This window comes from Tuber melanosporum (genome assembly GCF_000151645.1).
Source record: "Tuber melanosporum whole genome shotgun sequence assembly, scaffold_103, strain Mel28".
Classification (NCBI taxonomy): Eukaryota; Fungi; Ascomycota; class Pezizomycetes; order Pezizales; family Tuberaceae; genus Tuber; species Tuber melanosporum.
In genome coordinates, this window is record NW_003298759.1 from 216,920 (window position 1) to 359,879 (window position 142,960).

The window sequence follows — 142,960 nt, forward strand, 5'->3', positions numbered from 1 at the left end:
CATCTTCAGTGTCTGGCTGGTCGGGATTGACATCTCCTCGTTCTAAAAGCATCTTGACTACTTCCTCATGCCCACCCATAGAGGCCCACGCTAGTGGCGTTCGGCCATATTTGGTGTCTGGCTGGTCGGGATTGACATCTCGTCGTTTCAAAAGCATCTTGACTACTCCTTCGCGCCCGCCCATAGCTGCCCACTCTAGTGGCGTTCGGTCAGAGTTGGTGTCTGCCTGGTCAGGATTGACATCCCCTCGTCCCAAAAGCACCTTGACCACTTCCTGTAGTAGAAGGAGTAAAAGTAGAAGTAAGCCTCACTTGGTATTAATTTCCGAAAGTTCCCGGCAATTTTTGTGAATTTTCTCAATTGGATTGTGACGGTATGGAGTGCACTGGGAAAACTCCATTCTTTTAAAGCATGGACAAGGTCAAATAATTTACCTTCTTTGGGACAGAACGCGCCCGGAACCCCCAAAGGGAGGTCTAAGCAGTGTTCCCAAGCGTCCAGTCCGTCCCTCTTTGGCCTAGGACGGGACGGACGCCAAGTTGGAGACCCTTGCCCGGGACGGACGCCGATCGGCAGTCCGTCCTGATCTATGCCCGGGACGGACGGCCGGGCCTATAGGTGTCTTACCTGTAGATACCAGCCGTCATTTGTAGATACCTACCGTCCTGAGGGAGGAAAAGCGCTACTTGTTAGCTCTTGCTACTATCCACATGCCCCGGACACTCCTTTCTGAGCTCTGTCGTCATCCATATGGCCTAACCCATCACCCATAGGCTCCGTGATCACTTGACACCTCAGCCTGAGTGAATAAACTATGTATAAATACAGAACTAAGATACGAGGATTAACCATTTTGAGAAGTTCCACCGATAAAGCAGAGTCTGCCTCTCCCTTACCTTTCAGTATAATGTCTGAAGCGCTATCACATTCCTCTCATGGAAGTCAAGGATCGCTTGGTTCAGTGTGCTCGGAACTAGGATTAGATATCACTGGAAGCATTAGTAGATTTATAGCCAAATTTGATATATGATAGTCAAGCCTGATCTTCTCTACATTAGAATAACAATGCTTCGCTTCTTCATAACACAAACCTAATTCTCATGAGATTCAAGTATGAAACATAAACTAACGCTCGTCCTCACTCAGGACTGTAGGTACCTACAGGTAACGGTAGGTAGACGCCCGTCCTTACTCAGGACGCCCGTCTTTACTCATGACAACCGTGCCCTACCGGAAGTTACCATTTCCAAAAAAGACTGCAGGCCCGCCCGTCAACCTACAGGACGGCCGTGTTTAATAAAGACGGACGCCTTGCCCGGCCGTCCTTACCCACCCGGACGGGACGGACGGGACTATATGACGCCAGGGCCCTGGCGTCCGGACGGGACGGTTGGGAACACTGGGTCTAAGTTTCGGACACGGGCACCGTCTTTATTTTCACCCTACCGATGGTATGTGATGGTACTGTACTAGTACTGTACATTAAGTATATTCGGTACCCCTGTAATCTATGCTATTTAAAACATTTTTTACACGACAAATGGTGGAATGGCGAAACTGCAAAACTGCGAAACGCTCAAACAATCCATCGGCAAAGTCGTGATGCTAAGGAAACGAAACGAAAGAATGCTTAGTAACACTGAAGAGAGCTTTAATCACCAATAGTGGTTGTTCAAAAAGGTTAATGTTCAGCATTTTTAATGGGGCAGGAATGTTTTAGCGGTTTACTCACGTAGGGAATATGTGGTGGGTCGCTTAAGATTTTGACTTTTGAATTGCCCAAAACACTTTTTTTAGGCACCGGTACTGTACTCAAACTTTCTCGACTGATGGTCCATGTCGTTGGCTGCTCTGCTATGTGAAAATAAACCAGTTCGGAATACATCCAAATCCCATCCAAAGTTTGAGGACCCTCACATATTACATGAGATCATATTCACCCCAGAAAACCCATAAACCTAATTCTCTCACACAGAGCTCGGCTGTGGTAGTTAGTGATGAGACAAAAAAGGATACTGTACTGTACGTAGCCTATAGCATCAGACTATCTTGAATGGCACAGGAATCTGCAGTTATGCCCCCGGCCATCCCATACACCTTCACACCTCATCACTAACCTCCATATTCCGGTTCTAGACTTTCTGGCGGGATGCTGTACTGTCTCAGAACCGAGATTAGAGCCCTACCCGGAGATACCCAGATCTCCTTATCGATAGAGTGAGCGAGCCCGGTTCTCATTCGCTATTGGTGTATAAACTCCGATGATGCATGATCCAGATGTACTTGTTGCATTTTGATAAGATCCTTGCTGGCTAGACCGGTATTAACCAGATACTAAACTTGCTGCTACCATGCAATTTCCTTATCAGAGGTGGTTCGGCCGTAGCGACATCCCTGGGAGCATAGTGGCGTACCGTATGCTAATAGAGACAACGGAAATTGGTGGTAATTCGGCGGTCGTTACCGGAGTAGTAACCGATACCAAAAGAAACCAATCAGATATCGTATCTGGGGGAATACCGGTATCCTAGAGCACCCTTGCCTTTCCCCACCGACACCACGCGCTCGTGCGCCGCCATGGACAAAGCAAGAAGACGGAAATCAATGATATGATGGATATGGACGTCAAAGTAGCACGGAGAGTGGGAACGGTGTCCACTAGGCCAAATTGGCGCCTAAATGGAATCACTTGTATGGACAATAACACATGGCGGGCAGGCGTATATGGAAGGTAGGATGGCAGGTAAAATGTACTTGTACAGTACAGCAACCATGAACAATAACTACATAACCGGCTGGAGTCAAAACCTATGAGGAAGAACTAGAGATGGTTCCGTCAAAAACATATTTTTAGAGAATGGGCAGAAAATGTTTTACCTCTCCCTCCCCATGTCTTACCTTTCTGGAATGAATCTGCGGGATATTTGTATTGTTTTGTTTCTCAAAAGAGGGCTGGGTTTTATGCATTTTCCTACCATCCCCTATGAAGCCAGGAGCGCGCAATCGAGTGGGATACAGTGAGGAAGAAAAACAGGTTAAACAACGAAAAGAAAAACAAGGTCCATCTCCTCTGGTATCTAGGCCCCTTCATTCTACCTTCCAAGTTGGTGAGGTGATTATAGAGCAAAACAGCCGACAAACTCTCACGATCCCGAACAAGTCTGAACCTGTTGCTACAAAGGCTTCAGAGAAGGACATCACCGTCTAATTTTAAATTTATCCTGCTGGCGCCACACTTTCCCGACCCCCCTCCCAGTGGCGCCATCATCGGGATAGCTATGGAAATCCAAGTTTGGGGGAGAATAGCTAGCTACCGGTGATAGGTGTGGAGTTCAGTTTCTTGCAATAGAGCATTTGAGGCCTCACACAGTTTTCTACGCTATATGGTACATACACGGGTTCGCGTGTGTAAGTGGAATAACAGAGAGTAGGATAGGATACGGAGGCGGAAATGGCATTCGGAAAATTATTTCCATAAACATCCTTCAGACACTCCACTTCCATCTCCCCCTATTTGCTGGTATCGAGCTGCTACATATTATACTAACAATCATTCTTTCTGTCCGAGTGTATCCCAAGATTCCCTTGTTGGTGCCGTATTTGCGGCTCGTAATATGCTTATTCCGGGTGTTGCCCCCCAGCCTTTTAATCGGCCCTAGCGAGTTCACCATCCGAATCCTGCATATTGGTATATCGTGGCTATAGCTTGCGGCGAAAGTAACAATAGTATTGGAACTGTCGAAGGCTATCCAGCAGGACATTATTCAATAACAAGATTATAGAGCATTGGGGAAGAGTAGAGTTCAACAATTTATAAACATGATACTGTGTAACATATATGGCTAGCACCCATACCGACATGCCCTGGCGCCCGCCACGGAGGACCGGGAAACAATAGCAACCACCAGCCCTAGATAAGACAAAAGGTTAATTGGGAGCATGAAGAAACCCTGGTGTCGGCCTCTGTTGGAAATATTACTTCAATGTGACGGAAGTAGGTTCAGCACGGAATAATGAGACTGATCCCATTGTGCAGTACTTTACAGGCATGACCACTCGCCGGAATTCAGCAAGTGCATAGTCAGAAAACTAGGGTTAGGGTTTTGTATTATGGATTTGGTCTCCGCAGGTGATGGGACATTGCGGGATCGGCGGTAGTACGGCAGTATGATAGGAGGTTTGTCGACGAAACCGACGGTGATCAGCTGGTAATAGTGAGAGGAATTAGAGGGAGGGGATAATCTGGCGGCTTGCGAATATGAGACGAGGGGCTTAAAGTCTAGTGTCTGTTCATACGCATTGTATTTCATGGTCCCTACTACACAGTACCTTTCAGAAAAAGAAAACAATTTTGACGGATAGTGGGAAGGCAGGAGAGCAAGAAAGGGGACGATAGGGACCAAGTCTGAATGGAACTCTAAGAGAGAGAGGAGATATGAATGAAAGAGAAGGAACTAAAGTAAATTTAGATAGATACCAAATGGCGGGTTTAGAAAAAAAAGATAAAAACCCGTTAAAGGCTATTTAGATCTAAATCAGCGGAGGTCATTCCTATACTATTCGTTTACTCCGCAGCTATTTGAAGTAGCGAACAAGGATGTAAAAAAAAAGAGAATAGACGGGCGAAAGAGGCGATGATAAAATACCGGTCGAGAGTAAGAGAGAGGGAGAGTAAGAGAGAGGGATGATAGAGAGTTGTCAGTATGGGTGTGGCCTTTCCTGCTAAGGGACCAAAAACCAAAGGGTCACATGGGAAGGGGTTCCGATAGCCTAGACTCCGACAGCCTTGGCAGGCGGGTGGAGGGTAGATCACTATTCGCGGGGTTGGAAGTGCAACTTTGAGGTCCGATACCGTTTCTCGATCATCGGGCTCTGGCGATTGGAGTGCAGGTTGGCCATTAATGTCTGTGATATGGGGATCAATAAAACCAGCTCTGAATTTCAAAGCCACCAGGCTGTCATCCGCACACCAATAGGAGGCGGGGAGAGATTTTCTAGGCAAGGCGATCTGCGGTGTAATAATTCTTGTGACGGAGGAATATAACAGTCAACGACTGACTTGCGCAGCTGTGGGAAAAACACTAAAGGACTATGTGGGGGCTGTGGTAGTAGGACGTGCACAAAAGCGTATGATAAGGATAAAAACAGCTTCGCTCTCTTTTTTCTAAACTAACGGTAAAGACAGGTGTATAAGTAAAACATAAACAACGTATCCCCATCATTCCATGAATCACCACACCTATCCGTATCTCTCCAAGCATGCTACCCTTTCCTTCATACACTCCCGTGATAACAAAGGATAGACATGTCCGGAGAACCTCCTGTCAATCTCTCAACCTCCACACTAATCTATCGAACATCGGAACTCTTCGCCAGACTCCCGAAACTTCCACAATCTATCTCAATTGACCAACGTCGATCTAGAAGCTTCAACAATAATTGACACTATCGCGCTCAAATACCATGCTAGCAACCCGATGATGTCCAGCGGAGAGCGCCCGGGAAAAAGGTGTTTCGTTCTCGCAATCTGTAGTGAAGGTGAAGACATCTTTCCGTTCTAGAAGAATTTTGACTACTCCCTCATGGCCGCCCCAGGCCGCCAACATGAGTGGCGTTCGGCCATATTCGGGGTCTGGCTGGTTGGGATTGACATCCCCTCGGCTCAAAAGCATCTTGACTACTACGTCATGCCCACACCCAGCCGCCCAGGAGAGTGGCGTTCGGCCATATATAGTGTCTTGCAGGTCAGGGTTGACATCCCTTCGTTGTAAAAGCATCCTGACTACTGGCTGATACCCGCGCCAAGCTGCCAACAAGAGTGGCGTCTCGCCATATTCGGTATCTGCATGGTTGGGATTGATATCCTCGCGGCTCAGAAGCATCTTGACTACGACCTCGTGCCCACCCCAAGTGGCCAACGCGAGTGGCGTCCTATTGTTGATGTCTGGCTGATCGGGATTGACATCCCCTCGTTCCAAAAGAATGGTCACTACTCGATCATACCCGTGCTTAGTCGCCAACAAGAGTGGAGTCCGGCCATATTCGGTGTCTGGCTGGTCGGGATTGACATCCTGTCGTTCCAAAAGCATCTTGACTACCTCCTCACGCCCACTTCCAGCGGCCCAAGCTAACGGCGTTCGGCCATATTTGGTTTCAGCCAGGTCGGGATTGACATCGCCTCGATCCAAAAGCATCTTGACTATTCCCGAATGCCCGCTCCCAGCCGCCCACGAGAGTGGCGTTCGGCCATATTTGGTGTCTGCCTGGTCGGGATTGACGTCCCCTCGATCCAAAAGCATCTTGACTACTCCCGAATGCCCGCGCAAGGCCGCCCACGAGAGTGGCGTTTGGCCATATTCGGTGTCTGCCTGGTCGGGATTGACATCCCCTCGATCCAAAAGCATCTTGACTACTCCCAAATGCCCGCCCAAGGCCGCCCACGAGAGTGGCGTTCGGCCATATTTGGTGTCTGCCTGGTCGGGATTGACATCCCCTCGTTCCAAAAGCATCCTGACCACCCCCGAATGCCCGCCCAAGGCCGCCCACGAGAGTGGCGTTCGGCCATAGAAGGTGTCTGCCTGGTCGGGATTGACATCCCCTCGATCCAAAAGCATCTTGACTACTCCCGAATGCCCGTCCTCAGCCGCCCACGAGAGTAGCGTTCGGCCATATTTGGTGTCTGCCTGGTTGGGATTGACATCCCCTCGTTCCAAAAGCATCCTGACCACCCCCGAATGCCCGCCCAAGACCGCCCACGAGAGTGGCGTTCGGCCATATTTGGTGTCTGCCTGGTCGGGATTGACATCCCCTCGTTCCAAAAGCATCTTGACTACTCCCGAATGCCCGTCCTCAGCCGCCCACGAGAGTGGCGTTCGGCCATAGAAGGTGTCTGCCTGGTCGGGATTGACATCCCCTCGTTCCAAAAGCATCTTGACCACCCCCGAATGCCCGTCCTCAGCCGCCCACGAGAGTGGCGTTCGGCCATAGAAGGTGTCTGCCTGGTCAGGATTGACATCCTCTCGTTCCAAAAGCATCTTGACTACTCCAGCATGCCCTCGTCTGGCTGCCCATGTGAGAGCCACCCTCCCCAGAATATCGGTTGCATTGACCTCCCATTTCTCCATCGCCAACATAGCAGTCATTATCCCCATGATCCCGAGATATGCTACTGCGTGTAGTCCTGTAAATCTAATCGGTTCTCGCGCTATGTAAGAATAGTCGACAAGGTCATTGTCTCTCTCATCGTTCAGCAACATTAGTTTAGCAGATATATGCTCATCAAATCTATCCAGAAGTCGAAGTGCAAGCGCTTTCACATTTTCCGTCATCTCCCTTCTTGTATGCTCCCCCCAGTGGCAAGAAGCAAATTCTAAAAGTGGCATTGTTGCGGGGGCCGACCGAAGTGTCGGCGAGAGATCACGAACACATTCAAAATTGAGGTATGTCAAGCAAACCTCCGCAATTGTGGAGTCGGGGCTACTGAATAGTGTTGTATCATTAGAGAGATGCTCTTGCAAAGTATAGTGCACTAGTCGGACAGTGGATGAACCAGGGTCGACCGTGACAAGACCCAGGCAAGATGCCAGCAGTGTCCGTAATGCAGGAACGTTCTTGACATCCAGATCTGAAGATCCCACCTCCACTCCCAAGGCATGACAGAGTTCGTCGGCCCGCAATGGCCTTTCCGAATACAGCACCCACATCAGGACCCTCAGTCCAAATGTTGATTTATTCCCCTTCTGTGCCTTCAGTCGGGTAAGAGTTGTCGTGTACGCATCACTTAATCCATTTCCCGTGGTCACCTCTTCAAGCTTCTTCCTTCTCGCACTAATTGTCAACTCTTCCAAAATGGCGTCCATGTTTAGCGAAACGAGTAGGAATCTACACACAATGGTGGGTGAGTATTGATTTGTGATATAGTAGGAGTGATAAAAACCCTTACATATCGGATACCCTTTCCAGGATAACTCTAATAATATCCGCCCGTAAGTCATCATCCATCGCCTCTGGGTCGGTGTCTCCGTCCAACTTCATCTCCACATAACTCCTAATGTCATCTGTGTTAGGGTTGATGGGTATCACAACTGCCCCGGCAACGTATCTTTGAACGTCTTCCCTAACATGAGGTCTCCCGGTGAGGAATATCCGCGTCTTAGGGGACTCCCGAACAATATCTCGCAGCGACTTAAGCAGCTCTTGTAGATGCTTCGGCAGACATTCATCCAGTGCATCAATGCAAATGAAAACTTGAGGTAACGAAGCAATCGTGATCTTCAACATTCTGATTAGGTCGGGAAGTCGCAGCCCTATACCACCAACCTCCTGGTTCCCTTCCTGAAACGCCTCACGTAGATACCCCGGGATATCCCTTCTGCTCACTAACTGCCTCAAAATAGCTCCCATCATATTGGTGATTGTCTGGTCTTGATGAGCTTTGAAGTCGCAGTACAAGCATGCGACCATAATATCCCCCTTCTTTCCCTCATCGCGCAGGCTGTCAATCACAAGGGAACTAGTATTTCCAACCGTCAGTAATGCTTTCTTTCGTTTAAGGAATTCGGCCACTTACCTCAGATAAGTCTTTCCGACTCCCGGATTCCCGCTGCAAAACAGGACTGCCCCATCGGCTCCACCCTCACTATTTCTCCACTCCCGAAACTCACTGGTTTCCAACAACCAATCCCCGACACCGTCGAATCGGTCGGTACACACGCCCTGATGTCGGTCATTTGGCTCTAGTGGGGAGAGCCATCGCAAAATCTGCACCTCTTCGTCGGACTTGTAGACGATCGTATTGAAACAATCCGTTATGTTGCCACTATTGGCATTGCCGTCGCCGATCTTAGTATTTATTGCGTGGGCCATGATATTTCGTGAAAATTATAGGTTATAGGTTATAGTTTAAACGTAGAGATGGTATAAGAGCTTGTAAGAGTATCACGGCAGTTAAGAAACTTCTATGGGTACGGCTGAAGAAAGCGGGGAGATGAGGCTCGTTGTGTGACACCTGATATCTACGGAGGTACAGCGCCTAAGTTTTGTATGTTACACTCGCAGTGGGCATTGTGTGAGCAACTGGTGTAACATACAAAACTTAGGAGCTGTACCTCCGTAATCATGGCAGGAGGATTCTGACTAATACGAGACATTTCTCCAGCACCGCGCTGTTAGCTGATTATCGCCCATTATTGTAATGTCTCAATATCAGGTATCTCCCGAGTCTTTGATCGTAAGTCTCATGTAGAGGGGGTTATTGAAATATTGTCATGAATCGGGACCCAGTTGATGGGGCTGTACTCGAGTACTGTTTTAGGTTACCAGATGCCTATTATTTATTCCCGTCCCTATACACTACCGGTACTGGTAGTATGTTCTGTGAGTTTACCGCCGTTTCTTATCATTTGCTCTCAGATTGCTGCTTGTATCCGGTAGGTTTTGTGACTCCGGTTTCCTAGCTACGTATGGTGGTGCTGGTGGGTTATTGGAGTCTCGGTGGGCTGGTATTCTAGACTAAGGCATTGGGCATAAACTGGGCGTGGATTTGGGCGGGGTATAGGTTGAGTAGTAGTGCTGTACCTAGCAGTCACAGGATTTGCGTTGTGCCTGCTCACCCAGAAAGATGTACGATATGTGGTAGGAATTAGTCATTCTCTCGTATCTCTCTCCACTAAACTAACAGTCAAGACTGGTGTATAAACAAAGCATAAACGAAGCACCTTGATCTCTCCATAGGTCACTGCACCTATCTGTTTCTCCCGAAATGTCCATATACCCCCGCACACTCTGATGTTAACAAAGGAAAAACATGTCTATAGAATATTCTTCGTAAATCACTAGAGCTCTGGAACAATCTATCATACACCAACACGATCCTCCAGACTCCCACAACTTCCAGAATAAACCCCACTCATCTTATGTCCACGGAGAACCTCTAGCGCTAACAGTATACAGGGGTGCGAGAATCGAGGAGGACCTAGATACTATATCGACTCGGTACAAGTATTTGTGATCTGGGCCTTGAGATTGCGCAACCGGGGACCAGGTGGTTGGCAGGATAGTGGGATTTCGTGGTTGAGGGAAGCAATCCCATATAGCCAATCCGACCAGTTTTGACATAGCTCCGAAAACCCTATCAGTCAAATCCAAATTATTCACAGCCGCCAAAGCCCAGCAGTGCCCAGGCAACTGCCCAGTCGAATCATCTAGAAACTTGAAGTTAAACCCTGCAGTCCCTCAGGCAAAACCCTTTCCCGTACTCCAGCTGTGTACAATGCCGGACAGACCTGCCCGTAGGGAGAGTCGCCAACCCAGAGTGCTGAAATTGTCAGATGGGCAGAATAAAAAGATCAAGATTAAGAAACAAAAATAAAAAATTGGAGGAAAAAATACTAGCCGATTTTGCGATGTTTGTAATCCCTCGGAAGATCTTAAAGTCGAGGGAAGTTAACGAGTCGTGGTTAGTTGTGGTCGCGACAGGAATGTTGTAGAAGCTTCCTTTTGTTCCCTTTTGTCGTCCTGGTACTGTAGTAAACAAGAAAACTGGGACATTCATTGGGAAAAGAGATAAAACTGGTATCTATGGAAGAATCAGGATGACTTTGTTATGTTTTATATATATTCTCGCCTTTATTGTTGACTTAGAGAATGCCGAGGAAGGGAAGGAAGTTTACAACCTTACCCTCCCTATAGCTATCATACTCCATAATGCTCAATCCCATTCGGTTCTGTTCACTGTGATGAGTACAGTACAGTACAGCGGAGAAGAGGAATACCACAAAGTGGTATTGGTTCTCATATTCCTCGACCACGAAACCTTTAACCACTTTTAACCATTAACTATTACCCGAGACTGCTCCGTTATTCGGGAAACCAAGGCAATTTCTCTGGAAGTAGGAGAGGGAAGAAATTATCGAACTCCTCCTAGCAGCAGTCACGCCTCTTCCGCACATTTTCGGGGTTCGTTTTTTCTCTGCATACATTTCCCGATCTATTATCCTTTACTGGGGGGATGAATAAGGATAAAATGTAGATTAACCGAGTTGGGCACTACTTCTAGGGGTCGCAAAGGAAAGATTACGATCAATGCCACGAGTCGAGAATTTTTGCAGGGGGGTTTAGGAATGTGAGCCATGCTCCGTTCGCACTACTAGTGCCCGACAGCTCAACATACTTTGTAGCTTACGACAGTAACTTTGTGGCTCAACATGGCATTGTGGCTCAACATCAATTTACTAGACTGTATAATTTTGTAGTAAAGTAGACTATCTAGTCGTCTTTTAAATATCCATACCCCCTATATCACGATCAATGATACCAGAGTGTTGAGCCACTTAGTGATGCTGAGCCACCAAGTTACTGGGGTAAGCCACAAAGTTGCGTTGCACTGTCGAGAATGCCCAATGGCGACATAGAGGCACCTCCCATGGAAATATGAGCACCGTAGCCTTGAGCACAAAGCACAATACTAGGGTTTAGGAAACTCATCCTATCTATGATTCTACAAATTTCACCTCACACACCCCACCTACCAAGTCCTCCAAGCATGATACATGAGTGAAATCTCATTATTCCAGATTAAACTTCCCCCTCCAATAAACTATTTTTATACTCCTACTCTACAAAGAAAGAAGTGTGGCCACTAATAGCTAATTAAATCAAAAACGCAAAAAAACTACATCACATCCCCTGTTTTTTTTTCCTCTCAATGCCTCCGTGGGCCCGAATCACGTATGCACAAATGGGGAAATTTCATGAAAATGAGAAGTTGTTGGTGTGCCTGGAGTTTCCCTCAAACCATTTTCCAACCCCACCATCCGTTCACCAAGTGAGGAGCTACACCCGTTATTGCTGGTGGTGCAGTAAATTGAACGGAGAGGAAAGGGAAAGAAAGGGGTGGAGATGATGGGTAACTTATATAATTGGCTGTGCGGCCAATATTGTTGAAGGTTCTAGATGCTTGACTAGAGGATATTGCGCAAGTTTTGGGAGTCTGGTAGAGAGTTCAGATATTCCATAGATCAGTGTGGAGGTTCAGAGACTTACTGAGTAGATTACCCAGACATGTCTTTCGTTCAAGTTTATTATTGCGCAAGTGTGCCGAGAAATGGGGGGCTAGAGTTAGATGTGGTGATTTATAGAAGGATCAGGATGTATTGATTATGTTTTACGTATACACCTGTCTTTACTCTTAGTTTAGATGAAAGGTTGACGAACGGAGTTATTTACCATACTTCTCACTCTTGTCCACACACAGTCATAGTTTCCCACATATTCACTTGGTCTTCTATCCACCGCTACGCGATTGGTCATCCACTGTTATCCCTATCACGAAATATTACTGTTACACAACTCCATTTCCCTCAACGACATTGCTGGATTGCGGCCACGCATCGGGGATAATCAACACCCAATATGCCAGTCCAAGGAGGGGCTACATTGATGATGCTGTTGTCTCACTTCTCGGACCACACCCAAGACATCGCACGAAGTGTGAGTCAACCGACATCAAGATATGCAGAAGTTACCGGAAGTGGTTCATTGGCATCGGAGGCGGTAATAACCAGAGGCAGCTTCCTCAACTCGGAGCGGTAGCCAGATTTCCGGGCCAACTATTCTCCATACATGTCTTTCCATTCTCCACCCCTCCATGCAAAAAAAGGCAAATACATCTTGCTTTCACCACCCCGAAAAAGTATTTTCCTCATCTGTCCTTCCGCACCACTCCATTCAGTCGACTAACCTCAATTTCATACAGTTATACTACGCCCCTTAAAGGAAAACCCCTCCTCCACATATCCTCATTCCATCTATTCTGCCCCTCCCCTCCCCCCGAGAAATTAGGGTGGGACGGGTGTATGCCCCTTATAATATATTATACTATTATATATCATACTTCTGAAATCTCCTTTGTTCAGAAACATGTCCAACTACTGTCAAACAACCCTAAAGATTACTAAATACAACACAAATACAGGTATCACATCATAATACCCATGAACCTAACCCTTCCACAGCGCTCGTGTAAGGGGGTTAGCGATGAGGCAAACAGTCTACGGGTGGCCAAAGACCTGTGGCATGGCGTGGGAGTCTATAGATATGCCCTCGGCCACCCGTACCCCTGCCCACCTTATCAGTAACCTCCATACCCTGTACTAAGTTTTCTTGGAGGAATACCGTCCTAAAATGGAGATTAGAACCATATATGGAGACACCCGGACCGCTGAGTTAATGAAGGAAACCGTCGATGCTACTCGACATGCTCAGAACCCTTTCAACCCGCTCAGAATTATTTCGCCATGCGCAGAACTTCCTGGAGAAAGTCCTGATCAGCTACACATGCTCAGAACCCACGACTACTCTCAGGATGCCCGTTTTATTGTTTTTCATTAATTCGGATAGTGGTTTCGGAGATGTGCTTCTGACTTAACACATCCGTGGAAGGAGAACCATGTTCTGGGCGGCAAGGGAGCGTCAAAGAAACGGAGAGGTAGCTATTCGGAAGCGGCCGACACTAACAGTCTCCGTGAAGCCTGTGTTCTTATATTAGCGCCGGAGCACACAGAGGGGTAGAGAGATTTACCATACGTCGAAGCTAATGGAGATATGTAATTGTCGGTGGAAGTTAGGATTATGCCTTGATCGCAATGGATTTATATGGTCCTGTCTTTACTATTCTTGTCGGTTAGTTGTCTCGTGCGATAGAGCAAGCGATAGGAGAACTTGCCTGCATTCCCAAGTCGTAAGCTGGTGATCAGAGTTTTTCTTAAGCATTAACTTGCAAAGCATTGTTTCGTTTCGTTTTCTTAGCATCGCCATTTCACTATTTGTCATTCACGGTTCTACCATTTCAACGCTCGATCCTCGCACCTATGATATTCCGCCGTTCGATCACCGTTTTCCGTTAGGCCGTTCCGTCGTCGGCTATCACGCCATTTAGCTGTCTGATCATCGTAGCAGCTTTGGTGTTTGATAGTCGCCATCGATTCCCAATCTTCCGCGCTTTGAAATGTCGTCACCATTAAAGAGTTTATAAGGTAAGTGTATGATATCAATGGAGGGCACGAGGCCGGTTCACATTTAGACTACTCTTAATATTTGTATGTACTTGTATTAACCATGATACCATAAGGCACGATGCAGATGTGCGAATATCATACAGTACTTCCCAGAGTGCTTGGCGCCAAGTTTCCGAAAATGGTGTGATAATTTTGAATCCGCCAAGTTGACCCAACTATTAGTAAGGCCTAAATAGGATTGTCCGTAAGGACATTGACATGGTTGGAAATGGCGGGCAGAAATTGCCAAAACTAGGGTCCACACTTACATAACCCTCTCGAGTCAAAACTATCGCGAAGCTAAAAGGATTCAATTAAAAGTATGTATGGTCCAGGGAATAAGTAGAAAATCTTGTACAGTACCCCCCCCCTCAAGCTCTTTTTTTCTAGAACGAATCTAGAGGAGATTTGTGGCCTCCGGTTCCTCAATAAAAGTTGGGATTGATGCATTTTTCCTCCTACCTCCTCCTAATTCCAGGGGCATGCAATGGAGTGAGATGGGGTAAAGAATAAAAACCGGTAAACAATAAAAAGAAAACTAAGCTCCTGCGCATCTATTATCTAGCCACGGCTTTCTACTTTCCGAATTAGGAAGGTTGACACAGGGCAAAACAACCGACGAACTCTCACAGTCTTGCCCAACAAGACCGGACCTGGAGCTTCAAAGGCTCCTAGAACCTAACCGTGATATTTTAGAATTATCCCGGTGGAGCCACACTGCCTCAATCACCACCCCCTAGTGGTGCCCTTGGGGCACTGCTATTGGAATCCAAATCTGAGCGAGAACAGCTAGCTACTGTACCTGTGCTAGATGTGGGGTCAATCTCTTGCGATAGCCCGTTTGATGCCTGGCGCAATTCCCAAGAAATATGGTACATACATACAGGGGCCCACTTTGTATAAGTGGGATAGCTTACCGAGGCGGGGCGGCGATACGACAGCCGTTTCTATCACCACCCTTCAGACCCCCCCCCCACACACCACCCGATTTTCTCTTATCAAACTGCTACATGCTCCCAACTATTCCGTCCTAGCGCATCGCGAGCCTCTCCGGTTTATACGGTATTTGCGGCCCGGAATAAGCCTACTCCGGGTATGATGTTCAACTGTTTAGTCGGCTCTTACAGCTTCACCACCCGAATCCCGCATAGTAATATATCACGACTATAGTGTTGAAGGTTCTAAAAGGGTGTTGATTGATTGGAGTAAATTGTGGAAGTTTTGGGAGTCTGGCGAGGAGTACAGTAGTTTGGTGTGCGTAGAGGTGCAGATATTGACAGAGTAGATTATCTAGATATGTCTTTCCTTTGTTATCACGTAAGTGTATGGAGGAAAGGGCAGCATGGGTGGAGATATTGAGATAGGTTTAGTCTAGTGATCGATGGAAGAATCGTGGAGCATTGTTTATGTTTTACTTATACACCAGTCTTTACCGTTAGCTTGGAGAAGTGACGAACAAAGTTGTTTTCCCTTACCTCTCACTCTTGTCCGCATACCGCTGCAGTTTCCCACATATTCACTTGGTCTTCTACCTAACGTTGCACGATCGGTCCTCCACCGTTATAGAGATTAAGATAAAATGTGTGGTAAAAGTACTGGTATAGGAACCGCAGAGGACTTTTCAACCAGGGCTTGGTCAACAAAAATATTAGAAAGCAATAGGAAGGAGTAGAGACCGACCATTTATAAACATATATGGCCACCGACATACCTAAGCACCGTCGGAGGAGCACCAACAATAGCATCCGCTAGTCCTAGATAAGATTCAAATTCAATTAGGAGCATGAAGAACCCCTGGCACAATAGCCTCTGGTTAAAACGTTTCTTCAATACGACGGAAGTTCAGCGCTGAATATTAGGACTCATCTCACTATACGGCACAAGTATGACCATCTACTGGTATCCAAAACGCGCACGTTCAGAAAGTTGGGGTTAGTATTTTATTTCCTGCATTTGGCGCTGCGGTGATGGTACATAACAGAACTAGCGGTGTTATGGCAGTTTAAGAGGTGGTCTGTGGGTGAAACCAACGGTGATCGAATGGTAGTAAAATAGTGGGAAGATATAAACTGACGGCTGGCGAATATAATATGAGGGTTTTAAAACTTAGTGTCTAACTTATTCCTACCCATTGTCTCCAATGCGCCCTACTATATATACCGCACCTCAGAAAAATACAAGACATTTATGTATGAACGAAGAATGGCAAGAAGGGAGATGATATGGAACAAGTCTAACTGGAACTCCAAGGAAAAGGTGAAGAAAAGGGAAAGAACTGAAGTAGAAAGATAACAAGTGACAAACTGAAACTGGAAAACAAACACTCTGTCAAAGATTATTAACATCTGAATTGGCTGAGGGCGCGCCAATACCAATCTTTTACCCCGCAGCTATTTCAGGTAACGAAGGAGAGTGTAAACAAGAAAAGCGAAAAGACAAACAAGGGAGGCGACGATAAAATACCGGCCGACCGGAAGTGAGAGGGTTGATCGAGTGTTGTCAGGATGGGGATCAGCTTTCCTGCGAAGGGACCAGAAGCTCAGGGGCCATCTGAGAGGGGTTTTCAAGAGCCTGGACTGCTCGGTAGACGGGAGGTCGCTTCCAGCGGGGTTGGAAAGAGCCCCTTTGAGGTCTGACACCGGCTCCCGATCATCGGGGTCCGGTGATGGGAGTGCATGCTGGCCACTAGTGTCCGTGATAGGGGTAGCACATCTGAATTTCAAGGCCACTGCACAATCCTCATGCCCAGAGGAGGCTGGGGGAGATTCCAGGCCAGCGCAATCTACAACCGGAGAATTGACACGGTCACGTTCAAGTAGCACCCTGACAACTTGGTCATGTCCATTGAAGCGAGCCCTTGACAGTGGTGTTTGGTTCTCGAGATCTAGCGTGGTGGCGGAGACATCTTTTCGTTCTAGAAGCATCTTGACTACCCGCTCATGCCCGCGCTCTGCCGCCAACGAGAGTGGCGTTTGGTCATAGAAGGTGTCAGCCTGGTCGGGATTGACATCCCCTCGATCCAAAAGCATCTTGACTACTCTCCCATGCCCGCACGCAGCTGCCAACGAAAGTGGCGTTCGGCCATATTTGGTGTCTGCCTGTTCGGGATTGACATCCCCTCTTTCCAAAAGCATCTGGACTATTCCAGCATGCCCTTGTCTGGCTGCCCATGTGAGAGCCACCCTCCCCAGAATATCGGTTGCATTGACCTCCCATTTCCCCATCTCCAACATAGCAGTCATTATCCCCATGATCCCGAGATATGCTACTGCGTGTAGTCCTGTAAATATAGTCGGTTCTTGCTCTATGCGAAAATAATCGACAACGTCATAGTCTCCTTTATCGTGCAGCAACATTAGTTTAGCAGATATATGCTCATCAAAGCTATCCAGAAGTCGAAGCGCAAGCACTTTCGCATTTTCCGTCATCCCCCTTCTTGTATGCTCCCCCCAGCGGCAAGAAGCATATTCTAAAAATGGCATTGTTGCGGGGGCCGACCGAAGTGTCGTCGAGAGATCACGAACACATTTGAAATTGAGGTATGTCAAGCAAACCTCCGCAATTGTAGAGTGGGGGCTACTAAATAGTGTTGCATCGCTTGAGAGATGCTCTTTCAGAGTATAGTGCACCAGTCGGACAGTGGGCGAAGTCGCCTCGACCGTGACAAGACCCAGACAAGATGCCAGTAGTGTCCGCAATGCAGGAACGTTTTCGGCATCCAGATATGAAGATCCTACTTCCACTCCTAAGGCATGACAGAGCTCGTTCACTCGTAGCGGCCGTTCCGAATACAACACCCACATTAGGACCTTCAGTCCAAATGTTGATTTTTCTCCTTTCTGTGCCTTCAGTCGAGCCAGAGTTGCCGTGTACGCATCACTCAATCCGTTGCCCTTGGCCACCTCCTCCAGCTTCTTCCTTCTCGCACGAATTGTCACCTCTCCTAGAATGGCGTCCATGTTTAGTGAAACAAGGAGGAATCTACACACAATCATTGGTGAGCATTAATCCATGATAAAGTAGGAATGATAAAAGCTCTTACATATCGGATATCTTTTCCAAGATAACTCTAATAATATCCGCCCTTAAATCATCGTTCATAGCCTCTGGATCGGCGTCCCCAACCAACCTCATCTCCAGATAACTCCTAATGTCATCTGTGTTAGGGCTAATGGGTATCACAACTGCCCCCGTAAAGAATCTTTGAACATCTTCCCTAACATGAGGCCTGCCAGTGAGGAATATCCGCGTCCTGGGGCATTCCCGAACAATATCCCCCAGTGATTTGAGAAGATCCGGCAGATGTTTCGGTAAGGATTCGTCAAGTGCATCAATACAGATGAAAACTTGCGGCAGTGAAGTAATAGCAATCCTCAGCATTCCTATTATATCCGGAAGCCGCAGTCCTCTGCCACCAAACTCCTCTTTCGCTTTATGAAACGCCTCGCGTACATAGTTTGGGATACCCCCTCTGCCCACCACCTGCCCCAAGATAGCTCCCATCACATTTGTGACTGTCTGCTCTTGCTGAGCAAGGAAGTCACAGTACAATCCCGCAACGACGACATCCTCCTCCCCTGCCTGATCGCATAGGCTGTCAATCACCAAGGAACTAGTATTCCTAACCATCAGCAATTTTCACTTTCCGTTAAAGAATCGTGCCATTTACCTTAGGTAGGTCTTACCCACTCCCGGATTCCCACTACAAAACAGGACAGCCTTATCGGCTCCACCATCACCACATCTCCACTCCCGAAACTCACTCGTCTCCAAAAGCCAATCCCCGACACCGTCCAATCGGTCGATGCGCACGCCTTGGTGTCTGTCATTTGGCTCCAGTGGAGAGAGCCATCGCATAATCTGCGCATCTCCGTCCGACTTGTAGACGGTCTTATTGAAACAGCCCGTTATAATGCCGCTGCGGGTACTTCCGTCGCCGATCTTGACATTTATGGTCTGGGCCATGATATCCCGTCAAAAGTATAGGTTTAATATAGAAATGGTACAATATTTTGTAAGGGTATCGGGGGGGTTAAAAAACTTCTATGGGTACGGCTGAAGAAAACGGGGAGATGAGGCTTCACGTGTGACACTTATGATAATATCCAATCATTTGGGGAGGGTACTGACTAATATGGAACATGTCTCAAGCCCACAACCGTTGAAGTACCACAAGTTAGCAATGTAATGTGCTCTAATATCAGGTATCCCCCGCGTTCCCCATCGTAAATCCCATCTAGAGAAGATTATATAGGAGGCTATTGAGATCTTGTGGTGGATCAGGTACAGTACAGTACCAAGTTGAGTGGGATTGTACGATACCTTTCTAGAACAACAGGCGCTTAGGATTTATTCTTGTCTCTACTCGTGAATTTACCGATTTTTCCAACCATATAGCTCTCCTGTCCCTTCTGGTATCTAGTAGGCTTTGTGCACCCGGTTTCCCGGCTCTGTGCTGTTGCGAGTGAGATGTTGGAGTCTGGGAGGGGGCAGTTTCTGGGTTGTATGCCGGGCTAGGGCGTATGGTATGTCCTAAGCGAAGATTCAGGTGGGAGATAGACTTCGCAGCGGTAATGGGTAGAGTGGGAGGGTTTGCTTGGGACCGGCGCACTAAGAAAAATAGATATAGTAAACCGCTTAGTCCCCCACTCGTAGATCCCCACTAAACTAACAATAAATAAAGATAGGTGTATAAATAAATCGTGAAAGAAGCTTAATCCTTCACCATGCCTGTCTCTGTTTCTCCGCACATGCCCATATTTCTCTGCACACTCCGATGGTAACTAAGGAAAACGTGTCTGTAGAATCTTCTCCTTAAATAATTAACGCTACCATGCTCTTAAACGCTCCACTACTCCCACAACTTCCAGAATCAACTCCACTCACCATATGACTACCCAGAATCTCTAACACTAACAGTATGGTGGGGGGCGAGAAACGAGAAGGACATAGACACTATAGCGACTTGGTAGAAATATTCGTGATCTGGACCATGAGATCACTCAACCGGGGGGGTGGGCGGTCGGGAAGATCGTAGGATTTCGGGGTTGAGAGCTGCGATCCCAAGCGGTCAGTCCTTCCAGTCCGGCCATAGTTTTTCAAAAGCCCGGATTAGTCATATCGAAATTATTCACCGCCGCCAAAGCCCGGCAGTGCCCAGGCAACGGCCCGTCGAATCTTGCAGCAATCTAAGTCAAAGCCGCCAGACGCCCAGACAAAGCCGCTTTCCAGTAGTCCGGCGGTGCCCAAATCCGGACGGACCAGCTGCCTGGGTTCACTGGTTGAGAGTTGTCAACGATCAACTTGCGAGAGGTAATCGAGAACGCCAAAATATGTATCATAGATCGGTAGAGCGAAAAAAAAAAACTTAAGTAGGAAAAATAGAAATTGGAGGAAGCAATACTAGGTAATTGTGCAATGCTACTGATCGCATAAAAGATCCGCTGAAGTAAGATAGTGGGTCATAGTCAGTCGTGGTGGTTCCAGGAATGCTGTAGAGGTTTTCCTCTTTCCTCTGGAGTCATTATGATTTCTAGAGAAGGTTCCCCAGTCCTACCTTTCTTTTATTGTCATAGGAGTAATCAAGGAAATAGAGACATGCATGCCGGAGAAGAGATATAAAAGGAATGGCGGACAAGAGGTATACTACAGGTTGGCCGGCGCCCACACCCTTGTACGGTGCCAGGAAACATTTAGTCACTGTCCAAGGCGTTCGGGCAACCAGGACAATGTTCGGGAAGTAGAAGGAAGAGGAAATTATCAAACTCTTCTTATTGGCAGTCATGTCTCTTCCGGACGTTTCTAGAGCTGATTTTTTTCGCTGCATACATTCCTAGATCTATTATCAATGAATATCGATCGAGTTGATGACCGGCAATGTTGTTGGACACAAAGAAAAAACCATGATCAATTCCGCCAGCTAAGAATGCTCGCCAGGCAGCTTAGGAATGCAAGACACTTTCACAAACCTCTTACCTAGTGGCTACATAGAAACACCTCAGGTTTATAAGTGTCGCGACCTTGAGCACAAAGGGCAGTACAAGGATTTAGGAAATTCATCCTTAATACTGCCAATCTCACCTCACACATTTGACCTACAACATCCACTAAGAATGATGTATTATGAGAGAGATCACATGCTTTCCTAATTTAAACTTCCCCCCTCCCCCAATCACCCATTTTCGTTTTCCAACTTTTTCGAAGACCGATAGTCAATTAAATAAAAAATGCAAAAAAAAAAAATTTCCCACCATTCCTGCATCGCCCCGAATCGTCTACCAAAATAAGGGAATTACCTGGAAGTAAAAGGTTTTTGTTGTGAGTCCAGTTTCCAATAAACAATCTCCCCACCCTATGAACAGTCCACGAGCCGTAGCGCCAAAGCCTTTTCCTATGAAATGGTTATTGCTCAGAGAATTGAACATGGGATGAGAAACCAAACATGAGCTGGGCCAGCTCTTTCGGTGTAATGGTTTTCCCAGCTCCAGTAATACATTTTACGTTACCAGCCACCATCCATCCCCCAAGTGAAGAAATACACGTGTTATTAATAGCCGTGGAGGATATGGAGAGGAAAGGAGGAAAAGGAGAGGCGATAATGGGTATATAATTGGCTGTCAGTCAATATTACAGTTCGCCAATCTTCTATTCCTCAACATCGTTACCGGTCCGTGGCTGATGCTTTTGAATCCCATGGGATCCCTAGATAGAGGAGGGTGCAAGGAGGCTACTATGGTATTCTTGGACTCGCGGATGGCCACGGTACCGATTACGGCAAGAGGAGGTGGTCTCAATATAAGAAGCATAGAGTACGTCTCCGTCCTATATTCAAGCCCGGCGATTTGTTCTCTATCTTGAGAACTACGCCCCCCTCGAGACCTTGCACAAGAGGTCTCACAGAGTATCGCGATAACTACCATAAAGTCTATCGTAGAAGAGAGGGCCAATTACACACTTTCTTCCCCTTAAAACATCCTCTTCGAAACGATTCCCACTTTGCCAAATTTAGGTCAACGATATGGGCCCAAGATTACTTGTATTACTGAAGAACTCTACCAAAAACACTCCTAGTAAGGCAGCAAGCGGAGCGGGAACAGCGCCCACTAGACGCAGCTGGTACCTAAATATGATCCTTTGTATGAGCCCTGACATATTGTCAGTAGGCGCATGTGGAAAATGACGGGCAAAATGTATCGCAAGTAGGGCCATAATTACATAACCATCGCTAGTCAAAACTGATGGAGTAACCCCATCGTGGTATGTTAGGTTAGGGCGCACTTGTGAGTATGAGCAGGGCTATTGACCAGACCACACGACGGTGACTGGTATTGTGTGAACCCATGAGCGGGTCACCACAAAACTGTATATATTCTGAGCTAAGACGCTTGCACACCTTATGGGATCACACACACACTCTTCGGTGAACACTTGTCATATATATCGAATATCGAACACATCTCCGTTTTCCTATCAGCAACTGACCGGTCTTTCTCGTGACGGCAGTTTGGCCAATAGCTGTGACATTGCGGCACCTGTACAACGGCATATTTCCCTGCGCAGTACCAGACTTCCATTAGGTTATGAGCCCAGCCTAATCCATTGGGATTGCAGGCCGGTAACAGGTGAAAGTTTTTCCGCACACAGGCAATAAAAAAAAAATTTTTTTTTTTTTTGTTAGCGATTTTTCCACTATCATCTATTACCACAATACACTGTCCTACGTACACTTCTGTGTCTAGCTCTGAGAAGTAGCACCATCGGTTGTAGGAGTGAAGATAAATGAACAAAATGGTTCATCATCGTTGGTCGGCATGAGCTTTGCGAAACAAGACGGAACCAATTACAGGTTGTAGGCAATGAGAATGACGGATTATCTCCAGCGAGAGGGACTCTGGAAACTAGTAAATGGTCGTGAGGTGCTACTGGAGAAACCAGAACGAGAGGAGAACAGAAAGGAGAAAAATGTCAAGGAGTACGAAAAGCAATTGGAGAAGTGGGAGAAGCAAGATCTTCGGATGCAAAATGCAAGTAGTACTCTGCGGATGGCAATGAGTGATGCTATCGCGATTCGGTCCTATGATGAGATGGAATGGACTATGGCCTCAGATATCTGGCTTGATGCGCATGCGAATTATCAGACAGCAACAAGCTATGACTCGAATCATCTACAACAAGAGCTATACAAATCGACTCTTGAGGAATCAGGTACCGTACTTGAGTACATTAACCATATCCAAGAACTCAGGGACAAGCGTGTAATGTGTGGACAAATACTGTCGTATGCGCAGTTAATGTTTTACACAATGGAAGGTCTACCAAAAACCCCTGAGTGGAAAACCTGGGTAATGGTAACCAAGGCGGCACGTCCGGATCAAACTTCTCTCACCAGATTTAAAAAGGTAAAAGAGCTACTACTAGCTTATGAGGCAGAGCTTCGCTGAGAAAAGTTCCTGCTTCCCGACCAAGAGCTCTTCACAAGGATTAAGAGAAGCAACGTAAAACGTCATGAAAGTACAAATCCAACTACCCATCTGACTGTGAGAGTGAAAGGAAAAAGTCAGAAGTATAATACCTTCAGTGGTTCATGTCATGGCTGTGGCAAGAAGGGGCATAAGAAAGCTGAATGCTGGCAGCAGAACAATGAAATCACACTCAGGGTAGCAAGGAGAAAGGAAAGCAAAACGAGACTATCGCTACCCCAATGAATACCGGATTTTGGAGAAACCAATGATCGTGTTTTACTAAGTGAAGAGAGGGCAGCGATCGCTGCTGAACATAGAACAAAAGCCTTAAGAGAGAGAGAGAAAGAGACTTATGCGCAAGAGGAAGTAGACCGCGAATATACAGTCGAATGGGTACTGGGAGGAGTAGGAACAACAGATGAAATGGAATGGGTAGTCGATTCTGGATGTACAAACCACATGACAGGAGACCTTAATGTTTTCGTTAAGGAGACTTACATTTCGCTACCAGTAAACCGACGCCAAGTGAGGACAGCGATGGGGGAGCTTGTTTCCGCCACTGGTATTGGCACAATTCAAATGTACACTTGGATGCCTGGGGCTCGTCGTTAACGGTTGTTCTTAACCAAGGTGCTTCATGTAACAGGAGCGACAGAGGCTGGATTGATATCAGTCAGCCAGTTAACTAGAAAAGGCGTCAAGATCGCGTTTACAGATGACATGGCAGAGTTTTACCAGGATGGAATTTTAATAGCCATTGCTGAGAAATGGAACAAACTCTATAAACTAGTTCAGAGCGGTAAATATCTCGATTTCGGACTACTCATTTCAAAGAAAGACGACACAATGACAGCACTCTGGCATCATCGACTTGGATACCTACACCTGTCAGCTGTACTAAAGATAAGTAACACGGAGATGGTAAGTGGCATGCCTTGCCTGCAGGCGAATAATGGAGAAAATCGCTGCACTGCATGCATTATGGGGAAGATGACCCGTATACCGTTCAGAGTAACAACCCACCGAACCAAGACGCCACTAGAACTAGTCCATTCAGACCTATGTGGACTGATGCAGAGTCCGTCCCTGGGGGGGTGTCGATATTTTATACTCTTCACTGACGATTTTACCAAGTACACATCAGTGTATTTTCTCAAGTCAAAGAATGAGGCAGCTGGGCATTTTCTGAACTACAAAGCGGCTGTAGAAAGGTTTTTCAGTGACAAGGACAAGGGTTACAAGATAAAAGCTATCTGGACTGATGAAGGAGGAGAGTACTCCAGTGGTGAGTTCCAGCGGGAGTTGGAGCGTTGTGGCATTGAGTGGCAGGTTATGGTACCTTACACTCCACAGGAGAATGGAGTCTCCGAAAACAGCAATAGAGTTCTGGTGAAGAGAGCCAATGCATTGATACAGCACGCTGGAGTACCAAAGAACTATTGGACTAAAGCACTTCAGGCGACTGTCTATCTGAAAAATGTGTCAATAACAAAAGGGACGCGTGGAGTTAATACCACACCACATCAGTTATGGTTTGGATGGAAACCCGACATCGAGCACCTGAGGGTGTGGGGATGTACGGCATACGGTTTCATTCATTCAGCAAAGCGGGCCGATAAGAAATGGGGTCCTAGAGCAGAAAAGATAGTTTCTGTAGGCTATACACAAACAACCAATCAATACCGGCTCTACAACCCAGCAACAAAACGCATTGTGTAACGTGTTCGCAAGGTGCTAATCACGTTATCGGTAATAGATATGATAGTTGGCAGGTGGCCTGTTTTTCCAGAGAGGAGGCGAGAGCTGAGAACTAAAGGAGGCTTCGAGGGTGTACTGAGGAACAAAGAAGTAACCATTCAACCAAGTATATTGGAATACTGTCTGTCGAAGTCTGCCTTTTCTATTGTAGAAACAGGTGGTCTTTAAATACACAAATCTGTTCATGTCTAGCATGAACGAAACTAATCAAAGGTATCAATCAATACACTTTGGTGAAACTAATTAAGTATCAAAGCAATACTTAAAACAAAACATAAAACAAAACCAAGTATCAAATGATACTTAAAACAAACCAAGTATCAAAGCAATACTTAAAACAAAACATAAAACAAAACCAAGTATCAAACGATACTTAAAACAAACCAAGTATCAAAGCAATACTTAAAACAAAACATAAAACAAAACCAAGTATCAAACGATACTTAAAACAAACCAAGTATCAAAGCGATACTTAAAACAAAACATAAAACAAAACCAATAACCGAGTACCCGTACCGGTTACACATTGTAATCTCACGCGATGTGACTTTCCATGAGGATACGTCATATTTCCAACTGTCAGATCAGAAGATCTTGCTACCTTTTGAAAAGCTGAATAAACCGGATATGCCCTCATCATCCAAAGCCATTGATGAAACCCCCGAGGATAGATGAACTCGACCGTTACTACCACTACCACCATTACCACAACTTCTGTGGAGACCAGTTTCCGGAACACCGGAATCCGCTGAAAGGAAAGCACGAATGCAGGAAAGGAAATACAATGATAAGAGGGGTGAAAATAGTGGTACCGTTAGGAGAAGACGGATTGACACAGAGCATGTAACGAATCTTGGTCCATTTTGGAATATGGCCAAAGAGGACGAAGAGAGAACACTCGAAGCTCGTAGTACTATAAGTAGCAGGAGTAGAAGCAGGAAGAGTAGCAGAAGCAGCAGAATAGATAGCAACAGACCGGAGGAAGACACTGTCAACGCCGGAATCGACCACACCCTCATGGTGACCAATGGACCAGGATCAATCATGGCAGCATTGACTGGTGCATACCAGGGAGAGTGGGTTAAGGCTATTAATTCAGAATTAGATTCACTCAAGACGCATGACACATGGATAGTTGTATCAGATAAGGATAAACCTAAGGATCTACACACCATATCGTCACGCATTGTTCTATAAAATAAGTTAGGAGAAGATGGATGTGTTGCAAGGTTCAAAGCACGCTTGGTTGCACACAGTTTCTGACAACGTCCTGGTGTTGATTTTATTGAAACCGATAGCCCAACAATCTCGTTTCCTGTAATTCGAATGGTCTTATCAAAGACTGCAGCAGAGGACAAAGAAATAGTACAGCTAGACATCGTTACGGCTTTTCTTGAAAGTAGATTACAGGAGAAGATCTACCTCCAGCTACCAAAAGAGCTTGGTGTATCATCTTTGGGGAAGATAGTACTACTGGAAGAGTACGACAATGATAAGAGTGGGACACTGTTAGGAATACCAGAATCCGATACCTAGGAACCACTCTAAGTAGGGTAACCCCACTTGGAATCGGAATCTCTGGTCTCCAACACCCCCCTCCAGCTCCCTTACGGGACCCGCGCGTCATCATATATATCAATCTCAGTTGCGTCCTATGACTATATTACCACAGAATTGAAGGTGCTAGAATAACACCATATACGTCGCCGCCGTCCACCCGACCGGATCCTGTTCGCAGGATATATGAGAGGGGATCATCGGCTAGGTCTGGGAAGTGGAATGGAGTGATTCTGTCAACTACTCAGAGAGTTACTTGGCTCCAAAGATATGATACCTTTGGCATGGGTTGTAAGTAACGGGACGATTTCGCACAAAGAGATGGTATCAAATGGTAAAGGATCTCAATGAGAGACCAATACATTTACATCTACCAGAAGAGTCTAGAACTCCAAAAAGACACTACCAAAGAAGCCAACGAACTTCAAGGAGTGTTGCAACTGGGTTTCGGAACACGTCATAGTCATGGGGTGATTCCCAATACTACGATAGTTACTGAAACCTATTACCCAGAGAGCAACCAAGGGTTGCCGACCGAGGGATTAATCACCAATCTGGTGGAATAGCTTCCTGCGAGTAAATAGGAAGTCATCCAGAGAAAATCTATCGGTTGGGTATGGAGTTACAAAGGATCAGAGTCAGGCGACCTACGATGGTTGTAATAATGACCACTTTTGCAGATATAGCCATGGATAACGCTGATCATTTTATCAATAGCAAAGACAATTGGAGCCAACTCAGTTCGACTTAAGAACTAGGCCATAAGTCTTAAGACTCTACTAATCAGTATATTACTATTGGAGACAATATGTTTCCTAAGAAGAAATATTGTAATTACCGAAGAGGGTGTGATGGTTTTCCAGGTCCACAGGTGTTCGCACCTTGGAAGAAAACTCAACGTTGCAAATTACAATTAAAGAAGTACATAATTGTATAATAGATAGATGTAGTCTGCGAATACTCAGACGTGGAATATAAATATCAAAGTACCTCCCAAGCTTTAGACATCATCAAGTAACGGAGAAGAGACCTTAACAATATAATATTGTTTTTACGATTCTACCCTATTTTACCTACTTTATTTCGCTCTTAGTAGTTATAAACGAAACGAGCCAAGTCAGAGCCTTCCTAGACAATCTCCGTCTACAAAACGAATCTCAATTGGCTTAGACAATCTTGAAGTCTATCAAGTTGTCTCCGCCTAACAGATAGTAACAACTAATGTCGTAGTTGAATTGAAAAAAAGTCTCTATAGGCTACGGCAAGCTGGTTGCAATTGGTACAACACACTCGAATTGCATCTGAAAAAAGAACTGAGAATAAAAAGTTCTAAGTACGAAGCTGGAATTTATATGCATGAATCCGGAGCGACTATCATTGTTTGGATGGATGACATGTTACTTATTGGTAGTAAAGTGGAAGTCACACGGATGAAGTTAGCAATAAGCAAGCAGTTTAAGATAAAAGATCTCGGAAATGTTAAGTTTTTCTTAAGCTTGCTAGTAGAACGAGACCGAGGCAAGAGGAGGATCTACCTCAGCCAGAGCACATACATCGGAAATGTTCTCACCCGGTTCAAGATGGAGAACTGCAAGGAATGCCCGACGCCAATGGACCCCAAGAGCAAGCTACGTAATAGGTTAGATAAAGACAAAGCCACCGAGAAGAGTCGATACCAGGAGGCCATCGGCTGTCTTACCTATGCTGCTATTACCACCAGACCCGATATCGCCTATGTGAGTGGAATGGTCAGGAGATTTTCGGCAAATCCATCTACCTCACACTGTGCGGCGGTCAAAAGGATTCTACGTTATCTACGGAGCACGCAGAAACTACATTTAAGACTTGGAAGAGGAGACAATGGCGACATTGAGGGAGTAAATGGAAGTTCTGGGAATGCAGCAATTGTCATTTATGCGGACGCAGACTTCGCTGGAGAAGTCAACGGTATGCGGTCTACAAGCGGTTTTGTCGTTCTTGATCAGTATGGAACGGTCATTCATTGGAGGAGTCAAAGACAAAAGACAGTAGCCAAATCAACTGTGGATGCAGAGTTCAACGCCACGGCATTTGCAGTAGAAGAAGCTATTTGGCTACGGAAGCTACAGGAAGAGCTTTACAGAGGAGGAAATAAGAGTGAAGAAGGAGAAAGAGGACCTCTAGTTTCTGTGTTTAATGACAATCAGGCATGTATAGCGAGTTTGATGAATGGACAGTTTAAGCCTTCAACCCGGCATGTGGGTGTGAAGTATTTCTGGTTGCGCGAGTTGGTCAGGGATGGAGATGTGGATATCTCTTATATTAGGACTGATGCCATGATAGCGGATGGACTCACCAAGGGATTGGAACGAGTGAAGTACCAGAATTTCCTTAATATGTTGTCAGTTTCTATGTAATCTGTCTGTGGGATAGAGATGTTTTTTTTTATTTTTATTTTTTTTTATCCATAGACATAGATCTCTGTGGAAGAACGATGGGATTAGGGGGAGTGATGGAGTAACCCCATCGTGGTATGTTAGGTTAGGACGCACTTGTGAGTGTGAGCAGGGCTATTGACCAGACCACACGACAGTGACTGGTATTGTGTGAACCCACGAGCGGGTCACCACAAAACTGTATATAGTCTGAGCTAAGACACTTGCACACCTTATGGGATCACACACACTCTCTTCGGTGAACACTTGTCATATATATCGAATATCGAACACATCTCCATTTTCCTATTAGCAACTGACCGGTCTTTCTCGTGACGGCAGTTTGGCCAATAGCTGTGACATTGCGGCACCTGTACAACGGCATATTTCCCTGCGCAGTACCAGACTTCCATTAAAAACTTCTTGCGAATAAGCCAAAATGACTGCCAAAAGCATATAAGGTCTAGAGAATTAGAAAATCTTTTACCCCCACCCCCTCTTGTTTTCTGGAATGGATTTAGAGAACATTTATGGCGTTTTGTTCCTCAAAAAGCGTTGGACAGAGATCTTTTTGGGCTGCTCACCGCATATCTTCTCCCACCGGAACTCTCAATAACCCTAACCCAAACACGCAGATATGCAGAATGGTATTTCTGTTTATGATAATAATTATTATTATGATATTTTTACTATGCGACCATAACCCTCCCGACGTACATACAACCTCTCGAGCGCCCCTCCACCCTCCACATGTTTAACGAACGGTCATGGTAGTCCTGCACACAAAACACCACTCGCAACACCCCCGACAACACCCCCAATACCTCTTCCCCTATCACATCGGAATACCTTGGTCAGCCACATCCTCGGTCACGCCCTCTTATCCCTGGCACTAGACCGGAGTAAAGGATTAAAGAGACAGGATATTTTCATTAATCACTCGGCTCATGTCCGCTCAAGACGACGGAATGTAATGGCAGGATTGGCATATGCTAGAAATATGCGGAAAAGGGCCTAGATGATCCCGAGAGGATAAAAGGCAGCTTGTTTTCCTTTTGTTAGTAGCTTTTTTCGTTCATCATCCAATTTGTCTTTCTCTCCTCCGTCACCTGTGTTTGGGTCGATTGGTCATTCGTTCCTTCTCGTTTCCTATTTTCCTTTGCAAGAATACTTCTCCGGTTAAGATCTTCCAATACGACCTTTCCTCTGCACCATTGTCTTGCCATACGACCCGACCGACTGTCCGTAAACCCTGTTGTTGAAAGAAAGAAAGAAAGTTGGGTTTTGACGCATTTTTCCTCCTATCTCCTCCTGAAGCCAGGGGCGCGCAATCGAGTGAGATATGGTGAAGAATAAAACAGGTAAAACAGAAAGAAAACTAAGCTCCTTCCCCCCATTAAGGATCTCACAGTGAGATCCCAGAATTGTCCCGCCGGCGTCACACTGCCCCAAACACCCCCTCGTGGCGCCCTCGTCGCCACTGCTGTGGAAATCCAATTTTGAGCAAGAACAGCTAACTACTGCACTTGTGCTAGATATGGGGTCAATTTCTTTCGATAGCGCATTTGAGGCCCTGCGCATCTTCTACACCGTATGGTACATGCAGGGGCTCACGTTGTAGAAGCATAATAGAATACGGAGGAAGAGCGGCGATACGACAACCATTTCTATCGGCACCGTTCAGAACTCCCCCCCACCAACTACCCTATTTGCTCTTATTAAATTGCCACATGCTCCCAACCATTCTATCCTAGTGCATGCCGGGGTCCCCCGGTTTTACGAAGCGGCCTGTATAAGCCTATTCCGGGCATTGTGTTCAACTTTTGAGTCGGCTCTTGCGATCTCACCACCCTAACCCTGCATAGTATATCACGACCACAGCGCGCAGCAGAAACACCATCATCGGAGCTATAGAAGATTATTCGGCAAGGACTTGTTCAACAAGGTTAGAGAACAATAGGAAAGAGTATCAGCCTGTTATTTATAAACATGTATGGCCAGCAGTCATTGTGACATGCCCGGCACCCCCGGAGGATGGCCCCTTAAGAAGCAATAGCATCCATCAGTCCTAGATAAGAACAAATTCAATTGGAAACATGACTGTATAAGGTCCTAGACGGATTTTGGATGACCCGGAATTGACTACGGGAGCCTCAGGAGTCTTATATATTGTCTGGGAATGTGGTAGGTCATTGCGGAGGCTCGGAGATTTACGGAGGAGATTATCCGGACATGCCCTTCCTTTATCATCATGGGAGAGTGCGGGGGAACGGGGGCATGCGTGGAGAGACAAAGATAGGTGTGGGGATCTGCGGAAAGTTCAGGATGCGTTTATTATCCTCCATTTATACATCAGCCTTTACAGTTTGCTTAGTTTAGTGGAGGAGAGAAGGAAACGAAGTTGTTTACGATACTTCTTGTGCATATTTTCCCTACCCGGTTCCAAGAAAATTCAGACCATGCCGTCTACCGCTACATTGTCTATCTCTCCGTTATCCACAGCTAATAATCAATTATTAGGAGTATAAAGAAACTCTAGTATCAATAGCCTGTGTTGGAAATATTACTTCAATTTAATGGATGTTCAGCGCTGAATATTGGGACTCATCTCGCTGTACTATATTGTACAAGTATGACCACCCGCTGGTATTCAAAACCCGCATATTGAAGAAGCTAGGGTTAACTAGGGTTTATTTCATGGATTGGATTCGGGCTACTCCGGTGATGGAATATAACGGAACTGGCTTTAGTATGGCAGTATGATGGGTGGTCTGTGGGTGAAACTGATGGTGAGCGCCTGGTAGTATTGCGGGAAATGAGTGGAAGGAGATAAACTGACGGCTTGCGAATATATGATCAGGCTTTTAAAGCTTAGTGTGTATTCCTACCAATTGTCTTTTAAGAACCTTAATATACACTACCGCTCAGAAAAAGACAAAACAAATATTAACGAGTAATAGAAGTAAAGGAGAGCAAGAAAGGGAATGATACGAACCAAGTCTAACAGGAACTCCAACAAAGGAAAAGGTGAAGAAAAGAGAAAGAGCTAAAGTAAATAGATAGTAAATGGCGAGCGAAACCCGGAATAAAACACGGCGGTCAAAGTCGTTTAACGTCTGAATCAACGAAATCATGCCCACACCAATCCTTTACTCCGCGGCTATTTCAGATAGAGAAGAAGAATGTAAACAAGAAAAGAGAAAAGGCAACAAAAAGGCAATAATAAAATACCGGTGGACAGGAAGCGAGAGGGCTGATCGTGTGCTGTCAGAGTGGGTGTCAACTTTGCTACGATGGGGCCACATGGGAGGGGGTTGAAACAGCCTAGACCGCTCAGTTGAGGGGAGGCCGCCATGCACGGTGTCGGAAAGGACACTTTTGAAGTCTGATACCGGGAGAGATTCCCTGCCAGCGGGATCTGCTGGGTGAAAATTGACACTGTCACGTTCAAGCAGCATCCTAACAACTCGATGATCTCCAGTAGAGTGAGCCCTTGAAAGTGGCGTTTGGTTCTCGCGATCTGGCGTGGCGGTGGAGACATCTTTCCGTTCTAGAAGTGCCTTGACTACTCCCTCACGCCGACGCCCAGCCGCCCACGAGAGTGGCGTCCGGCCATATTTGGTATCCGCCCGATTGGGATTGACATCCCCGCATTGCAAAAGCAGTTTGAGTGCTCCCTCGTGCCCGCGCCCAGCCGCCCACGAGAGGGGCGTTCGACCATATTAAGTGTCTGGCTGGTTGGGATTAACATCCTCTCGTTCCAAAAGCATTTTAACTACTCCCTCATGCCCGTTCCCAGCCGCCAACGAGAGTGGCATTAGACCATATTTGGTGTCTGCCCGATCGGGATCAACATCACCTCGTTCCAATATTATCTTGACTACTCCCTCATGCCCGACCTCAGCCGCCAACGAGAGGGGCGTTCGGCCATATCTGGTGTCTGCCCGATCGGGATTGACATTCGCTCGTGCCAAAAGCATCTTGACTACTCTCTCGTGCCCACCCCCAGCCGCCCACGAGAGTGGCGTTCGGCCATATTTGGTATCAGCCCGGTCGGGATTGACATCCCCTCGTTCTAAAAGTATCTTGACTACCTCCTCATGCCCGCTTCCAGCCGCCAACGAGAGTGGCGTCCGGCCGTATTTTGTGTCTACGCGGTCGGGATTGAGATCCCCTTGTTCCAATATCATCTTGACTACTCCTTCATGCCCGCTCCCAGCCGCGAACGAGAGGGGTGTTCGGCCATATTTGGTGTCCCCCCGATCGGGATTAACATCCCCTCGTTCCAAAAGCATCTTAACTGCTCCCTCATGCCCGCCCCCAGCTGCCCACGAGAGTGGCGTTCGACCATATTTGGTGTCTGCCCGATCGGGATAGACATTCGCTCGTGCCAAAAGCATCTTGACTACTCTCCCATGCCCACCCCAAGCCGCCAACGAGAGTGGCGTCCGGCCATACATAGTGTCTGCCCGATCGGGATAGATGTCCCCTCTTTCCAATATCATCTCGACTACTCGTTCATGCCCGCTCCCAGCCGCCCACGAGAGGGGCGTTCGGCCATATTTGGTGTCTGCCAGATTGGCATCGATATCCCCTCGTTCCAATATCATCTTGACCACTCCCTCATGCCCACCCTCAGCCGCAAATGAAAGGGGTGCTCGGCCATATTTGGTCTCCGCCCGATCGGGATTGACATCCCCTCGTTCCAATATCATCTTGACTACTCCTTCATGCCCACCCTCAGCCGCTCATGAGAGCGGCGTTCGGCCATATTTGGTCTCCGCCCGATCGGGATTAACATCCCCTCGTTCCAAAAGCATCTTAACTACTCCCTCATTCCCGCTCCCAGCCGCCCACGAGAGTGGCGTTCGGCCATATCTGGTGTCTGGCTGGTCGGGATTGACATCCCCTCGTTCCAAAAGTATCTTGGCTACTCCCTCATTTCCGCGCATGGCTGCCCATATGAGAGCCGTCCTCCCCAGCATATCGGTTGCATTGACCTTCCATTCCCCCTTCTCCAGCAAAGCAGCAGCTACCCCCACGACCCCAAGAAATGCTACTGCGTGTAATCCTGTAAATCTTGCAGGCCCTCCGACCCTGTAAAGATAAATGGCCAGGTTTACTTCTTGTTTATCGTGCAATAACATTAGTTGAGAAGATACGTGCTCATCGAATCCATCCAGAAGTCTTAGTGCAAGTACTTTCGTATTTTCCGCCATCCCCCCCCTTGTATGATCCCCCCAGTAACAAGAAGCATATTCTAAAAGTGGCATTGTTTCGGGGGCCGACCGAAGTGTTGGCGAGAGATCCCGGACACATTTGAAATTGAGGTATGTCAAGCAAACCTCCGCAATTGTTGAGTGGGGGTTATGGAATAGGGTTGTATCGCTAAAGAGATGCTCCTGCAGAGTATAGTGCACCAGCCGGACGGTGGACGAAGATGCCTCAACCGTGACGAGACCCAGACAAGATGCCAGCAGGGTCCGTAATGCCGGAACCTTTTCGACATCCAGATCTGAAGATCCCACCTCCACTCCCAAGGCATGACAGAGCTCGTTGGCCCGTAAAGGCCGTTCCGAATACAACACCCACATTAGAACGTTCAGTCCAAGTACCGATCTATTCCCCTTCTGTGCCTTCAGTCGAGCAAGAGTTGCCGTGTACGCATCACTTAATCCGTTGCCCTTTGTCATCTCTTTAAGCATCTTCCTTCTCTGACGAATTGTCACCTCTCCTAGAATGGCATCCATGCTTAACGAAACAAGGAGGAATCTACACACACTTCCGAGTGAGTGGCGATCCATTGCAGGGTGGGAGTGATAAATGCTCTTACATATCGGATATTCTTTCCAGGATAATTCTAATAATATCCGCCCGTAAATCATTGTTCATCGCCTCTGGATTGGTGTCCCCGTCAAACCTCATCTCCAGATAACTCCTAATGTCATCCGTGTTAGGGCTGATGGGTATCACGGACACCTTGCCGAAATATCTTTGAACAGCTTCCTTGGCATGAAGCCAACCGGTGAGGAATATTCGTGTCCTAGGGGACTCCCGAACTATATCTCTCAGTGACTTAAGAAGCTCCGGCAGTTGCTTCGGCAAGCATTCGTCAAGTGCATCAATGCAGATGAAAACTTGAGGTAGCGAAGGAACAGCAATCCTCAGCATTCCCATTATATCCGCAAGTCGCAGTCCTCTGCCACCAAACTCCATTTTTGCTTTATGAAATGCTTCGCGCAGATAATCTGGGATCTCCCCTCTGCCTACCAGCTGTCCTAGGATAGCCCCCATCACTTTTGGGACTGTCTGCTCTTGCTGAGCATGGAAGTCGCAGTACAAGCCCGCAACGACGAGATCCCCCTTCCCCGCCTGATCGCATAGGCTGTCGATCACCAAGGAACTAGTATTTCCAACCGTCAGCAATGCTCCCTTTCCTTTCAGGAATTCCGTCACTTATCTCAGATAAGTCTTTCCGACTCCCGGATTCCCACTGCAAAGCAGGACAGCCCCATCGGCTCCACCTCATTATTCCTCCACTCCTGAAACTCACTTGTTTTCAAAAGCCAATCTCCGACACCGTCGAGTCGGTCATTACGCACGCTTTGATGCCTGTTACTTGGCTCAAGTGGAGAGAGCCAGCGTAGAATCTCTACATCCTCGTCTGATTTATGGACTGTGTTGTTGAAACAACCCGCTATGCTGCCACTCTGGATATCGTCGTCGCCCCCGATCTTGACATTTATGGTCTGCGTCATGATATTCCGTCTGTAGTATCGTTTGACTATAGAGATGGTATGATAGCTTGTAAGGGTATCGTGGGAGTTAAAATCTTGTATGGGCAAGGCTGAAGGAAGCGGGGAGATGAGGCTCGTTGTATGACACTTGATATCCAATCATATGGGGGGGGGTACCGACTAATATGTGACACGTCTCCAGCACAACTTGCAAGGTACTGCTTGATGACCATAAGTTAATATTGTAACGTATTTCAATGCCAGGTATCTCCCATGTTTTCCATCGTAAATCTCAATAGAGGGCGTTGCGTAGGTCGTTCTGGTGAACTAGGGACCGGGTTGAGTGGGGCTGTGCTGTTGGAATACCAGACCCCTAGACTTACTCCCGTCACCATATCATACTCAAGTATGCTCTAGAGCTCACTATTGTTTACTCTGCCCTTATGTTTCTTCTGGTATCTGATAAGTTTTGTATCTCCGGTTTCCCGGCTCTGTGCTGTTGTGTGGGGCCGTTGGAGTCTGGGGGGACGGTTTCCGGATTGTATACCTGGCTAGGTCCTATGGTATGTTCTAAGCGGGCGTCCGCCGGACGGGAGATAGACTACGCCGCAGTACCGTACATGGTAGAGTGGGAGGGTTTGCTTGGGGCCTGTGTGCTAAGATAGATGGATATGGTAAACAACTTAATGGCTGTTTGGCGGTACGGCTTTCCGTGGTTACAATTATACCAACCATGGTTTAGCTAAAAACTCGCTAACATAATCAGTTTTAAGGGGCCGTGATTGGTCAGTTTACAAGCTTTGTGGTCAAACCATGGTTGGTAACCACGCAAAGCCGTAACGTCAAACGGCTCCTTAGTCCTCTCGCTTGCCTCTCCATTGCTCTAACGTTAAAGACAGTTGTATAAATAAAGCATAAGCAAAAGCACCCTGATCCTTCCATATATCACCACACCTATCTCTATGTCCCCGCACATGTCCATATTCCCCCTCCCACTCCGATGGCAACAATGGAAAGACAAGTCTGTGGAATCCCATCTGTAAATCATTAACGCTCCGCAACAATCCATTATACTCCCAGACGACCCACCAGACTCCTACAGCTTCCCGAAGCAACTCCACTCATTCTATGTCCACCCAGAACCTTTAACACTAGCAGTATGGTGGGGTACTATAACAGCAAAATTATTATAACGGTAAAGTAAAAAGATTAAGGTTGAGTGACAAAAACAGAAATTGGAGGAAACAATACCAACTAATTGTGCGATGTTTCTGATCGCCCAGAAGATCTTAGAGCCGAGGGAAGGTAGTGCCTCGTAGCCAGCCGCGGTGGTTACAGGAATGCTATAAGTTAGATGGTTCCTTTTCTTCTGGGGTGATTGTGATTCATGGAGAAGGTTCTCACGACCTGCCCTTCTTTTTGTTGTCACGGAGGTACTCAAGAAAATGGGAACATGCATGGGAGAAAAAGATACAAGTCGTATCCATGGAAGACCGGGACGACTCTGTTACGTTTTATATATGCCCTTGCGCTTACTGTTATCTTGGGGAATGGCGAACGGAGAACGAAGCTCGCCACCATAACTTCCCTATAGTTACTCCATAATCCTCAATTCCCATTTGCTTCAGTTCACTATGCTGCTATGCTACCGGTATTTGTCAAGGGCCCCAAGAGAAGTGTGTATAATGCGGAAGAGGAATACTACAAAGTGATAGGCGCCCAGATACCTAGACCAGGAAACTTTTTTTTCCACTAACCACAACCCAAGGACACCCAATTATTTAAGCAACGAGGACAATGTTCAGGAAGCAGAAGGAAAAGTAAATTATCAAACTCTTCTATTTCCCCTTTACTAGGGGGGGGGGTGAGGGTAGAGTGTAGATTGGACACTAGCACTATTGCTTTGCTGGAGGGTGTAAAGAAAAAAACCACGATCAATTCCGTAAATTGAGAATAAGCCACTTTTATTCTCCAACTTTTCAAACAGAGAGCTGTAGCCGCCAATAGTCTATCAAATCCAAACCCTCCTCAGTGAAGCGGTTAGTACTCAGAGGATTTTGAACATGAGATGAGAAACCACACACGAGCGAGGCCATCCCATTCGTCATGATTTTTTTCCCAGTTCCTGGAACACAGCCTACACCATCAATCACCATTCGTCCCTCAAGTGATGAAATGCGTGTTATTTCTGGCCATTGAGATGAGGAGAAAATGGGAGGAAAGGAAAACGACGATGGGTATTTAGTTTGCTGTCGGACAATATCACCGTTTGCCAGTCCCGTTTTTTTCTCAACTGCGCTGCTAATCCGTAGCTGATATTGTTTAATCCCATGGTATTCCTAGTGATAGGATAGCAATGAGGTTACTATAATATCTCTTGCTCCACCAACCCCCCCCCCCAAAAAAAAAAAAAAAATTTGCCCCGAAAATATTTCCCCTTTATGGTACAGTACCACAATTCCGGCCCCCGGCATGAGTCCACGACTATGTATATTACTGTATATTATTCAAAAACACTTCCAAAAAAATCTCTCAATTTTCTCCGCAAACGCTGCTTATTGAAATCAAATCCGGATCAGATTTGCATTTCCCCGAGATGGAGCGCAAGCTAATACCCCCGAGCTCTTAAACGCCAGTATGATACCATCAACCCACGGCCATTCCACACGAATCAGGAATCTCAACACCCAAATGCCCGTCCTAGGAAAGGCTAGATTGGTGATGCTACGGTCCGACTGCTCCCAAATGATTCCACGAAGCGTGAGCCAATCGACACCAATATCCACAGAAGTTACATGAAGCGCGTTCAATGGCACCAGCAACGGCAATAACCACATGTAGCTTTTCCAACTCGGAGCGGCATGTAGCCAGATTTCCAGGACATGTCTCTTCATACATGTTCCTTTCCACCTCCCACTCTCCCTCTGCCCCGTCAAGCACTGTATCTTCCCCATCTACCCCCCGCGCCCCCACCGGCTCGAGTCAATTAACCCTAACCGCACGCATGATACGCACCCGGGTAATGAAGTTAATCATTAGACGGACAAGGGTTTCCGAGTCCGGGGGCTCACACTCGTACAGTCAGAAGTATCATGAAAAATAATTTAATTTGGCGGGAGTGATAGTATGGTAGGAAGGGTAAGAAGCTTTGACATCGTGAACCCCCCCCCGTCAGTCTCATCGATAACGTCCGTACCCTAGTAGACACACTATGTCCCTCACAATAATACCCCCCAAAGCCGTCAAAGACCCCCACCACCACCCCCGCTCCATCCATCCGCACAACCGCTCACTCACCCTGCGAGACCTATGATACCAATGTCGGAGGTGGTGGACAATAAATCGGAGATGGAAGATATAAGGTGATATCAAGAAGCATATGAAACGGTATTGATCAAGGAAAGAAAGTGTGTGTGTTTTTTTTATACGGTACATTCTTGAGATAATAGATTCAGCTGAAACCTGCCCTACCGTACTCATGGCGCTCGCAGCGTCTACATACATCAAACATGCCTCTGACCATTTCCCAAATCCCAACGTGCCAAAGTGGTATCATACGATAGGTCCCGATGGGGACATACGCTAGCCAGCTTTCCATCGTCATATATCCGACAAAAACCAAAAGCAAGCGACCCCCTCACGGTCCACATCGCCTATCGACACCCCACTATGGCGAGTAGTAATACTAATACTCACGAAACCAACGAGGCATCATCACACAGTCGATTCGCAGGATCGGACAAGAACCGGCCTGGTCAGATTCTCCGCGCCGATTCGCCCCCGAGATGGCGTCCTCGGTCGTAGTATCATAATCGGACACCACCAACCAACCCCTTACCCGTCTCGAGCTCAAGAAGGGTGCGCTATTGCTGACTAACTTATTAAACGGAGTAACAGCTCATCTGTCGGTCTCAACGCTCTGCAATTTAATTACAGCATGGGTACTACACATTAAAGGTAATTGAGCGTAGTCAGCCTGCCAGCCAATCACCTCATCTTGGCTCAAATTATCAATACCGTACCGCACCGTACCGGTCGAGTTACTTGCCTCTTTGCCAAATAGGTACAGTACAGTACAGTACTTGTAGTCTGAATTCCAGGCTCATCCATCACTTCAACCCCATCTCCTGGCAATTAGTCTAAGCTTAACCGCCTTGTTTCCCGGGCGCCTACCTGCCAATACTATTAATACTAGCCATCCCACGCGACCAATAACCAAGCGCGTAGAAGGTATTGTTAACTTGAGCGGACAATCCTTCACCTCACAACCGGAACCCCCCCCACCAACCGAATGAGGTATCTTATGTAATCCAAGCACGAGCGCATAATTGACAAAACAAGATTACAATAAAGCTCCATTGCGCCCGGTAGACTTACGACGCCTGGGCGAACCGTACAGTACGGTACTGTAGATGTTGCGTGGTGGATATGTTTAAGTGCTGTAATTAAGCTAGCTTTAATTTATTCCGCCAGAGTTGTCAAGGAAAAAAATGGATGCATGCATGGAACATTGTAATTCCACCGCCGACTTTTTGTCGTCAGCAGGTTGTGCCATGTTACCTTTACTGTACGTACCGGTACGGTAACCTACAGTACAGTACAGTACTGTACTTGCACATGTGGTTCGGCAGCCATCATGGAAATACTTGTACTGTACTATACGAGTACTGTACTGTACGCTACGGTACTCGCGCTGGAACCAAAATAAAAAAAATTTTTTAATTAAAAATTAAAAATTAAAAGTACTCCTGTCTCACATTGATCCATAGAAACCCAACGGAACATCCCTCACCCTGGCAAAAAGAAAAGAAAAGAAAAGAAACAAAACCCCTGCAAGCCCCCGAACATCATATCACTGAAAACATGGGTGCTTATTTAACTTAAACTCAAACATCTTCCTTTCATTCATTCATTCATTCATTCATTCATTCATTCATTCATTCATTCATATACATAGCCATCCCCTCCTCCTTCCCCCCCCCCCTTTCCCCCATTCTTTCTCTCCCAATCCTTTAGTTCCCTCTTTTCTGTTTTATTTTCTTTCCTTTTTTTCCTTCTCTTTTCACATTCGTTTTCGTTTCGTTCATTTTTTTTTTTTTCTTTTACCTTTCTTTCCTTCCCTTCCCAACACATCGTCCACTTTTCCATTCCTTCATTCATTCATTCATTCATTCACCACCAAAATGGCGGACACGGATCCAACTTTTTACCAACGCTTCTACCACGCAGCGCGCATCGCCGGTCCCCCAGATCTAGAAAAGGGAACGCAACGTTCAAAGTCCAACATCTCACTGTACGCACCCACCCACACACACACATCCCGCGCATTCTGCTGACTATGGTTTGGTGGGGGAGGGTAGGGATGAAGATACTTGGCTGGCTCGCGAGAAGCAGAAGCGTAGGAGGTCCTATGTGCTTTGCGGGGTAGCCTTCTCCATGGTTTTGATTGTCGGTATTGGGATCGGGGCTTTGGTTGTCGTCGTTGGGAGGGGTGGTTCTGGGAAGTGATTGAAGAGGAAGTGGAAGCGGAATGGAAGGGGGGGAGTTTTGGGTGGCTGGCTGGCTAGCTTGTGGATTGGGAAATGCGACATTTGAACAAATACCTCTATTCTCTCTTTTTTTTTTTCCGGGTATTTCCTACAACTGAACTGGAATGTTTGGATACTCTGTGGCTGGTACCCAGTGGAATTATCATACAACCAACCCAATGCACAAAGACTACCGTAAACAAACAACTACAACTATGCTAGAACATATATATGAGAAGTTTTAAATGTTTTAAATGTTTTTCACCAAATGAATCCATATCCCCAAATCAAAACATACCCCTCCCCCCGAAAAAGAAAAAAAAAGCCCTTGAGCGAAAGCCTGCAAACAAAACACCCACTATAAAACCAAATGAACCTTATTCATCCCAACCACAACCTCGGCAAAGGGGATATATAGCCCATGCGGAGCAGGTATACGGAGATAGCCCCCAAGTATTATATTTGATATTTTACTATGGACTGGTGTTCCACTAACAGGGGTTAGGGGATGAATAGGGTAGTCATCGTACCCAATTCCATGCTTCTGCCTGCGCTAGACGAACCCCCCTTGCTATAGTAGTTAAAATATGACAATATTTAGGGGCTATACCCTCGTAGAAAGTTGAGGGAGGGGGGGGGGGTAAGACAAGCGTACCGAGGAGTGATTGCTTGAACAACATGGAAGATCATAAATTATGATTCGCTCTGAAAAAAGTGAGTTGGAAATTGAGGTAGATAGAGATACAACTGGCGGTTGTTGCAGAGGTAATGATTGAAGCAGGGTTTTACGCAGCGGATGGAGATGGCTCTGAAGAGTATGAGAGAATCTTGTGTTGTATGTGTAGACAATAGAGTGAGTGTCAGAAAACTTTTCACTGCTTACGTATCCCTCATATGAGAGGTACTATATCATACAGTACATACACCACCGTAGTTTCAAGCTTACGGGTGTTTAACTGCCATTTTCAACCATGTGCGGTACCATACCGGTACTGTGCAAGAACATCTGGTGGGCATCCCCCGTTTTGAATAACCCAAACTTCTTCAATACGTCGTACCACCTTGCAAACATTACCTTCGGGTCGTGCGACTTGAAGCGAGGCCGAAGAACAAAAACCGACCGACCGACCGACCGACCCGTTAAAAAAAAAAAAAAAAAAAAAAAAATCTACACAAAAGCCCAAACTCTCCACAATCCTCCACCAGCACCACAATAATCAGCAAGGGTGTATTTCGGTCTACATCGAACGGTTTGACGTCCACTGCTTGCTCAAGCAGAAAGCGGACTGTGGCGAGGCAACGATTCTTCCGGTGAACCCGAGCGTCCGGTCCGTCCGTCCTTGGGTGCGGGCCGGACGGTTGGGGGCACTGGGTTCTTCGGTGCTCTGTGAGGTGGGGTATGCTGCATGCCGTCTAGTCACAGCACCAAGGGCATAGCCATAGGGGACGCAACGGGGGACGCTTTGGCACTCATTCAGCTGGGAAACCATCATGTTGGGCTTAGAATTAAATTCTTAGGGTATCATGAATAATTTTTCACATGATACGGTATGATACTTTGTATATTTCTGTATCACAATCCAAATATGCTATAGTTTTATCCTAGTAATCTCGAACTGAACACCTTTAACCTCACCAGCTCCTAATTTCCAATATCTTTTAAAAAATCACTTTCTTTGCACTATAATATTATTCTATTCACTTTTAGACTATAAAAAAATTACTATCTAAACGATATAAATCTCACCAATGGGTAGATATGTCAATGGTAGAGGATACACGGGTTTAGGCATTCGTTACTCGGTTTGATGCTTCGCCGTATTAGACGCTTTTGTACAACAGCACAATAATATTATAATGATGAGAGTGTGAAATGAAAAGATGAAACAGAAAATATTATTCATTCATACACTAAGAGTTTAATCCTGAGCCCATATTCTGACCAGACAACATGCACCATACTCCCCTCACCATTCCAAGTGATCGGATAGGCGCCACTTTCAATGAGACGCTCCGGCTGAAGAACTTCTCGATTTCTTTCACAATTCGACGGGTCACGTGTAGGTTTTTACCCCAAGGTCTAACAAGATGGTCTTCTCGATTTCTTTCATAATTCGACGGGTCACGTGCAGGTTTTTGCTCCAAGGTCTAACAAGGTAGAAACGGTATCTAGAGATCCTAAGCCTACTGCAAGGGAAAGTGGAGAGCGCCAATCCGATCTTACTGCATTAACGTCGGCACCTAAGCCAAACAAAAATTTTACGACTGCGATATGGCCATTTGACGCGGCAAGGTGCATTGGCGTATTTCCCCAGTTATCCCTCGAATTGATGCACCTCTCACCCATCCTTTCTGCTAGTACTGCCACCGTTTTTTCGTGACCCGCCTCAGCGGCAATGTGGATCAAAGTGGCTCCCACATGATTTGTAAGGTACGTATTGGCACCTTTTCCAATAAGCAGTCGTACAACCTCATCGTGTCCCATGCTTGCTGCGATCATCAACGGGGTACCTTCCCTTGATAGCGCCTCTATATCTGCCCCTAGACGCACCAAGACCTCGACCACACTTGAGTAGCCCCGTTCCGCGGCAATATGTATCGGTAGCGAGCACGGATAGAGGTATGAAGCCTCGCAGCCTCGTCTATTAGGATCAGCTCCATAAAAAATCAACGTCTCGACAATGGTGGGGTCGCCGCTCTCAGCAGCCAAGCTAAGGGGTGTGTTCCCCATCGAGTCAGGTTCGTCCAAGGCTGCTCCACCGGCAGCTAAAAGCTGGATCATCTGGCTCTGCTTCATGGGTATGGCATAATGCAACGGTGCCCTCCCCCTTGCGTCACAAAATCTAATATCTGCACCGTATTCTAACAGAGTGCTAGCTATCCCAGTGTGGCCAGACCGAGCAGCTAAATGCAAAGCAGTAAAACGACTAGAAGCCTCATGGACATCGGGCTGGGCACCATTCTGCAGGAGGAGTTCAACAACCCCGCCATGTCCCGCCTCGGTAGCTTCTAAGATTGGGAAAACCCAGGTTCGAGACAAACTCGAGAGAATAGCGTTCAACCCCCCCACAGGCAGATATCTCAACAACAGATCTAGAGTTGCACTGTGCAACAGATCCCGGAGGTCTTCGTCAGAGCCGTGGCCTGACGGACCCCACTTTATCCGAGAGAAAGCTTCTTCTCCATAGCGGACTCCAGATCTCACGATCTTCCCTACTCTCTCAAGCCGAACATGTGGCGGTGAAGATACTGCCCACTGGAGCATAGTGCAATCGTTGTAGGGGCAGTTTCGCACCCGAAGGCTTCGCGAGTTTTTCATAGCATAATCCAACAACTCCCCGTGGGCCACATCCAGCGGCAAGTGAGGGGGGTGACAGATCCGAATCCCTTCTCCCTCTTTAATCAGCATGCTCAAAAAGTCCCGGTGTTGATAGAAAGCAGCCCAAAGTGTGGCATTGAGGGCATGTTCGCGCCGGATAGCATAAGAATTGAGAATAGTTGTTAACGCCGGTGCCAGGCGTCTGTTACTGCCACGCAGCAGGGCAAAGACATCTGCCGGATCGTGGATAAACTCTTCGACGATATAACATAGGAGCTCAGTTGGAAGAGAGAGGATACTCATATTTGAAAACCTTGTGTGAGATGTCAATTATCGGAATCGAATACTATAGGTATGATAAATTACACGGTGTGAATGGAGTGAAGCGAGGAAGTAAGGAAAGAAGGAGGAAAGGAGGAAAGGAGGGAAGGAAGAGAGGACGGAAAATTTATTCAACGCTAGCGTGCCCCAGTACGTCATCGCCCGAAAAGTTTTTCGCCGCACCGTGCAAAATGAGAACCGAACGATAGAAGCAACGAGAACGTTCCACCATGGTAGTCCAGGTGTTTACCCCGACAGATGCACGATACGAGTACGAGTATCATACGGTATTGTAAACGGTGTTAACCAGCACAAAATCGCCATCGCTTAAAATCAAGCATCAACCACATAATATCTAGCAGAAAAATTCGTTCTATCACAGGTTGGCTAAATCCACACCATCAACCATCACATCTTCCGGGAAACTTTTAAGTTTTTGGCACGGTCCAGGAGGGCTTCTCCACTCAGGCAATGTCTATCATATCATACGCAAATATAAGACTATCATAATAATTATTATGTCCTTCCGGTAAGCTTTTGAAAAAACTTTGGCCCTAAGGGGAGAAAAAAATAGGCATCCGATCAGTCAACTTCTCCGGGTTATACCCCCCCCCCAAAGGGACCAATGTCGCTCCGTTTTGACCAACTTGAAAAATTTCCTTTAAAAGGCCCCAAACGAGACTTCACAGAATATCCAGTTAGCATTTAATAAGTACACCGCTCTGAAGGCATATGTACTCGAGCACTGGTACTCAGAGACATCCTTGACGTCGGCAGATTCGTACGAGTTGTTCGTGATGTCAGCCGAGTGATCACCCAAGTATCATTGGCTTCTCCGAGTCACGTTCCACTCCGGCCCAGGACAAGATCACATGACACGGATATAATTTTTATATAAGCAAGGCTAATAATGATATCTATGTTATGTGTTACAAAAAAACCACAAACACCAGCATGATGCAAAGCAACGAAAATGCAGGAGAAACTAAAAGTACAAAAGAAAAATACAGCATGTTCTCGTAGAGTCCATTAAAGGGGAGATGTACCGCGCCAGATTATATAAAATGCAAAAACGGACAATCGGAAAGAGAAAGAAAGGAGAAAAAAAATGCAGATGATGATAACAAAAAAAAAGAAGCCCACTCAACTGCGCGAGAGATAGCGAGCAGGGCGAAGATATCAAGTATATACCAGAAGAGCAACTCTATGTGCCAAATGGGAAATGAAGAGAGTAAACAAGGGAGAAGATACCGCTCACAATCTCGCTCTGAACTTCGCTGACCCGCGCCAGAACCTCTTCCCTTTCGGCGCGACAACTTGAATATCGATGCAAGAGGTATACCACTCTGTATGCCCCTTCTTCGTGGGACCGAAGTGGTTGCTATAATCCCAAACCCAGTACACCGTGAATGTGCTTCCAACCTTGGCATCCTCTGGAAGCTTGAAAACGCTCTTGCACGCGCCACCACCACCGGCAGCTTTGCGCTGCTTGGCAATCGGAGTATCATTCGTTTCGGCGCACTTCCCGTCGTCGAAGTTACTAGGGTTCGCCAGGAGCCTTCCGCGGCCGTCGCCGCCCTTCCCGTCGACGGTCCATTGCTTGACGTTCGCAAGGGTATCGTCAGGTTTTGCGTTGGCGGTGCCGAACCAGTATATTGTGCCGGGAGTGCCGTCAGCAGCGTCGGGTTTGGAGATGTGTCCGTTTTCCAGGTAGGTGCCCTGGATGAAGTCCCCTGGGGATGCGCTCACGCGGGGGAATTTGGGGGTGTTGGTGGTGGGGTTTTGTTGCTGGCTGGGACGGCAGATGTTACTGTCGAGTTTGGGGGTGGTGATCAGGTAGACTGCTGTCGCGTCGACGTGGCCCTCTGGAAGAAGATATGTTAGCATGGATTTCCTAATATGTGGGTAGCGGGGTGGAGGGAACTCACGATAAGCACGGATGAAACCAATGCCCGCACCTTGTGGGCCTTCTTTGGTAGTAGTGGTGTTTTGGAAAGGACCACTATTACCGCCGGAGACTACCTTCAGACCATCAATCTAGTACATCCGTTAGCAGAACCCTTTCATAAGACTTTGAAGAGGCGAATACACACCCAGCTATGCCCATGAGCACCAGAAATTAAAGTCATGGCAGCAACTCCAGCGAGCTGGAAAAGGTTGATTGTAGGACCATACATCCTGTATTGTCGTATGTGGGCAGGGGATGATTGTAATTCTAGTTATTTTTTCACGATATCCGTTATTCTTCTGCGTAAAAGTTTGAAGATTTGTATCTTATGTATGTGTGTATGTTTAGTGGGGAAGAAAGAGCCCTGTATCCAGAAGGTCAAAAGGAAAAAAAGAAGAGGAAACTAGAAGACTTTCAAAGACCTCCACAAGCAAATATCAAAAGGCCCCAAAAAGAAGCGAAAAAAAAAAAAAAAAAAAAATAGCCCAGAGCTCAACTCCGGAAGTGTGGTGTGTGTGAAGGGAAGGTGCAGGAATAATGAAGTGCAGATGGTGGAGGGGGGGTTGGAGAATGCCGATATATACCACCTCCACCACCACCACGAAGCAATTGAAGACAATGCCTACAGATCCCAAGCGCAATGGCATCCATGCGCACACACACACCCGTGAAGGGGACCCAGGACAATGGAACTAAGTCGATCACTTTCCATAGCAAGGAAATAAAAAGGCGGGAACGTACGGAGGCTCATTGAGGTTTGAGAATAGCCTGGAGCTAGGCGTAAATGGTCTGGACAGCACTGGAAAGAGGAGCTGTCGCCGGCTCCAATGTTTTAGGCAAATATACCGATTGGGACCCAATGGTATCATTAGCAATGGGAGAGATCCATTGGTTGTTTCACAAGGTAAAGCCTCATGAGGCGCCGGCTGTGGCGGCTGAAAACACGTACCGTACAGACTGGAAGGAACCCCAGTGGACAGTAGTTGGAAACACGGTCTGTTAGGGGTATGATAACAGGAACTCCCATCGCGAACGAGTCGATTAACCGATTGGTGTTTGGTGAAAGGAGAGCGGATTGTCGTACCCGGTATAGTACGAGTACTGTACAGTACACGATTGACCAACCACAACCCCACCATTATTATTTTTTCTCGTCCCCTCCAGCCATACGTGGCTGGTCAAGTCCACCAGAATTCCGCAGGATGATCGACGTCACGGATCACATAGCGCTCAGCAAGGTTCGCCTTTAAACGGGTGGACCTAGCTCTTTCTCGAGATCCGAAAATGGTGCGTGAAACGAGATTCTCTACCTCCTGTTCCAGTCAATTACGTTGACCCTACTCCCCAAGTGCCGTTCAAACTAAGCCCATGAGGTAGACATCAGAGTCAGAGGAAGCATTTAGGGTTAAAACAGTTTCTGCACGCGCCTCCCAGGAATCCCCCCTCTCTTCTCCTTCCTTCCCCATTTCTCAACTGGTAGTTACCAGCAAATAGACACATGCGATGAAGGGATGAATTCAACTGTTTCACAAAAACCTGAGGGGCGGCTGTTTCCAAGGCTAGCTTGGCCATTCATAAAGTATCCGGATACCTTGGCATTTATTAATACCTGTCTTGGCACCGAGTCGTCCGAATACCTTATGAATGGCCATGTGAAAGTTAAGCAAATATTTCCTGTTTCCACTTAATTTCATTCATCTCCCGACATGGGAAAGAAAGAGGAAAATTCCTCATCCGGGCCATCCGAGCGGGTATTTTTTTTTCCTCTTCTCCTTCCCTTTTCTTTTTTTGGAGTGGGGGAAATTAAATTTGTGTTTTCCCATTTGGAGCTGCCTACTTCCGTATTAGCGATGTTCTCGAGAAGCGCGCAGTGGTCAGCTAACCGATTGGTTGACTGATTTATTGATCCATGGATAGGCTGGTAACTTTGAAGAAAGTTTCGCCTATTTTGATCGCGTGGTCCATGGTGCCTTGGCATGATCGCCCGCGCACAAGACAGATCTACGGGAGTATAGAGGCGGAAAACACGCGAGCTTCAACCACCAAGAATGCCACCGCAAGTGGTTGTCACCGCAGGGCACCAACCACGTCTGTTTTTTACTTGCTATGGCTTGTCTTGTGTTGCCCGTAGACACTTGCATCACCCCCAAGCGAAAGCTACAAACTGACCAGCTGTCTAGACGAGAGAATGCCAAACCAACCTTCAACCACCAAATACCGGCATCCCTTCAACATGCCATACGGTACAATGCCACTACCCCAGCCCAGCCAGCTCTCCGCACCCCCCCCCCCAAAAAAAAAAAAAAAAAAAAAAAACGAGCCTTTAGCCCCAAGCGCTGTTGAGGGAAGTATTTACCCCCAACCCCCCCCAGGACAAAAATATAAAAAACTAAAATAAAATCCAAACCCAGGTAAAGCACGCATTAGAATGGCGGGACCCAGCGAATCTAAAACAAAATACCCGCCCAAACGAAATCATTAAAAAGAAGTACCCATCATCCAGAAGGAAGCCCCATCCGAGCTGCGCGAAAAGACCTATCCCTAGGTCGTAGGAAAAACATGAAGGGAGGAGATGCCTGGGCTTACCGGTATCGTTGGCGTATAGTACCTTGTTTTGTGGGCAATAGTGGTGGCTGCGGGGGAGTCATTACAATGGTAATAGGTAATGGAGGACGAAGCGAAGTGAATCACTCGGTCTAGTCTTGGAGGCTAGTGATTCATGGCAGCTTGTTATGATGCCTGGGGTTCTGTCTCTGTCGTTTGTGCCCGTTCTTTGTTTTGATGGTCGGTGGGGGTCAGGCAGTGGTAGGAGCGGCTGTGACTCATCTGATATTGGTTGCAAGGCCACTGCGACGGCGTAGGCACTTATCCGTAGCCAATATTATCGCCCACCGCCCTTGATGTGTCGCTTCAAGCTAAGGCGGGACTCGAGTGAGATAGTATGGTTTCGAACCCAACCACATGCCCGAGCTTTCGTTTGGCCTATCGGTATGTTTCCATAGCTGCCTCACTTTCTCAATCGCCTACGCCGTGCCGATGCTTGCCTCGTAGCATCGAGAGTCAAACCCCGCTCAAACGGCTATCTCGTGGGGTAGACAAACACCCCACCAATTACCGCCCCAAATCTATTTATACACCGAGTGATGTTTCATGAACATGATCTTCCCTGCCCCCTGAAACCCAAGTAAACAAAATAGACATGGAGGAAAAAAAGCTCTTCTTACAAACGGACTTTTTGACGGGATTGGGTAATGATGCGGCGTTTGAAATATACGGGAGTGAACGCCTATCGGAGATCGTGAGTGGTGGTGGACTGCCGGTAATAGTGGGGCGCTCGGCGATATAGGGAGGGGGAGGCTGTGCGGCCCAAATGGAAGGATGTGCGATCGCTGTGGTGGATGCGATAAGGATTTTCTTTTCTTTTCGTTGCTGGCAGGGGCATTGGGTGGTGGTTTGGGGCTGAGTGGAAGCTTGTTTCCTGAGTTGTATGACGCGTAGAGAGTGGACCGTGGAATTGGTTTGCTCGGTGCGTTGTTTGCGTGGCGGCCTTTGAACCCGGTACCGCAGAGAGCTATGGATAGGTAGTTGATAGTTCAAAAGCGCTTCCTGGTGCAGAGTTGGTGGTAGGTGGTCTATGTGAGTGTAGAGCACAGGAGAGACAGTTCGCGAGAGTCATAGAATTCAGTTTCATTGCATCTCCTAGCTTGAGAGAGCGAATGGCCACAAGGCCACCGGTGTCCTAACCCACAGTCGTTAAGTTATTGATACAGCATCTAGCCTCGGGCTTGATCGGAAATATTTCCCCCGGGTATTGCCCTCACATGGTTATCCTGAGCTGACAGGCGGGATGATTCCCACCTCGTCACCCGCTTTCAATTCCTTCCCCTCGTTCGTGTCCACGTCAACATACTCCAAGTTGACTGTGACCATGCAAGCTCCGAGAACCTTATCCTTCATTCTTGGGTACCTTTTGTCGAGAGTCTCGAAGAGCTCGGATAACCGCATCGGTGCAGCGAGCAATTCCTCAGATTTCTTTGTATAGGAGCTTGCATAGGCGAAATAGAGAATCTTGAAGGTTCCAGTAGGAGTGGGGCTATTCTCAGCCATATTTAAAACTAGAGGCGTTTGTGTGCGTCGAATGAATCTCGAGGCTCTGCGGGACAATAGCAGATTTTAGTCAGCAGATCTCGCGGGTTAGGGGTAAAGTGCGGAAAAAAAATAAACATTCTCGACCCGCATGCCGGAACCGAAGAAGAAAATCATAAGCTGATTGTCAAAGCCAGGTTCTTGAGGATCATGTTGTATTACCAACAAACCGCAGGCATCAACACCCTCCACGTTCGATCAGAGGTGTTTTCTCACCTCAAATGGATTTTGAAGGGCGCAAGTGGAGGTGAAAAGAAGAAGAAAAGAAAAATTTGACACCCACACCAGAATGTTGTCCGGGAAGCTCCGAGGAAATCAGCGAATTTTCATCTTCAGAAATCATCCGCCTTACTTACTGGGGTTTTTCCAAGCTTTGGGGCGGTGAGGAGATAAGCGAGAGAGGCAAGGACTAGACCCTATGCTTTTCCTTTTATAACATGAAATTTGTTAACATCTTGCACCGTTACTGGAAACTCGCGATACACCCCGGTATCGACCCAAGGACCACCACAGCAATTGCATATGAGTCTCAACCAGCGGAGAAGGCCGTAAGAATCAGCCGGAATGGGTGAGGGGGTACTTACCGGTAAGGCTCAAGTTGGGAAACCCAAGTCTTTATTCACGTTTGTGTATAGGCGATGTTTAAGAGTGTTTGGCGGGGGAGCGGGGAGGAGGGGTAATGGTCAGGACTCAGGAGCCGCAACGAATGTGCCGCTAGTGTACAGTACTGTACAGCGCCTAAATGACCCAGAGTGCTTGGAGGGAAACGAAATGGGCACTAATGTTATAGTACCAATTCCTCGCATCCAAGGTAAATGGTCTCGGCATCAATTGAGCGCGGCGGAGGTTGTTCTTCTCTGTACGGGAAACTTGACATTACTAGTGGGGTTCTGGGGGAGTAAAGTTCAAAGTTCCCCTAACCCTGCATGAGTAGAAGGTAATTCGACATTGTGATATATCATACCCGGGATTTTGCATATGCAGAAGACTTCAGGCAGTACCGTATAAACTTTGAATTGATGTATGAAGCCAGAATATTGTCCAGTCGGTATTGAGAGGAGCGGGACCATTCGAGGGGTCGATAAGATAAGAAGGGGGGGGTGTTACGAGTTTCAGGAAAAGATGGCTTCAACCCCTCCGGAGGCGTGCCGAAAAGGTGCTGCACTCCTTGACGACGGCTCATTGAATCTACGTAGCTTCAGCTGCAAGCTATGTTTTTTTTTTGTTGTCTGTGTTCACAAAGAAATAGTTGTCCGGGACGGAATGTATGCGAGGTTATCTCTGATTGCGAATTATTTTTTCTCCCCCCCCAAGGTCGAGTAAATGCATTTTTTTCTACCAGGGCCACGCAACCACCTTTGAGATATACAGTGTCCGTCTGAAGACTTCAGCCAAAGTCAGGTTCGTCCTCTTCTTCTCTCCCCACTTTCCTGATGCCCAATGCCGCGCCTGCCAGCGCACCCGCCAACAGAAGTGGAGGCGTGGAGGTCCCCGGTCGCTGCTCGGTGCTGCTGTGTGCTTCTGGGCTCACGGTTCTCTCGTAGGAAATGAGTGCAACTCGACGCACAGGCTCGGAGAAGGGAAGGCAGTATCCGTATTTACTTGAGCACAATAATCGGCAACGCCAACAATTACAGCTCCAGTGGGCCAGCTCCACTCTGTCCCGTCTTGCACAGGTCTCAGGGGGCATTTGTATCGGAAGAATGCATAACTGCCACGGCTTGGGTTTTTTTCCCTCCCCAATGTCGAAATAAGAAGGGGGGAGTGGAGGCAAAAAAAAAGACTGCGTGAGCTGTCTAGAGCCGTATGTATTACCTGACATAGAAGCATACGGGATGTGTAATAGTTGTGGCTTTCTAGGCTCCGAATAAGATGCCCTGTCAAAAAAATCAGGTATATTGGGGTGCCTGTCGGTTGAGACATTAATTTCTTTTCCCCCGTTTATCCGTCTTCAAGGGTTGTACCAAGAGAAATCGAGTTGCTACCGGTGCCGCCAATGGACAATAGACTTGCGTGTCCGTGTTCTGCCAAATGTAGGTGTGGGTTTGTTTGCTCCACTCAAAGCACCGTGGGAAACTGTTTGTACAGTACTAGTGAAGAGAGACCTTCAACGGCTTCAGTAAAGCAATTTTTGAACGAAAAGTTACAACCGACAGACAACCTCCGGATCCTCAACAACAAGTTAGGCTTAAGACCTGATAATACAATTATTTCTCCCGTATCATACTCGAATGGATAAAAAAGAAAGTGAAATGGCCTCCTTCACCTCGAGATGGTGCCCTGTGCTGTGCGTGGGCCTTTTCATGACCGGAAAATAAAAAAAATAAAATAAAAAATAAAAATAAAATAAAAAAAAGGTTGGCTGCTAGTTTCGTCATCCTAGACAAGCTTGTAATATCCCCCTCACCCTCCGCCCTCCTCGACGTTCTGCCAGCCGGTCTTTTAGACCTTCTCTTTCCCTACTTCATTCCTTCCTCTTCTCCCCCTTCCTCACTCCTATCTCCCAGCAAGCCAATTCATCATCATCGCCGGCTCTTTTGAACAATAGCCTCTGCAAGAAGGCCATTGAATCAACCACCTTCCATCCATCTTCTATTCCATTGGTGAGTTACCCCCTCTCTCTGTTTAGGCGGTGGGTTTTTACCCCCCCATCCCACTTTGGGCTCACCGATTTGCTTGCATCATGGCTTGGGTTTTTACCCCCGGTTGTATAAATATTTGCATGTTTCCGTCTTTCATTAAGCTCCTTTATCTTACTTATACCTGACATTCTGGTTTCCAATGCTCAGCCGTTTCTTCAACAAGAAGTCCAAGAACGCACATTCCAAGCACGTACAGCAGAAGCCAAAGCAGCAGAAGCCAGTACAGCGGAAGCCAGTTCAGCAAAATCCGGTTCAACCAGTACAGCAAGAGCCGGTTGACGTCAAGCCTGTTGAAGCCAAGCCCATACAAACAGTACAAACGGTCCAGACGGTTCAGACAGCCACAGCTATACCAACAGAGCAACAGCAACCCGAGAAAATGTCGTCCTTCAAGAAGAGTTTGCCAGTTGAAGGTGGTGCTCCTGGTGAGGGTCTCGCCCCCCCCGGGAGAAGACATGGAAAGTCCCAGTCAGCTTTCGTGAGTTCCTGAAATCCCCTGTATTGGCCACTTGGATTCGTATACAGTAGATGTGGCTACTACGGAAATGCTAATTCAAATTTATATAGGCATTTGACAACACCTCAACCTCAGTTGCTGCCAGTCAAATGAGGAATGCTTTGAACGGCCTTGCCGATAGCGTCAAAGATCCCAAGACCAAAGTGGTAGGGACCCTGAGATTGCAAAATAATAAAGTGCTAACACTCCTTTTGCGATGACTAGGCTTTTGAGACTGAAATGGATAACTTCTTTGCTTTGTTCAGAAGATATCTGCAAGATAAGGCCAAGGGCACTACATTGTAAGTTTTGATTTATCACTCGTCGATTTCCGGCCACGGGCTTACACAGGATATTGATTCTACAGGGATTGGGACCGCATCCAGCCCCCCCAGTCTTCCCAGGTTATTCCCTATGATACCCTTCCCAGGGTCGAGGACCCTAAACTCCTCTCAAAGCTTGCTGTCCTCAAGCTTAATGGTGGTCTCGGAACTTCTATGGGATGTGTTGGTCCCAAATCGGTTATTGAAGTCCGTGAGGGCATGTCTTTCCTCGATTTGTCCGTCCGCCAGGTTGAATATCTTAACCGAACCTACAACGTTGATGTCCCATTCGTCCTCATGAACTCGTTCAACACCGACGATGATACCCAGAACATCATCAAGAAGTACGAGGGTCACCGCGTAACTATTCACACCTTCAACCAATCACGATACCCCCGCGTCCTTAAGGACTCCCTTCTCCCAGCCACCAAAGATTACCACTCGCCCATTGTTGACTGGTACCCCCCCGGACATGGTGATGTTTTTGAGTCGCTCCAGAACTCCGGTATCTTGGACAGTCTGCTCGAGAAGGACATCGAGTATCTCTTCCTTAGTAATGTCGATAACTTGGGTGCTGTTGTTGACCTGAGTATTCTCGATCACATGAGGGAGACGGGGGCGGAATACATTATGGAGCTTACCGACAAGACAAAGGCCGACGTCAAGGGAGGTACCATCATTGACTATGAGGGAACCGTCCGACTTCTTGAGATTGCCCAAGTCCCCAAAGAGCATGAACAGGACTTCAAGTCCATCAAGAAGTTCAAGTACTTCAACACCAACAACATCTGGCTCAACCTCAAGGCTATCAAACGTGTCGTCGAGAATCACGAACTTGAATTGGAAATTATCCCCAACTCGAAAACCATCCCCGTCGATAAGAAGGGCGAATCCGACATCTCAGTCATTCAGCTCGAGACTGCAGTTGGTGCTGCTATTCGTCATTTTAAGAATGCTCATGGGGTCAACGTTCCTCGTAGGAGATTCTTGCCTGTCAAGACCTGTTCTGACCTCATGCTGGTCAAGAGTGACCTCTACTCCATGAAACATGGTCAACTTATGATGGACGTCGCGAGATTCGGACCTGCACCACTGATCAAGCTTGGAAGTCACTTTAAGAAGGTTTCAGACTTCCAGAAACGTGTTCCTAGTATCCCCAGAATTCTGGAGTTGGACCATCTTACTGTTACCGGTGCGGTCAATTTGGGTAGAGGTGTTACGCTAAAGGGTATGTTATTGCCTAGCTGTGAATTTACGTAATATGATAGCTGACTGGGTAGCAGGGACTGTTATTATTGTCGCAAACGAAGGTTCCACCATTGATATCCCCCCCGGCAGTGTCTTGGAGAATGTTGTCGTCCAGGGTTCTTTGAGGTCAGTTCTTTGTACTCTTATCTCCCTCGAATCAATTGTTGACATGAATCTAGGTTGCTCGAACATTAGATCTACCGATTTCCACCACGGTTTTGTGGGGCGCTCGATCTATATTTCCATTCTCTACACATTTTCTTTTCCTCTAAAAAATTACAGGCACAAGGTAGAGTGCGGTTGAGTGTATTAGGGCACAGCCTTCGAGGAACTACGCCATAAGCGCATTAATATCTAGCGGTGTTTTTCTTTTATCCTAGATGTCTTTCTCTTTTCGGCTACTATAGGAGAAAAAGGTGGGGGGGGGACAAGATTCCATCGAATGGGATGGGGTTGTAATATCACGACATCATGCTCTCTTTTTGTGTTTGATCATTTTGCAAGCTGCAGTAGCGGAGATAGTAAATTTCTTGTAGCTTTCATCTAGCACACTATACCTGGCTTTTATGAGAGGGGTGAGGACAGTGTAAGGAATGGTTGGATAAACCCTTTTGTGGTGCGTGCTATTTGTTCGAGTAATGATTGGTAGATTATCTCCCGGCACCCGTGGAGCAACGGTTTTTGCAAACGGAATGGTTAAACTACCGAGGTGAGTGGGAGGGTTATGGTGCTATGGACGGATTGCGGTCGATATGATACTTGATAATCGTCTCCCACATTATCGGCTACCGCTCCGCATACTTTCGGAATGGCCCTGCATTGTGGGAAAGGGGAGATGCGAGCCTTGACCAGAATGCTATACATTTAATCGTGTCGCATCATATCATATCATAATAATTATCATACAGTACGGTGAACCTCTCCCGCTGTGGTATGATGGAGTACAGTATTTGTATGCACAGCGGGGAGAATGTCGGGAAGGCGCATACCTTTTGCGGGTCGAGTCGAGTTGAGCCCAGTGGAGGAAGAAAGATGTACGAGTACCGTAGTGTGCTCGAGTGCTGCGCTTCCATGCATATATGCACGCTTGCCGTTTGCGCGGTGTTACTCCCGGTAGTACAGTACAGTACTAGCACAGTATTCGGCAGATGCCGCGAGGAATGAGCGACAAACGGAGGTTTAGTTTGGTACGGCACGAGTTACAATACAATGTCGTTGAGTTCGCGACAGCATGTCATGTAAAGCTCGGTACTGGTTACTGCGCTTCGAGTGTTGCGGTTATGGATAGGTAGGTGATAGAGTGGTGAATGTGGGTGCATGTACGAGTACTAGTACTGGTACCGTAATGGTTTGTTTTGCCGACTGATGTTCCGTGCACTTCACTATCATACCTTTGAGATTAGTTTAACACAAAGTTCAATTCTAGAGTCAAACAAACTTTTGTTTTCCAAGACTATGCTCAGGTGCTCGAGCACAGAACAGACCAATGAACTGACCCAACCTGGTATGGTATACCCGCTAAAGTAACAAAAAAGTGGAGTGCAATGCCTTGCAAAAGAATGAGAAAAAATAGCAGACCAAACGCGCCGGATATGTCGCCGACCAGATTCATGAGCTTAAAGTATTTCGACACATGCAGAAGGAAAAACAGAGGGAGGAAAGGGGCGTAACCGTGATAAGCGTCGCTCATGAACATCAATATATACTTTTTCCTCCTTCGCCAACTTTTAGACTCCTCCATACCCACTTAAGCTTCCTCCAGGCATAATCTCCTCCCTGGCCCCCTCGGCCTCAATCCCGAGCCTAAACCTCTTGATCCTCCTGCCACTCCTCCAGACATACCCAACAAGTGCACACCCCACAACTACGCTCGCTGTCAGAAGCCCCAAATTCACGGGCCGGGGATCCTTCTGGAAGGCTCTCAACGTGAGCGCATCCAGGCCAGTCTGCGACAAGTTCAAAAGGCCAGCAAGGCAAATGATGAGTCCATATACTTTTCCAAAGGTCTCAAAGCCAAAGACTTTAGCTGCATAGTCCGATACGGCGGTGTAGTAGAATGGACGGTAAGCCACAAAACCGATTATCCCAGCTATGGCGACAGGGTAGGAGTCCTTGACGATTCCGAGACTGCCGATTATGGCAGCGAGAACGACGAGGATTTGAAGTATTATGAAGGTGGAATATCGGTCCAGTAAGTAGCCGATTAAAGGCGCTGCGAGGATGCCACCGACCGGCAAGGCGAGGTCAAAGAATTCGTTGACTTCTACAGCACGGCGGTAGCTTCCGAGGAGGAATTCATATTGTGGGCGGATGGTCGCGACAAAGTAGTTGATTCTGGTCATTTGGATCACAGTGAAGAGTGCGATGAGTACGAACCACCAACTACAGATTTGCCGATTTATAGGCATTCCGTGCATAGCGCCCCAGACGCCGCTGCTCTCATGGGATTCTTCGAGTTTCCTATCATGCGTTGCTTTCGCATCTTTCCCCCCGAGGAGTGAGTCAATTTCGTGGATTAGGCTCGAGCGACTCTCGTGGTGGAGGTGGAGGACGTCGTTGTCGCCTTCTACGTAGTCTCCGGTAGCATGGTCTTCGTGAAGGAGTTCTTCTTCAACTTCGGCTTGGCAGACGAGTTCACCGACGGTCTTGTAGCTCCCTGAGGGCATAAGGGTTAGTTGAAGAGTCAGGATTGTCGCAGGTACGATTAGGTAAGCCGTAAACCAGGCGCTTAAGGTGAGTTTCCCATGGGTGTGTTCGTATAGGAGCCGATAGAGGAGGAACACGGCGCTGGAGGAATCGAAAGCTCCTGTGAGCATCGAGAGAATCAAGCCCGAGTGCGGTGGGAAGGCATTCGAGAGGTGGAAAGAGGAGATAAATATGAACGGGCCACCAAGAGCTAAAAGGAGATAGGATATTGGGTAGGCTTGGTACTGGTGTTAGAAATGGTGTCTATAGAAGGTGGGGAAGGGGGTAAGCTCACGATCAAAATTACGTATCTGCTTGGCGAATGAAAAACCCAAGCATCCGAGAGCAAAGAGTATCGATCCGATGATACCAGAGACCCCAGGTCCATACTGGTCCAATATTGTTCCAACCAGCAATGCACAAACATTCGTAGCCACCGCTGCGAGAGTAAACATGAAATTTAATCTATCGGAAGGTCATTAGCACTACGCCTCCACTCTATACAAGCAGGGGGGAATATTCAGAGAATACAAACCGTATCTCTTGCTCGTAACAGACCCTCAAACCCTTCTCGATCTCCTCCCCAGTGCATTTATCCTGATAAATTCCCTCCTTGATCATGATGGGCTTCAACGCGGCATACCCGAACACTATACCAGCGGCAAAAAGGCAGTAGACAATCGCCAGTCCAACTTGTAACAGTCTCTTGCCCTTAGATACCTCGAATGCACTGATAGGTTCTACGCCACCAGGTCCGGAACCCAATACCTCTGATTTTCGTTTCCCATAGGCGCCGTTGTCGGAATAACCCTCAGTCGATACAAGTACAGTAGCGATTGTTTGGTGAGTTTGAGCCGAGGGGTGAAGCCGGTTCTCGGCCAGAGAGGACGAGAGGGCCGGCATCTGTAGGGTGTTCTATCGGCGTTGATGCAATATGGTGTGTGATATTACGAGCGTGAAGTAAGTAGTGATGGCTTTGAACGAGTCCGGAAGAATTAACCTCAGGGGTTCGAGTAATTTGTTTTGACTATTGGAGGGTGACGTAATGTATTGGGGATTCCTTTCAGCCTCCTCTCTTCCCGGCGCCTCGTGTCCGCGTCTTTCTCTTTTTCCTTCCTCACCTTGAAGGATCGTGGGAATAAGTTAGAGAGCAACGAATGTAGGGAAACCACAAATAATAAAGAAAAACCCCTAAGCTGCCGGTGAGTGAAAGCAGATGAAGAATGTTAAGATGATCCACCTGACGAGCCTTCTCGCTCGTTCCTCCCTCCTCCTCCTCCTCCTCCTCCTCCCTGTTTATGATCGCTGGGTGGAAAGAAGAGGTACGATGCTGTATTGTTATTTTTTTTCTTTTTCTTTTTCGGCGCGTTGGAAGGGCATTGGTGTGGAGCTCCCTTCTGCGGGCGGGTAAAGTGCTAGAAATTGGCCAATGGGACGGAAGCGAGTGGAACTACCTGCCTGTAATGGAATCGATGAGTTACCGGTAGTTTCGCTTCACTGGCAAATTATTTATTCCAGGTGAGAGTGAATGAATGAGAGGTTGGGGGAATCCGTTGAAAAGAATATTTTCTTTTATTTTATTTCTTTCCCATTTTCACCCCTAGCTTTTTAGAGATATATGGGATGACTAGGGATTTGGGGGGATTAAGAAATTGATATTATAGAGAAACATCGGGACTCGAGTACTGTACTCGTAGTCTATGGTACGAGTAGTTCGGAGATCATCATTAGGGGTGAAAAAGCGTATGATATTTGTTGTGACCCATTTCCCCGCCATCATTACTCGACTTTTCCCGCCACTCGATCTCGACAGTGAGTTACTCCGCTATGGTGAAAGCCTCGCATGGCGAAAACCATCAACCGTTCTATACCCGAGTGTCGGAATGGTACCCTACTGTAATACGATACCGGTGCTGCATGTACTGTACTGTACGAGTACTCGAGTACTTGCACTCTCTCCGCTCTCCTCTGGCCCTGCAGGCTTCCCCGCTTCCCAATAATCGTACTCGGGGGATGTGGGCTCAAATCATTTTTTTGTGCTCTACTCGAGTGCCCGTACTATTTCGGTAACCCACATTTGTGCCTCCCGTTCATGCACAACTGCACTGACGGCCACAATACTTGAGTGCTGTACTCGAGTACAAGTCCGAGTGCATAAAATTCTCAGGAGGAAAAATCCCCCCGACTCACCAGCATGGAGAATGAACGGCAGGGGAGAAAAAACATTTGGCTGTGGCTGGCAGGTGGTACTGTACTAGTACAATTTGTGGAAGGAAAGGAACTACGAGTACTGTACAGTACCGGTATTGCATTAGTTTGGCGAATTGTGGGTTCGGAATTCGGAGAGCAGCCTTCCGGTCAGGGTAGTGGCATCTAATCTCACAGAACTACAGCTCTAGAGGGGGTACGGTATTCTAATCGGAAGGAGTGGACTACCGGTATCCTAGGAGGAGGAGAATGAGGTCCGAAACCCGTCTGGCACTGTAGCTTTTTTGCCCGCACCGGTAGGCTTATTCGAGGAGCGCAGGGCAGTTTGAGGATAGCGCAGACCCGAAGCGTTTCAATGGCCTCTCAATTCCCGCTGGTTAGTTATCGGCCAACTTGTGGATTGTTTTGCGATCCCCGAAACCTGATTGGTGGTTTAAGCATTGGGATGACAAACCCTCGCTATGCCTAGATACAATTACTGTTCACCAGTAGAATTGTTATCATGCAGGCGCCCGCACTTTATATGCTCCTTCGTCTGATAGAGAGATCTTCAAGCACGCTCACCCACCCTTCACTTGTTTCCTCTCGGCATTATTTAAATGCCGTTTGTGTGGAAATGGTCTCGGCTGCTTTTTTGTATCGCAAGAGGTGGGAGTACCTTGCGGAATTTGTGACACTTTTTATACCTTTTAGAAAGAAGAAGTCGCCCCTTAGGATTTCCAATCCACGTACTGGACAGGCTCAAAGGAGGTTTTGGAGGAATGACGTACAATGAAGACCAGGGGCAGCAGCCAGTGCATTTGAAATTCATCCATGTCTCCTCCTTCCCCCGAGAAAACCTCTTTCGGTCAAGGTTAGTCATTTACTCTTCCCTACCCATTAGTCCTATCACCCGAAGTATCGTGCCAGCACTCACTATAATGATATATATCCAACTTTGAACTTACATTCCTCAGGTCCAAGAACATGCGATTAATTGTCGTGCGACACCTCGACCCGGTCCCCGTGCGCACGAGTGGTGAGCAAAATAAGAGGCCAATGTATTACGTGGAGGCATGGCCGCGATATCATGACAGAGTCATATCAGAATCTCCAAGTCTCTATTCTTGATGAGCGAAAATTCGGGACTAATAACAACGCTTTCGCAGCTAGATTCTCCCTTCGAGAAGGAGAAGGTTATGGGAACCATGTATCCTACTCTCGACATCTACTCATAGTGTCGAAGCGGGAAAGGGCCAATTCTTGGTGGTATGCAATAGCGGTCTTTTCTTAAAACCCTTCGACATTACGAGTACTCATGGGTACTGTACTCGGGTATGGGCATGGATGACCAGATAGCCAGGGACTCTAGATGCATGACCGTTCTACCCTCATAGGAAATAAAAGGATGGACCCGGAATCGAAATTGCTCAAACAAGCAGGAAGCTTTGATACCTCTAATCCTTGGATGTCCGGTCACACACGTCCATACCCGAGCACATTGCGCCCACAGGAATGCTCCCCCACAGAGCTCAAAAACAAGCTTTTGAGCCGCACCCGTTTTGGGTCCCTGCCAAGCGATGATTACCCCCAGGTTTTCGTCCCTCCCTCTCCCCCCCAACAGCCAGCGATCACTCCACACTCTCTCCTTCCCCTTTTGTTGCTCCATGTACGGGTACACATTCGCGCTTCTTCCACAGCCAAACACTTTCCACGTATACATCCACATATTTCTTATTTGGCACCATCGTTTCACGATCGGCCAAAATGGCGCTTGAGCCACCTCTGGATGAAGATGATATACCATGCGCCCGCGCAGAGTACCCACCGCAAGTAGACTTTGTAGAGTATCTTGGACAAGTCAGTGACGGTATAATCTCCTCGCCCCCTCCCCTTGCTATCCCAAGCTAAAGCCTGCCCCAGTCGACAGACCACACAGTTATGCGCGCACTCACGGGTGCTCTACGCTCTTAAACTACGAACCAGTATTCCTGTTCAACGACACTTTCGAAATATTACACGCCCCCCGCTCCTCGAGGCTACAGTACAGGCCAATTGCTAGCATCACCGCCGCCTTTGGCCATCTCTCAAACCCGACTCTTACTATCTATCCCACTTACACGGACAGCCGCTGCATCCCGCAATTCATACCCTTCTCGCGCGAGGAGAAGGCGGCAGGAACGACCAGTGGATGTTATCTGACGGTGTTCAATTCTGTCGTGCAGGTGCCCGGAAAGGAGTTTGGTGTTGTGTGGTTTATGAAGATGAAGGATTGTAGGAGTGAGGGTGGGGGTGCAGATGTGTTTTGTGGAGTTGGAGTGGCAGAAGTGGGGATCGATGGACAAGGTTCGCCGGAGTGTAACCGAAAGGGAGAGCTGGTTTTCGATGTAAACTCTAACACTTCCTTTCCAATGGCTCGGTATTAATAGAGCAGGCGGCTGATACGAAAGTAGGAATTCGGTCCGAGATGGGGCGATATCTCGACTGTCATTCACGAGGGTTACATATACCTTTACGGCTCCGGTACTCCTACTGTTTGCGCTAACGACGGAACCTGTAATGACCCGATCTATCAAGCTTCTCGCCCCACCACCACTGGTGCATCAGGATACGACGTCCCAGTCTACCTTTGCCGCGTCCCCTACCGTAATCGCGCATACTGGCACGCAGAGAACTATAAGTACTGGAACGGTCATGACTTTATCAGCTTCCCGCAAGCATCCCGACCATCTGTAGAATCCTCTTACTATCGGCGGGGAATATTTATACCCCCATCGCCACCAGAGTTTAAATGCGTCATGAAAAACATCCAGAGCGGGACGGTAATGCACGCGCGACTCTTCACCGAGCGTGGACATTTTATCTTTATTGGGCGCGAACTATGTAGTGGTGGTAGTGATAAGAAGGAAGCAATGGTCAAGATGAAACTCGCAGACGAGCCAATGGGACCCTGGTTCGGCGAGGCCTCACTTTTCGACCTCAACCAAGCGGATGGAGGAAGTAAAGGTGTCAAGTTCGGAGTCCACGCTCATTCCTGGGCGAGCAATTTAGGGAATGGTGAAATTATAGTTTCCTGGACAGAGCCATGGCCCGGTGGTGTTGAGATGGCGAAAGTCAAGTTGGTGATGCAGCGGAGTCCTCCTCCTAACGTTATTGTGTCTACCGCTGCCACTGCTACCACTGCCGTTGCCCAGCGCTCGAGACACCATAGGAAGAACGCTAGAGTGGCATTTGACGACTACTTTGACGAAGAGCCTATTCCGGAAGATCCAGAACCTGAACATGAGCCGGAACCTGAACCTAAGGAAGAAGAAGAGGAGGAGGAGGAGGAGGAAGAAGAAGTCGGCCAAGAACAGAAACTCTGCAAGAGGGAAAAGGCCCGTAGCAAAGCATTGGCAAAACTCTCGGGAGAATATCGCAGAGAAGAAGATAGTGACTCCGAGACGCAGAGTGTCTTTGACTTTAAAGCGGTCTTTCGAAACCTAGTGGCACCTCGTTCCGCTTCACCCTCATCTTTTCTCCAGGATGGAGACACACCCGAGGGAAATTCCCCACCGCTGGCTGTGCGCCCCTACTCAGGCTACGACCAACGCATCATTGTCCCAGGGGACATTACCGGCAGCTGGGTCCTGGAAGAGCGCAACCGTGACCGCACCGACGATACCTTCGATAGCCGCGACAGCCAAGACCAGAAAATTGCGAACCTCAAAAGGGAGCTCAAAGCTGTGGCAAACAGTGACAAGCGTATTAATAGCAGCAGCACCAACCCCTTGCCGTTAACAAACAACCAATCCTCCTGGATCAACAACTCTGACACAAACACTGAGCACCTCACCTCTATCTCGCCAACCACCTCCTCCCCTATCACCGCCCCCTCCTCCTCCCCCCGCCGCTACCCTCCGTCGGGTGAGGGTGCGTATCAGAATGCGCATCCATACCCACCGTCTTGCGCCTCACCACCCCTCCCGGATATCGAAGCATCCATGGCGAACCACCCGCTATCGGCCTTCGATACCCATTCCAGCTCGCAGACTACTACTGGCGTGAGGAAGAAGCATCGCGCCAAGAAGTTTCTCTGGGGGGGGAAGAAGACCCAGGAAGAGGCGCAGGTAGAGGAAGTGGTCGGTGATGGGAGCGAGGAGAAGAAGGGATGGAAGAATAGCCTCAAGAGGAGTGCTATTGCGAAGTTCTTGATGGGCGGGGATTGAGCGCATGTGTGGTTTTTTATATCATAAGGTTATGTATCATATGTAGATAAACAAATGGATAGGCAGCCGCATAGGTTATTTATTTATTCATTTATCTATCTATAGACGCAGGTACAAAGCATGGCGAGCTATGCTTGGGGGACAACTCAAGTAAGTAGTCACGCACTCTCCAAGGTATAATAAGAAATCCTTTCCCCCTCCTCCCCCCCTTGGTACCATCCTCTCAAGAGACATAATAGCAAAAGTACACTAAGCGGATGCGCCACCATCCCGATTTGCCCTGCAAATCCACGAGCGCCTCCAGACCTCCCGCAGGCTAAAAAAAAGGACAACGATTGATAGAAGGCACGACGCAAGTCATCCCCGGAACTCGAGCGCGCAGTAATGTGACAGGGTGGGGAAACAGCCACCACGGACCGGACATTCCGCCAACCCGCCACCGGACGTCGGAACCGCTATGTACGTAATGGCGGTAAAGGTAAGGCTAATCCAATTCAATCCCACCATTCCCCCACTCTCGTCATTGGAAATCTAATCGGGCGTTTCGCTAATGTGAGTATGACAGCAGCGGAGTGGCCATTTGCTAATTCTTTTTTTCTTCTTTTTTTTTTTTTTCTTCTTGATTTCTTCTACAGCGTGACTTTCTGCTCCCGTGCTCGGCGTGGTCACTCCCTCTCGCTGGGGAGAATTTGACAGAGTTGGGGGAGTGCGATGCGACACGTGAGACGGTGAATCTCGTTAACGTGTTTGGCTTCGTGAGTGATTTTTCGTGATTGGTCGTTTGATCACCCGTCATAGGGTTTTTTTTTTCTTTTTTTTTTTCTTTTCTGTTATGATACCCGGTGCTTCGGTGCGGTTAGTTGGGGGTGTTTATGTCTGAGCAGGGTTGGAAGGAGAAGATTTGTTGGGATGGATAGTCGTGGTTTTGATACTGCTGTTTTTTCTTCTTCTTTTCCCTATTTATATTCCCGTGATCCTTTGTTACTAAAGACCTTCGATTACAGCAGTATGATATTTACAGATTGCGTCGTAATTTTGGCGGCATAGTAAGTGACTAGACGGTGCGTGGGCATCTCTAGACCACCATTATCCGATCAAACGAGTGATGTTCTGTGCACTCACCCTACTTGCAAGAAGTGCGATAAAGTCAAGCAAGCGCGGAGAGTCCACCACTCGCCAGCGGACAGATCCGGCATAGCACGAAGCTCCCCGCTTTTTTCACAGCCTATATCACTTGACTAAAATGTCCGGGTTCTGGTAAAAAAATAAAAAAATAAAAAACAGTTTTTGGCGGGAGGCAAGGGTAGGTATTATGATATCATAGCATTGGCTTTTTTTAGACAGACACCAGACAAAGCAGTATGACATCACACTCCCAGGCTGTAAAAACCCATTTCCCAGGGCACCCCGATGGATAAGCGTGCCGCAGATCCCCTAGCGCATTGGTAGAAATTCGATTTTCCCTTCCACCTCCTTCACGGCAACAAACGCTATTACCCCCTCCACTCCCCCCCCCTCCTTTCAAACGTACGACACGACTGTAATACCGTATCAAGAAGTTCCTTAGGACACCTCGAATGGCACAACACGATAGAGCGCAGACACTGTAACAATCGTTGGCCTATCTCGAGCCGTTGGTCGTTTAAACGACAATGGCAGGACCTGACTTATGTGCAAACTCCTACTGTAGGAGTCTTGTGGTCTTGCCGAATGATGCGCCATGATCTGCACCCGCTGCTTGTATTATGATATATTTCAGCGGATAGAATACTGCAGAGACTAAACAAAAACACCTTCCGTCGGTCCTTTTTTCTTTCTTTCTCAATTCAACTCGCATAGTAGTGCGCTGGCTGGGGGTTTTTATTTTTATCATTTCCTTCTCGATGGCGTGTACGTGAGAGAAGGTGTGTGTGTGTAGGGGATTGTGATAGCACTCGTACTTGTATAGAGAAAGTGGCGTCTTAGGGGCAGCGAGGTAGTAGATGCAACTTATGGTACCGTATTGAAGATATTTATGGTACCATATTTGAATCAAGAGAAAGAAAGGGTTAGAAATATCACGGTAGCTATCATGTGGTAGAATGAATCGGACCCCGATGACACACGGTATAATACTAACTTGCACCGGTCTTGCAAACAAAAGCGGTAGTGCAAGTGAATAAATATCGGGAAAATACTGAACCGAATGTGTATACATCAATCCCCGACCAATCAATCAATCAAGTATTAACCTTGGCTATAGTGCTAAGGGGAAAAAAAATGAAGGAAAGAAGAAAGAGTAAAACGGAATCACAAATCCCTCCCTCACAAACCATCCAACCAACTAGCCAATCCTAATAATCCCGGCAGCCATCAACTTTTGCACCTTCCCCCTGACAACCGGGTTCTTCATATGCTCGGTAAGCGCGGCAGGGTCCCTCTTAGCTTGCTGTAGGATGCTCTGCATGACGGGGTCGGAAATGATGGCGACGATCTCGGGATCCTTTTGAATCCTCTCCATTGTCTGCTCTTCGGTCTCGCCTTCGCGAGCAGAGTACATCGTTTGCATGGCTTTTCTGGTGAGGTCCTCTATTTCCCTGGTGTGCTTGCTCTCTGTGTCTGCTTCTGTCGCCGCATTGCACGCTTCGAGGCACTTGTTGTACTCGCGCATGGCAAAGCAGGCCTGGGCTTTTCGAATGTGCGCACGCATGAAGCCCGGGTCGTGCTTAATGGCTTCGTCGCAGTCCTTGACAGCTTCCGGGAAAGACATGAGCTTGGTCAGGGCCGCTGCGCGATTGGTGTACCCGCGCGGGTCCTCCGGTGCACGCTTGATCATCTCCGTGTAGGACTTAACGGCATCAGGCCAATTTGCAGATTTGAAATATGCGTTACCCGCTTCTCTCGCTTCCTCGGCCTTCTCCGGGTCGATGTAGGAGACACGATCGCGGTCTGCTTGGGACTTTTCGACCGCGCGGAGTTTCTGGAGAATTTCGGGCGTGCGGTGTTCTGTGAGAGAGCGTTGGTAGTAATCTATTGCTGCGGGGTAGTTTTCAAGTTTTTGGTGGGCGGTGCCGATACGGCCGAAGGCTCTAGTGTTATCTGTTAGCCTGAACTGAGATGGAATGGGAAAGGGGGAGATACTTTGCGACTAGTTTAAAGTCGGCGTGGATTTCACGACCTTCTTCGATAGCCCTCTCACACTCCTTTATGCAGCCTTCGTAGTCGCCTGCCTCAAATTTGGCGGCAGCGAGATTGTTGAGGTATGTGATATCCTTGTGCAATTCCCACGCTCTGTCATAGTGCTCGATAGCAGCGTCAAAGTTGCGTTTCTTGTAGTTCTCATTACCCAGCGCTTTCTCCTTATCCGCTGCCTCCTTAGCCTCCTTCTTAGCCTTGGCCTCTTCGTCCTCTGGCTCTGGAGGCGGAGTCGCAGCTTTCTTTGGCGGTGGAGCCCCGGATGCGTCTGGCATTTCTGTGTCCCCAAAGGATCCGCTAGCCCCCCCTGGCCCGCCAGGACTGTCACCCATTTCCATCTGGAGCCCCAGTAGGGCCGCGATGACCTGCATGATCCTTGGATCGCGCAGCTCGGTCTGGATAAGGTTAGGGTCGTCACGGATTCTTTCTAGCTTTTCCATGAATTCCACATCCTCAAGGTAGCTTGAAGTCCTCGGATTTCTTGCGAGCTTTTCCAAAAATTGTGGGTCTTTGAAGAGGTTTCCCATGCCGAGATCTGCGCCTTGATGGCTGTCGCGAGCGATAGCCTCCTGTATGGTCTTTACTCCAGATTTGGCCTGCGGGTTGTTCGGGTCGAGTTTTAGGGCGTCCTCATAGGTTTCCAATGCTCCAGCTAAAAGTATTGTTAGCTAGCTCCATAAAGATGCGGGTGGGGGATGCACGGCTAAATACCTAAATCGCCTTGGCCATGGAGAGCGGCACCTTTCCTAGTGTGACCTTTGGCCCAGTCCGGCTTTATTTCTGTACAGTGTTAGCTCGGCCCGCCGAAGAGAGGAGCTAGGTCTATACCGATACACTTGACTGCATCCTTCAGGGCACCGTCAAAGTCTTTGATAGAAGCGTAACATGCGGAACGATTCGAGAAGAGAACATGATTTTCAGGATCAACCTCAATAGCCTGGGTGAAGAGGCCGCTGCTATCCGTCAGTCCTCCCAATTTCCCTCAAGACTCGAAAGAGAGGGACACATACATGGCCTTGTCGAAATCCTTCGCAGAAAAAGCCGCGTTTCCTTCGGCTTTAAGCTACATCACAATCAGTCTATTATCCCATCGTGTGATGCCTTGCTGGCTCTCATAGGGGTTTGTTGAAGAAAAAAGAAAACAAAATACCTTGTCGGAAGACATATTGCTTAGTGATTTTCCGAAGTATTAGAATTCAAGTTACAGAGCTGTAAATTGTATTCTCCGGAGGGATGGAACTATCGAGAGTGGAATAGGGGATGGGAGAGATAAGGCGGAGGAGGGGCTTGGAAAAGTGGTGGGATGGTTGCACAGTTATAGCGGGGCAAAGAAAGTTCGAGGGGGTTCCAGAAATTTGTATGGGATAGCCACCACAAGCCAACGGTAAGTCGCTGGAACGGGCATCGGAGGCTTGGGATGTGGGGTTCGAGTGTGAAAGGAGTCCCTGATAACTTCATTAACGCCCCTGATAGAATTCTATTAGGCATACCACTTTTATACTATTATGATAAGAGCGCCAACGCCGTTTGCTGTAACCCGGTAGTGAGAGCACCGTACTGTACTGTATCCTAGGCTAATTATTTAAGCCAGGCCTAGGGATGAGGATTGCAGGATGCCTTCTGTCGACAAAATTCCTGCATCAAGGTTGATGGTGTCATCTGCAATCCAGTGTAATACCGTAGCACCCGCAAGGTCATTTTTTCTTTCGTTTTTCTCATCCATTACCATCTCTCTGCACCTTACTATGATACGTTGAACTTGGTTCCTGATACCGGTATTCTCCCCCTCCATCGATCCCCGCCAAGAACTCTGCCTGCCCTCAGTTTGAGCCTCATCCCGAAACAATGTTATCCTCATGGCTCATCACTCACTTTGAGGTTCGAAGAAACAAAATCTCCCAAATCTGAACGGTAAACTACGGCACAAAAAAAAGCTGGCAAACCCAGATGCCCTCCCCCCCAAAAAAAAAGGCTATCATTGCACTTGTGTTAACTGCCTGGATTTGAGTTGGGGAATTGTATTGTGGCCCACCCCTAGAACCGGACTTGTACCAAACCCAGGGCAGTATGCAGAAGCCCTACATTACCGAAGGCGTTGCTGACGGCATCAAGGGGTAACCCGAAGGCTCCGCTCCTGCCTCGCTCTCCTGCCAATCATGGAAGGCACAAATGCCTTTTGCATAGACCCTCGATCAACTCATCCATCAACCGCCATTTCGCTCTTACCGGTATGCATCTATCGATATGGGGTTCACCTCCGCTCATGCGTCCTTGCCAAGGAATAAGGTAGGCTTTCTCTCCGCGTATGATACGGTATGATAATTTATCCATCGGTACGAGTAGGGATCGTCCGGAGTTAAGGTTCGCCCTTTGATGACATACCGCATCGGTAGGCTCCCAGTAATCCCCGAGGTGACGGTGATCAAGCTGGCATACCGGTACTCTCCTTAGACTACTCGTACGGCACCCGCGGACTCCAAATGTACCGATATCCGGGTATCCTAATGCCAAGGCCCACCAAGCTTACGGACTCTTGGCGCCAAGGTGTCCGGATATCTGAAATTCGCGAGTATCGTAGAATCCTCACACATTCTTAATGTCGGAGAGGGGGACCGCCATTAGAGTGGAATGATAGTGCGAAGAGTTGTACCGGTACTCGGGATGGCAATAGATTCTTGGATATGTTGGGGTTGCCGAACCCTCACAGATGGTTGCTTGAGCTACTATATGAGTATTCCACCAAACTTTCCCAAGCTGGGCTCATAAGCGAAGGAATGTTGAGTATATCTCGGGACCACGTTTTGTACTGTACTTTACTCTACTTATAACTGGTGTGGAGTAACCGCCTTGAACGAATTGATCCCTGAGCCTTTTAATGAGGGCTCTAGAATGGGTTACAAATTTAATTTTTTTTTTATATATTCTTTACCTTTTTTTTTTCGTTTTGATGCGCTGGTCTGCCTGTAGAAGGACATCATACCGGTAGGCACTTGGGCGGACTGTGAGGGAAGGAAAAAGTAAAGATTGTTGAGCTCGATCTCCTTCGGCTGCTGGGGTCAAGTTTTGGTATTGGATCGCAGGCGTTATCCTGTCAACACCACCAACCAAACACCGTCTACTCGTCGCCGCTCCCTGTCATTCCCCTCCCTTCTTCCCATCCTTCCACCTTCTCGGTTTCTGTCACAAGAGTGAGGAAAATTTTTATATTATTCGGGCGTCTCCTCCTCCTCGCGGAATCTCCCACCCCCCACATTCACACCGCCGTATCCACTGTCCTTCATACACTCTTCTCCCTATTGTTGTCAACTTTTTGACACTACCCATCCCGAACCCACTGCTGGTAGATCGTTCGCGAGAGTCATCAGTACGTATCCCTGGTCTTGTCACAGTCCCAAAGTTATCGTCTACAGTATGCCAAGACGGGAATACTTAACCCGGATGCTTGTCGCTGCCTATCAAGGTCTGCCTGCTTTGGTCTTGTTGCGTGGTCACGGCCCCGGGAGAGGGCATGTTTTGTTGGCCTTGTTATCACATATTTTCCCTCATTTACCTCCCTTCTGACCAGATTTTAGTTGCTATTTTCTAGGACTAATTACGCTCCTATTTACACAAGGGACAATCACTGGTACGTTGAAATCGGAAGTGGAAGATTGAGAGAAGAAAAGAACGAGGAAAAGCATCAAATCAAACATGTTTGGGCACAATCCAATTACTAGTCATTCACATAGCCGACAAAGATCCTCCTTGTCGAGTATGTTCTTCTCTGCCGCTTCTGCTGCAACTCCGAGTAAGTTAATGAATGGGGAGGGGGGGGGGTGGGCTCTTCTGGGAGCGGATATTTTAGGAGCCAATATTCCGTGTTTGTTTGTGGTTGGAGGGCTAATGTTTGTTTTGGGATATTTAGGCAACAAATCGGGTGATGGCGATAGGGCCGATTCCGAGGAGGAGACTGTGGTGGACGATGGGGAGAAGAACAGTATGTGATCAAGCAGCCATGGATGTTGTTGAGTTCTGGCGGGTTCAAGGTGGTGAAATCCATGCGGGGGTGCTAATCGAAATGCTCCAGTGCTACTCTCGATAATATCACAGCTTCGACCGGGTGCAGACTTGAGCCGAATTACACTACCGACCTTCATCTTGGAGCCGAAGAGTATGTTGGAGAGAATCACAAAGTATGAAGACAATTCCGTTGGCTTTTCGAGAAGAGGCTGATCTTTTTGTATCGTGCAGCTTCATGCAACACCCTGAAACATTACTCCCGATGAGCGAGGTAGAGGATCCTACAGAGCGGTTTATATCGGTTGTTAAATTTTATCTCAGCGGATGGCACATTAAACCCGCGTAAGCTTTATTTTTTCGAATGCTTCTTGATGGGTAGCCTTGTGCTGACGTTTTCGTAGAGGAGTCAAGAAGCCATTGAACCCTATTCTTGGCGAGTACTTTACATGCTATTGGGACTTTAACGAAACGTCTGGAACCCAAGCTTTCTACATTTCCGAGCAAACTTCGCATCATCCTCCAAAGTCTTCATATTTTTACATGGCCCCTCACCACCACATCCGTATCGATGGTACACTAAAGCCACAATCTCGATTCCTCGGGAATTCGGCCGCCTCTATGATGAACAGCTCTGTTGTGGTCCTCCGGCTGCTTAACCGGGGTGCTGCGGTTGGGAAACCGGATGGTGGGGAAAAGTACATCTTGACCCAGCCTAACATGTACGTTCGGGGGATTCTCTTTGGAAAAATGAAATATGAACTTGGCGATCACTCATATGTCAAGTGCCCCGAATTGGATCTGGTAGCCGATATAGAGTTCAAGGTCAAGGGGTTTTTCACTGGAGCGTATAATGCTATCGGTGGTTTTATCAAGAGGGAAAGCACCGGTGAGATTTTGTATGAGATAACTGGTAGTTGGAATGGTGAAATGTTCATCAAGGATGCTCTGGTGGGTTTGCCATTGTTGTGGACTATGTTTGGGGGCTAATGGGAGTAGACGGGTAAAAGGGATTTGCTCTTTGATGCCACGAACGCAAGCCCTACACCCCCGCTCGTCCGGCCGCTGTCTGAGCAGGATGGTCGCGAATCCCAGAAACTGTGGAATCCTGTTACCTCCGCTTTGAAGAAGAGAGATCAAGATGCCGCAACAGAGGAAAAGTTCCGGGTTGAAGATAGGCAACGAGAGGAGGCTAGGTTGAGGGAAGCCGATGGGGTAGAATGGACCCCGAGGTTCTTCCGAAGGGTTGATCCTGTAAGAGGAGAAGAGGAAGAATTGGATTGGGTTATCTCAACTCACATGTGGGTTGTCCACTGTTGTGGTGGTAGGTGTGGGATATGATATCTGACAAACTTGATTTATAGTGATGGGGCAACGCCCGAGGAACAAATCAAGCAAATTCTCACCATTGCCCCCATACTTACTGGGGTTAGACGAAACAGCAAATATGACATCCCGCCTCATCACTCTCATCACGAAAAGACACTAGAGGAGACCAAAGGAGATTCCAATTTACTAGATGTATCGTCTCACCTGCAACCTGCTAGTGCCGATACTCAGGTACATAGGACACCACAACCACCACCCGCTCTTGAAGTAGACTTGATAGATTTCGGATCGGAGGCTAATGTAAAGGGCGATGGCTTGGGGCCTGCTTTGGTGCCAACCAGTAAAGGAATTGCTGCAGCAGGACGTTTCGGCTCATCGGGTCTCGATGATATGCAGGAACTCGGAGGATCCTTGCCGGAGACAAAGACAGGATCGAGACGCGAAAAGTTAGAACCAAAGCCGGCGGGGAGCAGTATTGTGATAAATGACGACGGTGACAGCGACAGGTTTGAGGATGCAGTGGAAAAGTAGGTTTGGCGATTGGTGAATTCAACATGAACGGGCCGGTACTGGGGCGGGCAAAGGAGCATTGGCACTAGACAATTCACCGAGCATAATTGGCGTAGGCGTGGGGCAAGTATCTCTTTTTTTTTTTTTTGCAAGGAACCTGATGTGTATAACATTGCTATTTGGCTTTCTATTATTGCCCTTATCCCCATATTTTTTTATTCCAATCTCAGTCTTACCCTTGGCTATCGTTTTTTCTTTTCGTTCGTTTTTATATCCTACGAGATTTGTGTTTCGCGTGTAGACTTGTTTTCTGCCCACGGTTTAGAAGCGGGTGGGTGTTGCTAGATGGGGGGGGTACGTGAACCAATGCGATGTGTGAGGGTTGTTGTGAACGCCATGGCGCATGTTGAGAAAGAATATAAAGTTAGATTTGAGTGGGCGATCCGCCCTTGATTTGGCTGTCTGAGGCGGTACTCGGGAACCGGTATTCTGATGCGGTAGGAGGGCGCTTGTCTTCGAGCGATGATGGTCCTGCGAAACCGGCCTGTCATGTGTTACCGGTATGATGCTCGCCGACCGGAGGTCTGCGCGCCAAGCCTCAGAAGACACGCACAAATCTGCGCCCTTGGCGACAAGATTTCCGGCCACTGTTAGAATTGGCGAGCACATCGCCACCAAAGTGCCCAAAGATGGGCAAAGTCACGATTTGTCACTCGTGAATTCCAGGATCCATGGCAGGTATCACACAATAGGACATACCCCGTAGATTACCGTGTGTATCGTGAGTTGCTTTTAAGTCACAGCGAATATCCCTGCTTCCCGGATAGCGTGCAGGTTGGCACTAGCCTCACAATCCACACGAAATGTGAAGAATTGGCGTGCTTGTACCATAGAAGGTGCTTCTAGCGGTATAGGAACCCTGTCGTCCCCCAATAGCGAGGCGATACATATCATACGCGCAAGGAAAAGCGGCTCTGTAAAGTACAGTATGATGAAAATAAGGTGCATGTATCACACGCCCCTGGGTCCACTATCATACCCTACTTGTAGAAGTGCCAGAAAGGTGTTTGTCCATCATACCTAGAATTAACCACACATCTACGATACCATAATATTATTATTATCATAGTTTTGTAGGAGTCCCGATTAAGAACGTCAACAACCCCCCCCCTAAAGAAATCTTTCTTTCTTCGGGTTTCTTTTCTTGCTTGGCTGCTTGCTTTCTTCGAGTTGCAGGTAAATTTCCCGGTGATTTGACATACCTTGCGCTTCTTCTACTTGCCACTAGGAACGATTTATAGGGTTCACGGGTTTTTTTCATTCTCTCTTGGGGGGATTCATGGATTGGTTCTTTGAGGGTTTCTGGATGAGGTTCCCCCCCACTTCCCGGTAGGAGGAGAAGATTGGTATCATAGCATACTTCTTGTCCACAATAGGTGGAGGAAATCTGTTCCTGCCATTGGGGGGGGGGTTAGCTTGTGCACGCCCAGGTTGGAAAGTAAGTTAGTCACGTACCGTTACGAATACATTACAGAACTAACCGTTTGGTCACTGGAGTTTGTATGATATCACTTTCCTCACCTCGAGTAGGAGATTACCGTAAATTCCGGAATTATCATAACAGCCTGTAGAAGAAGTTTTTGGTCTCCCTCCGATGGAAAAATATTGACTTGGAGTATGATGTCGATTGATTGGCACTCTAACCTGAATTGTATTCTATCAGCATATCAAATCGTACCAAATGCTATCATACAAACTCTTATGTTATAAAAAGCTTTATTACCTACTCGTGAAAAATGCGTACATGAGACTTTCACCGCTTATGGAAACATTTATGTCTACTCGGCGAATGTCTTTTTTTAGCAAAAAGATTTTGAGTGTGTCCAAGTTCACATCTATTTTAGAGTAAGGGATAACTATCATAGCTAGAAATTTTCCGGAATATCATACCTTTCTGTGAGGTATGATATGATGTGAGAGGATACAGGGCAGTCACCGTAACCCTATCGGGGCGGATACCTTTGAGGTCTCAAGGGAGGGGACTGCTATGGTACAGTACCTCGTATCATTGGGGTTGAGATTATGGTGCTGTGTGGCGCTCATGCCAAGCTTGTGGCTTTGCGCCACAATCCGGACAGCCCAGCCTAACTTTGTGGCTCAACGAGGAAACTCTGCGGCTCAACATTACATTCGGACCACCATACATTAACATTCTATGGTTCTAGACATCTATGGCATTAACCAAATAATTTGCACTGGGGGGCGCTATGGGATGCGAAAAAAAAAACAAGTCGATCACCATTGGGTTATTTTTGCACTAGTCTGGCAGCCGAATGTCAAGCTGAGCCGCAATCTTATGCTAAGCTACCGGTCAGCACAAGTACTGGCCGCGGGCTGGTGAATCTCACAGGAGTTGTGGCGCCCACGGTTAACCAAAACCTTGGCACGAGTACCAATGCGGGTAGCCAGAAGCGGCTGCTGTATTGTCATATTTTAGGCCGCCAGCGGGCTCATGAGATCCCGTATTATTACCAGATTTGGGAATTGAGGGGTTCTCGCTAGTTAGAATAAGCAACATCCCAATGGCGATGAGAAAGAAGGGCAGAAAGAATGCCTCCGGATTATATCACTGGTCCGGTTCCGCTAGACGTACCGGTAGTACCCTCCAAGCTGATACAACCAGCGCCCTCCAAGCTACTAGTGCTCTTCAAGCTGCTATTACACCCCCAGAAACCCCCCAGGCCACCTCCCACTGGCAAGCTACTGGTGCCTTCGAAGCTTCTAACGTCCCTGAAGGCTCCTCTCACCCCCCAAAGATAGCAGATGACACCCCCGAACAATCTGACGCCACCCCCGCTTCTCAAATGATCCCAGAAGCCTCCAAACAATCCCCCCCAATTCCCTTTGACAAGTAATTGCACCTTTCCGAACCTACCCTGCTCTTTAAGTGAGTACTGTATTGATCCGCATAGATTTGCCTCCTCGGATATCTTCACCATCCGCGCAGGCACTGAACTCCAGGCCTTCCACGTTCACAAAGACCTCCTCGCTGGGCTCTCGGACGAAATGCGCAACCATGTATACAACGACATGAGAGAAGGCAAGGCAAACGTTATGGACCTGAAGCACATATCCCCGGAAACCATGCACCGGTTCATGGAATTCTGCTACTCTGGAGACTACTTATTCCCCCCCGGTGCCGAACGAAAAGACCCACTAAAGTACAAAGAGGCTACTGAAGCCCTCCCGATCCTACTAACGCATGCAAGGCTATACGTCTTTGCCGAGATGTTCAACATTGTCTCACTGAAAAGGCTGTCCGCGGACAAGATCATCGCAATCACACCCCTCTTCGGGAGGTTGGAGGAAAGGGCGCATGGGCTTGCAGTGATTTCCCTGATGGAATTTGTGCTGGATAATATACCCGCCACTACTGAAACGACAGATAGACTGGTGAAGTTCTTGGCGAGGTATTCCGGGTATTTTGTCGAGCAGATCGGGGGGTATCCGGAGTTCCATGCGCTTCTAGCGAGTTCCGCGCGAGAGGACTTTTTTAGGGTGTTTTGTAAGTGGGTGAGGGCGGGGGGGGATAGAGAGCCGTGGACTGATATAGAATGAGGTTTTGGTGGTGATGGGGTTTCTTGCTCGGTGATCTGGATGGCTTTTCTGGACTATTTCTCTCTCAGCCAGAGTGTTTTTCTTTTTCTTTATGACAGCAAGTTAGGTAGCAATTTTTGCAAAGAGTTCGCGGGGGTGCCCAATACAGTCCGGTTATGTTTTAACTACCGAGAGCCTTTCTACCACCCGCCCCCGTGTTCATCGCTCACACTCACGCACGAGGCGTGCAGTAATTTAGTGCGGATTGCGCCGTTTGCGATCGCATTCCGCCCCCCCAGGAGCCCAATGCCAACAATTGAACGTAGATTCCTCCCGAGGATTTGTCGAATGGAATCACAGGAGCAGAGGTCGAACGAGCAGGCGTAGTATTGAAGTCGGAGTGTTGATTGTTTTGCGAAAGGAGATGAAGGCGATTGAAAAGAAAAGAAAAAAGAGAAGGAAGCGTGGAGCAATGCCTAGAGATAGATCTACTGTCAGAAGAGAGTGACGCAAACGGTCACAGAGTGTCACTCGACCTTGGCCCTTTTCGCTCATGACGCAGGAGTGAACCAGGCTATGATAATAATAATATTATCATGATCAATGATAACCACTTCTGTTGCATATACAACCCGCCAGTATGCAACTTTCGAACTGCGGTCCTTGGCCATTACTCCATAGTATGGGTTTAAACCTACTTCCGTAAGTTGATGCCCGTTCCTATTATATTGTATGAAAAATATCATATCCATACCGTGGTATTTTTTTTGCCGGCTGAAGGTCTTAATAGCGACAACAACAATAATAATAACAGGTATCCCGAGTGATGAATCGTGTTCCCACTAATTTCCCAGCCCCCTTCCACCGGAAGACGTGAAATGGCCCGATCCCTCCCGCATCCGGCGGCGGCGGTGGTGGTGCACTTGCCAGTAGGGTAAGATGGATAAATCGACAATGTCGAATTCCCGTTCGATCCACGAGTTTGCGAAGGTGGGATGGTTTTTTTTTCTTTCTTTCTACCTTTTGCTCGTTGGGTTGTGGGGGGTTTTTTTTTTTTCCTCACAACTTGGTTGGGGTTCGGTGGTAACTTAATTAGGGATTATAGTATCACCATGGGGAGAGTGGGAAGGTAAAAAGTTCAATTTCACCAGATAGGGATCAAGAATGGATCAAGATGTGGAATGACTGCCATTGACAAAAAAAAAAAAAAAAAAAAAGATTTGAAGGAAAGGCAGAGATAGAAGAAAGAAGGAAAATTCAGAATGACTAAGCTAGAATCACACAATCTCAGATCTAACACTAGCCGATATAAAAATATCAAAAAAATCCCAAATTAACCGGGAGAGAGAGGTGAAGAAGAGAAAGACCATCCATATTAACCTAACCCCTCTACCTCCACCCCCTCCTGATCCCACCAACCCCCTCTTCGCAATAAACCTCCCAATCCACCCTCCCGACAATGGGCCCCTGGGCAATTTTCCTCGCCTCGAACCTGACACCCCTCCCAACGCCTTGGATAAAGTCGAACCTCCCCTTGGCCCTCAGCCCTCTATCGAAGAAGGTGATCTCCCCGTCGCGCGCCTCGAGTTGGACTTCCCCATCCTCGCCCGCGCGCCCGGCCCAGTAGAAGCCCACGGTGTGGTTCTTGGCGGAGGGGTAGGACTTCAGGCGGAGAACTCCCTCCATCACGCCAAAGTCGACCTCGCCGATGACGGTGTTGGAGTCGGCGTCCTGCATGAGCGTGAAGGTCAGCTCCTCCGCTTCCCAATCCTGGGTTATGGCGGGACACGCCACGTCCCAGGTTCCGAAGACATGCTTTTTTGTGAAGGCCGTGGCACCCGATTTGTGGAGGGGGGATTTGGCGTTGGATGAGGAGGTGGTGGTGGTGGAGGTGTGGCGGGGGGCCAGCGGGGAGATGGAGGTTGGTGAGCTTATGGTAGAGGTGGTGGTGGTCGTAGCGGAGGAGGAGGAGGAGGAGAATGGAGAAACAAAGACACTTCCCTCCTCTTCTTTAATGCCTCCATCCTCCTCTTTAAACACTCTCTGAAAGAGCACCACCTCCTCATCATCGCTCGCAACGTCCATCTTGAAACACTTACCCCCCTTCCCCCCTCCCCCACCGCCCTTCTTCCCCGTCACCGCCCCACCCTTCTCCCCACCTGCACACCTGTCTCCCTCGCCACCATTCTCCTCCCTCTTGGCCCTCCACTCCGCCCGCATGTACTTCTCCAAAAGCTTCATCTCCAGTGGCTGCTTCTTCAGTAGTCCCTCAGTGTACGCCGCCCTCAATCGCTTCTCCAACTCCTGCTTGCTCCCGCTGAGCGGTTTGATGCCGTAGTGCGCCAGCTGTGCCTTGCACCACTTGCCCGTCAGTTTTGGCGGTACCCATGTCTGCTTGCGTGCCGGCCTCACGGGGTTCAGGTAGTGGTTAAGTGTCTTCTTGTCCGCGCGCGGCACGTTGGAGTTCAGAAGGCCGCCTGGGTGGGTGTAGGTAAATGAGCCGGATTTTATGGGTTCTATCATGGTTGGTTGGTTGGTTGGTTGAGAGGTGAGGTGAGGTGGGCTGGGCTGGGGGGAGGGGAGTTGAAGCAGGGTTTTTATGGATGGATGAACGAATGTTACTGTTGTTACCGCCGTGGCGGGGGGTGGGGAGCTGTACGGGAGTCCGCAGATATACTATCACATACTAACGCTTTCGTCCCCACTTTTTCTTATTTATTTATTTATTTATTTTCACCTACAACTTTACTTTCCTTGCAACGGTGAAGAGATGGCTGGTGATTCATTATGCATCACTCGAACAGTTTAGCAAGCAAAGTGAGCAAACAAACTCGTCCTGCATTTCCCTTCCCTTCCCTTCCGCTCCGTCATCGTTTCGTCGCTATGATAGATACATACATGCAGACGGGTTCGGTTCGGTTGCGGATAAACCTCTCTTTCTCTCGAGTCGAGTCAAGTCGAGTCGTGTTGAATTTTGATTTTGGGAAGAAGAAAAAAGTTCGGATGGATTGGATTGGATTAGGATAATGATAAGGAAATGACAATGTGTGATCGATCGTGTTAACGAAACGACAAAGAAAACTCGTTTGTTCAAAAAAAAACCCCTTAATGCCTTTCCCTTCGCATGAGGTTGGTTTGATTGCTGTTGCCCCGATTATGATACATCACATATCGATCTCAAATCAATGTAGAATAGGGTATGCCAAATCGGCCAGATCTTTCACCTCCAGAAAAAAAAATAAAAAATGAAAAAAATAAAAACCGAAAACCCCATCACTGGCACGGACAATTTGCTAGATTACGCAAACTGGGATATCGTATCAATGACAATCCCAACTTAGAGTGAAGAAAGCTTTCTGCTAGACATACCGTCATAGCCTTGTTACAAATACACCTTCCCCACCCCCTCCCCCTTAACAAACGGGAAAATCTTAAAAAAGTTGAAGATTTGACTTTCCGTACGGCTCACAATGACTAAGGGAATATCAAATTATTAGACAAAATTTTCAGAATTCTCATACTAGCTTCGCCACTCCTCCATCTGCTACTAATGTTCTGGACCCTTTTCCCAACGTGCTTCAAAAGGATGAGAAGAAACACCAAACTCGTTACAAGAGAAATGAAAATATTAAAACCGGATTTCGTGCGCCAGGAAAAAAAAAATTACATCTTGGTAGGGACAAGAAACAACCCCCCCATAGAAAAAAAAAAAAATTAAGGCGAGAAAATTAAGAGCAAATTAAAATTAAATAAAACGAGCACCTGGATAGATCTTGGCCATTAAGAGGCGTGCGAGCGCACTTTCAATAGACCCCCCCTTCTATTCCTCGGCGACACACTACTAGCCGTCTCGGAGCTCTTGAAACTGGTCCTCAGAACAACTTTGCCCTGGCCAACAGGCACCACAGTGTCACCTCCATTGCCGGTATCATCGACAACAAACAATCCCTCTCCCAATTCCTCGTCACCACGCAGGCGGTGGTTATCCTTTGCATAGACCTTGAACTGTTGATCGGCTGTGCAATTAAAAGAGAAACTCTCTTCCCAAGCCAATTCACCCGTAGAAGACTTGACAGACTTGCTCTTATGAAGCTCTTTACCTTTATCCAGGGTCTTGAACCGGAGTTGAACGTTAGAATTAGTAGGGAATCCAGAAGCTGCAACAATTCTGACAGTCGCTGTCCCGTGATCAGCGCCTCCGGGTGCTGCACCGGGTACGGAGAGCGTGCTCGAGACGCTTCTGTTCCTGTTATGAGGACTTCCTGCCGTGGATGGGGAATGACTAAGGCCAGTACGCTTACCGGAAGCTCTCTGCCCCGGATCCAAGCTGTCTTCTGATCCGTCCAGAGCTACCAGGCTTCCATCAGGATCATAAGCTGCGACACCGCCCTCACTGATCCCTTTGGTAGCACCTCCGTTTGAGACAGCTGAACTGGGCGCTAGCATTTCCCGATCAATCTCCTCCGCAACGCCATTAGTATCCTTGGCCTTGCGACCAAATGCACTCTTCTTCAGGAAGGAAGCACCCTTGGTGATACCGCCGGCAGCAAAACCGCCAACTTTGAGCGGGGCTCCTGCAACACCAGTAGCCACCTTTCCAGGCGTAGCGAACGTGCCATGGAAGGTAGATGATCCTTGGCGTGATCTGGTGACATAGCCTGATCTAAACAGTAGCCTAAGCCTCAACTCTCCAAATCTACCCTCCTGGCCTTGTTTACCAGTGAGTTTTATCACAATAGGCTTCGGTGTGAAGGGTTCAAGCTGCGTCAAATCGATTTGGCCCTTGGCCAAGAAATCAGCTTTGCCTGCCAAATCCCAGTCAAAAATTTCAACCACGAGGTTTGCGGCAGTCCTTGACGAAACCTTAGTCTCGAAAAATTCGTTCCAAGAAGGATGCAATGTCTTCTTCTGCACATCAGTCTTGTATAATGATTTACCGTCCAAGGCAAAGACACAGAAAGGATCACTCTTGCCGTTCCTGTCTGCGGAGGGAAGATTCGCGGCATCCAAGACGTCCACCCTAAGGGTACCCATGTTGTTAATGCTCTCGCTGGGATCAAGAGTCATCATAACCGGAATATAGTTCAAGCTGATCGTGACCTTGCTGACCTCACCGTCCTTGTCTTTGAGAGCAAGGACCGTCGGGTTGTTCTATTTTTCTTTATATTAGTGATTAAACTCCCATCCCTACAAGCGCAGGAGAATATACCAAACATTGTTTCACCGTCTCCAGAGTCCCACCAGTTAATTTTCCAAGAATTTCATCTTCTTGCTCTCCATCCTTCCCATGCTCTCTCAGACGCAGAGTGACCTTGGAGAACTCGAGCTCTCTAACGAAAGCGTCGCCAACTATTAATGAATCAGTTAGTTCTAGTTCCAAAAAGGTCGGGGGTAAATACATACTTTCGCCAAACTTTGTATCCTTGCTCTTGATTCTGGCAGTGGAATATGCAGGATACAACATATCGTCCATAAGGACTTCAAGGTAGCAGCCTTTATGTGCAAATTGACCCTCGATAATCTTGAAAACCAAGAGTCCAGAATCTACAAAAAAGTGAGCATCATCCTACTTAGGCACTTGCTATTTGGGGATAGCAGGTAAAATACCGTATTTAACCAACTCTTTGGGTGTTAATTTGATCCTAGAAGTCTTCTTTTCATCGCCATCTGAGTCAGAGCCTGCGGCCGCCTCGGCAAGAGTATTCTCCTCGATCTGCGCTTTGGACTTCTCATTCTCAATATCAACCGCACTCTTCTCTACCTTTTGCTCGACAGATTGCTCGTATTTCTCGTTCTTTTCTCCCTCCTTGAGTTTACGCTCCGCCTCCTCTCCCTCCGGGTCAGCGATGTTAAGGCAGGGGTAGAAAGCAACAGTAAAGTTAAGAGTTCCCTTCACTCCACGATCCAACTTCAGGCCTTCACTGCGATTAATCTTCTCACTATGTTCAAGCCAGAGGCCATCTTCGCCTTGCTTGATATACTGGTCACAATTAACATCCAGATGACCAAGCGAACGATCCTTGCCCATATTCTCTTGGTCCATAACCTCCAGCGTCAATCTCTCTCGAGGAGAGTGGACCGGAATATATAGAATCTCGTTCCAATCCGGGTTTAGATCGTTGATGAAAGTGACGGTACGGCCCTTCTCAACTCCCGATAGCAGGACATGCACATATGGGTCGGATTTTCCCAGAGCCTCCAAGTTCCTAAGATCTCTTGCGCTCTGCAGGTGGACTCTCATAACACCGATTGGCCTAATGTAACCTCCAGTGCCTCCCGGAGCACCCTTAACAGCAACAGGTTTCCATTGAGCTGTCATTTTGACTCTCCCAGTCTTTGCCCCCGAAAGATTAAACCATTCCGTACCTTTAGAATTGCTATCAATGAGATCGTCCAGTTTGATCATGTAGGTTCCCAAGAGTGGATTTGCGGCTAGATCACGCTCATCCTTAATTTGAAGTCCCAATTTGGCAGTCTTGCGGTTGGTGACAAGAATTTCCTTGGAAACCTCCCAGATAGGATTATTGTTACGTTTGACTGTCTTCGTCCTGTTGATAGTCTTGCCATTGAGAGTCTGGATGGCGTATGGAGAGAGGAATCCAACGAGACTCTTGCTGGAATCAAGGTCCTTCGCTTGGGAGACAGTGAATCGCAAGATACCAGTGTTGCTCTCTGGTGCGGGCTCCTTTGTTCCGTCCTCCAATACTGCGCCCTCCAGGATGGGAAAGAAACGGAAATCGCACGAAACTTGACCTCTCGCCTTTCCACCAACCATAACTGGCATGACAATATTCTCTTGCTCAGGGTCATCTTGAAGTTTATGCAAGGCAAATGTAGCGATACCCAATTCCTTATCTTTCCTGAATTCGTTCCAGTCATAGACTGTCATGGTCAAACTATCATTATAGTTGTTAATAAGAATATATTTGGTCTCATTCCATTTGGGATTGGCGTCCTCATTGACAACCTTAGTCTTCCCAATTTCTTCACGGTTGTTAATTGAGAACACCGTATAAGGGTCAGGGGTGCCACTAAATTTATCAGGATTCTTGAGACCGTGAGCATTGTGAATGGTGACAACAAGGACACCAATAGCAGTATCAATTGGGGCACCTCCGAGCATTTTGGCAACTTCAACGGTAAACACCTAAAGAGAATTAGCATAATAATATAAATATAAACAAAAAGGGAAAGGGAAAGCCTGTGCCAATGCGTACATTAGGAGCGTAGAACATTGGTCCGAGATTTGTATGGATCATTTCCTGGATGAACCCATTAAGGCCTGGGAGGAAACCGATATCGATACCGAACGTCTCTCCCCCAAGTGGCTTGAGGACATAGTCAAACGTCGGTCTCCCCAAAAAGCACACGTCGACTTTCTCAATCTAGATACATAATAGTTAGTATACATCACCTTAGTTGTAGGAAATAGTAAGACGTACATGGGGGAAAGCAAGTTGAAGCTTTATCTTGACTTTCATTACACCAGAAAATGCCATATCCTCGACGACAATCGGCACCCCCTTTGAAGCAAGACCTTTGCCAACCCGGGCCTCAAGAACGACCTTGCTATCGGAATATCAGTAAAAGGGTCATTCAGGGTACGATAGTTTACTCACGGATTAACTTTATTCCTCAGTTGTCGGCTCGTCAGGTCCGAAGTGTCATTAGGAGTAAAGCTAAATTTCCAATCCATCTCGATAATATCATCTTCCGTCTTGGGATAAGTCTTAACAAACTCGATTCTGGGCGGCTTGGTTCCGAGCGTGAAGGTGGGAAGTTTTAGTGAGTCCAAGAATCCAGGCGTAGCGCCTTCCAAAACCTGGTCCACCACGTTGATAATGGTGACGGCGAGAACCGGTTGGTAAATGGGCCAAAACTTGACCGTGAATGAATTGAGCCATTCGAGAGATTCAACATCGGTATCCAACCTACTCTTTGCAAACTCGCGGGTGAGGTCATCATGAATATTACGACGCACCCGACGGATTGATGTACGATAATAGGTTGCGCAACAAGCCATGACAAGGATAACCCATCCCAGGCCACCACCGATAAGTGTCAGGAACCAGGTTGACAAACACGCAAAACCGATAACACCCGCATTGTGATACCAGTCTTCATAATTATCCGTTAGAACATCCACACATTTAGGCAAATAACAGGTACGCAAACTTACCGCCAAAGAACTTGTCATCCAGCTTGCTCTCCAGAAGTGTCTGATGATCTTCGGCCACTGCGTCATCGAGTCCGAAGGCGTCATTGAGGCTTCCAAATTGTGGTTCCCAACCAGTTCGGCTCCATTCCACATCACCGGCCTTGGGCTGGCCATTTACCACGCCGGGGGTTTTGGGAGTCTTCGGTGCGTCGGGCAAGGATTGCGCACCATTTCTCCCATTTGTCGCACCATTATTCCTATGTGATGACGCGCTATTTTGAACGGCTCGAGTCTGTTGACCACCGATACGAAGATGAGCAAGAAGAATCCAACAAAAAAAAAGAAAGAAAGGGCATTATGATTGAGAGGGAGGTTTACAATATCCGTAACTTTTCCCTTTGCTAAACCCAGTTCTCCAGGGATCGCCTATTTGTAACAATAAGGTTCATGTCATCAGCAATAACTCCTCATACCCCAGCAGGGCCTCCTCATTCCATCAGAGACCAGAAACAGGTGACGGGAGAGTTAGTAGGTTACCTTTGCTGCCTGGGCCGCCTTTTCTTCTGGTGTAGCATTTGGATCAAACTCATAAACCGTCGCCCCTCCTTTTCTCGATTCCTGTGCTAATTCATGCTCCCTAGCCTTGGCCTCTCGCTCAATCTCAGCGGCCGATTTCAGCGGGGCAACGCCTCTGTCTGTCATCCTCTCTTGTTTTATTCAATTGTGCGAGGGCGACAAAACCGGTAGAAGTAAGATAGGCCGGGAGGCACAAATTCTCTTCCTATCTCCAAGGCTTAATGCTCGCGGACTACAGGAAGGTGTTAGGCGACGTCGGTGGAGGGATGCCAAGGAGTCGAGATGCCGTGAAAATTGCAGAATTCAGTGGAAGGTGAAATTCACAACAACGAGAAGGACTAGCGGTAAAGAAAAGGAAGGAAGAGACCAAAGGAGAAAGGAGGGAACGATCCGGCGGACGAGACGAGAAATAGTAACAAGTCGCAATTCAATTGAGAGATAGACGACGTGACCACGCCGAGGGCCGGAATCAGGGCACACAGCGAGGACAATTGAATGGAGAAGAGGGCGACCGGAGGCTGGGTGAGGGGAGGACTCAATAGAGGGTGGTGGGATGAGGTTAAGGGGCGGACAGAGGAGAGGGCAGAGAAAGAAGGGCGGGAAGGTGAGAAAGAGGACGGGTATAGTAGGAGAAGGACAAGAAAGTGGAAGAAGCGAGGCAAGAGGGGCCAAACTCTGGGCTGGGTACCGGGCGAGAGTGAGAGGGAGGGAGGGAAGGAGAGGGGAAACGAAGGGGCAAGCAAGAAGCAAAGGTGGATGGATAAACCGCCTCAGACACACGTTGTATGTATGGCAATGTGTATGGACACTCACAAAAAGGAATCTAGTGGTGGTGGTGGTGGTCACTGGTGGAGCACTTGGATGGCGGCGGTCGTGGTGACGACGATTAAGATAATATTCCAAACAACCCCAAACATCCCCCGGGGTCCCAGTTCCAAGTTCAGCCACCACCAAGAAGATCTGCCCACGCAAGACCACGCTGTGTCGTTCGCTCACCTATTTAAGGGTAGTCCAAAGTACGAGTCCCTGTGATAACGATGCATAAAGACCATTATAGGAAATATGCACCGTTTTTTCCTCACCTTTTTTTCCCTCATTCTTCTGTAGGCCGACCACCCGTATGGCTCTCATTAATCCCACGTTTCGGCAATGGTTTCCTCCCAACCAATTTGCTCTAACAACAACTTTCTACCATCCCAGCGCTGAAGCAGATAAATTTATGGGTGCATCGTACTCGTACTCATAACTCGTAGTCTAACCCCTGTCAGTCATTGTGGGTGTCAAACTCTCCAGTTGAGCAGTTTTCCAACATGATCAACCATGTTCGGGTTTCCAGGATCGAGAACAAATAGAATGTCTGACAATACCTGTACCAGTACCTCATCGCACACACTGATCCACTACCCGAGCATAGATAGTGGCGCCACGGCATTCTATTGCCCGGATCAAGAGAATTTATCTCATACCGGTACTTAAATTTACTTTCGCAAGTTATCCCTCACACGGCTGTGCCACTCAATGAAGTTGCAACATATCAAATGTGGCTCTAAATATGATACGGCGTCTACTGAAGACCGGGCATTTTCTGCCAAAGCTCCGCGGTAACACAACATTTCTATGTCACCCTCACTCACCACCCCCTTCAGACACCTACAAGTAACTTACATACCGTGCGGTACTCTACTCGTACTGGTGGTGGCTTGATCCATCATACCCACGCGAAAAAATAGGAAAATGGCGTAAGCGAGGCGAGGCGTGGTTGACAGGTTGGACACTGTTACCGTACTGTTCTCTGCTACTCGAGTACAGTACTCGTACCGGTATGGTTCCCTCCACCTTTGCGTCATGCCCCTCCCGAACCCAAGAAAACGGACAAGCGGCACTGACGACAACTGCTCAAGTATTTCAGCATTTCAGCCCTTCGATCTGCCCCATGTCCCCTGTTCCGGCAGGAAGAGCATCCATGCCAGGGTAGTTGGATATGATATGGTAGGTTTAAGAGACGCAGTTCTGCACCGCAACTCCATCACCATCTCTCCCATCGAAAAAGAAAAGAAAAATAACCCCCGCCTGGGCAACCCCTTGGAATCCGGATCCAACAATCGGAAGCACGGTAATCGTCACAGTGGCAGAGAAAGAGAAGCAATTGTCCCTGTATTTGTGCCACACGGTCCCCTGCGAAACGGCCAGAAGAAAGGTGACTGGAGAGGATACTGAGCACTAAGGGGGTTACCCGGTCAACATAGAGTACTGTACTGTACTCGTATCGTGGACGAGCATATCGCAGCATCCACCCGAGTACGGGGGAGCCCACTTGTCTCTTGAAACAGAATCCGCTAAAGACAAGATATAGTCTACCGGTATTCGAATCGCTGCAGCTCCTCTGCGCTCCTACACACCCACAGAACGCATCTACGAGCCTTGCTTGATATTTCAAGGGATAAAACCCACACCAAGAGCATCGCCGGCACAAGGCCGATCCACACCCCTTCCCAACAGGATTTTTTTTTTGGCTCCCGTGCGCACAAACATCAGGAGTCCAGATGGATACAGGTACTATGGTATTAAGTTACATTCTCAACACATGTCCTTCCATTTCCTCTCACTCAAACCACCAGAGAGATCTGGAGATAGTCCCACAGCCCCAATGCTATAATACCGTATGGTCTAGGAATTAGTCTTAATGCAGCATGTACCCTTACCACTTTAATTAATATATTCTCAAATTACTCAGCCAAAACATTCTTTTCCCAAACAAGTGCTAACCCCTGACTCCACCCAAAATTTGCCTCAACTGTAAGATCTATTATCAGAAGAACCACCCCCTGGAATGAAATCTGCTCTGTAAATGTGTGCTCCATATGTTTTAGGATCATTATACAGAAGGGACAATTTTTTTTAAAAAAAATGATATAATATTATGACGTTGCTCTTACCCGGCGAAAAGTTAGGGAAATTTGGTTGTGGTGAGAGTTGCTTCTATCATTATCTAATGCGCCGGCACCACACCGTATCATACTCGTACTAGTACTTGTGGCATGCCAAACAAGGCCTAGATATCATAAATCTCCCTTTACTCGAGTAGAGAAGTGCTGGGGTACTCGAGTGCTCGTAGATAGACATCCTGTTATGATGCGTTGGGACCAAGATTTGATTAATTACTGTACCTTGTTTGGCAACGCAGGAAATTGTTTTCCATAAAAATCATATTCCCTCTGCCTACCGGTAATGCTGATATGCGTCCAAGACTCCACCAAAAAAAAAACTTGTTTATTCTTGAAGGAGAAAAAATTAGCACCCCCAAGATTTTCTACGGTTGCGTTTTCTTGGTTAGAAGCTGAGGAATTATTTTCTTGGGGGCAGGTGAAAAGTTGGATTTTGTTGGTATCATAAAAATATACTTGTATTGCTGCTATTCTACGGCGAGGGCCCAGTGTTAGTTGATAGTTCATGGCATTCTGCGAGCGGGCGTTACCGGTCCCAAAGTGAGGCTTCACCCGATGCCGGTACAAGTACCGGTATCTGGACAGCTTGCATAGAGTAGGCACATAGCTTGTTCTAGCAGTGGAAGTGTCTGAGATTCTAGAACCTGAACCGGAGAGGGAAACCTCTCAGATCCTTGTCTAGAATCTGGTCGGTGTACTGTACCTGGTGCCTTTTTTTACCCAGCCCGCGAGATCGATGTGTGTACCGGTACGGTAGGCTATTTCTGTTATACTGTAAGCCAGCTGGTATCTACCACCACCACCGCACTTGGGTAACAGAGACACAGTTGTCACTCTGTTCTGGGCCACTTTCCCACCTAGCTTTCGACGAGTGTCTTCTTGGACACCCCCACCACACGATACAGGACAGGGAAGGGGTGGGGTGTGGGAGGGAAGGAGAGATAGGATAGACGGAGAGGGGAGGAGAGGAAAAACGAAATACTCGAGTAATGTGAGCAGGGGCTGCATGCTGGCACCGTCGAATAAGATTGCGGTGATCATATCAAGCGGCGGGATTGGTGGCTTTCGAGCAGTGGTGTAATGTTTGATGCATATTTCGGATTCAAGGTATTTTTTCTTCCAAGGAACCGTCCAGCGCATCAAAAAGTGGGGAGAAAATGGAAGGGGGCCGGATCACTGTTAATACACGAAAAATAAAATAAAATTCAGAAGAAGAATGAGGCTCAGTAAATAACGGCGAAATTAATTTTTTTATCACGGGCTCGTGCATTTTCCACGCAAGTTGGAAATCCCCCCTTTACCAGTTTCTGTTTAGTCTGTTGGGTTAGAAAAGGGACTGGTATTACGGTCACGTGCCTCCAGCTCTCCTTTGCCCATCCATCCATCAGTCAGCAAAAAAAAGTAAAAAGCTAACTCGACCGGAAGGCAAATCCCAAAAATTCAACACTTCTTCCAGCCTGTTCAATTGCTCAAGTCCACGACATCTTTATCATACAAATTTGTTTTTTTCTTTTCCCTTAAAATCCGTTCAACCACAGACTCCTTTTCACATATTCACACAAACACACACACACACGCACACGCACGCACCTCTTGGAGCGCATTCCTCTGCCCATAATGAATCTTGATAATCTTCGCGACGTCGTTCAGAATATTTCTTTGTACGATGTCAAGGCAGCCGTTCGAAAGGCTCAAAATGGTGAGTTGTTTCACTTTTATCCTTGCCCCCACCCCCACCCCCTTTTGACACCATCGGGATGCTTCGGGCTCTCGGGAGCTATTTCGGCCCGAATCGATTGCTGATTCTCGTTTTCGGTAGTCGTCATGAATTACACTGAGATGGAAGCGAAGGTATGGCTTCCTAGCCAATGCTATGTAGGAATGGAGAGGGGTTGGGCAGGAGATGCATCTCTTTAACACAAACGATAGGTGCGGGAGGCAACAAACAATGAACCATGGGGTGCATCGTCTACACTTATGCAAGAGATAGCAAATGGGACATTTAACTAGTGAGTATCTGGCCTCTGTGAACGCTTGGCGGTTTGCCCAGACGAGAGCTTAATTCTGGCATAGCCAACTCCTGAACGAGATTATGCCCATGGTCTACAAACGATTTACAGAAAAGTCTGCTGAAGAATGGAGGCAGATTTACAAGGTAAGTACCCTGCCATTATAGTTTTTGGAAGCGATAAAGGGGCTGACTGGCATAGTCTCTTCAACTCCTTGAATTCCTTGTCAAGAATGGCTCAGAACAGGTTATCGACGATGCTCGCTCCCACCTCTCGACTATCAAGATGTTGCGCCAATTCCACTTTATCGATATGGCGGGCAAAGATCAGGGGATTAATGTCCGTAACCGTGCTAAAGAACTTGCCGACCTCCTTTCCGATGTTGAAAGAATCCGTACCGAGCGTAAGAAAGCGCGTAGCAATAAGAACAAATACGGTGGAGTTGAGGGGGGCGCTGGTCAATTCGGGGGTTTTAGCGGGGGGATGAGCAGTGGCGGCGGCGGTGACAATGGGTTCGGACGACGGTATGGCGGATTCGGCAGTGATAGCATGGAGTATGGGGGCTACTCCGGAGGTGTCTACGGAGATGGCGGTGGGTTTGGGGGTTCTTCTGGATTCCACGATGAGGGGTCCGGAAGCTCCAGGGCTGCCTCGAGATCTCAGAGGTTCCAGGAATATGATGAATACGATGACGGTGGTGCTACCGCTGGTAGACGCTCTGCACCGCCGCGGAGACAAGCTGAGCCTGTCAAGCCTCCACCAAGGAAGGAGCCTGATGTCGACCTATTTTCATTTGGAGATGAGCCAGCGCCTACAAAACCCGCTCCTAAACAAAATACCAAGCCAATTTCCAATCCCCTCGATGATGATTTCGGCACTCTGCAGTCTGGGGGGGCAGACGATGACGACTTTGACGATTTCCAGTCCGCTGATCCCGCGCCTGCTCCAAAACAACAGCCTCTTTCGTTTACTCCTCTCCCTGCTGTTACCACAAGTGCAGCATCTGCCAATCTCATACAACCCAAACCTGTGAGTGCTCCCCAGGCGGCTGGCCTCAACGATCTCGTCGGCATTTCCTCCATCTCCCCAGCTCAGCCTGCGTCATCCGTGGCATCCCCATCCATAATGACACCTGCAACAACCGGCGGTGGCCAAAGCGGCCTAGGCGGTATGGGAACGGGCATGGGCAACATGGGGGCAGTGGGTGGTATGAGTGGAATGACCCCGATGAAGCCCGCAAACGTCTCCTATCAACCCACTCAGCCAAATTACTTTACCTCCGTCCCTATTAGTATCAACAACAACACCACCCCACTATCTCCGGCTTCCACTGGCTCCTCGACTCAGGCTAAGAAGCCCACCGGCGACGCCTTCGGTTCATTATGGAATACCGCTGCGAAGGACTTTAAGAAGCCTGCAACCCCAAGTAACACGAGTACTCCAAGTCTCCAGGCCATGGCCAAGGAGAAGGCTAGCGCTGGTATTTGGGGTGCTCCAGCTCAGACTTCGCGCCCAGGATCTTCGGCGACGGCTAGTAGTGGGAAAACTGGCGGGAACGTGTTGGATGATCTGCTTGGGTAATTGGCGTTACCTTTTCTTTCTTTCCCTGGTGGGAGCGGTGGTTTTTTCTATAAAACAACGATCTGGTGAATATCCTTAAGCCTTTCAATCGGTCGTTTGTTTGCTGAATGGTGAGCGAAGAAAACATTGATTGTGAGAGGAAATAAAAGAAGGATCAAATCTTGGTTTGTGAGAGTTTTCTTTTTTCCTTCTTTTTCCTAGGGAGGGTACTTTTTGTTTATTTTTTCTCTTTCCTACTACAAGTTAGCCTCTCTCTGTCCTGTCGTGATGTCGTGATGCGCTCTCTTCCTCCTTTTTTTACATATAAAATTCAAGTTTCGGTCTTCTCTTCTTGGCGGTTGGATAATTATATAATACATTCATGGTCTTGCTTCCCAGGAATGGAGTGAGGCGTTTAATTGCTATGGATGGTCCCCCGCCCACCACGCCGACGGGTTATCCCCCGGTTCGGTAGGCAGTGCGGGAGGGTATCCAGGGCACGATGCAGTGTCCACCCCACCCAGAAAATCGGGCCGAGCTCGACCCCCCCCCGACCCGCGACATCGAGTGGAAATGCGCGATTTAGGGTCCACTTGTACTTGAACATTTGTAATTTGAAATTGGCAGCATTTCACAACACCGCCCTCCACGACTGTGCTATAGATTTATAAGACTAGCACGGTGGGTGCACGGGTGGTGACCTACCTTCCCGATACCGAATCATCCCAGATAGCGAACACAACCCATACCAGGCAGAGCAACCAAGACCTCGGAATAGATATGGAGTGAGCGGGGCGGCGTTCTCCCACTCTAGGCCCGATCCGCCACGTCCAGCACTGGTGTCAACCGGTATGATACCAGAATACTTATAGTTAGTTGTCTCGAATACGAGTGATTGTTTTTGATGCGAGGATTATCGTCACTAGCTAGCTGCCTACTGTAGTTGGCGAGACAGTGTAGACTTTTGTGAGCTTGCAGATCAAGTGAGTAGGATGAAGGTCGTGTCTCGAGGATGGTGGTGGGCTGGGGGTATTGTCATAACGCTGATGAATTAGTTAAAGTGACTAAGCAAAAGTCGTGATGATCGTCCCATTTCCCCACCAAAAATGGGCAAAAACCTCACTTTTCGATCATCTGTATTCATTGAAAACCGGATCTCCTTTTTCCTAAATTCCTGATTGAAAGTCACTTTATCTCTATGATATCTCATGATTAATTTGAAGTATATCCATGATCAACTGAAGGTCCTACAAGCTTGTAAAGTTCTGCTATTGCTTAAAAAGTCAGCATTATTGTCACAAACCGGATTGTGACAAGGCAGATTGATGAGGTGGAACAAAGGTTTTCACATGACTTGTACTTGTAAGTCATAGGTGTTTATTGTTATGTGATGACTCACAGTTGTGAGTTATATGATGTTATGACTTTTGCGTGCAACTCATTCTTATGAGTCACAAGTCTTATGTATGTGATGCACTTAGCATGGATAACTTATTATAGGGATAATAATTAGTTTAGGTATGTTGCGAAGTTGATTCATACAAGTCAGCTGAGGATCTCAGATGAATTACGATTTTGAGTCATAGGATATGATGACATGAAGGTATGAGTCACACAGAGTCAGGGTTAGGTAAGGTATTTGTATAAATGGTAAGGTCCAGGGACCTTTGGTACACCATGCTCCGTCGCTCCTATTTTCCTCCCACCTAGTTTGGCAATGCCACGTCAACTATCGTGGGCCCCTCCCACTCCCCTCTGTCCCCTCGATAGTTCCTGCCTAGGGGCATGGTTAACTCTTCCGTCCCCTCCTGCTTTGGCCTCACTTGTCCCTTGTCTGCTGGATGGGGGAGTTATCTGGGCTTGCCCAGTAGTCCTGTTTGGCGAATAGGGGCTTGCTTAGCTTTGGCACGGTCGGCTTCCTCTCTTCGTTTCCAGATGGCGCTAGCAGTGGTGGACATCCTTCTCCCCACTTGTACGATTCCCATTGGGGAACGCCTTGGCTAGTAACTTCGGGGTCTGTCTCGCGGTGAGATTTGGCCATACCCTCCTAGTCGCTCAGTTCAAGTCTGGTTGCCTTCCTCACCTCACCCTTCCACCTCCCTACCGCCGGTGGGATCCTTTCTACTAAGTGACGCTATCTCTCGGAGAACAAGGGACTATATGAGAGACGTGGTAATACGGCAGGTTTGGTTTCGGTTGGGTCAGGACTGGGGCCTTGGGCCCTTCCTCCCTTTTTTCTCTTCGGTCGCGTCAGCTGGTACCCTACTACTGTCGGCTGGTACCCTACGACCTCTCACTTTGTTGCTACTTCGGGCAGCCCTTTTGGCCCTCCTGGACAGACGGCTTGGGGCTCTTTTTCTGCCACTACCTCCTACTTACAGCGGGCGCTTTTTCTGTTCGGTTTCTCCTGCTTGCGACCGTGGGCTATATGTCCAAGACATACGTTTATGTTACCTATACGGTGCACCTATTTGTTTTTTCGACTTCATGGGCGAAGCCTGGCCATTGGTTTGTCCTGATGCGGGGGGCACAGGTTGGGCTGGAATCTGGTTGTTGTAGGCGAGGGACTGGCTTTGGCCTTTGGTTTGGGGTTACTCTAGTTTGGGTTTTTCTCTGTTCGGTGGGGGGTGTACTGTCGGGATGGTGGTTTTCCTTGCTTTGAAGGATGGGTTTCTGGGCTTTCTGTCTTTACCGTTTGTAGATAGCTGTGCGGGAGACTTGCGGGGGAGTTTTTTAAACCGAGGGCTGGTTGGGTGTTGGTGGCTCTAGGCGAGACCCCTCCACGCTCAAGTCGTGGGCTCTTAGGGGCGGGCACCTGGCTGCTGGCGTGTGCCTTTCTGGGGCCACGGTTTTTCTTCTGGCTGCTTGAGAACAAGGCGGGGTGGAGGTGTGGGTCTGCATGGCAAGAGCTGATATGATCCCCAGCCTTACTTTCATTAAAACGGATAAATAAATAAGATTATAAAAAAAAAAAAAAAAAAAAAGGACCTTTAGTACAGCACGCTCCGTCACTCCTATTTTCCTCCCACATAGTTTGGAAATACCACATTAACTATCGTGGGCCCCCCCCACTCTCCTCTGCCCCCTCGATGGTTCCTGCCTAGGGGTACGGTTAACTCCTCCATCCTCTCCCACTTTGGCCTCGATTGTCTCTTTTCTGCTTGATGGGGGAGTTATCTGGGCTCGCTCAGTAGTCCTGTCTTGCTAATAGGAGCTCGCTTAGCTTTAAAATGGTCAACTTCCTCTCTTCACTTCCTGGTGGCAGTGGTGGACGTCCTTCTCCCCACTTGCACGATCCCTGTTGGGGAATGCCTCGGCTAGTAACTTCAGGGTCTGTCTCGCGGTGAAATCTGACCATACCCTCCTAGTTGCTCGGTTCAAGCTTCAGTTGCCTTCCTCACCTTGCCCTTCCGCCTCCCTACTGCCAGTGTGATTCCTTCCACTAAGTAACGCTATCTCTCGGAGAACAAGGGACTATATGAGAGATACGGTAATATGTCAGTTTGGTCTATGGTTGGGTTTGCACTGGGACCTTTGGCCCTACCTCCACTTTCTACTTTGGTTGTGTCAGCTTGCACCCTACTGCCTTTCCGCCTTGGCTGGTACCCTACTACCTCCTCCCTCTGCTGCGTGGTATTCTGGGGTTTCGGCCTGCTGCCTGCCCGTGGTCGATCTTTGGCTGGCATCCTACTGCTGGGCGGCATCCCCTCTGTCAAACATCCATTCCTTGGTCCTGGCACTGTGGCCTCTATTCTCGATTAGCAGGCCATGGTATTGCACTACTTCTGTTGCTTAGCTGGTTGGGGGCAGTTCTTTAAATAACGGCAAATCTGGTGGTACGGTAGGCAGTGGTTGTTTTCTTTTGTGGCCCCTACGGGTCTAGTAGTTTACGGGATGGAGTTTTTCCTTATGCTTTCCTGCCTTGCTTGTTTGGTTTCCTTCCTGTTGGTTATGTGTAGTTAGTGAGTGGGGTTTTCTTTTGGGAGAGGAATCTTCTTGGGCTTTTGGTTGGCTTCTAGGTGAGACCCTTTTGCGCTCAAGTCGTGAGGCCTGCGAGATGGGCACCTGAGTTGATCGCCCTTAAAGTGTGTGCGGTTGGGCCTATACCAGAGGGTTTTGAGGGTACGGGTTTTCTCTTGGTCTGGTGTGGAGGGGTTTTCTTAATGCCATAGCTAGCGCTGCATGCGATGTTCTTGTACCTTAAACAAGAAACTAAATGATTATAAAAAAAAAAAAAAAAAGTACCTTTGGTACACTACGCTCCATCGCTTCTATTTTCCTCCTACATAGTTTGGCAACACCACGTCAACTATCGTGGGCTACCTCCACTCCCCTCTGCCCCCTCGCTAGTTTCTGTCTAGCGGTACTGTTAACTCTTCCATCCTCTGCCGCTTTGGCCTCGCTTGTCTCTTGTCTGCTTGATGGGGGAGTTATCTGGGCTCGCCCAGTAGTCCTGTCTTGCTAATAGGGGCTTGCTTAGCTTTGGTATGGTCGGCTTCCTCTCTTTGTTTCCAGACGGCACTTGCAGTGGTGGATGTCCTTCTCCTCACTTGCATGATCCGCATTGGGGAATGCCTCGGTTAGTAACTACGGGATCTGTCTTGAGGTGAGATTTGGCCATACCCTCCTAGTCGCGTGGTTCAAGTCTGTGTGCCTTCCTCACCTCACCCTTCCACCTTCCTTCCGCCGGTAGGATCCCTTCCACTAAGTGACGCTATCTCTCGGAGAACAAGGGACTACATGAGAGACGCGGTAATACAGGGATAGGTTTTGGTTGCTTGGGTCAGTACTGGGGCTTTTGGCCCTTCCTCTCTTTTTCTCTTTGGTTGCGTTGGCTGGTACCCTACTACTGTCGGCTGGTACTCTACTACCTCTCCCTCTTTTGCTGCTTTGGGCGGCCCCTTCAGTCCTCCCAGACGGATGGCTTGGGGCTCTCATTCTGCCAATACCTCCTGCTTACTGCTGGTGCTCTTTCCTTTCTGTTTCTCCTGCTTGCCGTGGTGGGCTATATGCCCAAGACATACATTTATGTCACCTATACGGTGCACCTGTTCATTTTTTCGACTTCATGGGCGAGGCCTGGCTATTGGTTTGTCCCCAGCGAGGGGCACGGGTTGGGTTGGTATCTGGTTGTTGTAGGTGAGGGATTGGTTTCGGCCTTTGGTTTGGGGTTGCTCCGGTTTGGGTTTTCTTCTGTTCGGTAGGGGGTGTACTGTCGGGATGGGGGTTTTTCCTTGCTTTGAAGGATGGGTTTCTGGGCTCTCTGTCTTTACCGTCTGTAGATAGCCGTACGGGAGACTTGCGGGGGAGTTTTTTAAACCAAGGACTGGTTGGATATTGGTAGCTCTAGGAGAGACCCCTCCGCGCTTAAGTTGTGGGACCTTAGGATTGGGCACCTGGCTGCTGGTATTAGCCTTTCTGGGGTCACGGTTTTTCCTTTGGCTACTTGAGAACAAGGTGGGGTGGAGGTGTGGGTCTACATGGCCGAAGCTGATATGACCCCCAACCTTACTTTCATTAAAACGGATAAATAAATAAGATTATATATAAAAAAAAAAAAAGACCTTTGGTACACCACGCTCTGTCGCTCCTATTTTCCTTCCACATAGTTTGGTAATACTACGTCAACTATCGTGAGTCCCCCCCACTCCCCTCTGCCCCCTCGATAGTTCCTGCCTAGGGGCACTGTTAACTCTTCCATCCTCTCCTGCCCTCGCCTCGCCTGTCTCTTGTCTGCTTGATGGGGGAGTTATCTCTGCTCGCCCAGTAGTCCTGTCTTGCTAATAGAGGCTCTCTAAGCGGTGGCATGGTCAGCTTCCTCTCTTCGCTTTCGGATGGTGCTGGCAGTGGTAGACATCCTTCTCCCCACTTGCACGACCTCCATTGGGGAACACCTGAGCTAGTAACTTAGGGGTCTGTCTTGTGGTGAGATTTGACCATACTCTCCTAGTTATCCAGTTCAAGCTTCGGTTGCCTTCCTCACCTGGCCCTTCCACCTCCCTACTGCCGGTGGGATCCTTTCAACTAAGTGATGCTACCTCTCGGAGAAGAAGGGACTACATGAGAGATGCGGTAATATGGCTGCGGGTTGGTTTCGGTTAGGTCTGCACTGGGGCCTTGGGCCCTTCCTCCCTTTTTCTCTTCGGTCGCGTCGGCTGGTGCCCTACTACCGCTCCCTCTTTTCCTGCTTTGGGCAGCTCCGTTGGCTTTCCTGGATGGACGGCTTGGGGCTCTTGTTCTGCCACTACCTCTTGCTTACAGTGGGCGCTCTTTCCTTTGGGTTTCTCCTGCTTGCGACTGTGGGCTATATGCCCAAGATATACATTTATGTTACCTATACGGTGCACCTATTTGTTTTTTTGACTTCATGGGTGAGGCCTGACTATTGGTTTGTCTTGATGCATGGAGCACGGGTTGGACTGGAATCTGGTGGTTGTAGGCGAGGGATTGGTTTCAGCCTTTGGTTTGGGGTTACTTTAGTTTGGGTTTTCTTCTGTCTGGTGGAGGGTGTACTGTCAGGATGGGGGTTTTTCCTTGCTTTGAAAGATGGGTTTCTGGGCTTTCTGTCTTTACCATTTGTAGATAGCTGTGCGGGAGACTTGCGGGGGAGATTTTTAAACCGAGGACTGGTCGGGTATTGGTGGCTCTAGGTGAGACTCCTCCACGCTCAAGTTGTGGGACCTTAGAGTTGGGCACCCGGCTACTGGTGTTAGCCTTTCTGGGGTCACGGTTTTTCTTCTGGCTGCTTGAGAACAAGGCGGGAAAGAGGTACAGGTCTACATGGTACAGGCCGATATGACCCGTGGCCTTACTTTCGTTAAAACGGATAAATAAATAAGATTATATGTAAAAAAAAAAGGACTTTTGGTACACTACGGAAAAGGGAGATCCGCACATCTACTTCATTTGCAGAACTATCGCAGGAACGCTGCTTCTCCTTCCTGAATACTCCCAGAGTGTTTACTCCATTCTCACTAGGCCAAAACCATGTACCCTCTATGCTTGATTTGGCCTTCGCCAACCAGCACCTTGCGCCTTTCGTGGAAACATGGGACGTGTCTCTCCTGTCTACCGGGTTGTATCATGTCCCGATATCCATAACGTTGACGTCTCCACTTCTCTCACCCCCCAGCTTACACCACATTGGAAAGCTACTGACTGGACTAAGGTCCTGGAAGAACGTGGCTCCCTCACAATCCCGCCACCTCCACCTCTCCTGACTCAGCAAGCACTTAGTACATGGCTAGACATCAACCTTGGCAGGATACGGTTAGTCCTGGCCAGACATATACCCATGAAAAAGCCCTCCACAAGATCGAAGCCTTGGTGGTCCAACACCCTGTCTGACCTAAGGAGAGTCCACCATTCTCGTGCCCGAGAGGCCCCTACATCCACTTTGAATGACACTCGGGCCTCTGCTCGCTTGGACAAAAATGCCTATTTCAAGGCCATCAAGTAGGCTAAGAGAGAGTACTGGTCGCAATTTCTTGAGAGTGCTACCCCCCAAAATGTGTGCACGGCCAAAAGGTTCACCTTCGGAAAACCCCCAGAGTGTTTCCCGTCCCTTCCACAGGCAACCTCACCCATGGAGCTAAACAACGCCCTGCTTTCCCATTTCTTCCCTCCTAAACCACCTGCGTTCTGCCCACCTATTCTCAGGAAATTCAAAGACGCACTCCCCCTGCTGGAGGAAGAGATAGCCTCGGCTCTCAGCAAGGCCTTGTCCTCCTCGACCCCTGGTCCTGACCTCTTTCCATACTCTGTCTGGAAAAAGGTTAATATATCCCTTCCCTCTCTGCTGGTTGAGCTCCTCTCTCCCCTGGTCTCGTTCGGCTTCCATCCAGCGTCGCTCAAGATGGCGAATGGCGTCATCCTGGACAAACCAGGAAAACCCTCTTACAACACCCATGCTTCCTTCCGGATAATTGTCTTCCTTGAAACAGTCTCAAAGATCATGGAGAGGATAATCGCAAATCGCCTCTCACCTCTGGCTAGGTCGCTTGGCCTGCTCTACCCTCATTAGTGCGGCTCCCTTCCGGGGCTTAGCACTTTCGATGCCTGCATGACTCTGGCTCACGAAGTTTAAACACTGCAACGTCTCCAGTTGGTTGCATCCACCTTGTTCCTTGATATCAAGGGAGGCTTTGACAATGTCTCTCCGAACAACCTCTTCCATATGCTGCGCTTGCAGGGCATACCTCCATACCTCTGCTCCGGGGTTAGGTCCTTTTTGACAGGAAGACAATACCGTCTCATCTTCCAGGGATCACCCAGGGTCTTCAAACCGGTTCAGGTTGGCACCCTACAAGGCTCACCAATTTCACCTCTTCTGTTTGTCATCTATGTCTCGTCACTCCACTTTCCGGTACAGCGTGGGTTAATCCTGTCCTATGTTGACAACTTCGCAGTGACTGTTGCCTCCAACTCCTACAGGAGGAATGTTCAGTGCCTCCAATATCTAGTCAAGATGCTCACCCAAAGGGTTAGGCGTCTTGGGGTTTCCTTCTCCGTACTCAAAACTGAACTCATGCACTGGAGGACGCCCAGACAAAGAGACCTCGCATCCACTCTCCCCATCGTCATTGATGGACTCCTTTTCCGCTCCTCTGGAGTGGTCCGATGGCTCGGTCACTAGTTTGAGCCAGCCTCTTGTTCTTTACGGTGAGCTACCAACACCCACTTCTTGAAATATCTTGCACTTGCCCAAGGTGCCTTCTCAATGCTTAAAAGGCTGTCGGGTCCCAGTAAGGGGCTTGTCCCCTTCCTCTGCCACAGGCTTGCGTCCTCCTTCCTCGCACCCATACTCCTCTTTGGTGCAGATCTGTTTTCATCCTCAGCAACCACGACTGACCGTCTTGCCGTCTTTTGGAGACAGGTCCAGCGATGGGTCACCAACGGCTTCTCCGAGACTCCTACCGGTATCCTCCCCTGCGAGTCGGCTCTTCCCCCGATACAATGCCTTGTTGAACACCGTCAGCGCCGCCAGGCGCTGAGGATAGTATGCCTCCCCCCGGAAAGAAATCTGGCCACTATACGGCTGCACTATTCCTTCCCTACAACATCTTGTTACCGCTGCCTGGAGGACCACTGGGCCTTGATGGTGGGGTTCACGCCGGGCTACAGGCCCCTGAGTTGGAAAACCACCAAGCCATCCCTTCCGGTATGGAGACACCTCCCACTTGATGCAATAGCCCATCATGTGAGCAAGCTTGTTGGTCATCTCTCTCGTGTCCCACCAGTATCGCCTGCCCTCCTCCCTACACTCCTGCCCCCCATGGCACCCGGAGATCCCCCTTTTCGAGCCCTCAAGAGAGGCTGCCATCAGTTCCTCCTAAACATATGGAAAAAACAGTACCCACCACCATCCCGATATGCCTACTCGCCCATACTGTCGCCCCACCCTTTCATGGGACTGGGGAAATTCGTGGCGGGCAGAATCTCTCAGATGAGGTCAGGAAAGAGCTACCTGGCTGGCTACCGCTCCTGGAGAGACCCAGATGCCCTAGACATGTGCCCCTACTGCGAGGAGGAGCCTGAGTCTTTCCACCATGCCATTCTCGACTGCCCCTCCTACAACACAGCCAGAGATACCCACCTCCTGGGGGTCAAGTGCCTAGACGAAGGCGAACCCATCTGGTCATCACAGGAACTGCTTCACGGCCTCTCTACCTACATCTCCGCCACTTGGGTTGCATTCCTCCTGGACATGCCTGCACGCAGAGATCCCTCCTCCGGGACCCGACCTGTCGGGAGTCCCACTTCCACACTCGTCTCCTCGTCCTTGGACTAAACTGTGGAGTGAATGTACACTTGTTTTGTTTTCATTAATTGTAGGATTTCTCTATATTTTAGTTTGAATGTTTCCCTTTATATTTAGCTGCTTATGCGCTTTGCGATATGGGTTGTTCGCACTTTTTGGAGGCACTGGTTTGGTTTCTTTTGTTTTTGTTTGTTTTGGGATTCAGGTTTTGTTTACGCCATAGCTACCACTACATGCGAGTTCTTGTACCTAAACAATGAATACATGATTATAAAAAGAAAAAAAAAGAAAAAAAAGAAAAAAGGACCTTTGGTACACATGCTTTGTTGCTCCTATTTTTCTCCCACAGAGTGTCATGAACATGGCTTGGCACAGAAAAGGTTTTCACATGACTCATAATTATGAGTTATAGGTATGTTATTGTTTCACATATATGACTCATTTAGGTCATATGATTTATTATGTTATGATTTGTTATGTTTTGTACAAGATACGATTATGAATCATGGGATATGCACCTTGCAAGTGTGCCTTGTAGGTATGCCTTGTGGGAATGCCTTACGCATATGATTTATATTTTGCACATGACCTCGTTATGAGGTCCTGGGTTTTGCACATATAACTACTTAGGGTCATATGACTTGTTTATTTCGTTATAATTGGTTTATGAGTTTTCACACATGACCTTGCTACGAGGTTATGGGTTTTGGACATGTGACCACTTTGGTCACATGATTAGCTTGTTAGGATTTACTTTTGCGTATGTGACCACTTTAGGTCACATGACTTAGAGCGGGAAGGGCACTATATAAGGAGGCCGGTATGGCTGAGAAGGATAGACTATTCACGCTTTGTTCTAAGTACTTGTCCTCGTCCTTGCTGTCGCTTTGTCCTGAGTGTTTCTTTCACACCCATGATGGGCCTTAATGCCTTGGATTCTGGGGGAGATATCTGAGTTTACTCAGTAGTTCCAGGAGTCTTTGGTATTGAGGTTTGTGATGCGTTACGTGGTGGATTACCTGTTTGCTTCTTGTTTTGTTGCCTGATGGTTTCTCACAATGCTGTCATTTTGAGCTCTTTATTACGGTCGCTTACGAGCCCCTTTCAGTAAAATGTCTTTGGATTCCTGTCTATCAACTACTTGCAGGTTTTGCATTCGATTGGGGGGGATAGAACATTGTGTTTGGGGGGATCACCCGTGTCGTTCTTTGGGCCAGCTCATATTTGTATTGGGTTTTAATGGAGTCCTTAGTTCACATCATACAAAACACCCACGGGTTTACTTGATGACCATCCTGTGTCTTCAACTTGTCATACTGGCCTCATCACTTTTCAGGTGGCAGGGTAGTACCTGCCCCACCCCTCCTTGTTACATTGTATTTCTATGGTTGGAATTCTAGGATGTTGTTTATCACTGTTCCCTTGGAAGTTTTGTCTTTGCGGCATTTATAGTGGTTCAGTCAGGTGTCTCCTCCTCGCGTCGGTGGGAATAACTTTGACTCTGAAAAGTCTTACCTCCTGGTGTGGGTATTATTGCTGCCTGGGGTGGTGTGGGACGATTAGCTGCTTAACATTCATGTTGTTTGTGCATTTGGGTGGTTCGGTTGTATATTGTGGTTGGCGGCATCACCTATTGCAAGTGGAGCCTACCTTCTGTTTATCTGCTTTTGTTCGTTTACCCTACCCCTTTCATTTCGCATTGGTTGGGGGTGCCTCTTGCCCATTGCTCGGTGTGTACCTGTTGCTTGACCTGTGGGGCTGGCTTCGGCTGGCTCTGACTAGTTTTTTCCAGCTTGGTTGGACTTCAGTTAAACTGGATTGAATGCTATGGCTGGTGTTGGTGCCTTCGGGTCTTGGTGCTGCCTCCTTTGTGGCTCCTGGCTGTGGCTGATGGGTCACTCTGAGCTGCAAGATGCTGATAGTTGGGGCTCTGTTGGGGTGGCCAAGACCAGTGGCTGCCTGATAGGGCTAGGTATAGGCTGTCCTGTAGCTGTTGGATGGTTGATCTGTCTGAGGAGCTGGGGGGCTGAATGGGCTCAGTGGTATCTGGCATGTAGGGCTTGGGGGGGGCTGATTAGGGTAGGAGAGGTGCCTGCGAGCACCAGTTGGGCCTGCATCAGGTTGAGTGAGGTCGAATTAAGTGTTTTCAGTCTGGCTTGGGCAGTTGGATGAAGCTGCTAAGTGCTGTAAAGCTCCTCGACGGACCGGTTGGCTGATGGCCACCTGTGCAGATAGTGGGTCGTGACTGCCTGGTTGGACTTGTTTGGGTCTTGCGCGCTGGGTTTTGTGGGGTTTGTTTGGTTTCTTTGATTTGGCTACGGGGTTGGCAGGAAGAGGCATGGTACCACGGGTGGGAAATAGGTCCCACTGACCCTTTTGGTCAGTTACTACCTCTATGTATTTCTTATATTTGTATTGGTTTTGGTTGGAAGATAAGTGACGGGTATAGGTCCTCCTCACCGGTACGCTCCATGGAGGCAACCGGCAAAGTGGGTTTATAGGATTGATAGCCTGGCATGTGGGTACGCGAGGTTGACATGTTGGTTGCCTCCTCCCAGCTATTATGTTGCTTTTAGGTTTAGTTTATTTATTTGTTGGTTTTCTAATATGGTGAAGGTATTGCGGGACAGTTTTCAGACCAAGCATTAGTGATTTTATGTTGGTTGGACGAGGAACCTGGTCGAGTTGGTCTTTTGCTCGGCTTTGGCTATGCTTAGTGCTGGTTGGCTTCATACCAGAGAGGCTATGGACTTAGACCGGGGCGGGCGCTGGGTTGTTTGATAGTCTTGTAATTAGTTCTCGTATGGGCATGACTCGGGGATGGTAGGTGTGGGACCGTGGACTTAGTTAGCTTAGGATTAGTGGTATACCGGTTAGCGGAATCTTTGTGCCAGTGGGGGCTCATCCTATGCCAGGGTTGGCGGTATGAGCTTAAATAAAATTAGATTGAATTGTAAGTACTTTTCCTATTTATTACTTTAATGAATATAAAACCACTTTACGATCTTTATCATTATTGCAACATTTGTCATTATACTGAGGAAAGCTCTTCACAAAGAAGAGTTAGAGAAAGCTTACGATAGGTGTTTCTAATAGAAGACAAAGGTCTTGTACTATTGGTACTGTAGGAGGAGGCCTAGTGCTATCATAAGACTGAGGAAAGAAGAAGAAGAAGAGAACTATTGTTCTCTATCGCCAAGAACCTACTATCCGAGGAGGGATTATTACATTACAAAGTGTCACCTAGAGCGATGCTAAACGATACAAGATGGCTTTCTTCAACCCAGACAGGGCAGGAGATATTGATATCGACGATCAAAACCTTAATCTAGGTGGATTTAGTGACACCCTAGATCATGTTTCAGCAGAGCTCTCGAGGGCTGCAAGTCCAGTAATGCCAGAGAATGGATCACTTGCCGATAGCTCACCTACAGGAACTCCACAACCAGAAAAGATGTTGGAATCAGCAGTACCTAGGCCACCAGTCCCAGCTGCTCCGGCACCAGTTGCCAACATACTCATACTTGGAATGACTAAAAACCAGTTTCAGACATTTCTTGCAGCAACACAAAATACAGGACAAGGAAATATCCAACAACCAAAAGCCAAAGAACCTGACACATATAAAGGAGCCAAAGATAAGCTATGAATATTCTTAGCACAATGGGAAGGATATTTCTCTGTCAAATAATATGGAGAATACCATGACGAGATCAAGATTCCCTTTGTGGAATCTCTGTTAAGGGGACTCATGGGGCAATAAATTATGCTATTCCAAGATGGAAGAAAATAAAGGGACTGGGTCACCTATGCAGAATTCATTGCGGTCCTATTCGAACAATTTGGCAATCCCAATGCAAAAGAAATTGCAAGACGAAAGTTGGAGAAACTCCAACAAGGAAATCGGACATTTTCGGCATACTGGAGCGAATGTCGACTATTGGAATACGAAGCGGAATTTCATGATGCCACTCTCTATATCATCCTGTTAAGAAACTGTAGTTAAACAGTACGAGAAGTGTGGAGAATTTCTGACTTATGCTATACAACTTTGGAACGATTTGCAAGATGGGCAATCAATAAGGAAAGTAAACTAAACATGGTTTGAAACAACTCGAAAAATACCATAGTGCATAGAATGGTCGAGTCGTCTAGAAATATGCGGAGAACTTTCCAACCACAAGTAACGCAAAGCGAGAACAGGACATTACTATCAGGTGAACCAATGGTATTGGATAAAGTAAGATCAGGACTAGCTTTAAACCTATCCAAGCAAGAATATGCTAGGAGGATGAATGGAAAACTGTGTCTGGGATGTGGAAAGGCAGGACATCAGATAAGAGAATGCTGAAGGGGATCAGATAACGGATACCAAGGAACCAAGGCAGCTGGAAACAATCGTTTCCAATTCCAGAAAAAGACCAACATCTGCGAGATGATGGCAAAGGATGTATTGGCAGAAAACAACAAGGGTCTCCAGTAAAAGAAACTCTGAGAGACCCAAGATGTGGACATGGAAAACCCATCAAGTTAGTGAACTACTACACAGTACTACATATGCAAAGAGGCGAAGAAGATGGAGATCACATGATGATTAAGACAAAGATATACAATGAAATATACGAAGAAACAATTATATATGCAATGCTCGACTCTGGGGCTCCCGAAGATTTCATCGACAAGGAAATCTGTGACAAATATGGCCTCCATACTAAAAAAGCAAAGAAAGCGAGACTAGTCTACCTAGTGGATGGAAAGCCAAGTACAATGGAACCTATAACCCATATGGCAGAAGTACCCATGGACATTGATAGCCATAGAGAAACGGTAACCTTCTGGGTAGCAAATCTTAAGAACTATGAGATAGTCTTAAGAATGCCATGGTTATGAAGACATAATCTGACGATAGATTGGAATGAGAACAAGATGACCTTCACAAGTGAACTATGTGCGACACAATGTCTCAACAGTTTGCCAGTGGTCTACTCAACACTAGTACGAGAAGCGGAAGAAGAAACTTTGCATGCAAGGTTTGCCAAGATGCGGCAAGAGAGAGAGTCCAGATACAAAAGCTAGACCAAGGGGTAAAAGTGCCTACCAAGGGTTCCAAAGGGGTAGAAGGACACGACCTGTATACCAACAAAGGAATCAAGATACCTGCCAATGGGCAGGCAATGATAGCGACAGGAATAGCCATTAGACTACCAGATAGCACCTATAGACAGATAGCACCCCGCAGTGGTCTAGCAGTCAGACATCGACTCATGACCATGGCAGGGGTAATCGATGCCGACTATACAGGGGAAATCAAAGAGGTCTTGGCTAACCTGGCTCCAGAGGACTACAAAGTCCAGAAAGGCGATCGAATCGTACAGTTGATCATCAAAAAAATCAACAAAGAGGATCTGTACCAAGTAGATCAACTGGAAGAAACTACAAGAAGAGACAAGGATTTTGGAAGCATAGACCAAAACCAGCCCGACACAACAAAAAGAATCGAAATTAAAGAGATCATAGCACAAGCTTTTGGATGGTACTATCGAAGGGAAGATACAACAGGTATTCTCAAATGGACATACGAAGATGAAAAAGTGGACCTAGTCAAGATCAACATCAGCAAGGAACTCGTAATCCATGATAAGAAATACCAAAGAAAAAAAGGATGGAAACAATTGATTCTAAAGAAATATCATCAATTCAAAAATCTATTCCAAGAAGAGGAAACTACGGGGCTACCACCCCGAAGACCAGGAATCAACCATGAAATTTAGCTGGACAAAAGATGAGAAAACGGGAAAAACAAAAGAGATTCCCTACAAGAAGCTATACCCACTAGGAGAAGCAGAGCTCGAAGAACTTAGAAAGTACATTGAGCAAAACCTAAAGTGAGGATGGATGTAACAATCCCTCCTTAGATGGTTAGGTCTTGGCGACAGGGAACGATACTTCTCGTTTTCTTCTGCTTTTCTTTTTTGTCTCACAATAGCGCTAGGTCTTGACCTACGTTACCGATAGTACAAGACCTCTGTCTTCTCTCGGGAACGCCAATTGTAAGCTTTCTCTAACTCTTCTTTGTAAAGAACTTTCCTTGTCATAAAGATAACGTTGCAATAAAGATAAAGATCTTAAAGGTGTTTTATATTTATTAAAATAATAAGTAGGAAAAGTACTTAGAATTCAATCTAATTTTATTTAAACTCATACTGCCAACACTGGCATACGACGAGCCCCCCGCCGGTACAGTGATACCGCTAACCGGTACACCACTAATCCTAAGCTAACTGGGTCTACGGCCCCACACCTATCATCCCCGAGTCATGCCTGTACAAGCACTAATTACAAGACCATCAAATAACCCAGCATCCGCTCCGGTCCAAGTGCGTAGCCCCTTTGGTATGAAGCCAACCAGCACTAAGCGTAGCTGAAGCTGAGCAAAAGACTGACCCGACCAGGTTCCTAGTCCAACAATCAAAAAACCACTACCACACGGTCTAAATACAGTCCTGCAATACCTCCAACACTGTAGAAAACCAAACAAAACAGACAAACTAAACCTACAGGTGACACAATAGCAGGGAGGAGGTAACCAACATGTCCACCTCTCGCACCTGCATCCCAGGCTGTCAACCCTATGAACCTACTTTGCCAGTTGCCTCTGTGGAGCATACCGGTGAGGAGGACCTGTACCTGCAGCCTGTCCTCAAAACAAAAACTCTATAAACAAAGGAAATACATAGAGGTAGTGACAGACCGTAAAGATCAGTGGGGCCTATCTCCCACCCGTGGTGCCTTGTCTCCTCCTGCCGTACCCAGACCCAAACCATAGAAACCAAACAAACTCCACAAAGCCCAGCAGGCAAGACCCAAACAAGTCCCACTAGGTGGTTACAACTCACTATCCGCACAGGTGGTCATTAGCCAACCGGTACATCGGGGAGCTTGACAGCACTCAGCAGCCTCGCCCAACAGCCCAAGGCGGACTGGAAATACTTAATTAGACCTCGCCCAACCTGTTGCAGGCCTAACTGGTACTCGCAGGTGCCTCTTCCCCCCAATGAGCCCTTCTCAAGCCCCACATACCAGGCGCCGCAGAGCCCATCCATCCCCCCCAGTCCCTCGGACAGATCAACTGTCCGATAGCTATGGGACAGCTGATACCTAGCCCTATCAAGCAGCCACTGGTCTTGGCCACCCAACAGAGCCCCATCCGCCAGCCTCACATAGCCGAGGGGGGCCTATCAGCCAAAGGCGGGAGCCACAAGGCATGCACCACTAGTACTTAAAGGTACCGGCACCAACCACACCGTCCAATCCAGCCGAACTGAAGTCTAACTAAGTTGGGAAAGAGTTAGGCAGAGCCAGCCTAAGCCAGCCCCACAGGTCCGGAAACCCAGACTAAAAGACGGACAAGAGGCGCCCCCCACCGACACGACAGGAAGGGGAAGGGTGAACGAACAGAGGCAGACAAACAGAAGGTAGGCCCCACTTGCAATGGGTGAAGCCGCCAACCACAATCCACAACTGAGCTACCCAAATGCACAGAGAACGCGAGTATCTGGCGGCCAATCATCCCACACCACCCCAGGCAGCAATGAAAAACCATACCAGGAGGTAAGTCTTTTCAGGGTCAAAGCCATCCCCATGGAGGAGAGGAGGAGACACCTGACTGAATCACCGTAAATGCCGCAAGGACAAAAACTCCAAGGGAACGGCAATAAACAACATCGTATGATTCCGACCATAGAAACAAAAATGTAACGAGGAGGGGCTGGGTGGGTACCACTCTGCCACCTGAGGAATGATGCAGCAGGTACGATGAGTTGAAACTTGGGAAGATCATCAGTCTATCCCAAGGGCGTTATATATCGTGAGAACTAAGGACTCCATTAAAACCCAACAAGAAATATGAGCTGGCCCAGAGAACGACACGGGTGATCTCCCCAAACACTATGTTCAATCCCTCCAATCGAACATGAAACCTGCCAGTAGACGATAGACAGGAAGCCGAAGTCTTTTTAATGAAAGGGGCTTGTAAGCGACCGTGATGAATAGCTTGAAGTGCCAGCATCATGAGATAGCCAGCAGGCAACGAAAGGAGAAGCAAACAAGTAATCCACCACGCAACGCCTAACAGACCTCAACACCAAGAACCCTAGGAACTACTGAGCGAACTGAGATATCTCCCCAAGAATCAAAGGCATCAAGGCCAATCATGGGTGCGAAAGAAATACATGGGTTGAAGCGACAGCAAGGATGAGGAAAAGTACTTAGAACAAAGTGTGAAGAACCTACCCTCCTCGGCAGCATCGTCCTCCTTATATAGTATTCCTCCTGCCCATAGTCATGTGATCCAAAGTGGTCACATGTGCGAAATCAAACCATAACTAACTAATCATGTGACCAAGATTGTCACATGCTCAAAACCCATGACCTCATAATGAGGTCATGTGCAAAACTCATAAACCAATCATAATGCAATAAATAAGTCATATGACTCGACTGAGTCATATGCGTGAAATCCATGACCTCATAATGAGGTCATGTGTGAAACATAAATTGTATGCTCCAGGCCTACCCACAAGGCACACTCGCAAGGCATACTCACCAAGCGCACTCATATGACTTATATTTAAGCCATATGCGAAAGCATTCCAAATCCCACACATAACAAATCATATGACTCGAATGAGTCATATGTGTGAAACAATAATATACCTGTAACTCATAACCATGTGTCACCTGAAAACTATTTCCTCGCCAAGCCATATTCGTGATAATGGATCAGAGACTCCTTTGTATCATGAGGATCTCCAATACTATTCGTCAAAAAGAAAAATAAAAAAATGAGACTCTGTATAGACTACAGAGCCTTCAATTCAGTTACCAAGAAAGATCGATATCTACTACCCTTAATTGGAGAGGAACTGGATAGACTATGGTTAGCAAAATACTTCACCAAGCTCGACATCAAGGACGCATAGCACAATATACCCATCAAAGCAGGAGATGAATGGAAGACTACATTTGCCTCAAGATATGGAATGTTTACATACTTGGTCATGCCTTTCGGGTGAAGTAATACACCGGCTTCATTCCAAAGATTGATCAACAAGGTACTCAATAAGTACCTCGACATATGTTGCATCATATACTTGGACAATGTACTCATCTACTCGGAAAACATGCAACAACACCAGAAGGATGTCAACAATATTATGGTCGTAATACCAGGATCAGGAATGAAGATCAAACCAACGAAATACGAATTTGATAAAGAAGAAACCAAATACCTCGGATTTATTATCAATTGAAGCGGAGTCAAGGTCAACCCAGTCAAAACAGCAGCAATATGGGATTGGGCTAAACCAAACAACAAAACAGATGTTCAATGCTTCATAGGATTCTGCAACTTTTATCGAAGGTTTATACAGGGGTTTAGCAGGCTTGCGAAACTACTCTATAACCTAATCAAGAAAAACATGAAATGGGAATGGGGAGAAACAGAATAAAAAGCATATGATGATGCCATTCGGACATATCTGATATCAGCACCAATACTGGTACACTTCGACCCAAACCGAAGAACAATAATTGAAACAGATGCCTTGAAATATGTATGTTCAGGCATACTATCGCAACAATGCGAAGACAGAAAATAGAGGTCAGTCTCTTACCGATCCAAGACAATGATCCCCACAGAATGAAACTACAACATTGTAAACAAAGAACTATTAGCAATAGTTCAAGCATTAAAGGAATGGAGGAGATACATTTTGAACACCAACTATCCGGTCTTAGTTTTAACCAACTACAAGAATCTTGTAACCAGTATGGGTACTCAGTTATTAGTTTTGTTTTATGTTTTGTTTTAAGTATCGCTTTGATACTTGGTTTGTTTTAAGTATCATTTGATACTCAGTTTTGTTTTATGTTTTGTTTTAAGTATTGCTTTGATACTTAATTAGTTTTCCCAAAGTGTATCGATTGATACCTTTGATTAGCTTTGTTCATGCTAGATATGAATAGATTTGTGTATTTAAAGACCGCCTATTTCTACGATAGAAAAGGCAGACTTTGACAGACAGTATTTCAATATACTTGGTTGAACTGTTACTTCTTTGTTCCTCAGTACACCCTCGAAGCCTCATTTAGTTCTCAGCTCTCGCCTCCTCTCTAGAAGAGCAGGCCACCTGCCAACAATCATATCTATTACCAATAACGTGATTAGCACTTTGTGAACACGTTACAGAATTACAAAGTATGTTAAGGCTGGGAATTAATCCCCTAATAGAAAATCTCAAGATATCATTAATAAGGATAGTGTATTAGGAGTATCCAGATCCAATACCTAGGAACTATCAGAAGTAGAGTAATCTATTCAGAATCGGAATCTGTAGCCTCCAATGCTCCCCCCAGCCCTCTTACAGGGCTCATATGTTATTATATCTATCTATCTTAGTTGCATTCTGGGCCTATAATACTACAGAGTTAAAGGTATCAGAATAATACTGTATATATCTCTACTGTCTGCCCAATCCTGTTCACAGGTTATATGAGAATGGATCTTCAGCTAGGTCAGGGAGGTGGGATAGAGTAAATCTATCAATGACTGAGAGAGTTACTAGTTACCAAAGATGGGACATCTTTGACATAGGCAGTCAGTAATAGGATGTTTTCCTATAAAGATATGAGGTTGAATGTTACAGGATCTCAATGAACAGTCAACGCATTCTCATCTACCTCACACTAATTAGAGGAGTCTAGAACCTCTAAGAAGTACTACCAAAACCAATTGACTTCTCGAAATACCATAACTATGTCAAGAAATTTGTTACAGTGTAATGGGCGCTTCCTGAGGAAAGATGGATCCTGAGGCTGCAATCACACCAATATGAATTCTTCTGGGAAAAAATATAATAAAATTTTAATATCTCAGGAATAGATTTTGAAGTAACAAAACAGTAAAACTTAATATCGCTAAGCTACAGCTTTACTCAATTAAGTTCTGATCTTGAGAGGTAGTTGATTACCAGAGTAGAGGAGAACTCTCATATACTTAAGTAGATTTTCATATACTGCCAGTTGCTCCCGATTACTACTCAGTATTAGCAAGCACTCAACTACCTTGGGCTGTCTGGCTAACCTCTATGGGCTGGGCTAAAGATCCTCCATAGCGAACTAGACTACTTTGTAGTTTGGTATTATCCACCTGACTGAAGTGTTTTAGCCTCTACATCTACAATGTAACCACAGTAGTAAAAACTATTCTTATTGCAGACATGTCAGTTATGAGCTAACATGTCTGAGCAGATACGATACCAACTATGGAACTCTCTACCAATATACTCTGTGTCTTCATCAAGCATCCATACCTCCTGAATATCTATTGAGTTCTACTCTATTGTAACTTGTTCACATGGTGCTAACTACGTTATCGGTAATAGATATGATAGTTAACAGGTGACCTGCTCTTCCAGAGAGAAGGCGAGAGCTGAGAACTAAAGGAGGCTTTGAGGGTGTACTGAGGAACAAAGAAGTAACCATTCAGCAAGTATATTGAAATACTGTCTGTCGAAGTCGGCCTTGTCTATCGTAGAAACGGGTGGTCTTTAAATACACAAATCTGTTCATGTCTAGCATGAATGAAACTATTCAAAGATATCAATGGATACATGTTCGTAAAACTAATAAAATATCAAAGTGATACTCAAAACAAAATATAAAACAAAACCAAGTACCAAGCGATACTTAAAACAAAACATAAAACAATACCAAGTATCAAGCGATACTTAAAACAAACCAAGTATCAAAGCGATACTTAAAACAAAACATAAAACAAATCCAAGTATCAAGTGATACTTAAAATAAAACATAAAACAAATCCAAGTATCAAGTGATACTTAAAATAAACCAAGTATCAAAGCGATACTTAAAACAAAACATAAAATAACATCAAGTATCAAACAATACTTAAAACAAAACATAAAACTAAACCAATAACAGAGTACCCATACTGGTTAAATTCTCTAAAACCAAACAACTATTTAAACAAACAAAACCTAATAATCATCAAAAGCGGAGTCTGAGAAACTAAAGACTTCAGTTTCCACTATTAGTTCTTCATCATAAGTGTCACACCAGGGACAAGAAGAAATCCTAAGAAAACCTTTAGACTCAAAAAAATGCAAATCACAGTAGTCACGAATACCAGATTCATACTGTACATCAACCCAAGCGTTGTCGCAATCAGGACAGTAGTCTATTCTGAGGATTTGGAAGTAGTGTTCCAGTTGGATAATATCACGGTTCAACAACAGTCCAACAATGTGTTGTCACAGCCTCACATTGAGTTCCATATAGTTTGACAATGTTATAGTATTTGGATAGAGGATGAAGGTCAGATAAGGGTATCCAGTGCCTGTTCCATAGCCTGACTTTCATCATCACTGCTTTCGAATTCCGACTCAAAGTATGGTACCTAAAACCTGTCCCTAGCTTTGAGTTCCATCTGCTATCGCTCAGTCTCGGGCATCATTGGTGTCCAGCATATTGTGATGAAATTGATCATTGGAGGAAGAGATTCGCTTAGTGTGTTGTCTTTCCACCATTCGTTCACCATTTTCATAGCATGCTCTAGTCCTTCTAGTAGTTTCCAGCTATTTTCGCTCGTTGGGTATTCTTTCCATTTGACTAGGAACTGATCATTTCCATGCCAATGGTGGTGGTTTCTGATTTCTTCAACTTCCCATTCATCTTTCTTATCAATAATGATAGGTGCAGGTCGAGAGTGGATTCTTCCAGGGAACTTGGAGTCGTTATTTGGGTGGAATCACTTGACAGCAGAGGGGTAGAAGACTGCAGTATTGTGGTGGTACATACATCCATACATCTGAACAGTGTAGTTTTCTGTATGCTCGTCAAAGGATAAGACCTTGAAAGGTCCTCTCCATGGGGGTTGTAATTTCTTGCTGCATCCAACATTGGTAATGACCATGTTTCCATGTACCATGAGCATATTACCTGGTGGAATAGGGACATGTTTGCATCGTCGCTTCTGAGCAGTAGTGGTGCTTCGGAATCAGGCAGGTTTAACAGATTGGAAGGCATTATTCCAAATTGCTTGATGGTGGTTTAGGTGGTCATTGGAGGCAGGGACTGAGGAATTCTTGAATAGTGTTGTAGGTAGAAGAAGGTATTGGAGGCCAATAGTTGCCTTGTATGGGGATATTCCTAAGGTATCCGAAAATCTGGCATTAATGTATGTGGCGAGCTCAATGAGGGCTGGTTTCCAATTGGTCTGTCGTTCATTGATGATGTTCCTAATTCCAGTTTTGACTTCACAGAATTTTCATTCTGCTTGGTCATTAGTCTCATGATGTCCAGGAGCAGCCATAATATAGTTGATTCTGAGGCAGGTCAAGGTTTGCTTCCAGAATCTGGCAGTGAACCGGGGATCAGCATCACTGACAATAGATAAGGAGTACCCATGGGGGGTAAATTGGTATTGTTGAAGGTTATTCCAGGTGTCTTTAGAGGAATCGGTAGCCTTCATTGGTATGTGCCTTGTGTATCCAGAAAATCGATACACAGCTACCAAGATAGTGTCATATCCGGCGAACTTGTTGAATGGTCCTGCAAAATCAATGGCATTGGATTTGAATATTTCACATGGTAGTTGGAGGGTCTGCGCTTTTCCTTCAGGTAGTTGTATTCATTCCTTATTTGCCTGAAAGAGTGCACATTGTTTGACGAAATCACTGAAGTCCTTTCGCATTTCAGGCCAGTAAACATATTCTCTGGTATTGTAACGATTCCACTCTGGATAGTTAGTTCTTGGCGACGGGGAACGATACTTCTCTTTCTGTCTTCTTTTTCTTTGTCTTACGATAGCTCTAGGCCTCTGCCAACGTTACCGATAGTACAAGACCCTTGTCTTCTATCGGGAATGCCTATTGTGAGCTTTCTCTAACTTGTCTTTGTGAAGAACCTTTCTTGGCGTAACAATAACGTTGCAATAAAGATAAAGATTGTAAAGATGTTTTATATTCGTTAAAGCAATAAGTAGGAAAAGTACTTAGAACAAAGGGTGAAGAACCTATCTTCCTTGGCTGCATCGACCTCCTTATATAGTATTCTTCTTGCCCGTAGTCATGTGACCTAAAGTGGTCACATGTGTGAATCCAAATCATAACAAACTAGTCATGTGACCAAAGTGATCACATTCTCAAAACCCATGACCTTATAGCAAGGTCATGTACAAAACTCATAAACTTATCATAACACAATAAACAAGTCATATGACTCGACTGAGTCATATGCGCGAAACCCATAACCTGATAATAAGGTCATGTGCGAAACTCAAATCATATGTGTAAGGCTTACCCGCAAGGCACACTCGCAAGGCATACTCGTCAGGCACATGTCCCATGACTCATGCTCGAGCCATGTGCAAAAGCATTACAAATCCCACACAGAACAAGTCATATAACCCAAATAGCTCATATGCGCAAAACAATAACATACCTGTGACTCATAACCATGTGTTACGTGAAAACCTTTTTCATGCTAAGCCACTTTTATGACAGGTATATTGGAGGTTGCAGTCTGCACTATGGAATCCTTTGTTGTGGATTTCGGTAATAACATATTCCCTAATAGTCATTCCATTGAACATATGGCCTTTTGAGATGTATAGGCAATGTTCACCATAACGGGTGCTGGTATAGACCATTCCATTGGATATGTTGTAGGAGGCGAGATCTCCATATCTAGAGCTATCCATAGCTTTGAAGTAGATCAGGTCATAGCGATATCCTGCTATCATTTGGCTTTGGAAAGAGGAGGTTAATTCTTCTGTAGTTGAACTAACATCTCGTTTATCCTCAATGAGAGATCCTCTTGTCGGTTCAATCGGGTCTTTCTCTTCTTCTTCCAAGGTTTCATATAGTTGTCGGTGATGGTCGGGAATTGTAGGAGGCATGACAAAAACAATAGTTTCATTGTTGTATACTCATAAGGGTCCACCGTATAGTGGTCATGTAATGATTATGGGAGGAGAGGATGGCGGTCCTGACTGCTGGGGGTGTAGGTAGGATATTGCATTCACGTAGGCTGCTACTTGTTCAAGTTCTTCGAGACCTTCATGTCGTGGTGGGACTGAATTAAAGGTAAAGAGAGGTTGGGCCGATCAATCTTCATCGATCATCTCTTCTGCTTTTTCTGCGGTGTCGAAACTGGTGTTTTTGGAATTATCAGCAGACATATAATGTGGTCGCTGGTATCTGTTACCGAATTTAATTTCTGTCTGGTGAAAGGGGTAAGTATCGAGTTAACTGTGGGACCAGTGGAGTCTGCTTTGTTTAAGCTCGTGAGGAGGTGTACTGCGGAGAGTGCAATTGTCTTTCCACTTGTCATCAATGTCCTTTCCTTGTTCTGTAGTGGCAGCTCTTTACATGGTGTAAGAGAAAGAATTGGAGGGAGCGGCAGAGCTGGCCATAGCCATCGATGGTTCTTGTTCATAGGAGGTGTCATCAGGGCTGTCTTCGCTTTGCCTTGTATGGTCATGAACAAGAAGAGGGTCGGTGAGTTGTTGATTCTCATATAGGTGGGAGAGAGCATCAGCTAAATAGTTCGTTCTTCCAGGGGTATAGATAATTTTTGTATTGTATTTGCTGATTTTGTCTATCCACTCAGTTCTCCTCCTTCCAGGTATTTTTTCTGTCTCAAGATTAGTGAGAGGTTAGTGGTCAGTAACAATGGTGAAGGGGTTGCCCATTAATATGTAGTTGAAAGTGGTGAGAGCATCAATCACAGCCAGGGCTTCCTTGTCCATCCTTTCATAGTTCATCGGGAAATTAGTAAACTTCCTGCTGTGTAATGCCACCGGTCTTGCCATTTCATGGGAGGCCCCTTGCGCAACCCATGCTCCAACTCCAACATCCGAGGCATCAGTAATTAGCCATATCGGTTCTGATTTACTATAGTCGATAGGTTGTATAACATTAGTGTTTTTAATCAACTCCTTGATGTTGGAAAAGGCTTGGTCATGAGTGTGAGTCCAGACAAATTCTGCATTGCTGGTAAGGTCTGTGAGCGGCGCTGTCACAGTGGTATGGTATGGTAGGAATTGGGAAATATAGTTGACTAGTCCAAGGAATCGCATGAGTTCTTTTCGATTCTGGGATGTTGTCCATTCCGCCAAACAGGATATTTTTCCAGGGGCTTCATGTATTCCTTTATTATCTATAACATCTCCTAAGATATCGAGTTTATCGACAAACAGGATTGATTTGTTTCTGCTAGCATAGAATTTAGCTTTCCTAAGTTTGGTACAAACCAAACCTATATGGTAGGCGTGTTCAATTTTGGTGCTCGAGAAAATGAGAATATCATCAATGTAGACCCGAACAAAATGGTGGAGGTATTCCCTCAGGAGGTTTTCCATAATTCGCGTAAAGGTGGCGGGTGGATTCATATCACCTTGTAACATAACTCGGCTAATGAAACTTCCGAAGGGTGTGTTGAAACTGTTGTAGTGTTCGCTTTCTGGATCTAACCTTGTTTGGCAGTAGGCATCGCTTAGGTCCATCTTACTGCGGAATCTAGCCCCTCCAACTGCATTTAGGATCTGGGTTTGGTTTGGGATAGCAGAGCTGTTCATAACTGTATTTTGATTCCGTAGCTTGAGGTCCACCAAGGGACGGATTCTTTTTCCATCTGCTTTGAGTTGAACAAACATAGGGGCGGTACCTGGGGCTTCTGCCGGGTAAATGACTCCTCTTCTTTGTTGTTGGTTGATCCAATCACAAAGTTGGCTTTTGTATGCGTCAGGAATAGAGTAGGTGGGTTGGTTCTTGAGATTAGAGGGGTCTCGGAGGCGAATGTTGTGATTCACCTCTCTCATAGGTGGTAGTTCTTCGGGTATTTAATCAGGGAAAACATCAGAGTATTCATCCAATAGTCGTTGGGCAGTTACTTCACAGACTGCGGCTCGGTACTCTCCGCTTGTTGGCTTGCATGAGACTCTGACCTTCTGATCTGGGAAATCGATGATTGATTCCTCACACCTGATTATAGCTTTGTGGCGGTTCAGGAATGGCATACCTATTAGGGCATCGTATTTGGCGAAATTTCCAACCAGTATTTCCTGGGGGGGTAGGACTGCAGAACCAAGTCGAATAGTCGCACTACAGCTTTTATGGCTTTTGGATCGTGATCCCTTTACTGACATATTGACTGGTATGGGTTGGTTAAGGTCTCGAGTTGGAAGTCTATGGGCAGAGACAAAGGCATTACTGATCATATCTCTTCCGATTGCACCAGTGTCGAATAGGACTCGAGCCTTTTTGCCATTGATCAGGATAGTACCTTCCAGGGTGGTGTGTGCTATGAATGTAGTCGGAGGTCGAACACTGTTGTATTCCACATCGATATATCCGATATGGATCTCTTCATGTTTGCTGGATTGGACATTATGGCTTTCAACATTGTTGGCCGATACCTCTTACTTAATTTCCTTTCCTTTGGATTTCTTCGTATGGCAGTTCTTTGCCATTTGTCCCGTTTTTCCACATTCAAAACATTCTCCTTTCTGCCATCTCGATTCTTTGGAGGATTTTGTTTTCTTCTTGAAAACCTGTGGGGTATCATCTTCAGAGTTGCTAGAGGATTTCTGCCATGGCTGGCTCTTCCTACTAGAGGATGTTTGTGTTTTGTAGGCCTTGGTCTCATGGAGAATGGCATCCTTTCGTTCTGCTCTTGCAATTATTACTGCAATATCGTCGCCGTCTTCCTCGAGTGGTTCCCCTTCTCGCCGGAGGGTAGGGTGCATAGTGTCATAGAATCGTCGCTTCAGGATGTATTTGGAGACACTTCCTTTCTCCATTCGGTCCTTATACATCATCAAGTCCGTAGCTACATCCGCGATTCGCTTGACATGCGTTCCGTTAACTCGCTGGAGCTGGTTGAATTTGTTGTATAGGAGGCCGTTGGTTATAGAGGATTGGAATCGTCCTTTCAGGTAATCGAGAACTGTAGTTCCTCTTAATCTTACATTCCCGCTGTATTCCTTATATCATTGGTGGTATGCATCGGTTGCCTTTCCCTCACAGAATAATCCCATGTATAGTTCGGTTGTAGAGTCTTCCACATCTTTCCCTTGCAGGAGAAGATAGTGTGTGAGTTCTGTCGCCTATCGGTCAAAAGCTTCACGTTTGAGGTCTTTTCCTTCTCCAGTGAACTTCGCTGGGAGGTGGAGTTTAAACTTAGGGGGTTCAAATGCTGCGGGTACCTCCTCTTCAGGCCTAGCACGAGATTTTCCTCCTCCTCCAGAAGGCCCTCCTCCTGTGCTAGCCATATCTGATTCGCTACTAGATTCGGGGTCGATTGGAGGTTTAAAGGAAGGCTTCTTTGCTGGAGTACAAGGGAATTCTCCTGGAGGTTGTGTGTCTTCCGTGTTTGCAGGATTACCAGGCTCTTTAGCAGAGTGCCAGGGTTGTTTCTTTCTTGTAAGGTCTTGCCGTGGGATTTGCTTCCCACTCCTGGTAGTCAAAGACTCTATCTTGGGTTTGAGATGAAGCCGAATGTGCTGTGATTCTGCCGCTTCTCTCCGCTAGCGTTCTGGTGGATATCGATAGGTTGATCAGGCCTAAATCCGGGGACAGGTTCTTAACCACTTGCTGAGGTTAAAAAAATGTAACGTGTTCGCAGGGTGCTAATCACGTTATCGGTAATAGATATGATAGTTGGAAGGTGGCCTGCTCTTCCAGAGAGGGGGCGAGAGCTGAGAACTAAAGGAGGCTTCGAGGGTGTACAGGGGAACTAAGAAGTAACCGTTCAACCAAGTATGTTGAAATACTGTCTGTCGAAGTCTGTCTTTTCTATCGTAGAAATAGGCGGTCTTTAAATACACAAATCTGTTCATGTATAACATGAACGAAACTAATCAAAGGTATCAATCAATACACTTTAGTGAAACTTAATTAAGTCTCAAAGAGATACTTAAAACAAAACATAAAACCAAATCAAGTATCAAAGCGATACTTAAAACAAAACATAAAACAAAACCAAGTATCAAACGATACTTAAAACAAACCAAGTATTAAAGCGATACTTAAAACAAAACATAAAACAAAACCAAGAACCGAGTACCTGTACCGGTTACAATACAACTAATCCTAAGCTAACTAAGTCTATGGTCCCACACCTGCCATCCGTGAGTCATGCCCGCACGAGAACTAATTACAAGACCATCAAACAAGCCAGCGCCCGCTCCAGTGCAAGTCTGTAGCCCCTCTGGTATGAAGCCAACCAGTATCAAGCGTAGCGGAAGCTGAGCAAGAGACCGACCCAACCAGATTCCCCATCCAACAAAATATAAAATCACTACTGCCCGGTCTGAACACCATCCTGTAAAACCTCCACTACAATAAAAAAAACCCACAAAACCCCCCTAACAAATATAAACTACAGGGGACACAATGGCAGAGAGGAGGTAACCAACATGTCCACCTCTCGCATCTGGATGCCCGGCCATTGGCCCTATGAACCCACTTGCCAAGTGCCTCCGAAGAGCGTAATGGTGAGGAGGACCTGTACCTGCTACCTGTCCCCCAAAACAAACATGTAAACAAAAGAATTACAAAGAGGTGATAACAGACCTAAACGGCCAGTGGGGCCTATCTCCTACCCATGGTGCCTTGCCCCCGCCAACTATGCCCATTGCTAAACCAAAGAAACCAAACAAACTCTACAAAACCGAGCACACAAGATCCAAACAAGTCCAACCAGGTTGTCGCAATCCTCTATCTGCACAGGTGGCCATCAACCATCTGGGTCGTCAAGGAACTTTGCAGCACTCAGCAGCTTCACCCAACAGCCCCATCAGGCCGGAAACACTTAATTAGACATCGCTCAACTTGATGCATGCCCGACTGGTGCTCGCAGGTGCCTCTCCCCCCCCAATCAGCCCCCCCCAAGTCCCACACCCCAGGCACCACAGAGCCCATCCAGCCCCCTCAGCCTCTCAAACAGATTAATCATCTGACAGCTACAGGACAGCTATACCCAACCCCATCCGGCAGCCACTGGTCTTAGCCATGGAAATAGAGCCATATTCCACGACTCCACATAGTTGAGGGGAGCCCACCAGCCAAAGCCAGGAGCTACAGAGGAGGCAGCACCAATACTCGAAAGCACCAGCACCAGCCACACCATCCAACGTAGCCAAACCAAAGTCCGACCGAGTCAGCAAAAGGTAAGCAGGACCAGCTAAAGCCAGCCCCACAGGCCCAGCAACAGGCCGAACCAAATGAAGGACAAGAGGCATCCCCAACTGATAAGTTAAGAAGGGGGAGGGCGAGTGAACAGAAGCAGACAAACAGACGGTAGGCTCCACTTGCAATGGGTGAAGCCGCCAACCACAGACCACAACCAAACCACCCAAACGCACAGACAACACGAGTGCATGGCAGTCAATTGTCCCACACCACCCCAGGCAGCAATGAAAGCCACACCAGCGGGTAAGATTTTTCAGGGTCAGAGCCATCCCCACCGTAGAGAGGAGGGGGAGACACCTGGCTGAACCACCGTATATGCCTCAAGGACAAAACTTCTAAGGGAACGGTGATAAACAATATCGTAGGATTCCGACCGTAGAAACATGTAGTAACGAGTAGGGGGGGGGGCCAGCGAGGCCCCCTCCCCAGTGGATTGATGCGGCCGGTACGACGTGTTGATACTTGGGAAGGTCATCAGTCTAACCTAAGGGAGTTTTGTATCGAGAGAACTAAAGACTCCGTTGAAACCTAACAAGAGACATGAGCTGGCCCAAAGAATGACACGGGTGATCCACCCAAACACAATGTTCAATCCCCCCAATTGAACGCGAAACCTGTGGGTAGACGATATACATGAAGCCGCAGACATTTTACTGAAAGGGGCTCGCAAGCGACCATGATGAAGTGCTCGAAGTGACAGCATCATGAGAAACCATCAAGCGACGAAATGAGAAGCAAACAAGTAGTCCACCACGCAACACCCAACAGATCTCAACACCAAAGACTCCCGGAACTACTGAGCGAACTCAGATATCTCCCCCAGAATCAAAGGCATCCAGGCCCATTATGAGACTGAAAGAAACGCTAGGGGCGAAGCGACGGTAAGGACGAGGAAAAGTACTTAGAACAAAGTATGAAGAACAGATCCTCCTTGGCCGCCTCGGCCTCCTTATATAGTGTTCTTCCCCCCTGTAGTCATGTGACCCAACGTGGTCACATGTGCGAAACCAAATTATAATAAACTAGTCATGTAACCAAAGTGGTCACATGTTCAAAACCCATGACCTCATAGCAAGGTCATGTGCAAAAACTCATAAACCAATCATAACACAATAAACAAGCCACATGACTCGACTGAGTCATATGCATGAAACCAAAGACCTCATGATGAGGTCATGTGTGAAACATAAATCATATGTACAAGGCTTACCCGCAAGGCACACTCATAAGGCATACATGCTAGTTGCACATTCCATGACTCCTATTTGAGTCATGTGCAAACGCATCACAAATCCCACACATAATAAATCATATGACTCGAATGAGTCATATATGTGAAACAATAACATACCTGTGACTCATAACCATTTGTCAGGTGAAAACCTTTTTCATGCCAAGCTACGTTCATGACATTAGCTCCCCTCCTCCTAAGCCTGAGTCCCATTTGGCCTTTTCTCCCAGTTTCAATAGTTCCTGTCCTGCTAAGTGCATGGTCCGTCTCAGCTTGTGGAACTTTTCGTCTGCTGTCCTCCATCTGACCCTTACCGATTCTTGGGTCAGATTCGCCATTTTGATTGTGTACCGCTGATTATCGTTTAGCTGTCTTAGCTCCACGATTGTTTTGTCGTTTGATGAAATTGTGGCTACGGCCTGGCTAGGTTGTTCTCTGAGTCTCCGGATTTGTCTGTGTAGGCTCCAGACATCCGGTTCCGTGTCTGCTGAAGAGTTTTGGGCCCCTTCCTCCCTGGACTACTTCCTTGCGGCCCATGCCTTCCTGGCATCTTCTCCTTCCAACTCTTTTCAGCTTCAATCCTTCTGCAGGTAGTATCCTGCAGAGATTTTCTGTGCCCAGTGGATCTTGTACCCATTTGTGAAGCATTGTTGCCAATACTTCAGATCATGGTCCTGGTGTGGACCATACTTTCGACATTCACTCGGGAACTATCCCGAGCCTTCTTTATCGCCAAAATGTATTTGGCATCCATCATCATAGCATACTGTGCATGATATAGCGTTATGCTGTGCCTGTTTTTCCCTTTTGTTCAGTTCTTCGTTGGTTGGCTCCATGAATGAGTATTCAGGGCTGGTGGGTGTAATATGGCAGGGGCTATCACCCCAGCCCTCGTGTTGTTGCAATGGTGCAGGAGCCTTTCTCTTGTCTTTGTCTTGATTGAATGTGATTGTTACCTGGGCCAGGCTTGCCTGAGTATCGCTGGTAGAAGGTTGAGATGGTAGCTTGTACGAGTTCGAAGTTGTGTGCAAAGTACCAAGTTTTATCATATTCGGGCCAATATCCCATCCACTTGGCTTGGTATTGGAGGTGACCATGGAAGAAGCGAGAATCGACTATTTTGTCGAGCTGGTATTCTGGTTCTCAGTTGAGTTCAATTAGAGGAGGAGGAATAATTGTTCGTGAGGCAATTTGTTGTCGTTGTATAATTCGAGGAGTAAGATGTGGAATATGTTGTGTATTCACATCGAGGGTGGAAGGTCAAGTTTATAAGCTCGGCTGCCCACTCTTTCCAGTATCCTGACTGTTCCGATTTTCTTGTAGTCCAATTTCTTTGATGGTCCTGTCGTATGGATCTTGCGTGGTATTAGCCATACCATATCTCCTAGTTGTATGTATGGATCTGGTCTTCAGTGCTTATCGTATTATTCTTTTTGTTGTTGTTGTGCTTGACTCATTTCATATTGTAATGTTTTGTGTAGTTTTCCCATATCGGTTTTGTCCGGTATTATACCATTGATCGTATGATATGTGGTCGGACTTTGTTCATGTCTGTAATTCGCAAAGAAGGGTGTCGTGCCGATCGTTTCTTGCTTTCCATTATTGTATGCGAATTCGGCCATTGATAACAGTTTGTACCAATCATCTTCTTGATAATTGACGTAGGCCCTTAAATATTATTCGAGTATCACATTGACCAGTTCCATTTGTCCATCCGTTTGTGGGTGGAACATTGTGCTCATCCTGTGTTGTATCACCATTTCTCCGATTACCGTTTTCCATAGTCCTGATGTGAATAGTGTTCCTCGATCAGTAATCATATTCTTTGGGAGGCTGTGAAGTCAGAAGACTTCTCGGAAAAATATTTGTATAAAATCCCTTGTGTCGATATCTTTTCTGGCGGGAATGAAATGACTCATTTTAGTCAGACGATCTACCATGACCAGGATGCTATCGCAATTCTCCGATGCTGGTAGGTCCATGATGAAATCCATAGTAATTGTTTCCCATAGTTATTCGGGAATTTCATTCGATTTCAGTAATCCATATGTTGCTTGTTTAGCCATTTTTGTCCTTTGGCATATGTCACAGTTTTTGACATATCATTTGATATATTCGTGCAGTCCTGGCCAATAGAATGACCTCGTGATGAATTCGGTGGTTTTAGCTATTCTTCTGTGTGCTGCTATTGGGATATCGTAGTGTTAATGTATAATGTCTGTCCTTATCTCTTCTTTTTCCTGAATCCATTGTTTTCTGTCATACCACATATTTCCATCCTTCCATTGGCATAAACCCAGAGCAATTCCTTTCATCACCTTTTTTCCTTCCATCAATGCTTCTCTTATTGCCTGAATTGTTTTGTCTCTTTCATTTGCCTTCTGAATTTCCTTTTCCTCAGTTGAGGTGAATTGGATAACTGCCATCGCCTCAAAGTAGGTTTTTGGTAATAGTGTTTATTTTTTTTGTTTGATTCTTTTGTCTTCTTTTGTTTGTAGTTTATCACTTGCAATCCTTGTGAGAGCATCTGGCTTTCCACTTTTCTTGCCCGGTCAGTATTCGATTTTGAAGTTGTATTTGCTAAGGTGTTCCATCTACTTTATCTGGCGGTCGTTCAGTTCTTTCATAGTCATGAACGGGACCAGATTCTTATGGTCGTTTAGAACTCGGACTGGATGGTCATTGTTCAGAACATATCTCCTCCATTCCTTTCATGCTCGAACTATCACTAATACTTCTTTATTTTCAACGTCATAGTTGCACTCTGCGGGGGTCATTGTCTTGGATCGGTAAGACACTGGCCTCTATTTTCCGTCTTTATATTGTTGCGATAGTATACCTGAGCACACATATTTTGAGGCATCTGTTTTGATCATTGTCCTTCGGTTTGCATCGAAATGAACCAGTATGGGCGCCGATGTTAGATGCATCCGTATTGCATTGTATGGTTTCTGTTCCGTTTCTCTCTATTTCTATTTCTTATCTTTCTTTGTTAGGTTATAGAGTGGTTTTACAAGCCTGCTAAATCCCTCCATAAACCTTTGATAAAAGTTGCAGAATTCCATAAAGCATTGAACATCTGTTTTGTTTGTTGGTTTGGCCCAATCCCATATTGCTGCTGTTTTGACTGTGTCGACCTTGACCCTACTTCGATTAATGATAAATCCAAGGTATTCTGTTTCCTCTTTTTGGAATTCGAATTTTATTGGTTTGATATTCATTCCTGATCCTTGTATTACAGCCATGATATTTCTGATATCTTTCTGGTATTGTTGCATGTTTTCCGAGTAGATGAGTACATCACGATGCAACATATATCGAGGTATTTATTGAGTACCCAGTTGATCCATCTTTGGAATGAAGCAGGTGCATTGATTAGCCCGAAGGTCATCACCAAGTATTCAAATATTCCGTATCTTGAGGCGAATGTAGTCTTCTATTTGTCTCCTGCTTTCATGCGTATATTGTCGTATATGTTTTTGATGTCGAGCTTGGTGAAGTATTTTGCTGACCGTAGTCTATCCAGTGCCTCTCCAAATAAGGGTAGTAGATATTGATCATTCTTGGTAACCGAATTGAGGACTTTGTACTCTATACAGAGTCTCATTTTTCCATCTTTCTTTTTCACGAATAGTATTGGAGATCCTCCTGATGCGAAGCAGTCTCTGATCCATCCTTGCTTTAGGTTTTGCTCAATGTACTTCCTAAGTTCTTTGAGCTCCGCTTCTCCTAATGGGTATAACTTCTTGTAGGGAATCTCTTTTGATTTTCCCTTTTTCTCGTCTTGTCTAGCTGAATTTCCTGATTGATTCCTGCTCTACGAGGTGGTAGCTCCATAGCTTCCTCATGTTGAAATAGGTTCATGAATTGATGATATTCCTTTAGAATCAACTCTTTCCATCTCTTTTTGCTTTGGTATTTCTTGTCTTAGATTACTAGTACTGTGCTGATGTTGATTTTCACTAGGACCGCCTTTTCGTCTTTGTATGTCCATTGGGGAATTCCTGTTGTATCTCCTCTTCGATAATACTGTCTAAAGACTTGTGCTGTGATCTCTTTGATCATGATTCTTTTTGTTGTATCAGGCTGGTTTGTTTCCGTGCTTCAAAATCTGTTGTCTCCTCTGGTGGTTTCTTCCAGTTGATCTATTTGGTGCAGATCTTCTTTGTTGATTTTGTCAATGATCAACTGTGTGATTCAATCGCCTTTCCAGACTTCATAGTCTTCTTGAGCCAGGTTGGCCAGGACCACCTTTATTTCACCTGTATAGTTGACGTTAATTATCCTTGCCATGGTCATGAGTCAATATTTGACTGCTAGACCACTACTAGGTGCTATCTGTCCATAGGTGCCTTCTGGCAGTCCAATGGCTATTCTTGTCACTATCATTGCCTACCCGTTGAGAGGTATCTTGATTCCTTTATTGGCATAAAGGTCGTGTCCTGCTGCCCCTTTAGAATCCTTGGTAGGTACTTTTGCCTCTTGGTCTAGTTTTTGTATCCGGACTCTCTTATCTTGCCGCATGTTGGCGAACTTTGCATGTAAAGTTTCTTCTTCCGCTTCTCGTACCGGTTTCGTGCAGACCACTGGCAAACTGTTGAGACATCATGTCACGCATAGTTCGCTTGTAAAGGTTATCTTGTTCTTGTTCTAATTGATCATTGGATTATGTTTTCGCAACCATTGTATCCCGAGGACTATCTCATGGTTCTTGAGATCTACTACCTGAAAGGTTGCCATTTCCCTATGGCGGTCAATATCTATTATTACTGTCGCTGTATGGCTTATAGGACCCATTGCACTTGGCTTTCCATCCACAAGGTAGACTTGTCTCGCTTTCTTTGCTTCTTTGGTATGGAGGCCGTATTTGTCACAGATTTTCTTGTCGATGAAATCTTCGATTGCCCTGGAGTTGAGCATTGCATATATTGTTGTTTCTTTCTCTTCTTCGTTGTATATATTCATCTTGATCATCACATGATCTCCATCTTCTTCTTCTCTTTACGTGTGTAGTGCTGTGTAGTCATTCGCTAACTTGATCAGTTTTTGAGGTCCACATATTAGAGCTCCCAGACCACTGTTTACTGGGGACCCTCGTTATTTTCCACCGTATATCTTGCGTGATTATTTTGCGAATGTTGCTTCTCTTTTGAGTTGGGAAGCGACAATTTCCAGCAGCTCTGGTGCCTTGGTATCCACTGTCAGGTCGGCTTCTACATTCTCGTATCCCGTGTCCTGCCTTTCCGCACCTTCAGCAGAGTTTCCCATTCATTCTTCTAGCGTATTCTTTCTTAGACACTTTCAGAGCAGGTCCTGCTCTTGATTTGTCCAACTCCATTGGTTCACCTAGTAGTAATACTCGACTTTCACCTCGAGGTGCTTGCAGTTTGAAGGTTCCATCCACATTCCTGGATAATTGCGCCACCCTGTATGCTATAGTATTTTCTGAGTTGTTTCAAACCATGTTTAGCTTGCTTTCCTTGTCTATGGTCCATCTTGCAAATCGTTCTACTGTAGTGTCACGTGAGTCTGAAATTCTCCACGCTTCTCAGAGTCTTTCACAGCAATTTCTCAGGAGGATGATGTAGAGGGTAGTATTATCAAATTCTGCCTCGTATTCCAATAGTCGGCATTCGTCCCAGTATGCTGAAAAGGTCTGTTTTGCTTATTAGAGTTTCTCCAGCTTTAGTCTTGCTGTCTCTTTGGCATTGTGATCTCCGAATTGTTCAAAGAGTATCACCTTGAACTCCTCGTATGTGACCCATTCCCTTTGCTTCCTTCCATCTAGGACGGGCATGATTAATTATCCTGCCAGTCCTCTTAGCAGAGATTGCATATGTGGAATCTTGATCTCATTGTGGTATTCTCCATATCCCTTAACCGCAAAATACTCTTCGCATTGTACCAGGAATATTTGTAGCTTATCCTTGGCTCCTTTGTATGTGTCAGGTTCTTTTGCTTTCTGTCGCTGGATATTTCCTTGTCCTGTGTTTCGTGTTGCTGCTAGAAATGTCTGAAACTGATTCTCAGTCATTCCAAGTATGCTAGTGCGTGATGCTGGAGTGGCTGGAGCTAGTGGCCCAGGTACTGTTGATCCCAACATTCTCTTGGGTTGTGGAGTTCCTGCAGGAGAGCAATTGATGGGTAATCCTTTCTCTGGGGTTACCGGGCTTGCTTCCCTTGAGGGTTCGGCTGAAAGGTGATATAGGGTGTCACTGAATCCTGCTAGATTAAGGTTTTAATCGTGGATGTCGATATCTCCTTCCCTGTCTGGGTTGAATGATACCATCTTGTATCATTTGGCATGGTACTAGGTGACACTTTGTAATATAATGATCCCTCCTTAGATAGTTAGTTCTTGGCAACGGGAAATAATACTTCTCTTGTTTCTTTAGTCTTGCGATAGCACTAGGCCTCCGCCTACATTACCGATAGTACAAGATATTTGTCTTCTATCTGGAACATCTATTATAAGCTTTCTCTAACTCTTCTTCGTGAAGAACTTTCCTTGGTGTAATGATAATGTTGCAATAGAGATAAAGATCGTAAAGTTGTTTTATATTCATTAAAGTAATAAGTAGGAAAAGTACTTATAACAAAGCGTGAAGAACCTATCCTCCTTGGCCGTATTAGCCTTCTTATATAATGTTCTTCCCGCTCATAGTCGTGTGACCCAAAGTGGTCACATGTACGAAACCAAATTATAACAAACTAGTTTTATGACCGAAGTGGTCACATGCTCGAAACCCATGACCTCATAACCAGATCATGTGCTTAAACTCATAAACTAATCATAACACAATAAACAAGTCATATAACTCGAATAAGTCATATGCGTGAAACCCATGATCTCATAATGAGGTCATGTGCTAAACATAAATGATATATGCAAGGCATACCCGCAAGGCATACTCATAAGGTATACTCACCAGGGGCATGTCTCATGACTCATATTTGAGCCATGTGCGAAAGCATCACAAATCCCATACATAACAAATCATATGACTCGAATGAGTCATATACGTGAAACAATAACATACCTGTAACTCATAACCATGTGTCATGTAAAAAACATTTCCGTGCCAAGCTACGTTCATGACAGGAAGTCACCCGAATGATATCTGTTGATTGGATCAGGAGTTATAGAGGTTTAAAGTCCGCTATCTTGGAAAGTTACCTCTACAACTACTCCTGTGAAGACAAGCCCATAGATTAAACTGATTGTTTCATTAATAGGAGAGACAGTTGGGGCCAACACAGGTTAACTTGAAAACTAGGCCACAAGTCTAATAACTCTGAATATTGGATAATTATTATTGGAAACAGTATATTTTCTAAACAAAAAAAATAGTAATTACCGAAGAGTGTGTAATGGTTTTCACAGTCCCCAGATGTTTGTACTGCAAGCATATTTCCAATCTGGTGAGTTATAGTTAAAGGGATACATAATTTGTATGAAAAACATATGTAGTCCACAAATACTCAAACACAGAATATAAATATTGTAGTATCTTTCTAGCTTTTACACATCATCAAGCAATAGAGAAGAGACCTGAACAATATAATATTCTTATGATTCTATTTTACTTTACCTTACTTTGCTTTTAGTAGTTATAAATGAAACGAGTAACCCCTTAAGCCTTTGTAGATAATCTCCAGCTACAAAATGAATCTCAAGTAACCTAGTCGATTATAAGTCCATACAGATTTTTTCCCCTTAACAAACTCTCATCTCAAGATTTCTGTAACACCAACTGAAATCTGGTTGGGGGTTTATGTTAGTAATACTAGGATCCAATATCTAGAAATCACTCTAAGTAGAGTAACCTCACTTGGGATCAGAATTTCTGATCTCTAACATTCTCCTCCAGCCACCTAATGTGGCCCGCACGTCATCATATATATCAATCTCAGTTGTATCCCTTGACTATAATACCACAGAGTTGATAGTGTCAGAATAACACTATGTATATCACCACCGTCTGTCTGACCGGATGTAACAATCCCTCTTCGTATGGTTAGTTCATGGTGATGGGGAATGATACTTCTCTCCTCTTTCTTCTTCTTTCTTTGTCTTACAATAGCACTCGGCCTCTGCTGACATTACCGATTATACAAGACCTCTTTATTCTATCAGGAATGCCTATCGTAAGCTTTCTCTAACTCTTCTCCTTGAAGAGCTTTCCTCTGCCTAACGATAAATATTGCAATAGAGATAAAGATCGTAAAGGTGTTTTATATTCGTTAAAGTAATTAGTAGGAAAAGTACATAGAATTCAATCTAATTTAATTTAAGCTCGTACCGCCAACACTGGCATACAACGAGCCCCCGCCAGCACAGGAATACAGCTAACCGGTATACTACTAATTCTAAGCTAACTAAGTCTATGGTCCTGTACCTACCATCTATGAGTCACCCCTGCATGAGAACTACTTACAAGACCATCAAACAACCCAGTGCCCGCCCCGGTCCAAGTCCGTAGCCCCTCTGGTATAAAGCCAACCAGCTCTAAGCATAGCTGAAGCTAAGTAAAAGACCAACCTGATCAGGTTCCTCATCCAACAAAGATAAAATCACTACTACCCAGTCTGTAAACTGTCACGCAAAACCTCCACTACAATAGAAAACCAACAAAACATACAAACTAATACTACAGGTGACACAATGGCAGGGAGGAGGTAACCACCATGTTACCCTCTCGTACCCGCATACCCGGCCGTCGACCCTATGAACCCACTTTACCGGTTACCTCTGCTGAGCGTACTGGTGAGGAGAACCTGTACCAGCTGCCTGTCCCCCAAACAAAAACACAAACATAAGAAATACATAGAGATGGTAATAGACCGAAAAGGTCAGTGGGGCCTATCTCCCACCCGTGGTGCTATGCCTCCTCCTGCCCAACCTGTAGCCAAACCAAAGAAACCAAACAAACTCCACAAAACCCAGCATGTAAAACCCAAACCAGTCCAACAAGGTGGTCACAACCTACTATCCGCACAGGTGTCTATGAGCCAGCCGGTCCATCGAGGAGCTTTGCAGCACTCAGCAGCTTTGCCTATCAGCCCAAGCCAAACTGGAAATGCTTAATTTGACTTCACCTAACCTGACGCAGCCTTGACCGCTGCTCGCAGGTGCCTCTTCCCTCCCAATCAGCTCCCTCCAAGCCCTACACGTCAGACGCCACTGAGCCCAACCAGCCCCCCAGCCCCTCAGACAGATCCACCATCCGATAGCTACTGGACAGCCTATACCTAGCCCCATCAGTTAGCCACTTGGTCTAGGCCGCACCAATAGAGCCCCAACCTCCAGTACCCTGTAACCGAGTAGAACCCACCAACCATAGCCGGGAGCCGCAAAGGAGGCAGTACCAATACCCATAGGTACTGGCACCAGCCACACCATTCAACCCAGCCAAACTGCAGTGCAACCAGGCCAAGCCATAGCCGGGAGCTATAAAGGAGGCAGTACCAATACCCGTAGGTACTGGCATCAGCCACACTATCCAACCCAGCCAAACTGCAGTGCAACCAAGCTGGAAAAAGGTAGGTAGAGCCAGTCGAAGCTAGCTCCACAGGTCTGGCAACAAGCACAGACTAAACAATGGGCAACAGGCACCCCCAACTGATGCGACAAGAAGGGGGAGGCTGAATGAACAGGAGCAGATAAATAGATGGTAGGCCCTTCTTGCAATAGGTGAAGCCGCCAACCACAATCCACAACTCAACCACCCAAACACACAGACAACCCGAGTGTCTGACAGCCAATCGTCCCACACCACCCCAGGTAGCCACAATAACCATGCAAGGGGGCAAGATTTTTCAAGGTCAAAGTCATCCCCACTGAAGCAAGAAGGAGACACCTGACTGAACGACGGTAAATGCTGCGAAAACACAAACACAAAGGGAATGGTGATAAACAACATCGTAGGATTCCAACAGTAGAAACAAAAAATGTGACGGGAGGGGCTGGCGCCGGGTACTGCCTTACCACCTGAGGAATGATGCAGTCTGTACAACGAGTCAAAAGCATAGGACAGTCACCAAGCGACCCCGTGGGCGTTTTGTATGGTGAGAACTAAAGACTCCCTTAAAACCCAACAAGAACATGAGCTGGCCCAAAGAACGACATGGATGATCCCCTCAAATACAATGTTCCATCCCCTCTAATCGAACACAAAACCTTCAAGTAGACGATAAACTGGAAGCAGAAGACATTTTACTGAAAGGCGCTCGTAGGCGACTGTGATGAATAGCTCGAAGTGTCAGTATCATGAGATAACCAGCAGGTAACAAAACTAGAAGCAAGCAAGTAATGTGCCCCGCAATGCCTAACAGACCTTAACACCAAGAACCCCAGGAACGACTGAGCAAACTCAGATATCTCCCCCAGAATCCAAGGTATCAAGGCCCATTGTGGGTGTGAAAGAAACACTCAGGGCAAAGTGACGGCAAGGACGAGGAAAAGTACTTAGAACAAAGCATGAAGAAACTATCCTCCTCGACTGCATCGACCTCCTTATATAGTATTCTTCCTGCCCATAGTCATGTGACCAAAAGTGGTCACATGCACAAAATCAAATCATAATACTCTAATCATGTAACCAAAGTGGTCACATGCTCAAAACCCCTGACCTCATGACAAGGTCGTGTACAAAAACTCATAAACCAATCATATAACAATAAACAAATTATTTGATTCGATTGCGTCATATGTGTGAGACCCATGACATCATAACATGGTCATGTGCAAAACATAAATCATATGTGCAAGGCATACCTGCAAGGTATACTTGTAAGGCATACTTACCAGGCGCAAGTCCTATGACTCATATTCGCATCCTGTGCGAAACATAACAAATCATAACATACCAAATCATATGACCCAAATCAGTCATATGCACGAAACAATAACATACCTATGACTCATAATCATGAGTCATGTAAAAACCTTTTCCATGCTAAGCCACATTCGTGACATTAGCCCCTCTCCCCCTATGACTGAGTTCCATCAGGCTTTATCCCCAAGTTTCAATAGTTCCTGTCCCGCCAAAGGCATGGACCTCTGGAACCTATTAAGCCTGTCATCTGCTTCCCGCCATCTTGCTCTTACCGTTTCCAAGATGAGGTTTACCATCTCGTTCATGCGCCACTGGGCATCATTCATCTGCCTCAGTTCTACCATCATTTTATTGTTTGCCAAAATTGTAGACTCCGCTTGGCCTAATTGTTCTCGGAGTCCTCGGATTTGCCTATGTAGGCTTTAGGTATCCGGTTCCGTTTCTGTAGATGAATTTTGGTTTCCTCCCTCCCTGAGCCTCATCCTCGAGGCCCTAGCCCTTTGCCATATCGTGGCGTCTTTTCCGTCTAATTCTTTCTTTGTTCCATTCTTCTGCGAGTAGTATCCCACAGTGATTTTCTTCATCCTGTGCATCTTGCAAGTGTTATTGAAGTACTGTTTGCAGTACTTTAGGGCATGGTCCAGGCACGCACCATACTTTTTGTATTCTCTCAGGAACCACCCCGAGCCTTTCTTGTCCCCATAGTGTGTGGGACATCCATCATCATAGTATACCGTCCATGACATAGCGTTATGCTGTGCTTGTTTTTCTTTTTCTCTGAGTTCTACATTGCTTGGTCCCATGAATGAATATTTGGGGCTGGTCGATATGGTTTGACACAGGCGATCACCCCAGCCCTCATGTAGTTGCAATGGCGCAGGCGTTTTTCCCTCGCTTTTGTCTTGGCTGAATGTGATTGTTACCTGGGCCGGGCTTGCCTGGGTATTGCTGGTGGAACGTGGAGATGGCATCTTGTATGTATTCGAAGTTGTATGTGGAGTACCAGGTTTTATCATGTTCTGATAAGTCATCGGTCTACTTGGCTCGGTATTGTAGGTTTCTTTAGAAGAAGCGAGAATCGATTATCTTATCAAGTTCATATTCTGGTTCTCCGTTGAGTTCAATCAGAGGAGGAGGAATAATTATTTGTAAGGTAAACTTATTGTCATTGTGTAATTCGAGGAGTGAGATGTAGAATGTGTTATGTATTCAGATTGATAGAGAAAGGTCAAGTTTATAAGTTCGGTTGCCCACTCTTTCCAGTATCTTGAATGGCCCGATTTTCTTGTAGTCCAATTTCTATGATGGTTGCATCGTATGGATATTGCGTGGTATTAGCCATACCATATCTCTCAGTTGTATGTTTGGATCTGGTCTTTGGTGTTTATACCTATTGCTCTTTTTGCCGTTGCTGTACTTGACTCATTTCATATTGTAATTTCTTGTGTAGTTTTCCCATGTCTGTTTTATCCGGTATTATACCGTTAATCGTATGATATATGGCCTGACTTTATAGATGTTGTCTGTAATTCGCGAAGAAGGATGTCATACCAATTGTTTCTTGTTTTCCCTTGTTGTATGCGAATTCAGCCATTGATAACAGTTTGTACCAATCATCTTGTTGGTAATTGACATAGGCCCATAAATATTGTTCAAGTATTATGTTTACCCATTCCATTTGTCCGTCCATTTGTGGGTGAAATGCTGTACTCAGCCTGTTTTGTATCCCCATTTCTCCGGTTACTTTTTTCCACAGTCCCGATGTGAACAATATTCCACAGTCAGTAATGATATTCTTTCGGAGGCCATGAAGTCGGAAGACTTCTTGGCAGAATGTTTGTATAAAATCCCTCATGTCTATATCCTTTCTGACCGGAATCAAATGACTTATTTTAGTCGGAGGATCTACCATGACCAGGATACTATAGCATTTCTCCAATAGTGGTAGATCCATGATGAAATCCATAGTAATTGTTTTCCATGACCATTCAGGAACTTTGTTTGATTTCAGTAATCCGTTTAGTGTATGTTTAGCCGTTTTTGTCCTTTGGTATATGTTACAATTCTTGACAAATCTTTTAACATCTTCGCGCAGTCCTGGCCAATAGAATGACCACGTGATGAATTCTGTAGTTTTCGCTGCTCCTCCATATCCTGCCATTCGGATATCGTGGTGATGTCGTATGATATTTGTTCTTATCTTTTCTTCTTCCCGAATCCCTTGTTTTCCGTTGTACTACATGTTTCCATCCTCTCATTGGTATAAACCTAGAGCAATTCCTTTCATCTCCTTTTTTTCTTACTTCAATACTTCTCTTATTGCCTGAATTGTTTTCACTCCTTCGTTTGCCTTCTCAATTTCCTTTTCTTCCATTGATGTGAATCGGATAACCTCCATTGCCTTGAAGTTGGTCTTTGGTAATAGTGTTCCTGTTTTTTGTTTAATCCTTTCATCTTCTTTTGTTAGTGGTTTGTTACTTGCAATCCTTGTGAGAGCATCTTGCTTTCCACTCACTTTGCCTGATTGGTATTCAATTTTGAAGTTGTATTTACTGAGGTGTTCCATCCACCATATCTGGGGGTCGTTTAATTCCTTTGTGGTCATGAATGGAACCAGATTCTTGCGGTCGGTTAGAACTCATACTGGATGGTCATTGTTCAGAATATATCTCCTCCATTTCTTTAATGCTTGAACTATTGTTAATAGTTTTTTGTTTGCAACGTTGTAGTTGCATTCTGTGGGGGTGATTGTCTTGGATTGATAAGACACTGGCCTCTATTTTCCATCTTCACATTTTTGTGATAGTATGCCTGAACGCATTTATTTCAAAGCCTCCGTTTTGATCATTGTCCTTCGGTTTGCGTCGAAGTGTACCAGTATTGGTGCTGACATTAGATGTGTCCGAATACCATGATATGCTTTTTGTTCTGTTTCTCCCCATTCCCATTTCTTGTCTTTCTTTGTTAGGTTATAGAGTGATTTTGCAAGCCTACTAAACTTTTCTATGAACCTTTGATAAAAGTTGCTGAATCCCATAAAGCATTGAACATCTGTTTTGTTGCTTAGTTTAGCCCAATTCCATATTGCTGCTGTTTTGACCGGGTCGACTTTGACCCCACTCCAATTGATGATAGATCCGAGATGTTCGGTTTCTTCGTTATGGAATTCGCATTTCATTGGTTTGATCTTTTTTCCTGATCCTTGTATTGTGGCCATAATATTGCTGACATTCTTCTGATGTTCTTTCATGTTTTCCCAGTAGATGAGTACATCATCTAAGTATACAATACAACATATGTCAAGATACTTATTGAGTACCTTGTTGATCCATCTTTGGAATGAAGCTGGTGCATTGGTTAGCCCAAAAGGCATAACCAAGGATTCAAACATTCCGTATCTCGAGGCGAATGTAGTTTTCCATTCGTCTCCTGCTTTGATATGTATATTGTGGTATGCATCTTTGATGTCAAGTTTGGTGAAGTATTTTGCTGACCGTAGTCTATCTAGTGCCTCTCTAATTAAGGGTAGTGGATATCAATCTTTCTTGGTAACCGAATTGAGGGCTCTGTACTCTATACATTGTCTCATTTTGCCATCTATCTTTTTGACCAATAGTATTGGAGATCCTCCTGATGTAAAAGAGTCCCTGATTCATCCTCGCTTTAGGTTTTGCTCAATGTACTTTCTAAGTTCTTCGAGCTCCCCTTCTCCTAGTGGGTATAACTTGTTATCAGGAATCTCTTTTGTTTTTCCCATTTGCTCGTCTATGTCCTGCTTAATTTCATGGTTGATTCTCAGTCTTTAGGGTGGTAGCCCGTAGCTTTCTCTTCTTGAAATAGATTTGTGAATTGATGATATTCCTTTGGAATCAATTCTTTCTATCCTTTTTTGCTTTGGTATTTCTTGTCTTGGATTGCTCGTTCCATGCTGATGTTGGTTTTTTCTAGAACCACTTTCTTATCTTCATATGTCCCATTGCGAATTCCCCTTGTATCTCCTCTTCGATAGTACTGTCTAAAGGCTTGTACTGTGATTTCTTTGATCTCAATTCCTTTTATTGTATTGGGCTGGTTTTGGTTTCTGCTTCCAAATCCTGTGTCTTCTTGTGTGGTTTCTTCCCAGTTGATCTACTTCGTACAGATCCTCTTTTTTGATTTTTTCGATGATCAGCTGTGCGATTCGATCGCCTTTCTGGACTTTGTAGTCCTCTCAAACCAGATTGGCCAAGACCACTTTGATTTCACCTGTATAGTCCACGTTGATTACCCCGGCCATTGTCATGAGTCCATGTTTAACTACTAGGCCACTGCGGGGTACTATCCATCCATAGGTGCCTTCTGGTAGCCCGATGGCTATTCCTGTCACTATCATTGCCTGCCCGTTGGCAGGTATCTTGGTTTCTTTGTTGGCATACAGGTCGTGTCCTGCTGCCCCTTTGGAACCCTTGGCGGGCACCTTTGCCCCTTGGTCCTGTTTTTGTGTCCGGACTCTCTTATCTTGTCTCATCTCGGCGAACTTTGCATACAAAGTTTCTTCTTCCGCTTCCAGTATTGGTGTTAAGTAGACCACAAGTAAACTGTGGAGATATCACGTCAGGCACAGTTCACTAGTGAAGGTCATCTTATTCTCGTTCCAGTCAATCGTTGGGTTATGTTTTCGTAACCATGGCATCCTTAGGACTATCTCATAGTTCTTGAAATCTGCTACCTGAAAGGTTACCATTACCCTATAGTGGTCAATGTCTATAGGTACTGTCGCTATATAGGTTATAGGACCCATTGCGATTGGCTTTCTATCTGCTAGGTAGACTTGTCTCGCTCTCTTCGCTTTCTTGGTATGGAGGACACATTTGTCGTAGATTTCCTTGTCGATGAAATCTTCGCTAGCCCCTGAGTCAAGCTTGGCATAAATCATTGTTTCTTTGTGCTTTTCATTCTGTATTCTCTTTTTGATCATCATCCCATGATCTCCGCCTTCTTCTCCCCTTTACGTGTGTAGTGCCATGTAGTAGTTCGCTACCTTGATGAGTTTTCCAAGTCCACATCTTGGGTCTCCCGGACTACCATTTACTGGGGACCCTCGTTGTTTTCCACTGGTGAATCTTCTGCAATCATTTTGCCAATGTTGCTTCTGTTTTGAGCTTGGAAGCCGTTGTTTCCAGCAGTTCTGGTTCCTTGGAATGCACTGTCTGGTTGGCTTCTCCATTCTCGTATCCGATGTCCTGCTTCTTCCGCACCTTAAGCAGAGTTTCCCATTCATTCTTCTAGTGCATTCTTCCTTTGACAGGTTCAGAGCAGGTCCTGCTCTTGATTTGTCCCACTCCATTGGTTCTCCTGGTGGTAATGCTCTGCTTTCACTTCGAGCTGTCGTGGTTTGAAGGTTCTATCCACATTTTTCAATGATTGGGCCACCCTGTGTGCTATGGTGTTCTCTGAGTTGTTTTGAACCATGTTTAGTTTGCTTTCCTTGTCAATAGCCAATCTTGCAAATTATTCTTCTGTTGTGTAGCGTGAGTCGAATATTCCCCATTCCTCTTGCTGTCTCCCACTGCAGTTTCTTAGGAGGATGATGTAGAGAGTAGCATCATCAAACTCTGCCTCATATTCCAATAGTCGGCATTCATTCCAATACGTCGAAAAGGTCTGTTTTTCTTGTTGGAGTTTCTCCAGCTTCCGTCTTGCTGTCTCCTTAGAGTTGGGATCTCCGAATTGTTCAAAAAGTGTCGCTTTGAATTCCTCATATGTAACTCATTCTCTCTGTTTCCTTCTATCTTGGAATGGCATGATCCATTGTCCCACAAGTCCTCTGCGTAGAGATTCCACATAGAGAATCTTGATCTCATTGTGGTGTTCTCCATATCTCTTGACAGCAAAATACCCTCCGCATTGTGCTAGGAATATTCATAGCTCATCTTTGGCTCCTTCATACATGTTGGGCTCTTTTGCTTTCGGTCACTGGATATTTCCTTGTCCTGTGTTTCGTGTTGCTGCTAGAAATAGGTGAAACTGATTTTCAGTCATTCCAAGTATGCTAGTTCCTGGTACCGGAGCGGCCAGGGCCGGTGGCACAGGTACTACTGTTCCTGACATTCTCTCAGGTCGTGGAGTTCCTGCAAGAGAGCTATCGACTGGTGATCCTTTCTCTGGGGTTACTGGGCTTGCTGCCCTTGAGGGCTCTACTGATACATGATCTAGAGCATCGCTAAATCCCCCTAGGTGAATGTTTTGATCATTGATGTCAATATCTCCTTCTCTATCTGGGTTGAAGGATGCTATCTTGTATCGTTTAGCGTCACACTAGGTGACACTTTGTAATGTAACGATCCCTCTTCGTATGGTTAGTTCATAGCAGCGAGGAACAATACTTCTCTCCTCTTTCTTCTTCTTTCTTTGTCTTACGATAGTACTCGGCCACTGCCGACGTTACCCATAATACAAGACCTCTGTCTTCTATCAGGAATGCCTATCGTAAACTTTCTCTAACTCTTCTCCATGAGGAGCTTTCCTCTGTGTCGTGATAAATATTGCAATAGAGATAAAGATCGTAAAGGTGTTTTATATTCCTTAAAGCCATAAGTAGGAAAGGTACTTAGAATTCAATCTAATTTTACCCATACTAGTACCGCCAACACTGGCCTACGACTAGTCTCTCCCACACCATATAAATCAAACTATCTAAAATACACTCTCACAGACTATTCCACCTTGCAACCACTCCTCCCAAACACAAATCCAAAAATCACTACTTAAGCGGGCTCACAGGTGCTCACAGCGACTAGTGCTGCTCCAGATTAAGGCGTCTTCCCACCTCGCTACCCAGCCACAGTCTCATACCCTTTTCCCTATGTACCTTTAACACAATTTGGTCCACATATTCAATAAAGGAAACATAGAGTCTATCTCAACATCCATCCATCCTCTTGTAATGCAACCTTAGGTCCAAATACCCTTCCACCAACACCAACCCACAAAAGAGGCGGCAGGGTTCCTTCAGCAGTTCGTTCACCTTAGCCCACCTCAAGACCACCAATGTTCGCATCGCCTGGTTTACCTTGTCCCACTGCAAATGCTGAGAATACTAAAACCAATTATGACATACCTGTAAGCTCCGAGGATGTTTCTCGAAGTGCTCCATGAAGGTGGCATGTTTCTTAGTGGCTGCAGCAGAAATGTCGGTACCACAATAGGAACACTCACACAGTCATTGGTCCGGTAGAAAGAACCACTTCTCTGGTAGTACCATCTCATGTGGTAATATGCAGTCACTACCATCGTGTCTCTTCTCATACCGGGTGCAGGTCGTAGGATCTCTTATCAATGCTGTCCTCCCATTTCTTTTCACTATCAGTGTACCATCAAAGGGATTACCTGCCACAACTAGCTCCCCATCTACAATCCCAACATGGCAAGGAATTCCCTGGCCCAGCTACCGATAATCCATCTACCAGCACTTCCACCTCAGGACTGCCGAGTCCTTATTCAAATCTTCATCAGCAGGGTGTTCTTTAGCATCACGGGAGCACTCAATCTAATGGCGCTGGTCTTCCTTCCTATCGTAGTTATCATGGCCAACTATGCCTTTCCCACTGCCCATCCTTAGCAAAATATAGGAGTCCATTTGAGTCAGGCCTTGGAGGTGTCAGGGTGCTTTCAGTGCCCAAGCATAATACTCGTGCCCTTCCCTAGTGTGCCAAGTTCCCCATTCCTCCTTATGCAGTTCCCAAGTCAGGGCCGTATGACCATTCCCAATACTAACCCCTTCCCAAAGCATGGGACGCAAGGGGCGTCCAACACAGGCCTTGGCCTTCAGGTCGACCATTTTGTTGCCTTCAATCCCTATGTGACCGGGAACCTAACCGAAACTGACGTGTGAGAATGCATTCAATAGGGGCACCATTACCTCCCATAACTCAGCCGAGTCGCCATCTGAAAACATGCTGTCAACTATGATGAGGACCAGCATGCAGTC

At 46.6% G+C, this 142,960-nt stretch overlaps 11 protein-coding genes; 7 read left to right on the forward strand and 4 right to left on the reverse strand.

The window, feature by feature from the left end:
* Positions 1–41,164: 41,164 nt before the first annotated feature.
* Positions 41,165–41,682, forward strand: GSTUM_00000192001 (uncharacterized protein; the record flags this gene model as incomplete). XM_002835326.2 has 2 exons in its annotated part: positions 41,165–41,274; positions 41,342–41,682. The coding sequence occupies 2 exons, from the start codon at positions 41,165–41,167 to the stop codon at positions 41,487–41,489; spliced, it is 258 nt and encodes an 85-aa protein (XP_002835372.1). The 3' UTR covers positions 41,490–41,682.
* A 4,721-nt stretch (positions 41,683–46,403) lies between these two features.
* Positions 46,404–48,589, reverse strand: GSTUM_00000194001 (uncharacterized protein; the record flags this gene model as incomplete). XM_002835327.2 has 3 exons in its annotated part: positions 47,243–48,589; positions 47,078–47,186; positions 46,404–47,014 (listed from the first exon to the last, which is right to left on the reverse strand). Exons 1-3 carry the CDS (start codon positions 47,324–47,326, stop codon positions 46,404–46,406), a joined length of 804 nt encoding a protein of 267 aa, XP_002835373.1. The 5' UTR covers positions 47,327–48,589.
* A 4,906-nt stretch (positions 48,590–53,495) lies between these two features.
* On the forward strand, positions 53,496–56,576 carry GSTUM_00000195001 (uncharacterized protein; the record flags this gene model as incomplete). XM_002835328.2 has 9 exons in its annotated part: positions 53,496–53,534; positions 53,613–53,846; positions 54,033–54,075; positions 54,146–54,363; positions 54,453–54,548; positions 54,607–54,683; positions 54,749–55,932; positions 55,988–56,078; positions 56,132–56,576. The coding sequence occupies 9 exons, from the start codon at positions 53,496–53,498 to the stop codon at positions 56,145–56,147; spliced, it is 1,998 nt and encodes a 665-aa protein (XP_002835374.1). The 3' UTR covers positions 56,148–56,576.
* A 244-nt stretch (positions 56,577–56,820) lies between these two features.
* On the reverse strand, positions 56,821–59,898 carry GSTUM_00000196001 (uncharacterized protein). XM_002835329.2 has 4 exons: positions 59,173–59,898; positions 58,933–59,102; positions 57,391–58,875; positions 56,821–57,334 (listed from the first exon to the last, which is right to left on the reverse strand). The coding sequence occupies exons 1-3, from the start codon at positions 59,538–59,540 to the stop codon at positions 57,680–57,682; spliced, it is 1,734 nt and encodes a 577-aa protein (XP_002835375.1). The 5' UTR covers positions 59,541–59,898; the 3' UTR covers positions 56,821–57,334; positions 57,391–57,679.
* A 4,051-nt stretch (positions 59,899–63,949) lies between these two features.
* On the forward strand, positions 63,950–65,063 carry GSTUM_00000197001 (uncharacterized protein; the record flags this gene model as incomplete). XM_002835330.2 has 1 exon in its annotated part: positions 63,950–65,063. One exon carries the CDS (start codon positions 63,950–63,952, stop codon positions 65,030–65,032), a length of 1,083 nt encoding a protein of 360 aa, XP_002835376.1. The 3' UTR covers positions 65,033–65,063.
* A 2,215-nt stretch (positions 65,064–67,278) lies between these two features.
* GSTUM_00000199001 (uncharacterized protein) lies at positions 67,279–69,485 on the reverse strand. XM_002835331.2 has 6 exons: positions 69,357–69,485; positions 69,217–69,269; positions 69,035–69,159; positions 68,918–68,986; positions 68,153–68,858; positions 67,279–68,100 (listed from the first exon to the last, which is right to left on the reverse strand). The coding sequence occupies exons 1-6, from the start codon at positions 69,369–69,371 to the stop codon at positions 67,356–67,358; spliced, it is 1,713 nt and encodes a 570-aa protein (XP_002835377.1). The 5' UTR covers positions 69,372–69,485; the 3' UTR covers positions 67,279–67,355.
* Positions 69,486–71,153: 1,668 nt separating this feature from the next.
* GSTUM_00000200001 (uncharacterized protein) lies at positions 71,154–74,480 on the forward strand (the record flags this gene model as incomplete). XM_002835332.2 has 11 exons in its annotated part: positions 71,154–71,169; positions 71,239–71,570; positions 71,779–71,831; positions 71,935–71,993; positions 72,111–72,182; positions 72,273–72,378; positions 72,437–72,547; positions 72,607–72,874; positions 72,902–73,153; positions 73,202–73,503; positions 73,567–74,480. The coding sequence occupies 11 exons, from the start codon at positions 71,154–71,156 to the stop codon at positions 74,060–74,062; spliced, it is 2,067 nt and encodes a 688-aa protein (XP_002835378.1). The 3' UTR covers positions 74,063–74,480.
* A 2,143-nt stretch (positions 74,481–76,623) lies between these two features.
* Positions 76,624–77,826, forward strand: GSTUM_00000201001 (uncharacterized protein; the record flags this gene model as incomplete). XM_002835333.2 has 2 exons in its annotated part: positions 76,624–76,952; positions 77,014–77,826. The coding sequence occupies 2 exons, from the start codon at positions 76,624–76,626 to the stop codon at positions 77,657–77,659; spliced, it is 975 nt and encodes a 324-aa protein (XP_002835379.1). The 3' UTR covers positions 77,660–77,826.
* Positions 77,827–81,128: 3,302 nt separating this feature from the next.
* Positions 81,129–87,065, reverse strand: GSTUM_00000202001 (uncharacterized protein). XM_002835334.2 has 10 exons: positions 86,334–87,065; positions 86,175–86,222; positions 85,818–86,088; positions 85,258–85,756; positions 85,081–85,207; positions 84,856–85,023; positions 83,246–84,785; positions 83,042–83,182; positions 82,848–82,987; positions 81,129–82,789 (listed from the first exon to the last, which is right to left on the reverse strand). The coding sequence occupies exons 1-10, from the start codon at positions 86,496–86,498 to the stop codon at positions 81,419–81,421; spliced, it is 4,470 nt and encodes a 1,489-aa protein (XP_002835380.1). The 5' UTR covers positions 86,499–87,065; the 3' UTR covers positions 81,129–81,418.
* A 63-nt stretch (positions 87,066–87,128) lies between these two features.
* Positions 87,129–88,826, forward strand: GSTUM_00000203001 (uncharacterized protein; the record flags this gene model as incomplete). XM_002835335.2 has 2 exons in its annotated part: positions 87,129–88,192; positions 88,274–88,826. The coding sequence occupies one exon, from the start codon at positions 87,129–87,131 to the stop codon at positions 87,402–87,404; it is 276 nt and encodes a 91-aa protein (XP_002835381.1). The 3' UTR covers positions 87,405–88,192; positions 88,274–88,826.
* Positions 88,827–90,781: 1,955 nt separating this feature from the next.
* GSTUM_00000204001 (uncharacterized protein) lies at positions 90,782–93,236 on the forward strand. XM_002835336.2 has 5 exons: positions 90,782–91,016; positions 91,137–91,168; positions 91,247–91,326; positions 91,391–91,472; positions 91,528–93,236. Exons 1-5 carry the CDS (start codon positions 90,935–90,937, stop codon positions 92,905–92,907), a joined length of 1,656 nt encoding a protein of 551 aa, XP_002835382.1. The 5' UTR covers positions 90,782–90,934; the 3' UTR covers positions 92,908–93,236.
* The last annotated feature ends 49,724 nt before the right edge of the window (positions 93,237–142,960 follow it).

What these genes read in the sequence shown, in the direction of transcription:
- GSTUM_00000199001 (XM_002835331.2), bottom strand. An exon ending in AAGGATTTCGACAAGGCCAT is followed by an intron (nt 69,160 to 69,216) that starts GTATGTGTCCCT and finishes GACGGATAGCAG; the next exon opens with CGGCCTCTTCACCCAGGCTA. An exon ending in GACTTTAAACTAGTCGCAAA is followed by an intron (nt 68,101 to 68,152) that starts GTATCTCCCCCT and finishes AGATAACACTAG; the next exon opens with AGCCTTCGGCCGTATCGGCA.
- GSTUM_00000196001 (XM_002835329.2), bottom strand. Translation starts at nt 59,540, where the DNA reads ATGCCGGCCCTCTCGTCCTCTCTGGCCGAGAACCGGCTTCACCCCTCG. An exon ending in TGTTACGAGCAAGAGATACG is followed by an intron (nt 59,103 to 59,172) that starts GTTTGTATTCTC and finishes ACCTTCCGATAG; the next exon opens with ATTAAATTTCATGTTTACTC. An exon ending in GCAGATACGTAATTTTGATC is followed by an intron (nt 58,876 to 58,932) that starts GTGAGCTTACCC and finishes ACCAGTACCAAG; the next exon opens with CCTACCCAATATCCTATCTC.
- GSTUM_00000202001 (XM_002835334.2), bottom strand. Translation starts at nt 86,498, where the DNA reads ATGACAGACAGAGGCGTTGCCCCGCTGAAATCGGCCGCTGAGATTGAG. An exon ending in AGGGAAAAGTTACGGATATT is followed by an intron (nt 86,089 to 86,174) that starts GTAAACCTCCCT and finishes GGTGGTCAACAG; the next exon opens with ACTCGAGCCGTTCAAAATAG. An exon ending in CAAAGAGTTGGTTAAATACG is followed by an intron (nt 83,183 to 83,245) that starts GTATTTTACCTG and finishes ACTTTTTTGTAG; the next exon opens with ATTCTGGACTCTTGGTTTTC.
- GSTUM_00000204001 (XM_002835336.2), top strand. Translation starts at nt 90,935, where the DNA reads ATGAATCTTGATAATCTTCGCGACGTCGTTCAGAATATTTCTTTGTAC. An exon ending in ACACTGAGATGGAAGCGAAG is followed by an intron (nt 91,169 to 91,246) that starts GTATGGCTTCCT and finishes CACAAACGATAG; the next exon opens with GTGCGGGAGGCAACAAACAA. An exon ending in AATGGAGGCAGATTTACAAG is followed by an intron (nt 91,473 to 91,527) that starts GTAAGTACCCTG and finishes TGACTGGCATAG; the next exon opens with TCTCTTCAACTCCTTGAATT.